Below are 140725 nucleotides of genomic sequence, written 5' to 3'. Positions count from 1 at the left end.
CGCATCCACGGTACAATCAGCGTCTACGTCACGGCTCTCAGCCCGCCCTCTGTTCGTTGATTGGCCCGGCTGTTTCCAGACCGGTGGCAAACAGAAAGCTCTGAAGCTGTCTCAGACTGAGTACAGAAGCGAAATGAAATTGAGCGGAAGTACGAAGTCTGACGTAGTCAGGCTACCTTTAAGGTGCTGAAAAAGAAAATTTATAAAAATGTTGTTCATGTTGTTATTTAGCACATTTTGAAATATATGTTACACCTGAGTCACATTGCCACTTTTGGGTATAAAAAAGGGATTAACTTTGTATTCATTTTTGTAACAATCTTTGTATTCTGAGATATATATATTTTTTTTTTTTTGCAAATTATAAAATTTACAGGTTAAACTGATACAGCCTGTCTGTCTTGAGTATGCTGGTCACATGATTTGCTTCAAGTTATCTGTGATCAATTAGTCAGCCTGACCTAAATCCAAAATTTTTTACCATTTTACCTTTTTTTTTTTTTCTTTTTACCATTTTTATGGTAACGCAAGGTCCGATTTCAAAACGGTTTTCACAGGCTGAATCTTGAGTTTGTAAGCTTTCCAATGATATATAATATGTCAACATTATATGAGATGAAGTATAGGATATAATTGTTTTAAACATGCAATGGCAGTTACAGTTATAGATTTGGTCCTTTTTTTATACCCTAAACAGGCAATGTGATCTGGGAGTCACAACTCATAAAATCCAAAATACATAACATTTTTCAAAAATTCGTTTGGATATGATTTACTTAAGTCCAGATGATATTAAAAATGACATGAAATTATTTGTTGCTTATCATTTTCTACTCTTGCCTGTTTAAGGGTTAATGTGGAATAAAAGGACACAGTTCTGCGAGTTGCTTGAATAAGATTAAAAAAGACAGTCTTTTGTATTTTTACATCTTTAATTCATTTGAATAATTTAAAAATGGTTTTGAATTAAGTCTCTTATGCTCATCAATGCTACATTTATTAAATTGAAAATACATAAAAATAGAAATAATGTAAAATTTTATTTTGTTGAAAATACAGTAATTTTTTTAATAATGTAACATTTTATTATGATTTAAAACATAATGATTACAATATATAGAAAATGTAGCATTGGTGCATGTTGAAGTCCTCGCAGGAGATTGTGTCATCCCTTCACAGGTTGGGTCATCTGAAATCTTCATAGGAGGCTGGATACAAACTAGAGCTGATGTACTCTAGTTACCACGGGATGGGCATCCCGAAATAAAGCAGAAAAGCAAATGGGAAATGATTTGCGTCGCTGCTGCTGCTGCTGTTCATAACATTAAGCAAAGATAATCATGTGCATTTGATCTGATTTAGAAGTTATGAGATGCATTGTATGAATGCTTGGCTAAAGAGATGTGTCTTTAATCTAGATTGAAATTGTGAGAGTGACTTTACTGACCCCAAACTTTTGAACGATGGTGTATGCTATGCTATGCTATGCATTTTTATTTTATTTGTTTAACATCAGGCATAAAGAAGTGAATGATACACATCCATGTTGTGTAACATGTCTAGTTAAATGAACTACACTTGTAGTGACTCTGCTAGGGCACCTGTGTGAACTTGAAGGCAATTGACTTCACACAGAATTATTTATTGATTACATTTGCAAATAGAAATAAGTGTAATGTAAATCTTATACTGTACCTGTATTCTCATGTACTGGATGAAGCAAACAGAAGGATCTGACTCAGAACCTTTACCAGGACTTATTTACTGTGTCACTTGATCACAATTCAAAATTTACTTCTAATTTTAGTGTGTGTGTGTGTGTGTGTGTGTGTGTGTGTGTGTGTGTGTGTGTGTGTGTGTGTGTGTGTGTGTGTGTGTGTGTGTGTGTGTGTGTGTGTGTGTACTGTCACTTGGCTGGTATCATATGAGACACTTGAGACTGATATCAATAGTTAATCACCAACTGATACTGAGAGATAAAGAGAGAGGAGAACTGGCTGACAGAGTGTAGAACAGGGAAGAGGAAAACAAAGAGAGATCAAATATGATCAGTTTCATGAAATCAAAGTCTAATATAGAAATATAAAACAAAAAGGGTTCATGTAAGAAGAAAATGGGTTGAGAATATTTGAGAGAGTAAAATAGAGAGAGAGAGAGAGTGGTTTACAAGCTGCTTAATCATTCACAGCCACCAAGGAGGATTGCGTTTCTCTGTTATCACATTTAGAGGCAGCTTTGTACAAAGTCCAGTTTGAGGTCCATAGAATGTTAAAGAAAGGGAGATAAATGAATGTGTTGCTGGTTTTGGTGTGAATTACCATAATTTCAAGATTCCACTTGTAAAAAGCATAGAGGTCCACGCACAACTAGTAATTAGGCCATACAATTATTGTTTTAATGTATGAATGTTAATTGAATTAAATACAACTAGATAACTGGAATAACTGAATAATCTTATTTAAATGCTTAAAGAATCAAGGGAATCATAATCTGGCAGGGAGTAAAGATTAAAGAACATTAAAAAACTAAATATAAAGTTATACACAAAGACAGTCAAAGGTCTTTGTACAAAAATACAAAAAGTCTTGTGTTTAATCAGACTGCATTATATTATATTATATTATATTATATTATATTATATTATATTATATTATATTATATTATATTATATTATATTATATTATATTATATTATATTATATTATATTTACCCACTGTCTTAACTTGATAAATTCAGAACAATGAGGCTTGACACAGATTTAATAAGCACAGGAAACATAAGAAATAAACGCATAAATACACAGGATGATGAGTACCAGGCAAGACCCAGTTAAATGAAACAATGAATAACTATGGCAACTAACAAGATTACAATGAAAACTAGGAAACATGAACTACACCACAGAACACAGACACATTAAGACAAAAGAATATCAAAATAAAAGTCCAGGAACATAGGGGACACAGGGAATCATGGCCAATCAATTTATATTATATTATATTATATTATATTATATTATATTATATTATATTATATTATATTATATTATATTATATTATATTATATATTATGTTTATTATAGTATATTATAAATAATTATTATTAATTAACATATTAGGCTTACACCCTAAGTGACGTGAACAAAACAGAATTAAATCATTAATTTATGACAATTGATCAGCACAAAATTCATGCAATATTATAGTCAAATAAAATGCAATATTAGTCTAACTGATATACAAAAAGGAAGACATACAATACAGTTTGGATAAGTATTGTCTAAAGTCCTGCTAAATAAGATAAATAAACTTATATTAATATTATATATTAAACTTATATAATAAACTTTTAATAAAGAACTAAAGATTATTGATAATGCATTTGCATTACGACTTGTTGTATTGGGGTTTTGACGAGTGAAAGATTTATTTATCTGTGAAAGACACAGATTTATTTTGGCATTAATAGTGTTGCCATAGAAACTCAGAGTCCAAGGATGTGAACAGCTTGGTTTTCATTTAATATTTACAGTAATTATGTTATGGAACCTTTAATCGGTCACCTGTATATCAGACAACAGAGAAGTCAAGTCAAATTTAGCATTTTTCACAACATTGTTTCAAAGCAGCTTTGCAGAAATCATTCTATTAAAATGTATACTATCTTAATATCTTCATGACTTAGTCACATTTGTCAGATTAGAGCTGGACGATAATATGTTTTGTGAAACTTTTTCCATTATACTTTATACCTTTTTTGTAATAAAGAAGTTCAATGGATGTTAAAGGTTCTTTATAGAACCATAAAAGTCAATAAAGAACCTTTTATTTTTAAGAGTGTACTATATATCCAACTTTATAAAGAGCTGTGCGATATAGATAACAGTTTATATAAACTATATAAACAATCATGCAGCTGAGCTTTGCTATATATCTATTAGTATAAATTGTTTTGCGTGAGTGTTTATGTATGCAGGTAAAGTTGTATTTACTATACTGAATGCATTAATCTTCACTTTTAATATATCGCTGGCCAGTTATGTAGTATATAATAATATAAATCGAAATCATTGTATCAATCACTCCACTGTCAGCAGCGTTACTGAATATGATCAAATAAATAGCCTAAATAAAACAAGAAATGAGCAAGAGAATTGTAAATAGATTATTGTGCTGGACCTGGGACAAATACAGTTGTACCTTGGTACAATATTATATTACTATCAATATTTTAATAATGTATTATATTTTTCTCTTAGAGGAAGCTTTAAGATAATAAACAGATAAAAAATATGATTTCAAACCAGATTTCATGTCCACATATTTATTTGCTGAGATAGCCATTTCATAAGTGGTACAGTCAGACAGTTATTATAATTATTAACTAGCTGACTGTAAATTATTTATCTAAGATTTTAGACATATTATGGCCAGTTATTTTGTGTTTTGTCTAACAAAAATAGTTCCAAGTGAAGTCAAAGAATGTCGGCAACCAACGCAAATGCTAACAAATACAAACACAAACACAAACACAAACACAGACAAGAGTGATATAAATGGCGAGGTGTGCCAGTGCAGTTTTGCTAAATATCACCACACTTAAAATGCCACTTGTCACACTAACTGTTACATTAATGGACTTTTTTTTATTATTATTATTGTCAGCCTTTTTTTCCTCTCTCTTTTTTCTCTCAACAAGCATACTTTCTCTCCCAAGAAAGGGAAAGGAGGACACACTGACACAGAGAAAAATGGCAGAACAAACCTACTGTTTTCATTTCACACATCACACTCTCACACACTCCTGGACAACTAAACTTAAATCCTCTTAACAGTGTGTTAATTTTCAGGGTAAACATAAATTCAGAAAAACACATACACACAATCTCAGGATCATCGGCGCTTGCTCACCTTTCCACTGTTGCTGGATAAACATCAAACTCGTGATTTTTGATGCAAGGGGAAAAAGCTGATGTGTGTGATTCAGAGTATCATCAAGGATTGCTATCAAAATACACCCTCTGACTTCACTCATGATGTGCTTGACAACTGTATTATCGGTGTGTAAGTGGACTGAAGGTACAGGAAACTAGACTTTCATGACTCATTAACCACGTCATTTTACACATCTTCCATATATGTTCTGTATGCAAAGCATATATATATATATATAATATATACACACACAAAATGTGACTAATAAATATATTTCAACATTTTTGATAAGAGTCATTATAAAATGTAATTATTGTTACATAAATGACAATCAATATAAAATAGGTTTTTAACAATATTTACTATATTTTAGGGTTTTTTAAAAGGACTCTCCCTTATATTCTGCAATGTCTAACCTATAACTCTTCCATAATTTATCCCCAAAAAATTATTATATTAAAAAACAATGCAAATAATAAAAACATAAATTTGTGTTATCATGTTAGCAATTGTGGCAACGTGCAAAGTGCAACATACCTTATCACTTATAGTTGCACATATGTCCCTTAACAGGGTGGATGTTTTTTATGGTCTGAAAAACCAAGGCATTATTAGGATGTAATGACCTGAGCTGTTATGCATGTCCTTTGTAGTAAAGCCTTGATAAAAAAAATAAAATAATAATAATAATACTAATTGTAAGAAATGGGAACTTTTAAACCTTTTAAAAAATAAACTGAAATAATCCCAGACCGTACGGCACCAGAGGCCTTGTCTGCAGTTGTCAATTACAGTGCAACATTTAAAAATGACTTTATAATGAACCATTTTAATAGCAGATTTGAGAACAACTAGACAGTTCTAGAGAGAGAGAGACTGAGAAACTCAGTCTAAAAGATTAATTGTCCAGTTGCGTTTGATTTAACATAGGAGGAAGTCCAGACAAATTAATGTAGCTGAACGTTTTAAAATTGCATTTGGAAAGTGCAAGACTTGAATGTCCTTCCACTAGTTACAGCTCCTACATAAATAATGAGACTGCCCAGGGTCCATTTTCACTGAGCATAGTGAGCACTGACATGGAAAAAGTAGATTATTTGAAGAGTATCAGATATATGTATACAGCGTTCTGTTGATAATTATATATCAAGCATATAAAGCTGAGTCTTGTTTAGTAGGTTGCTAATGCAATACAATACTGTCATCCGGAGGTAAATTTGAAAACTGCACTGCACTGTACTGTCCATGACAAACCAGCAGAGGGAGACATATCCATGAAGATTACTAAGCCGTTTAATTTTCCAAGCTAAATAGTACACCCCATTTCATTGTTGGATCTAATGTTTTAGTTAATATGCTATTTAGTGTATCAAAATCATAATTTCAGCAGCCATTACGCTAGTCTTGTGCTGCTTAATCTTTTTGTGGAACCAATTTTTTTTTCTAGGATTCTTTCATAAATAGAAAGTTGAACATTATTTATTTGGAATAGAAATCTTTTGTAACATTATACATTTATTTACTGTCACTTTTAATGTGTTCTTGCTGAATAATAGTATTATTTTTTTTTTATTTTTTTTTTAAACTGACCTCAAACTTTGAATGGTAGTGTATTTTACAACAATTAGCCTACAAATTAAGCTTTGATCTCAAATTAGAAAGCACGTACTGAGTGATAGCTAGCTTACTTAAAACAAAATGTGCAATCCTGTTACTTTAACACATTTCAGCTACATTTCACACGCCTAACATAATAAGAAACAGCCAAAAGTATCATGTCTGTCTTTCAGCACGACTGACCAATCTCTTTTGCGTGAGAACAACCTTATAGGCTCGTACACAAACACACACACACACACACACACACACACACACACACACACTCCCTCACTCACACATACTTAGAGAACAATGAGTGTTGATAATAACTTGTTAACTAAAGTGCAGAGTTGCTAAGATATTCTTTTTTCCTTTCATGTTGTTCACATAATGAGTGACACAGGCACACACATGGGCGTCCTGAGATTTCACTCTCTTTAATCTGAACTCTCACCTTCCTGCTTCCGTACGTACTGTACGTATTTGTTTTAGATTGTTTCTAATGGAACCATTTCACTATTTGTGCACCAACACACACACACACACACACACACACACACACACAGTGTGAAATCGTTACACTTCCCCTAATATTCAGTCGTGCCTAAGGCACAACATGTCCACTGAAAACTCGATTTAATTAAAGATTTATTCATTTACTTTCTCTTCCTCTCAGTAGGCAGGTGCACAAGGACAAACTTGTCATGCGTAAAAAGCCCTCTGCGTTGAGATAACCCATCATGCATTTTTCTGCAGGCTCTTAATCTCTCTGTTGAGCCTGGTGGCTAAACTTGCTCTCCGTTTTCTCTGTCTTTCTCATTCTGTCTGTATGTCTTTTGTTCTGTTTTGCCTCTGTATCCCCTTGTTTTTTTCTTTCTTTGCAATTTTAAAGGAATGGTTGAGCCAAAAATTATTCTGCCATTATTAACTAACATTTGTTCATTTAGTACACAGTTTTTCCCCCAAATGCAACATTTACATTTTTAGCATGCATTTTAGCGAGTCATTTTCTCATTCAAATCAAGTCATTCATGCAAATCATTACTGTATGCAGCTCTAAGGTGAAGTGAAATGAAGTGACACCTATATGGTGCAGGTTTGACACTGTCTGTTTACATCCAACACGAGCCATATACAGCATAATGAGCATCATGAATGATTTTAGATGATTGTATGGAAAACAACTGCATGAGGTGTTAATTTGACTATGATTTAACATAAGAGATGTTATTTAGAGATTAATATTTATTTAGATGTCAATTTCTAATTTAGATTTGTAGAATGCCTTTTATGTGTATTGTCAATTAAATGTAATATTGTTGATACAAATATAGATATTAATGTCTCTGCTGTCCCAGTTTCACAAGATGTGTCCCAGTGCCCTGTCAATGCACTAAAAAGGTTAATATGTCCCAGTTCCAGCTGTTGGCTTAAATCTTCAATGCCCTTTTTAACTATCATCTAATGACATTTGTGGTTTTCAATAGGATGTTAATGAGAAGGAAGCAGTTTGCCATCACTGATAAATACTGGAATTTTCCTTCGTTCACAGAGGTAAATCAGCCATTACATCACATTCAGATTCAGGTAATATTTGAAAAGAAAATGACTCGCTCTATTTTTTTATTATTAGTATTTTTTACATAAGAGCTTGAATGCCATCTGTTCAATGCGTTTTATAGTTTTGTACTTTAATAATGTGACCATTTTATAAAGTTATTTGATGAAATATACCTACAAATTTACATTCCAAAGTCAAAATCTGGTCACTTTAATAACAATAGATTGTACAAATTGCAAACCACTGCAAATGCTACAATGAGAAGTTTTGTGGGCCTGTTGTTTTTTGTGGGCCTCCTCTTTTGATTCGCGCCATCTGTTCACACTATCACATCCCTTTTAATGGAAATATATAAGGAAGTCATACATTTACACATATTTTAGAAAATAAAAAGGCAAATGAAAGAAGCCAAATTTTGCAAAGAACTAGATACGAAATCAGTCACTTCCTCTGAAAACTCCCTTTAAAGGCACACTATGCAAGGTTTGTACCTTAATATAACAGCTTCGAAATCATTTTGATGGTAAACGAACTCGTAGTGGGGGGGGGGGGGGATTTCAGACGTGAATCATGGCGGAGTCGACGAAGAAAACACGGTCGGAAGAGTGCAGAGACGGCTCTGCGTGAGTGGTATTTACGACAGTAACATTAAATACAAGTACTCCACAGTGACTCTAGGGGTCGCTGTTTGAGAAAAACGGAAACTGCATAGTGTCCCTTTAATTTTTATTTTTTTTTAAACAGAAAATGTACCTTCCTTTTCCCACCTGCCCGAATACACATTGTAAAGGTGGTAAGAGAGAGAGAAAGCAGAGGTGTTGTTTGTGTGCGACCAGAAGGAAATTACTCTTTGCTACATCTCAAGCCCAGTACTGCATTTTTAAACATGCTTTAAATAATACAGAACACGCCATGACCAGAACACTTGTCTTTTGTCTAAAGTGTGTGTGTAAAACAGCAATACACTTTAATGTAATTGTTTTTATCCAGATTTCATTGCTTTATGTTTTTTGTGTATGTTGGCAAACAAAAGGTATACAAGTCATATTTTATCTCTATTAGTCAAAAAATATGTCATTATCTAGAGGAGGTTTTGACTTCTCCCTCAAACGGCAGAGGGCGCAAAACCTGGCCTTTGTTTTTGTTTTTTTCCTTCTCTAAGAAAAATAGTTCTGTCACACATTAAAAGCTCGTTCCATGTTACTCTCCCTCATGGATTCAGGTGACCTACTAGCTCTTAAACCATTTTTTTTTCTGCTTTAAATATTTCATTAATATTATGTGCCCCAGACTCGATTTCTTATGCTGCATTTCTTTATCTTTTTTACTAGCCCAATAAACTCACCTCAAATCCTGACAACAGAGTCTAAGAAAATACTATGCTCACTTTTTTTCTTCTGTGGAACAAAGGAGAATAAATTTTGAGAAATGCCTCAATATTTTGTTTTGTTTTGTTTTGTTTTCCATACAATGGAAGTCAATGGTCACCAAAACTGGTTACCAAGATTCTTCAAGGTTCCTCAGAGAAAAGCAAGTCAGATTTGAAATGACAAGAAGATGAGTATCTAATGACAGAATTTTCATTTCTGATTTGCTTTTAAGGCCTGTTTAATAATGCATGCACAAACTGTGTGAATGCAAAGTGGTAGTGTAACTGCAACAGCAGCCAAAACAATGATGTTCTTGTGCTCTTGAAGGGCCCTTGGGGAAGGGAATGACATTTGTTGGGCCATTCCAAGTAAAAGTGAACATCTGAATCCCTTTATGAAGGGCATTTCCACAAGTCCATTAGCGAAGGGTACGAATGATGGTCAAGGAAGTCATTTAAATGATTATGGTCATGTTACCCAGGGTGACAAGTCCTCACAATTCATTTTAAAGTTAGATGTCTGGAGATTTTTTGTTAGAAACAGGATCATTTAAGTTGTTTCTCTTTAATATATTAAACACATATTTAGTCAAGTATTTCATATGAAGGTTAAATCAGTTTCATGAAATGTTTAATAGTAGATGCATTAAATGTGACTACCTGCAGTGTCCAAGGAAGAAACAGCAAGTTTTATAAAATTGAGAGCAGAGAGGAAACACATACACATATATAAAGCCTATTTTTTTTAAACTTATGTGGTTTAATAAACTGCTTAAATCTAGATTAAGTCATCCTTTTTCATACAGTGGGTGTAAGTAATTTGCGCCATTTTGTGTTTCTTCGAAAGCCTATATTGTGTTAAAGGGAAAGTTCACCCAAAAATGAAAATTCAGTCAACATTTACTCAAGTTGTTCCAAACCTGTATGAATTTCTTTCTTCTGCTGAACACAAAATAAGATATTTTGAAGAATGCTGGTAACCAAACAGTTGATGGACCCGATTGGCCCCATGGAAAAAATAACATGGACGTCAATGGGGCCCATCAACTGTTTGGTTACCGACATTCTTCAAAATATCTTCTTTTGTGTTGAGAATAAAGAAATTCATACTGGTTTGAAACAACTTGAGGGTGAGTAAATGATGACTGAATTTTCATTTTTGGGTGAACTATCCCTTTAATAGATTTAAAGTGTTTTTTTTTTTTCCTGCTGAGTTCAGTGTGGCAAACAGCAAAAACAGGCACAGCACGAAAGTCTACTTTTTGTGGCGCGCCAGGGAGGCTTCTGAGGCACAATGCTGCTCACACGTGTAGTGGGAATGCTGAGTAACCTGTTAATATGGGTGCTGAAACAAAAATCCTTTGGTCACATGCCACAGACGCTATATGTGTGAAACAGGCCTATAGTGAATATAGTGAGAGCAGCGATAGAGAGAAATTGTGTTTGACGCTGTGAAAGTGCATGTTTTGTCAGACTTATAACCCAAGGCTTACTTCGAGGCTAGAACTTGTACAGCTTATTATTAAATGTAAGGCTGTATGCTGCGTAGAGGTCTGCATCAGTTTCTTAACCATTTTTAGACAGATTTAGAATCCATAAGAAGAGCTTCAATGTGATGCCAATCCAGGGTAAATTATATATAAATATTTTTTGATAAATTCAAAATTTCAATTTTTTTTCAATTATTTGTATTCTTCCAAAGCAGCTTTACAGAAAATAGATAAATAAAGAAGGACATAAAGAGGAATTAAAAATAATGCCTGACAACAACAGTAACAAGGAAAGGATACTAAGATACTGTAAGGAATAAACCTTAAACCTACAACTAAGCCAAGACTCTCTTTTTTTCTCCATTTAATGAGATTTTAAGAACACTGACAGATGACTCAATATGCCTATTAATTTGCACAATTAACCACAAACAAGTTCTATTAATAGTAAGGACTAATTGCTGTTCCTTCTTTAGAAAAAAAAAATCCCACAGTAGGGAATGCTAAAAGGAATTAGAGCTGAAGAAACAATGAAGTAAAGCTTGAAAACAGACCTTGAGGGGCATGAGTGAGAATTTGGTTTTAGCAAGTGCTGAGTGAGACTCTGTGATGGCAGACGGGGCAATGCCAAGGAATGAGTGGATAAAAAAACAATGGAAAGAGATATTTGTGGCTCTAATAATGTTTAGTGGAAACATTTACATATGCATCTGGCACACACTTTCATCCAAAGTGACTGACGTTTAATTCAAGGTCTGAATTTTTTCATCAGCTTGTGTGATCCCTGCTACTGTTTGTGGTTGCGGTGCCAATTTATGTTGCTACTTGGAGTTCCATGCCTAAATCCTCAAGCTTGTTGAATGATTGTTTTGACTTAAAGGGATAGTTCACCCTAAAAATGAAAATTAAGACATAAATTACTCACCCTGGTGTTGTTCTAATGCTGTATGATCTTTTTTCTTTTATGGACCACAAAAGGAGAATTTGAAAAAAATGTGCCGTTCGCACCCATCCATATAATGGCAGTGAATAGTGATAGTTTAAAAAGACTCAAAAGTAGAATGATCCCATGCAACAGGTGTAGTATATTCCAAGTGTTCTGGGGGTATACGATATAAAATTTAATGTATTATTTAATGAAAATCATGACCTTGGCCTTTGGTCTTCGGTGCATGGCTACGCGATGTGTGCGTTCGTGTGACTCGAAGCACACAAGTCGTGAGAAATCAAGATTAACAAAAACACAATACGAAATCAACAGCATCCTGAGGCTTGCTGATGATTCCATATACTCTCATTACAGCGGAAAAAGAGCACAAAGAAAAGGAGAAAAGTGCAGCTTAATTTTTTGTTGTTGTTGTTGAACCACATATTCATTCTTTAATGCTATACAAAGTCATGTGCTATTTGAGCTGAAAAATTTAGAATTTAAGAAGCTGGCTCAATTTCAGTTCAAAAGTTGGAATTTCAGCAGGCCATATAATGTGTCACTGCTATAATATTCAAGCATAATGTCACACAAAAGATGTAAAAAACAAACTGTATATTTTTGTCCTGGTCAATAGGTGTAAATTGTCAATAGCCATTTTTGCAGTCTTTCTTATAATTTAAAGACTTTTAAGGTGAGACTTTTTAAGTGAAGTCTTTGTCGTCAGTTAGGAACCTGGATGTGCTCTTTGATACCAATCTTTCATTTGAAAGCCACGTTTCTAGCATCTGTAAAACCGCATTTTTTTCATCTTAAAAATATATCTAAATTTCAACACATGTTCTCAATGACAAATGTGGAACAGTAAGTTCATGTGTTCATGACCTCAAGGCTAGATTATTGTAATGCTCTACTGGGTGGTTGCCCTGCACGCTTAATAAATAAACTCCACCTGGTCCAAAATGCAGCAGCTAGAGTTCTTACTAGAACCAGGAAGTTCTGTCAACACTGCATTGGTTCCCTTTTAAACATCATATACATTTTAAAATCTTGTTGTTTACTTACCAAGCACTACATTTTTTTAACTCCTCAGAACTTAAAGTCCCTGTAAAGTCAAAATTAAGTATGTGTTCTGAGTTTGTCACACCACAGAAAAATGTGTTATTAGCCACCCAGCCAAATTTGAATGATAAAAAAAGCCGGCAAGTACATAAAATAAGCGATCAAAATCTACTTAAGTGCACTTTGTGAGTATCTGTACTTTACTTTTATTATTATACATTTTATTTATAGGCGCCTTTCATGGCACTCAAGGACACCTTACAAAATCCATAAAAGCAATGACATTAAACAATAAAACCAGTACAGCAACAAACATTAAATCACATAAAAGCCTGCCTAAACAGATAAGTTTTAAGATGAGATTTAAAGACCGAAAGAATAGAACTGTTGCGAACTTCTACAGGAAGTGAGTTCCATAAATGGGAAGCCGCATAACCAAAAGTTTGTGACCCCATAGAAGTTGTCCGAGTGCGTGGAAGAACAAGTGTAAATGCAGAAGCCGATCTTAAAATGCGGGAAGGAGTATGTATGAACAAGATCTAGAAGATATGAAGGAGCCAAGTTGTTAAGTGCTTTGTAAGTTAAAAGTAAAATTTTTAAATTTACACAGAATTTAACTGGGAGCCAATGCAAATTTTGTAAAACAGGAGAAATATCTTCAGAAATGGAAGTTTTGGTAATGACTCGAGCTGCGGCATTTTGTACCAACTGTAATTTATGAAGAGATTTGGAAGGAAGTCCATAAAACAAAGCATTACAATAGTCGATTTGTAATGTTACAAGGGCATGCACAAGCGTAGAAGTAGCCTACTCTTGAGTGAAAGGACAGGACGCAGACGATTTATATTCCTAATATAAATATACTTGAGTTTAAATCAAAAATACTTGAGTATTATTTTTTATGGAAACTTTTTACTTTAACTTCACTAGATTTGAAAGACAAATATCGTACTTTTTACTCCACTACATTTCTGTCAAGGTCCTTGAGTAGAAAGTAGTAGCGTCAGTCAGGGGATGATTTTGGTTGCAGGGGTTGCATTTTGGTTGGAAATGAAAGTCGGGATGACGTCAGAACCCGATGTCAGATTGACGTCAACAGATTAGATCAGGGTTCACCAATCTCGGTCCTGGAGGGCCGCTGTCCTGCAGAGTTTAGCTCCAACCAGCTCTAACACACCTGTTTGAAAGTTTCTAGTATGCCTAGTGAGACCTTGATTAGCTGGTTCAGGTGTGTTTAATTGGGGTTGGAGCTAAACTCTGCAGGACACCGGCCCTCCAGGACCGAGATTGGTGAACCCTGGATTAGATGGTGGACCTGGGCCTAGACCACGACCACAACGCATGATGTAGTCAGCCGGATCCGGGCCGGATCCGGATCCGGGCCGTATCCAGATCAGATGGTGGACCTGCGCCTAGAAATGACCACAACGCATGATGTAATCAGCCGGACCCGGGCCGTATCCAGATCAGATGGAGGGCATGCGATCACAACGCATCCCTGAGGTGTCAGCAGAGATTCAACCCTCCCCTGTGAAGGCCTCATCGACACGACAGCCAGTGGCACTGATCCTCAACAACCCCGTCTCCATACCGGCGTCATGGTGTGATGACTCCAATCTTTAACCAGATGGAACTGGATAAATATTCTGACTGTTCCGATCCAATTTGATTTCTGACTGCTGCCTGAATCATAATCATACACTGTTCGTTTGTTGGCCAGAGGAGGAATGGCCCCCCAACTGAGCCTGGTTTCTCCCAAGGCTTTTCTCCATTCTTTCACCTGATGTAGTTTTTGTTCCTTGCCATTGTCCCCTTTGTCACCTTTGGCTTTTGGCTTGCTAGTTGGGGACACTTATATTCAACAATATTATTGATCTGCCTGCATTGACACCATTATTTGAGAACTGAACTGAGCTGGACAATGACATCACTTTTTTCTCCAGAGCGGCTGTATAGATAAATTAACTAAATTGATAATGTTTTTACAACAGAAATGAACCATCGCTGAATTTACTTATTTCCTGTTAGCTATCACTGTAAAGCTGCTTTGAAACAATCTGTATTGTAAAAAGCGCTATAAATAATGGTGACTTGACTTATAGTAGGCTATGGTAAGCTATATACATAGGAACAAGGGAATTCATTTTTTTTTTTTTTTTGTACAAATTATATAATATTTTTGAATTTGCTGCATTTACTTTCGTCCCACAATCAAGTTTGATATTTGGACATTAGTTTGCACTCAGTAAAATATCTCTAGAAATGAGACAACTAGCCCCACAAAACAGAGCAATTGTGTTCAATTAAAGTTTAATGCGCTAACTTAAGTTGAATATTGATTATTTATTTACATATTTATTTAATACATTTAATAGTTACAATTCAGATGTAGGCTACGCATACAAAAAATAATAAAAGATAGCGCGCGCCCACGTCCGCCTTCACGAGCATACGCTTGAGAGAGAGAGAGAGAGAGAGAGAGAGAGAGAGAGAGAGAGAGAGAGAGATTGGTGAAGATCAGTTGAGTCTCGTCACAGAGATCTTCAGTCAATGACAGCGCTCACATTCTCCTCTTGAAGGTGACGCATAAGGGATTATTGCAGCGGTTATTCGGTATTTTTCTGTCGTTGTGTTTATCCGAGTGTAGTGTGTTGATAGCTTTATCTATCTCGATGCAGATGCTTGTGCTGGTCGGTGTGTGCGCGCTGCTGATCGCCGGGGCTTCTGCCCGCAACGACAACGGCAATTTTTTGGACGACAAATGGTTGGCCGGGAGATGGGACAAATTCAGAGATGTGAGTGCTGCTCTGCTTCCTAATAGTGGCTCATTTGCTAAGTCTAGTGACCTGCCTACATAGACGGCATTTTTGGATATAAAAAGCGCGTTTGAATCCATTCTGACTAGGTAGGCTGCTCACTCGGTTTTGAGACACAGCATGCTATTTGGGACTGTATGTATTGAGTGCGTGTGTAATGTATTTTTACTGAAAGATGCTAAATGTTTTGGAAGAAGCCGCATGAGATTTCATAATTCGCCTTTCGCAAATCCGTATTTAGTGCTCCGTGTGGTATTAATACTGTATTTTACGGAAGACAGTCACCAATCAATTAGACTCAGTGCGTCACTTCTGCGCCGTTAAGTGGGCTTTGGTACGGCTATTTTAACCATCCACTGGCTAATACACTTAAGATGAGATCTGAACTTTAACTTCGCGTCTATCAGGCTGTGCACTTGTAATACACAGAGCAAAAATAAGAGTATCTTACAAACAATAACAAGTATTCTTTCACCTGCGGATGTTGCGGTGCTTGATGCGTGTGCGCGTGCGTGCATGTGTTAGTGTAGTGTTTTTTAACCTGGGTACAAGTACCCCAAGGAGAGCTTAACCTGGTTTCAGTGGGTACTAGGGAAGATATTGCTTTGTTAAACCTATACAATTATTTCTTATTTAAAATGTTATAAATATTAGGACTGTCAACTCTTTTATTATTATTAAATCTCAGAACTGATGTGATACTGATTTTATACAACCACTAAAAAACAAGAAGTTGATATTGAGTAGCCTTTCAGGCAAAAAAAAAAAAAAGGATGGTTAGCTTGTATGTTTTTCTCAACAAAAATAGTTCCAAAAGAAGGCAAAAGCATCAAGCTTTTGCAGACTGAAAGCCATATGTGATTTCCGCTCCCCACTCAAAGCGTTCTGTAATCACTTGGCGCCGCTTTTCCTTTTTTTTTCTCTCTCCTTGCACACTTGTTAGAACACCCTAGAACAAGAAAATCTGCTCTTTCTTTAAATGTTGCTTGGCTAATAATTAAATTCAATGACTGGGCCTAACAATTAGTGTAAACAACTAAATTATATTCAGTGTAATAGGATGTAGCCTAGTTTAGGGTGACCATTCGTCCTGTTTAACCAGGACATGTCTGGCCAGGATTTCGAGATCGCCCAAAATGCCCGGGATTCGGCTTTTGCTTTCTACAGTCACCATTCATTATGTTTACATTATTACATTATTTGACACTGACACGTACGTGCCAGCTTTGCAGGTCATGCATTCTGCTTCACACGAATCCCGATCGAGACGAAAACAGGAATTTTCTTAGCAATGCTAAAACGCACATCAACCGATCACTTGTTTAGCGTTCATGTAAACACTACATTCAGATTCACCAATCGGAATTAATTCAGTCCTACTGAATCAAAAGGTGTGCATGTAAACAAAATGAATGGCGACGAGAAAGCAAAAGCCGTATCCCGGATATTTTGGGCGATCTCGAAATCCCGGCCGGACATGTCCTGGAATATGGTCACCCTAGCCTAGTTGGAACTAATTTCTGGTTCAGTGTCGATTAAAACATAAGACAAAACAGACTGGGAAAAATTGTGTTAGCCCAAGAAAATCTCCTCTGACCTTAGGTAGCCATGGCTGTTGTAGACATTTTTTTCTCCCCAAAGAATCTTCACTAAATCACTGTGATATTGTTAGCACAAAGTCATTAAAACATGGAAAAAAACGCATAGAACAATATAAAAAATATATTTTAAACCTCTTACTGGCTAACCAAAAGTGACAGCTCTTGGAAGCCCTTATAGCTTGCCTGAATTCACATCAACGTCAAAACAACAATCACGATGTGTCGAGGTAAATAACAAGGTCCTTTATAAACAGGATGTTAATTGACAGTCTACTCTACACTCAGTGTAATGATATCATCTGGACCAGAGGACTTCCATTTCCTCCCGCATGTGTGTCTATTTGTGGTAATGATGTTTATGTAAAGGATGTAGTTAAGAAAGTCACATGGGTGGCATAGGTCTCCCACACAGGGCATGACAACTTAGAACTGTTTCTCTACCTGATTATGCAATCTCTCTCTCTTACACATACTCTCATTTCAGCCAAATATTTAGATGTTGCTACCTAATGGGAACACCAGTAAAACAAACACCTGTAAACTAGCAGAATCAATAACACCAATGAAATTAAGTGCGTGAGTATCTCAATATCAAGAACATCAAGGCCACACAGACACACTTTAACAAAACAATCATTAAGAAGAGGAAAACAATGAAGGAAACATGATGCATTTTAATAACTGAGATTCCCATGATACTACTTTCTTTCAAACAATTAAAATCTTATTAACAACAGCATTAAGTCAAGAAACATTTAAACAATAATCCTATAACAGCAACCATGTAACTAATTCATGCTGCAATGCATGCTGGGCGCTTGCAAACTCTTAACAAGACAAGTTTACAGGGATTTTTGTGTTATACTGACAAGTCAATTTAATTCACATTTCTTAATCTGCGACACAAAAAGCCACATATGCTGGATAAAACGTAATTCCCTTTTTTATTTTACAGTCCATGCACACTTGCACTCGGTACACTACCCATACTGAAAACTCACTCTCAATCGCCCTCTCTCGCTTCTTTTCTTTCCAGCTTCACATCAAAGATTACTTAGTCTCTCCATGTGACACTTCAGGCCATCAGTAAAGAGAAAGTGATTTATGCAGATTAGTTGTTCAGCAAACACGGCTTCCACAAGATTTTTTTCCCATAATCAACTGACCCTTACAGCAAAGCAATTACTGAAAGACTCTGAGCCCTAAAATCACAGACCCCCAATCACATTTAAGCTTTGAGACACTGCACATGTACTGGAAGCACAGGCTGTCAAGCTTTTGTTTGGTGAAGTGTGTGTATGTGTGTGGCTTTGTGAGATTGACAGGCTGAAAATGGCCATCAGTGATCCCCCTGCAGTGTCAAACATCTTCTGTCTCTCTCGCGCGCATACACACACACACACACACACTCTTGACTTCACTGTCAGCTCTGCTTTAGTGACATTTTTAACGCTCTATCAACTTCAGGCTAATGCTGCCAGAGGAGGTAAGAAAAGAGTATGGAGAATTGTATGACTTTGTGAGAGGCTTGAATGAGAAACACAGACAATCTACAATTATGTGTTTGACTTCGGTTCGGTATAAAGGACAGATCTGGGAACTGCCATAGAGACAGTAAGGACTAGATCTCACAAAAAGGAAAAAACTTCAAGATGATAGAAAAATGGCATGTTTCATATGTTTACATGCACTAATTTTCGTCAATCCGAACGTATCCAATCTGATTTCAGATTCTGAAAGTTCTGCTTTTATATTAACCATAAATATTATATTCACTTTAAAACATTAAAGTCTGATTGACATATTCATTTCCATGTGCATAACATGTATTCCGCGTTCAGAAGCGGATAAATCCACCACGATAATGTCACCAGAGCTACCGTGAAATTGTAATTTTTGATACTGTACTGTATGTCAGAAGATCCTTTTTTTTTTTTTAAATCAATATTTAGTAAATATTCAGTTTTCAACCACTGGCCAGTTTGTAAGTTGTAAAAAAAAAAAAACATATGCCCATTTGTAAGACGTAAAACAGATTATTATTATCAGATTATTTGAGGTCTACACCACCCCATCCAATCTGATTGAAATTTCATTCTGATCGAGCTCAGTCAGACCGATTGAGGCGAGCACTAATGGATTTGGTTGCATGTTAACTTAGCTAGAAATACCAAAATAAAAGCCAGTTACTGATATACCTCTACTGACAACGTTTAGATTTCCAGTAAACCAAGATTTGAACTTGTGACCTCAAACACAGAAAGGAATAATTTACTAAAAAACGATACTTTTATATGTGGAACATAAAATCTTCGAAGATTCTTTACACATTTCCGTACAACACTCATCTATCAAGCACTACAATTTACCAAAAACGTTTTGATGTGCCATGGGAAAAATATCTTTTTGAAACAACATAATGGTGAGATGTTACACTCTAAAAACTGCTGGGTTGTGTTAACCCAATTTTGGGTCAAATATGGACTAACCCAACGTTGGGTTAAAAAATGCAATTTAAAAATGGACAAATTGCATTTTGGACAAAATCAAAAATGGACAAAAATGCAATTTAAAAATGGACAAATTGCATTGGTTACATTAAAAATGTAAACCAACGGCTGGGTTTGTCCATTTTTAAATTGAATTTTTAACCCAACGTTGGGTTAGTCCATATTTGACCCAACATTGGGTTAACACAGCCCAGCATTTTTTAGAGTGTATATTTACTAATATATTACAATAATTTAATAATAATCTCAAACTATTGTTCTTATTGATGAACATACAATTTGTCTGAAATCACAAAAATGAATCCTGGTTAATGGGTGGGGGTGCTTTGAGTATTGTGTTGGATAGAGAGTCAAAAAGGCTGGGAACCACTGCTTTAAAGTAAGAAATACTCCTATTTATTCATTTGCAGGACTGCTGATCAATTTTGAATGGTGCAATAAAAACGTCCCCCTGGGAAATCACTATTAGATCTTCCCCACAAAGACATTACCAATATTATTGCGAAATGACAATACGATATCACAGAGAATGAAAATGTAATTTACAGATATTACACTACACTCTAAAAACTGCTGGGTTAAAAAATAACCCAACCTTAACCACACCGCTGGGTCACTATTGGACAGAACACGCGCTGGGTTGGTTTGACCCAAGTGCTGGGTTTTACCATTTAACCCATATTTCTGGGTCATTCATTTGACTCAACCAGTGGGTGAAATTAACCCTCTTGCTGGGTTAAGTCTTACTCATGTGCTGGGTTATTTCTTGTCTCATTGCCTTAATAAAATTAGTAACAAATATTTGTTATATTACGAATGTAAAATAATTATTATCTCTGTAATACAATAAACCAGAGAGGCCACAGTATATGTGATTTCAATCTCATTTAATTTTTTTTAAATTTTATACATTTCTTTAATACTTTTCGTTATTGAATACAAATGTTAATCAATGTCAAAGGTCTGACATGTCCCCCTCATTTCATCTCTGAGGCACAGAATGTGCAGCAATTCACCAGTCATCTCATTTTGTAAATATTCAACCATGTTGGTCCTCACCTGTTGATTACACAAGTCAAGTAGAGTCATCTTTAATTATATAGCACTTTTTACAATACAGATTGTATCAAAGCAGCTTCACAGTAATACTGTAACATGAAAATAATACAACAAAGTTTGTTTCTAGATGAAAAATTGCGTCATTGTCCACCTTAAGGCAAATCAATAATATTGTTGAATATTAAATGTCCCCAACTAAGCAAGCCAAAAGCCAAGGCAACAGTGGCAAGGAACCAAAACTCCATCAGGAGACAGAATGGAGAAAAAAACCTTGGGAGAAACCAGGCTCAGTCGTTCAGTTCTCCTCTGGCCATCGAGCGAACAGTGTATGATTATGATTCAGGCAGCATTACAGGTCAGAGGTCAGATTGAATAAGAAAATTCAGAATATTTATCCAGTTCCATCTGGTTGGAAGTCGGAGTCATCACACCGGTATGGAGACGAGTTTGTTGAGGATTAGTCGTGTCGATGAGGCCTTCACAGGGCTGATGAGGCAGGCCCTTCAGGGATGCGTCATGGATGGGTCCAGGCGCAGGTCCACCTTCTGATCTGGATATGGCCTGGATCCGGCTGACTTCAGTAAACTTTAGAATGAACAGAAAGACAAAAATTAGCATAGATGCCATTCTTCTTATTAAATAATGAGTAGGCTACATCAGGTGTTATAGGAAAGTGTCCCTGGTTCCGGCTGACCTATGCAGCCTAATAATCATTTAACTGATTTGAATAATAGAAATGTATAATGTTCTATATGAATGCCAGGTAAAAGATATGCGTTTTAGTTTAGATTTAAACTGACAGAGTGTGTCTGCTTCCCAGACAATCACTTAGAGTGTTGCAATAAAACTGACATGCAAGTTAAGTTTTTTTTTGTGGAAGTATCAATTTATTATTGAATATGCAATTAAAATATTGCAAACATTAAATGACCAAATGTGAAAAACAAACAAAATGTGTATTCAGTATTTGCAAACTGAATTATAGTAATAGTAATAAAAGAGTAATTTGGACAAATATTATCAACATTAAGGCATTCAAATAAAACATTACTTTATTAAAAGTAAAATATTAGCCTACTGTAATGTTGATAGTGTCTTTAACGTTAAAACTCACAAACCCACAAAGCTGCTCGGTAATCTCCTGACTGGCGCTGATGATCGCCTCGTTTAGATGTTACACACAATAAAATACTTCGGGTAGGCTATCATGTAAGTTTGCATTTTTTAAGTTTTAAATATTGACGATCATTCGTTCAACTAAACGGGTATAATTTTCTTCTCAAAACTAACGCCTGTCCATTTATTTCTCCTTTCCTCAGTCGCTGTATATAAAGATTGCAAGTCATATCCTACATAAAAACTAGGCTATATCAAGCTCTTGAAAGCCTTTTTTTTGGCAGAAACGATGGTTCGAGACATTACAGAAGACACACGCAGACTGTGCTGGAACTTACCTCAGTCACTTCTTCTGACGAGTATTTCTAAAACTACGCCAGCAGACTTTTCACTCACAACTCACTAGCTAGCCTAACGTACATTAGAGACTCATTTCCCGCTGATTTTACGTGCGAGCCCTGTGAGGAAAGTGCGCGTATGGATTTCATACAAAACGCTTATCTCACTTTTAAATACGCAACGTCCACAATGAATAGGCCTACGATAATTACATGATGAATTTAGAATTTAGACTGCATATTTCAAAAAGGCTGCTGATATAGCTGGTTTAATTTCAACTAAGGATTTAACGTGGCATTTTGTCAAAAAAATTCTAACCGGCTAGCTGTGGCTATTTATTTAATGTTTCACAGAAATAAATAGTTATACCCCTCACACTTCCATATCAAAGACTGTATGTTGAACAGTGAAATTAGCTTGCTGCTACCACCACAACTTAGTAAAAATATAGGTAAACATTCATATTAACTTACCATAAAACACTGCCTGCTCCGAGTGGCGTACTCCTCGAGTCAGAAGTGAAGAATCCAGAAAGTTCCGCAAAGAATGAAAAAAGTAACCAGTTGCTGGGTCAAAATAACCCAACCAGCGGTTTATTTGTGAATGACCCCCTTACAACTCATTTGACCCAGCATGATCAACCCAATAATGTGTTTACAGTACCCCAAACAGCCCAACTTTTTGACCCAGCACAATCAACCCAACAATTTGTTTACAGAAACAACCCAGCATTTTTTTGAGTGTAAGGTCAAATGACCGTGTTTGGTTTTTGGACATTTATTTTTTGTGCATTGTTCATCCATTCGGTAGTGTTCCTAACTCTGAATTCCACTATGGTTTCATAAAGTCCTCTACTAACATATGGAGAGATTGTGTCAAAAAATATAGATTAATTGAAGATAACTAAAACATGTACTCTGAACTGTATCTCTTTATTTCTCCCTTTCATCCTTGCAGCGTTGTCTCTGTGCATATCGCTCTGTTCTCTCATTCACCCTCTTTTCTTTGTCCTCTTAATGGAATGGAGGTTGGCACTCTGCTCCAGGCCTTGAGCTAATGGAGAGAGAGAGAGGAGGAATTATGCCATGTTTAAGAAAATAGCCCTTGGGACAATCAATGTGGACACACAAACACAGGCAAACTTGTGTCTGAGTGATGTTAATACTGAACATTCATTCTCCCTCAACAAAATCTAACACAGCTGATACTAATCATGAAGCTAACTGAACTTAACTTGCTTTGCAAGCTAAAGCTGTTGTCTGGCATGACACAATTACAGCCAGTCAGAAGATATTTGATGTTTAATATAAAGTTATGTGGAGTAATTTTGCACCAATGAGATTTTATAGTGGTATATAGTTATGCAGCCCAACAAAGCAGGATGAAAATATCAGATTTAAAATGTAATGCTGTTCACACTGATTAAATCTCTCTATGACATTGATTGCAGGTATAATAATATATTAGCTACATTTTTTGTAGCATGAGAGTCATTTTTAAAATAGTAGCTTTGCAGTGACAAACTATAACAAATTAAGATGCTAGATACATGTTGATAGATAGAGGAGGATTTTTATAGTAATTTTATATTATTTCTACACAATCAAATATTTTAGTGCTTGAAATAACTAGGAAAAAAAATGTATACTCATCATAGACTTTTCACACTTTAAAAATGTTAGCATATTTACAGGTTCTCCAAGACCGCGTTAACCTTCATTCTTAAATGAAAAAGGCAGTTTTTGAGGCAACAAATTAAAATAAGAAATATTATATAATTTACATCTTGTTTTTTAGCTGTTTTAGTTTATTTTATATATTTATTAATACATTTAAACCAACTTGCGGCCTCCTTGGAAGTGTGCTAAGGCCCCCTAGTGGGTCCCGAGTCCCGAGTAGCTTGTGGTTGTACAACTTTTTCAAATGAGTAGCTTAACTATAGTACTCTAATTAATAGCTGACTAAACATAAAGCTACAATTTCAAATTAGCTTCAGCTAAGCAGTGATCACAGTCTGCAGCCCCAATGGGAGTCGCTCAAATCGTTTCTCATTTGCATAAAGCATTGGCAACAGTCGCTGTCACTCAATCTTGCCGGAAATCGTCAACTCTCTTTAAACATTAATGACTTCAGGCCGCTTTGTCACTGTAAATTGCTGTCAGTTTGAAAGCCCCTGAAGAGTTCGCTTTTATCGCTCACATCACGCATAGCATCTGGTGTTATAGTGGCATGGACTGATTCTGTTCTGATTGTATGTAGGTTCTGCTGCCTCTGTATGGTTGCATGTGCCTGTTTGTGGTTCCCTTTTGAAATGCGTATGTGGTTAAAGACTGGACAGAGAGCGGGAGGGGGGGTGCAGAGAGTCATAAAGAATGAATGATGTCAGAAGGGTGAGACGCTTCCGGCACTTTCTGCATGAGAGAACAGCCGCCTTGATGTCATGCTGGCCGCCCTCACACACTCACACACACACACACACACACAGCCCTGCTCCTCAATATGCTAAATATTGAAATATGCTCAATATGCGTTGTACGTCTCTTAGTATTAACAGATTAATGTTGTTGTGCTGTTTCTTTTTTAGTTATTCATTTAACATATGCTTGTTGAAAGCCTTCTGATAATACCCAAGGAAATCCCTCTGTATGCGGAGAAAGGCCCTTAAAGTGATAGTGGAACTAAAAACATGATTTATTGTGCTCAGACTATGGTGATCTGTTTGTGTATGTGTGTTTGAAGCATTGGAACTGTGTTGACAGCGAGTATATTTAAATGAAACCAATGATCGGTATTGCACACTATAATCATTCACTATAGATTTAGATGCACTTACAATAAAATATAACGTGACTTTATAAATCCCCGAAAGCAATTTAGTTTTGGCACAGGGAAGATCAGGCAAACAGACTCTGGGTTACAGGTACATACAGAAGATTTAATGGGAATTCAATAAGCTGAGATGGGAGTGTTACTTTAAAATCTTCCAGTACCAACTGCTAGGCCCTAACTGTTATTTAAAATGTGCTGCTTATATATTTCAGTCATGATAGTATTAGCTTATATTTATTTTCTTGTGAGAAAACCTACACTTTAGAATACTTTTAAAAAGTGTATTTATTTTGGAAATAATGTATTTAAAAAATATATATATTTGCGAACTGAATGTAATGTTTTCAGACACTTAAATGCATGTTAATTGCAATTAAATGAAAATGTATTGTTTTAAATTGATATTAAATTAAATTAGCTGAACTTTAGAATGCTTTTTACGCTCTTAACTAGGATTTAATCACATCTTTATATTTAATTTCATATTTCTTTGAAATATGGTTAATGTGTACTGCTGAATATACTAACAAGCATTTATATGGTAAACTCAGTTATCTTTAACATCATTTATATTGGGGCAATTCCACGCAAAACTGTCACATCCATAACGCCAACACAATGCCATTGTATTTAGTTGGCGTTATGGATGTGACATTTTTGCGCGGAATTGCCCATTGACTTGTATGTCATGCAGTTAAATATATGTGTAATTACACATTTGTAATTATGATGAAGTTGCAGTTTAGGACATTTAAAATATATTAACTTGCAACTGTAATATTAAATAACACACAGTTAAACTGATAATCAAGTACAAGTGCGTATTATGTAATATGTTTGTCAACACATCCAAATAAGTATTGTACTTTAAAGCACTAAAAAAATATTAAAAACAATGATACAAGTGTTGTACAAAGTGAATGTACGAAATTGTACATTCAGTGCAATTAAGGTTATCATTTTTCATAAAATTATTATTTTAAAATCAGATAATGCCCACTTTAAAAAAAAATAACTGTAATGGAATGCAGTTAACCTTGTTGTATTGGGATTAAATAACACCCTCAGTATTCTGAGACTAAATTAAAGAAATAAAATATCTTACAAAATATAGGCTACTGTGTTGTTATGCACAATGAAATGTGATATGGGAAGTATACAATAATGTAAGTGGAAACAACATATAAATATTCAACAAAATATATTATATGTTCAATACAACATAGTATACACAATCATCTGAATAAAATTAATAAACTGTTATAACTATCACGCTATAAACAGCAGACAGTAATAATATCTGCAATCTGAATCTTGCCTAAAAAGTCAAATTGTTAGCAGCTAAGAAGAAATCTGGTGGTGTTATAAGGGCATCTATAGTAACAGCTCAAAGCTATCATCTTTAATGGGCCTCTTCTCCTGGTCTGCTCTTCATAGCGTCTAGACTTCGTAAACCCTCTCCAGTGATTTCAGAGCAGATGTTTAGTATGGTTTGGAGGCTGTTCCTGCTCTTGATCGTGAGAGATGTGAAGCTGCAGACAATGGAGGAGCACAGATTACTCTCAATATCAGTGCTGTAGAAAGGCTCGATGGCTTAATGGAGCATGCATCGCGCACACACAAACACACACACACAATTCACATACATTCACCAGAAGGGAATGAAACACTTACCCAGGCCAGGAAAAATGTAAACATTAACATGTAAACAGTTGAAATGCTGTTCAATTCAGGATTATATCCAATAAATATTTACTTGGAGATCAGTATAAGGTTTCCTACTGAGCGTTAAGTATACCTTTAAATAAATATATACAATTTAAATTGTTTGCACTTAAATTCTTGGTGAGTTGAATTCATGTTATTGCCTCATTTAATTGAATTTATTTCATTTAGGCAAGGATTAATTAGAACTGAGCAGGAATCAAACTCTACTTCAACATAATATCAGAAATATGACCTAATATTTTAGTAATATATTACTTGCTATATTACTACATATATTTTTGGGGCTTTTTTGTTGCTTTTTTTTGCTGCCATACAAAATGAAAACAACATGGACAGATGCCATTTTTTTTTTTAAATAAATTTTGAATAATTTCCAATGTCTACATTGAACAAGCAAAAAAAAAAAAATCTTAAATTGCGTTCTTAAATTTTTACATTTTGCGTCACTTTCCTTTCTGGTGAAAGTATGTGACTGTTCGTGTTTAAAGCATCAGCAGTACAAGCAAGAAAAGAGGACTGCAGCTGACCCATTCTTTCACACAGTCATGCTATCACATGACTTTCATATAAAGGATGCTTGCAGCATAATGGAGGCTATTCTATTTCTATCCTGTTCTCCCTCACATTCTCTATGTAGGTCTTAGAAGAATATAATAATCTGTATAAAATGAAAGACAGACAAAAAAAAAACAACTGCACAAAATCAAGAGAGATCTAGGTGTAGATTGGGTGGCAACTGTATTTAGCTTCTGAAATAGAAGCACAAACAAGAGGAAAAAGAACAATGAAAGTGTTTACACACAGTGAGGCTGAGAGATATGAAGTTCTTTGTGAGCGGGAAAGAAGGGAAAAGATATTATGAATGACCAACGGAGACGCCGTAATGGATTTCATGTGGTGTTGTTTATCCCAAGATGCATTTGCATGCCACACACACAAACATACACTTAGAGGAAGGAGAGAGATATGGCAGTCATCAAAAATGTTTGATTGCAAAAGGACCAGACAGTTGCCATGTCATATCCATTTCTTTGTGTGTGTGTGTGTGTGTGTGTGTGTGTGTGTGTGTGTGTGTGTGTGTGTAACCATTTGGTGCTATCAGCCTTCAGTGTACCTATGATGGAAACTGACATATTAACTTAATTAAGCATGAATATAAGTGCAGACCAATTACTGAATGTGACAGGCAACAAACAGTCCAGTATAAACAGGCACAATGCCAAGTCATACATATGCATTTCATTATTATTTCTGTGTTTATGGCATCCATTTTGTGTTGTTTTGTTGAAGTGATCTGTGTTTAATGTTCTGTCTAATGTTTATTTGTTTTCTCCACAATGCTTCCTCTACAATCAGGAGGTGGAGGTTTGTATGATTGTGCCTTTGTTTTTCCATTGAAACAGAGTCTTGCTAATCTGCCTGTTTGTCTGCAAGGAAATCCTTCCAAATTTACGTTATGTGCTGTAGTTGCATGATAATATGCAATGTAACTGCTTGCAAGTACATGTTAAGCTGAATGTGTAACTACAAGCAAGGAAATATAAAAATATGTACTTGCATAGTTCAGAGAGAAAAGATTACTTTATGTACAATAACATACAGAATTTCAGAAAAGAAAACAAATGCAGACTGTTGATTAATTCTGTTGATCAACTTCTGTTTTAGGAACCAGGAACATGGAGCCCAGGAAAACCATTCGATCAAGGTAGGACTGGCAACCAAAAATAGCAACATCATTGTGTTTCTCATGTGTTCAGAGTTTAAAATCAAAGAAAACTCTAAAGCTGAAGTGTGTCATTTTTAATTTTTTTAGTAAAATTCTTTCTCCTGACCAGCCAGACTCAGCAACAACTGCTTAACCAATGGCGTGAGTTTAAAGCGTGACTATTTGTTTAAACAGTGAAGGATTAGGGAGTGTTCATTATTAATACATTTTAAAAATGCAAAAGTCCAAAGTCAGTTATTGCACTTTGTTTATCTCAAGATAAGTTTTTTGGTCTTAAAAACGCTTGTGTGCACAACTTCTTTCTAACGTCACTGATTAAGCAGCCTAAAATGCAATTACTAGTTTGAAAGCATCACCCAATCCCACGCTATTTCTAAGCAGTTATTGGAGTAACAAGGTTATTTTATTTGTGTGTATGTGTGGTCCAGGTATTCCCTTCGATAGTTAACCTAAAAAAAAAAAATTGACATTGTGGGAACAAAATTTCGGTCCCCACATGAGGAAAACAGTTCATAACTATATGTGTACCAAATGTTTTGTTTTTTTTAAATGTAAAAACGCTAAATGCTTTCTGTAAGGGTTAGTTTTAGGGTTAGGAGATAGAATGAAAAGATTGTACAGTATTAAAATCATAATGGCTGCTGAAAATTCGGCTTTTCCATTACTGAAATAAATGACAACATTGTACATATTAAAATATATTAAAATATTTAAAATTGTAATATTAATTCACAATACCATTTTGACAGAATTTTTTATCAAATACACGCGCACAGCCCTGCCCTTGTAAGCATGAGAGACTTCTTTCAAAAATATATATTAAAAATCTTACAGACCCAGAATGGGCATATGTGACTTGTGAAATTAACATGCTTTCCATATATTATTTTCCAAGAAAAAAAAAAAAAAAGTAGAGGTACACTGTAGATGGCTCTTTAATTAAATATTTCTAAACTTTAATTTCAGAAATAACATAAACGTCTGTCAAATAATCTAGAAAAAAAATTCAACATTCAACTGTCCTGTGGTAATAGGGATACTTTATGTATGAGATTTGTGCTTATAGGCAGTAAGAACATAATAAGCCAACTTTTTTTTATTTTTTTTTATTTTTACTGTTTTATTATTAGTAGAAATGGCAGAAGAATTGCCTTAATGATGAACAGGTTTTATGTTATAAGCTACTCATTTTATTGAGGTCATTGGAAATGGAAAGATCTGTATCTCTTCTCCTTTGAGCCATATGTTGAGTGGATGTTAATCAGGCATATATGTTGTGTGAATTCACAGTCACATGCTGTGGCCTAATACCCATATCATCACGCTACATCCGTCTGAGAAAATGAGAAAACTGCTTTTTAAGACTCTCTATCACATCAAGCTCTCAGTGTGCAGTAAATCTTACGAGATTATGCATATTCGAAAGTCATTAGAAGCCCCTTGAATATTCATCACGAGTTTGATATTTATGCAAATGACTATTGATAGAGAATTGAGTGAGTCAAAAAGAGCAAGTAGAGCAATTTAAAACGGATTCTGATCATACTCAGACATGATGATGCACAAATCAATCACAAATTTTGTCACACACACACACACACACACACACAAACTCACACACCCACCCACGGACAATGGACTCAGAGTGTGCTGAGGAGATTGGGATTGGATAAGCCCTAAAGCCTGTGCAGGATTTGACTAAGGCTCTTACCATGTGAGGTCAGAGAGCGTTCGAAGTGTGGTTGTGTGTGTGTGTGTTTGTGCTTTGACAAGGGGCAGGTGAAGGATGAGAATGTTTGTGAGATATTGTCTTTCTTCCTCTGTGCATGTGCGCAAGCCTCTAAGGACTATAAAGGCACTTAATGGCATTAGTAGTCTTTTTTTCTTTCTCTCTCTCCTTTTTTGCTCTTCCTTCTATCTCTCTCTCTCTCTCTCTCTCTCTCTCTCTCTCTTTCTTTCTTTTCATCTCAGAGCATTAGCTTCAGCCCCATTTTAAGGCTATAATAGAAATAGAATCCTTATTTACACACACAGTGAAATCAGACAGATCATACTTAGCCTATATATATATCTGCAACTGTGTGTTTCTTTCATGTATTTTTGTTTTAATGCTGCACCTGAGATACATTTTTGTTAAGAACAACTGATTCTACTGATTTTTGTTAAGAGTTAAGTGGTTTTAGTTAAGAAGTTAAGGGCATCTGCTGTTCAGTGGGCAAATCCACTAAAGAGTTACGCCACTTTTGCATGCTGTAATTCAGTGCAAAAACCTGCTCACTGTTTACTAACCACCACCAATCCAGCTTAACCAGGTGCTAAATGTGCTAATGTAACGCTTAAAGTCTAGTTCACCCTTAAAGTCTAGCTCACTCAAAAAAGAGAATTGTTCATCCTAGTGTCATTCCAAACCAATAAGTTAATCTTCGAAAAACAAATTAAGACATTTTTAATTAAACCAGAAAGATTTCGGTCCATCTGTTGGAAAATGTTCAAGCATCAAAAAGACATTGTAAAGGCATTGACATACTGTAGAGTTGAGAATTGACCCCTACTGTAGAGGGTTTTCAAACTGTGGGTCGCAGAGTGGGAAAAGGTGGGTCAAGTCAAGTCAAGTCAAGTCATCTTCATTTATATAGCGCTTTTAACAATGTAGATTGTTTCAAAGCAGCTTTACAGAGATAAACGTATAATTTAAGGTAACAGAGATTGTTTTGGCTTTATAGCGGTTCTTTAATAAAGTTATCTTCCAGCTAAAGTTAGTTTTGATTGATTCGGTCACGCAAAGTCACTTGGCTGCAGTTAAATTTGCGTTTCAGTGAATGACAATGGCTGCACGATATACCAACATCAAATAGAAATCGCAATCTCCTAATGTTTTATAGTATAGCGGACGAGCGACTAGTAAAAACAACGTTTTCTGCGTCTCAGAGCGGCTCGTATCTTTATTAAGCAGCTTGGTGTGCATTATTAACAAGAAGAAACTTGTTAGAATTCAAATGACACAAAAGGCTGTTTCAGGTCTGTTCATTCATCTCTGTCGTCTGTTCAACTCAGCGCTGTTGTCTTTCAGAGACATGGTCTTAAGAGTTCGTTCTTTGCATTCCCTCATGTGCATTTGGCTACCTACCAACACATAAGGAAAATGTGTCTGTAAAAAGCATTTTAGATGAACACAGAGAACGAGTATGAGCGCGTGTTCTGCGCTGAACACTGCGATGAATTAACACACTGTTTACAGCACGGATGAGTGAACTCAGCATGGATCACAGTTCATATCCAGACCAGAGCGAGCATGTCCAAACGTGAACATGCACCGTTTATGCGCACGTATTCAATGACGTCTTCTTAAAATGAAATATATGTGCATTATACAGTGGTATGTCTGATCATGAATGTGATGAAATGATGGATTATTAAACAGAAATTAGTTGTCATGGGTTTATATCTCATTTGTTCTGGTGGAAGCTGAAATGTGCTTGCATCACACGCGAGTACAAACCTCATAGTTTCTTGTACCTCAAGCATGTTTGAGCTTTCATTTACCATATTTGATGTGCTCTATGTATATGTGTTGATCAGTGTTTAATTAAATGATTTTCATTCATTCATTCATTCAAATCATTCATTTTCAGAAGACTTGGATTAAACCGTGATTCATATGGATTACTTTTACGATGTATTTATGAACATTGTGAAGCGTCAAAGTTTAGATGCAAAGGACTTTTAATGAAGGGACAGAAATCTCAGATTTCATAAAAAATATCTTCCGTTGTGTTTCAAAGATGAACATAAGTTTTATAGGTTTGGATTGGAACACCATGAGGGTAAATAAATTATGACAGACTTTTCAATTTCTTTCTTCTGCTGAACACAAAAGAAGATATTTTGAAGAATGTCGGTAACCAAACAGTTGATGGACCCCATTCACTTCCATAGTATTTCTTTCATACTATAGAAGTCAATGGGGTCTATCAACTGTTTGGTTACCGACATTCTTCAAAATATCTTATTTTATGTTCAGCAGAATTCATACTGGTTTAGAACAACTTGAGGGTGAGTAAATGATGACAGAATTACAATTTTTGGGTGAACTCTCTTTAAGTCATGTAATTGTTTTTAGTACAAACACACCTTTATATGTAGATCAGGCTTATTATAGATTTTGTCATGTTCACAAAACACAATTCATTTCTAGTATCTCAGGTGCTGAAATAACACAAACAGCATGTGCATCAGTGTGCACAATTTATTCTTAGTTAATTAATTCTTAGCGAAGCATATAGCTAAATATGACAAATATGTTGATCTGTTTGTATACCTATAAATATATATATATATATATATATATATATATATATGTATGTTTATTTTTGCATGTGTTTCAGCTCTGGACCCTGCCAAAGATCCGTGCCTCAAGCTAAAATGTGGCCGCCATAAAGTGTGTGTGGCAGAAGATTACCAAACACCCACCTGTGTTAGTCAACGCAGGATGAGGTAAACATCTGACAGCAACTGACAGCTCATTACCGAAACAGTAGTAAAAACAGTGTACAGTCGTGGACAAATAGATTGGCACACTTGCTGCCATGCTTGGATCTGTGTATGACATCTTGAATTTTTGGAGCATTAGAAAGCTGCGTCTCGGTTGAAGAACAACAGTTCACCAAACACCCAGGAAGGGTTGAAAACAAAACACTGAGGGCCCTATCTTACACCTGGTGCAAGTTTTTTTTTGCTAGTTTCAGTCCGACGCAGTTATCATTTTCACGTCCTGCACCACGTTGTTTAAATAGCAAATGCATTTGCGCTTTGCTATTTTGAGGCAATTGAAATATACTTTTTTTTGTTGTTGTTATTTAAAGAGCACGTTAGTAATAATATAATAATGTGTGCTAATATTTTAGGTCACAACTGCGATTGATTTTGTTATGGAGTATGACAGTAAGTTAACATTGCGGTAGCATTTTGGAATATATATATATATATTTTATATTGATTTTACATGGTACATTTTCCTGCACGTTTGATGTTAAGTATGTCAAAAAAGCTTTTGAGAGGAAACAAGGGCTGTGCTATGTTCTTACCCAGTCAACCTATCCTGGAACTAACGGGGCAAACTTGCCTGCCAAAGTCTGGGAATTACTTGTTCTGAGAGAGAGTGTGAGTGTGTGTGTGTGTGTGTGTGTGTGTGTGTGTGTGTGTGTGTGTGTGTGTGTGTGTGTGTGTGTGTGTGTGTGTGTGTGTGTGTGTGTGTGTGTGTGTGTGTGTGTGTGTGTGTGTGTGTGTGTGTGTGTGTGTGTGTGTGTGTGTGTGTGTGTGTGTGTGTGTGTCCGATGTGAAAATATGGCACAGACTGACCTGGATTTTTGCAAACAGTGATTGTTGTTATGAAACTAATCATTTAGTGAATTGGGCGTGATAGCATAAAACAAATGTTGTTTTTTTTAAATGGCCCAATGAAACAGACAAAGAGGGATATTGAAAAGAAGTATCACAGAAATAAACAGAAAGAGAGAAAAATACAGAACAGAAGTATGGGAAAAAAACAACACTGGATTCTCAAATGGCGGGTAGCAACTCAAAAAGGGGTCACAGGTATGTTATATAGGGTTATGGGCAGGTGGGAAAAACAAATCTCACATAATAAAATGCATCTTATCATATAATTGTGTAGAGCTAAACGATAAAAAAAATAAAAAATAAAACTTCTTCAAATAGTTTGTCAAAGGTAACGTTAGGGCAGTGGTTCTCATCATTTTTGATTCCATGGTCCACAACATGGTCCAAATATTTAGCATGCTAAATATATCATGGGTATCAGTGATGTATCGGCACTTCTGTCAGATCGCGTCTTTGATAATACACAAAACACGATTGTCACTCACACGAATGAGCACCAATTTGCCTCTGATTTCCGGCATTTGACTGCGATTTCCACAAAACTGTCGGCGAGTGAAAATCGGGCCTAAAATCGTGCAGTGTGTTCGTGGCCGACAGTAGCGGCCAACAAAACTATTAGACGCAAATTAATTTGTTACTTTGTAGAAGTTAAACAAATCAAAGAATCCTATAAATGCATTTTAATAAAAAAATGTTTTTTATTAAATCAGATTATGAATCATTCTGATTTGGCATATACAGTATGGCTCTGGAATCGAATTTCAACCCAACGATTCCTTTTATTCATTTAGGCAGATTCCAACTTGTAGAGGTTCTTAACACCTCATCTTCAAAACCCATGAACAAAACTATACAAGGGACAATAAATTATGAAAATATTTACTTAAAGTGAGAATAAATATGATTTGTGTTGACCAGAATGACCATAGTGTGTTTATTTGAAACCATCAAAGAGAATTGTTTTGAAGCAAAATTGTCAGTTTTCCAATTCATTTCCAGTCATATAATGTTGCATTGGTTCTATGTAAATAAATTTCAATTGATTTTAGGTAAATTTTTGTTTACTTTTTTGTACTGTATTGGTTCACTACTGGATTTGCCATGTTAAACTAGGTAAGCAAACCAGTGCAGTAGATGATAGTAGGAAGAAGACAGATGACAAAAGGCTGCATTTCTGCTATATTGTTTGGCTTCTTCATTGTTTGCGTTAGAAGAGCAATCTCTCTTTCTGTCTGCAGTTTAAAGGACATGAATTTGAACTCACCACTGCTGAAATGCAAAAGATGTCCAGTTGTTCACCCTGCACCTGTTTGTGGAACAGATGGGCACACTTACTCCACCAAGGTAACACACGCGCTTCCTGTTTGTGAGAACTGCCATGGTGTGTGTGTTTCTGTATGTGTATACTGTCTGAATTGCTTTTCATAATGCTGTGTCACGGAGGTATTCAACCAAGAGATTAATCCTCGATCAACAATGTACTTATCTAATCTAAGCTTTTTGTGCGTGTCTGTGTTTGTGTGTGTTGTAGTGTAAACTAGAATATCAAGCTTGCATCTCTGGGAAGCAGATTTCTGTGAAGTGTCCAGGACAGTGTCCCTGCCTTTCAGAAAATTCAGCAGAGAAGAGAGGTACATGCACTTTATCGATGCAGTTCATTTCTATTAGGCCTATAAATACTTGCACACAGTGGTGTAGTCTAGTTTTTTGTAGTGAGTATACTCTAATATACCCCCCCCCCCCCCCCCCCCCCGCCGCATACTCACCCATCCCAGAGCGTCACCCCATAAGCACCACCACACTCACTAATGCATACAGTATGCATCGACATGTAATTGAGAGCATTATGAAATACTAAGTGTTATCAACATGTCAATTTATTATAAGCAACACAAGACTTTAACAGCCAATGACATTTACAGCTGAGGAGACTGGACTGATTTTCTACTGTTTAGTGTTAATCACCATCTAACTCAGTCAGTTAAGAGCTACCTTTAGCCTTAGATGTTATATGAATATGGTCCCTGAAGCACAGGTTTTATCAGTTGACAATTTTCAACAATTTTTTTTAAAGCATTATAGGCACAAATACAAATTTACTTTTAGAAATGGTGTTTTTGAAAAAAAAATTTATTTTAAAATACATTTCACTGTGCAATTTCTTTCTAATTAATTTGAGTTAGACCGAACTTTTATTTTGGTGGGTTGTAGACATTTGAGTTTCTGTGTGTTTTAATAAACTATTATTATTATTATTATTATTATTATTATTATTATTATTAGGCCTGAAGTATACTCTGTGCAATAGTAATATATTTCTGTTATAATTTCTTCAAGTTATACAGAACTTTTATTTTGACAGGTTGTCGTAAAGACATAACAGTTTCTGTGTGTATATGAAACGAATGAATGACGATAGTTTTATCAAATGAAATGGTGAAATTCTCATCAAGTGACTCTCGCAGCTCTGCGATGAAATGCACATGTGTAGCTTACATCATGTCTCAATACAGTGAAACGCTGAAAACACCACGAGCGTGAGTCACGCGTGCTTCTGTGTGTGTGTGTGTGTGTGTGTAGTGGAGCACACACTGAGCGCTCATTCCCAGAGACGCGTAGAACAATTGCAGTCTCTTTTAACTTTAATATTCCTAGACACTAGTCCATATCGAGATTTGATTCATTGTACAGCCCTACTTTTGATTTATTCGTTCAAAAATAGCCAAATTCCGTGACGTTCTGCTTTATATAGCAAGTTCCATTTGTGACTGGATTCCGCGATTCGATCCGTCGCTTCGCAAACACAGACGGGGTGAATTTATGAATGAAAGTGTGAAAGTTCTGACACAAAACGAAGTTGATACGTATCCTCACGCTTTTTTTAAGTGGGTATACGCAAATCCTTGGCCTTTTCTAGTGGGTATACGGCGTATACCTGCGTATCACGTAGACTACACCACTGCTTGCACACAAACACTGCCTTTGTGTGGAATGGAATATGTGCACTGATTATTGCATACACAGACTGACATAAAGCTACAGGCAGGTGAGTTTTTATCAGGGTTGCCGGACAGTGGCCCTTCAGGACCAAAGTTGCCCTTTCCTGCTGTACAGTATTGCATTTAAGATGAATTATGGATATTATAAACTTGCAGGTCAATTACTAATAAGAATGTCCACAATAAATGTTTTTAAAATTCTAGTTTAAAACACATGCAAAGTTTTTAGAAGTATATTTTATATTCATGTTAATTTAGAAAAACATTTTAAAGAAAATGTTTAATTTAATGACACTAAAAAAGTCATGTGGTCTAAACAGCAATAACATTTTACCTCCTTATTAAAGTTTAAATATACACTTCCCTTCAAAAGATTAAGTTTAGTGAGACTTTTTTAAAGAAATTAATAGTTTTATTCAGCAAGAATGCATTTAATTGATCAAAAGTGACAGTAAAGACATTTTAAATGTTACAAAAGATTTCTATTTTAAATAAATGCTGTTCTTTTGAACATTTATCAGTTTCCTATGTTTTTACACCACATGAGTTACACCACATGACATTTTACAACATGAACTAATTGCCTTGTAATTAAAAGCTACACTTTTTAAATATATTTTAAGAGACTTTTTGACATTGACAGACTTTGATATTATTTCCTGCTTTACTGATGAATTAACAATGAAAGATTTTACTAAAATACTTAGGGTCTCTTTTAATTATTATTTTTTATTATGATATCAGGACAGTTGTGTCACTGTTACATTTGACATTTTATGCCCACCAAAACATATCAAAATTAATTTTAATGTAGAAATTAAAAACATGCTCATCACAGACAAGGTGTATTCAATCCTTTGTATGCATGAATTACATTTTTGTATAATTGAATTGATCCGGACATTGTCATTGACCCATTTGCTACATTATGGTCACATGATCTCATTACGTTGAATGCTTATTTCTGCGAGTGGTGTCAAGTGATCAGCTTGAAAATTTTATGATCTGTAAAAAAATTCTTACCAGTCTGATGAATAATAAAAATGATTATTTCTCCTCACGGAGGAGAGATTACAAAATCACAGCTGATATTACTTCTGGTGCATAATTTTGTCACACTAGAAACAGTATACAGTATTCCATATTTGTTGTATACTGCATATTTTAGCTAATTTAGTAGGTCATCCATGTATTCTATACTTACAATTTGTACACTGCACACAATATACAGTGCATACTACATAGTAAGAATAGTATGGCAGTATGCGATTATGTATGTGTTTATCTCCCTTAAGCCCTCTTAAATGGAAATGATAAATATCTCATGTCATTACTACATTAACCAAAATATTCTATAAAACCAATATTTCATCTCTGCAGCTGTGGAAAGGTATGTGTACCCTCTAGGCTGGGTACTTGGCTTGTTTTCAGCTGCAAGGAGAGCAGCAAAAAGAGATTTCAATACACCAACTAGTCTTATTTTGTGAAGATTCTCAAAGCTGAATCCCTTAGGATCTTATTAAATGTTTGCTGTTCCAGATTGTTTCTGTCAGTGTGTTTATGCGTGTACGTGTGAGAAGAGACAGCACGGTAATGTTTGCTTTCATCATTATCCCAATGAGCATAAGTCCTGTCTTCAGCTGCTCTGCTTCAGGCTATAGAGAAAATTCAATCACCTTCGCCATCAAAAGATTGTCAATGATAACTCACAGCTCAAATCAATGCAAACTAAACTTAAGATCATGAAACTGAAGTCACAATATTTTTTTGAAGGGGTGAGAAGTATGAATGTTGTTGTTTTTCCTCTTCCTTTTTACACTATCATTCAAAAGTTTGGGGTCAGCAAGAAATTAATGCTTTTATTCAGCAAAGTCACATTAAACTGACCAAAAGTAACAAGATTTCTATTTCAAATAAATGCTGTTCTTTTGAAATTTCTGTTCATAAAAGTATCTATCCTGAAAAAAATATATCACAGTTTCCACAAAAATGTCAAGTGGCACAACTGTATTCAACACTGATAATAAGAAATGTTTCTTAAGCACCACATCAGCAAATGAAAATTCAGTTTTTCCATCACAGGAATAAATTACATTTTAAAATATATAAAAAAATATATTAGTTGTTCTACGTTATTTTAAAGGGGACATTAAAATCTGACTTTTTCCGTTTAAGTGCTATAATCGGGTCACCGGTGCATCTACCAACCCAGAAAACATGAAAGGTGACAACCAAGTAACTTTGTTTTGGTAAGCCTTTCTCTGCAAGCATGTCAAAAAATAAGACGATCAGATTTTGCTCCCCTTCTGACGTAGGAAGGGGATCTTATTATAATATTACCGCCCCTTAATCTGCAGGTTTCCACCCACGGTGCCGCCATTTGGTTTTCGCAAGCGACAACAGTGTAACCAGAGCAATGGTAAAAATTCGAGCAAAGCATGCATACTGTTCTGTCATTGGCTGTGTATTTTGCCTTTTAGTGTCTAGCTATTCATCTATCATCGGGTTGAATAAACAAGGGTATGGGGTGATGCCATATGGGGTGAGGCAGAGCAGTTGATGCAATTATCGCATGCCAATGTGCTTTGGCTCGTTTTATTACACTCGAAGTAGATTGGTCTCTGAAAGCGATCCCAATCAGTGCGGTACGTCCGACTACGTCGAACGTGACCGAACTGAAAGGGAACCAGGGTTACAGTCATAACAGAGATGTTCTACTGTATTTTGGATAAAAAAATTCAGCCTTGGTGGGCATAAGACGTCTCTTAAAGCATAAAAAAAATTGTATTTATCTTTTTGTAAAAAACGTAGGAAGGGGAACAAAAAAACAACCCCAAACTTTTGAAAAGTAGTGTAATTTGACACATTTGAGAGGCATGTGTAGAGCTAAATTTCTCTGATACTTGGTTTGCATAGTAGCTGTTAATGTTAAAACGCGTCTAAATTTCAACAATAAAGATTTGTATGTGTGGTTTTAGGGATCAATGCTTTTTGTTTATCAATGGAATTGCTTCCATGTCTAGCTTAGCTGTACTTATTTGACCAATAAGCTTGTGTGCACATTGCTGGTGGTTGAGGAGATTCCCATCTTCCATGTAAAGCACTTTGAGTGCTGAGAATAGCGCTATATATTCTACGATAAAACATTTTTTCTTTTTCAGATTTATTTATTTATACTCCATTCTTTCTCAATTACTCTGCCATTATCTATATTTACTATGATTATATGGTCTCCTTCATACTAGTCTTTGTTTGGCCATATTTGCTGAAATATGACTTTTATTAGCAGGTTAGTCTTTAAAAATCTCATTAGATGACCCTGTGTGATTGCCCTCAGCAGGGATCGAACACTAATGTGCTGTTTACAACATATTGCTAGGCAACCGTAAACAGCCTACAGATTAAGGCTCCTTGCTTTAATCTTTTCTCATGTTAATTGTGTGTCCACAAGGGTTGAGATTTTAATTGTAATCTTGTTTTTTTAGCAATTGTGATGTATTTAAAAAATAAGCATTGATTGTTTTTCACACATACTCACACTTTTGGTATGGGTATTGTGGTTTGGCATGCATGTGTTGTTTTAACCACTACATGTTTGGAACTTCTCTGTGTGTGGAACGTAACTGATATACAGTAGAATGGAACAGTACCGTTAATGTAGGTATACTTTGTTGTTTTAAATGCATCTGAAAAATAATAGAGGACACAGAGTGAGTTGCTGTATGAAAAGTACATGATCCAAGTAATACTAAACTTGAGACGTGCATTATATTAAGCGCCAACTTAAGGCCCGTTCACACCAAGCACGATAACTATAAAGATAACGATAAAGATAACTATATGCGTCCACACCAACGACCGATAACGGTCTTTTTATTGTAAGCACGCGCACGCCCAGGTGATCCAGATCCATTTTAAATGCGCGAGACCTTTAAATTAGAATGGATTCTGATTGGCTGTCAGTGTTTTATCGTTCGACAGCTGGAAAAAAATCGTTCTGAAAGTGATCCCAACGATATTGTTCCTCATATCTTTATCGTTATAGTTGTGGTGTGAACTCTGTTATTCTTTAATATGGAGAACGATTTTTAGAATTATATCTTTATCGTTATCTTTATAGTTATCGTCCTTGGTGTGAACGGGCCTTTACGGTTACGTCCCTATCGATAAATGCTAGAAAGTCATGCAAGTATTTCCTTTTTGCATAAAGGCTCGTCCTGACAGCAAGTGAGTCTCTGTTAAACTTCGGACAGATGGAGCCTAATAGAATGGGAGCATAATAATTCTGTCTAAATTTTTTTTATTTTTTTTTCATTTGCATGCAAATTTTAGTTTTTCCCCTCGTTGTACCAAAAACATACCGAACTGTGATTTTGAAAAAGGACGTTCTGACTCATCATTTTTGTATACCGTTACATCCCTATTATTTGTCCCAGACATAATTATCCACAGCGAATTAAACAAGCAAAAAAAGCTACAAATCTTGTATACACATCTATGCAAAATGTCAGAGGAAACATAACACAGCCCGATGTGTGTCTCTGCGGAATTCTAGAAACATTTCATCCAAAATTAAAGAACGTGAATAAAACCCCTGGCAACTGCTTCTGAATGCAAAGCCCAAGCCATTCCTTCCTTCCAGTACTGCATCTTATGAACAATCAACACAGATTTCTGATGCATTAGCTACAAGAATTCAATCAGTTACGCTCATTAATTACTTAAAACAAAACTAGATTTATCAAATGCCCCAAACCATCCCCAAACAATATACACAGACTATTAAATCTAATAAACACATCATAGCAAAATACATTGGATGCAGAAAATACAATCAAGGCAAATTGGAAATTATTTATAAATTGGATAAGTACAAATCTCACCAGCAGGCACAATATTGCTGATGTTATCCAATATATTGTGTTTTATAGCCTGCAGTGTCACCAGACAGTATGTACTGGCTACAGGACAGTAATAGCAGGGATTGTTCTCCTCACCTTGAGGGTTAACTGGACTTAAGTACCTTCCTTAAGGGCACAAAGATGAGAGAGCTGTTGGGTCTTTCTCCAGATAATTTATGAGCTTTAATAACCAGCAATGAATTTGAAAATTGTATCTACATGTATTCTTAAAGAAAACACTAATCAAGTTTACCTGTGATATGTAAATCTAAACGTGTATACTTTACAGTTTCTCATCAGACTTGTGTAATTGTCACAACTGTATGCTGGAACATCTGGAACATTCTATTGCATGTCTGCAAAATGTAGTAACTCACACAAAACATTTAAATTCATGCTTCAAAACCTAGTTATTGTGGCATTAAATTGGCCAATGCCTTTCTATACTATACAAGACTGAATTATTTTATGTATCACACTGAGCTTTTTAGATATATATTTCAACAGTAGGTAACATTTTACTGGGAAAAGTCAATACTGTAGTACACAAAAAAGATTTTTATTTTTATTTTATTTACACAGCACATTTATTATTGTAGAAATGTGTTGCATGTAACATTTTTCATTTTTTAACAACATTCATTTTTACATACTCTATTATGTCTTACCACCACCACACATTCTCCTATATTGATCTTGCATGTCAAGCAACTGGTCATTTTCAGTTTACACGTAGCACATTTCTACAAAAAGAAATGTTCTGTTTGAATACAAATGTATTTATACAGTACTGCTCCTGCGGTTGTGACATTCCTCTATGTTCAAAAATGTGATCTATTTGCTTTTGTTGTATCGCATCGCCACGCACACGTCTGGTGTAGACACGGTGTAACGTGCTCACATGTTTATTTTATTTTTTTACCAGTTAGGGAGGAGTAAAATTAACATATCAGCAACCAGATGCATTTACACTTGTCCAGTTTTCATGTAGAATGCATCTCAAATCACCTCCTGAAGTGATTTGAGTGATCAAATTTAAATCCGTCTCGAAAGCCTTTTGGGAGGTCAATTTCACCTGGTCTAACAGCAAGTACTCTGATTGGTGGAGTTTTATTCACGATTATTGTTAGTGTAGTCTTTCACAGGAAATTGCCAGTTAGGGAGGAGTAAAATTAACATACAGTATGTGGCTTCAACAACCAGTTGCATTGTTAGCAATTTTTTAAACTTAAATGAAAACAAATCTGAGTTTATTATTTCCGGCCCCAAGGAAAACTGTGTTTTTGATTTTGATCTTGGCTTTCTTACCCCATATAACTCAAAAGTGTGCCAGGAATCTGGGCTTCCTATTTGACTCCAGTTTAAAGTTTGACAAACAGATTACATCTGTTGTCAAGTCATGCTTTTACCAACTTCGCCTTCTTAGTAAAGTGAAGCCCATTTTATCAAGGAGTAATTTGGAAACAGCTATTCATGCATTTGTTACATCTAGGCTTGATTACTGTAATTCTCTGTTTAACCTGTTAACCGTTGCCAGTGATCAGATTTAATGTTATACCTTGACAAACTATACATCATTAAAAAGATATACTGTAAGACTCAAGTTTCAGTATTTGACCACTATTGTATTCTGAGAAACTTATAGCGACAGTTATTTCTTAATTTGTGTCAGGAGTTATGAAATGAAAAAATGAGTCGATACCTTTAATATGAATTATGACCGTCAGCCTCTCCCATTCATAAAAAAAACTCCGTGCTGTCGTCATGACAGCGCTTGACAAAACAACGTCCCTCAGGGCTTTAGCTCAAAAATGTGCAGATTTGGAGAAATATTGATAGATTCTCATAGGTTTACATCAGATTTCTATAGACAGGAATAATATTTATTGAATTTATACCCAAATGCGTCGATGTAATCATTATGAGCGCTTGGTACTCTATATACTGTGTTTTCAATTCATACCAATAGCTTGAGGGCGCTATATGCACAATAATAGTTCATATATGGAACATGAAGAAGAGCCATGATCATGATGTGACATTCCAGGACGTCACTGATACACACACACAGCTAAACAGAGATCGCTGTAATGGATGTAACATGCAGATATAGACGTTTTGAAGACAATAAACATGATTGCAATGATATTTGATTTACCTGTGTTTTTCAAGCCATGCCAGGTATTTTCATAATAATAGATTATATTTATAATGTAATGCTAATCTATATAGACTATCATTGTGCAGAATACTATAAAATAGTATATTTTGTGTCAGATTTTTTTATCTGATGCCAAATTAGATCACAGAAGATTATTTAAAACACTCGACTTGCGTTATAAAGTAAGTTTGGAGCACAAACATGGTTTTAATCTCATAAATTGTCGTGTATTGATGGTGTGCTAAGCTAACATGCTAGCTAGCTCTAGGTGCACCTGCCAGGTCTAGCAGTTATCTTTTATGATTTTTTTTCTAAATAGGAATGCTTACTGAAATGTTTATTTATTCCAGAAGGGCATTTGATACAGTTAGATACAGTGAGAACTTTGATAAAAGAAATTAGGGATTGAACCCTATGAACAGCCTGTGAATAGCCAGTCGTTAGTAACTATAATGCAGACAAAAGAAATGCATATTTAGAGCCATAACCAGGCTGGAGAGGTGTGAATGTGTGCATGGGGAGACTGAGACTGAATGGGGCTCGTCTGCACCACAAAACAATAGAGACAAAAGACTGAATAGATGACTTAGAAGATAACTATAAACATCAGTAGCATTTTAGAGTCTAATCAAAATAAAGTCATGACATGATCTTGAAAAACATTTAACTAAATACAGAGTTTTAGACTTATCATCTTCAGATTTTACATATAACATGGTCAGACATGTGGCTTTAGCTGCAGTGCATTTCTAGATTGCTACAGTGCCAACTTCAATTTTATTTTCATGAAAATGTTTCATAAAAATACATTTCTAATAACTTTACACAATTTTGAAGCTATTTATAACTATATTTTTCATCATGACAATAATTAATTCTACATTTACAATAAACTGCCAGGTGTCAGCTTTCAAATGAGATCATACTTGTGCTTTTAGTGCAAAGGGATCATGAACTGTATCTGTTTCAGTTTGGGTATGTCATTTCTGGGGATTTTTCAAAAGTTGGTTTGCAGCTTAACAGGATAATGGCACTTCTCAGGCTTCCATCTCTCGTCTGCAGTTGGTTCAAAACGCAGCCGCTAGACTACTTGAAGGGAAGCGAAAGTATGACCACATAACACCTATTTTAATGTCTCTGCACTGGCTTCCGGTAAAGTGTAGGATTGAGTTTAAAATTTTATTATTTGTCTACAAAACCCTGAATAATTTGGCACCTCAATACTTAACGGATCTTTTGATTCCGTACGCTCCATCTAGAAACCTGAGATCCTGTGACCTTGGCCTTCTCACAGTTCCTAAAGTAAAAATTAAAAAACGTGGTGATCGCGCTTTTGCCGCTGCTGGGCCGAAGCTGTGGAACAGCCTTCCTCCTTCTATTAGGCATGCCCCATCTATCTGTGCTTTTAAATCTCATCTTAAAGGGATAGTTCACTTTGAAATTAAATTTTGGTATGTTTTAGCTTACCTGAAGGGCATCCAAGATGTAGGTGTCTTTTTTTCCGCTGTAGTTTCAATTTTGATATTTTTAGGTCAAACCGTTCTTGTCTGACAGTCATATCATGCAAGTCTATGGTCACGGTCTCAAAGAGCATGCACAGAGTCCAAATTAAAACAATTCCCCATCATCCAAATTAAACAATTCCCCATCGTAAGTACACATTGATGGCCTAAGACACGAAACGAGCGGTTTGTGTGAGAAAACGAACAGTATTTATATCGTTTTTACCTCTTATACACAGTCACGTCCAAGTGATCTGAGGGCGCGGGCGCTTCCTGCTGTGTGACGTGTACGCAGACTGGTGCATAGATATATATACACTAGATTTCTCTTTTATTCTATTGAGTGCTTTTTGGCTTGTCTGGTATTTATGTATGTATATTGGTTTTATTTTTGTGTTTCTTTTATTCCTTGTAAAGCACTTTTGTCAACTTCGGTTGTGTCTCAAACGTGCTCTATAAATAAATGATTGATTGATTGATTGATTGATTGATTTCACAGGAAATTACGCAACTGAACAGTCATTTAAAAATAAAATCACACTGAATTTTGACTGCTACAAAAGCACATTATCGTTTAACCTCAAATTTCTTTGATTACAATTTATGAGATTTTTACTTCTTAAATACTACTGTTGTGCTCAACTGAAGCTGTTTCATTTATGAATGTTCTGTATTTATTTGTTTTGTAGAGTGTGGTAATGCAGAGATGACTGAAGTGGTTGGCAGATTACGAGAGTGGATCACAGTTCTTCATGAGAGTGGCAATCCCAGCAAGAAATATAAATTCCAGAAGCCAGAGAGGAGTGAGTACACACACACACACACACACACACACACACACACACACACACACACACACACACACACACACACACACACACACACACACACACACACACACACACACACACACACACACACACACACACACACACACACACACACACACACACACACACACACACACACACACACACACACACACACACACACACACACACGTCAAAACTTCTAATATGACTGCTAACCTAATAACAGTGACAATGAAAAAATGACTATAAAACACCTTTCTACAACCTCTCTATCTGTCTGTTTAGAGGTGGACATGAGTAAGGTGCCCCTCTGTAAGGACTCTCTGGGCTGGATGTTCTCCAGACTGGACACAAACTTTGACCTTCAGCTTGACCAATCAGAAATGTCCAGCTTGAGCTCAGAGAAGAGTGATGTGTGCACTAAAGCCTTCCTCAGGTCATGTGACCCAGACAGAGACAGGCTCGTTTCCAGCCAGGAGTGGTGTTCTTGCTTTCAGAGATATCAAGGTACAGTAAACTTACTGTAAACAAACTTTTCCCACATGCTTTCAATTTCTAGACAGGAGTACTTTCTCTCAGCCAAAACCAAAAGACTATTCACATACTGTACCATTACGAACTTGCACAAGCACACTGCCTGATAGAAAGTTACAGAACTGTTACGTAAGGCATAATAAACCCTGAAAGGGAGATCAGGACCTTGACACAAAGAAGACATGAAAGTAGAACCCGTTATGCTTATATTTATGTATAATCCATTAGCTAAATGTTTTAATGGTTAATTGTTTTTTAAATTTACATTAAATAAATTGTTACAAATACTAATACTACCATATACAACCTTACTGTAAAGTGTATTAAGCACAATGGTAGTGCTTTTTTTCTCACTTCTGATCCGAAATCAATGCGTTTCAGAAACTCCCTGCCAATCAGAGATCACCGTCATCCACACACAACAAGCTGGGAAGAAATTACTGGGTGAGTCCAATCTCTCATCTCGTGTGTTTCATTTATATATGTAATTTCGCAAACACAGAAAAAAGGGGTTCATGTTTGTAATGCAGAATCATGTTTAGTGACAGACCAGTATTTTGGCTTCATGTATTTAGCCATTTTGAGATTACAAGCCTTGACTGATAACCATTTTCAATAAATGGAAGTTGGAGTAAGAATTTCATGGGTAATTTTATCATCTATATTAGCTAGATTAATGCATCAATCTTATGTTGTAAATTCGTTTTTGAATTTTTTATGATACAATGGAAAAAAACCCACTACTGACCTAATAAATTAAGTTACAATTGTCTACAGCATACTTTTTAAAAGTAATTTTTCATCATACGTTTTGAACCGATTCAAACTGAATAGTGGCTAAATGATTCCATGATGCATTACATGATACTTAATAAAAAATTGCATCATTGTCATTTAAACCTTAATAGACAGACTGTCTGACATACCTTATTGAAACACAAAGTGCATTAATATTACACACTAACATCTATTCTAGAATCATAGACTTGAGTTCCATAGTTTCAAATCTTTAAAACTTTTTTCCTCAGCATTTTACACCATGTTCATATATAAAGCACTAGCATTTAACAATCATCTCAATGTCATCACAACCTGAACACAGTTACAGTAAAACCAGGGTGCCAAACAGCAAGAGGCAAGCCAACATTAATTCTATTAAAGCTACTCAGAGTTTCTTTCCCTCTCTCTGAAGGTCGCGTGTTTAATTTGAGCAGGGGAATGAGATGAGGGGAAATTGGACATGAAAAAAAGGATATTTTTAACTGCTGTTTCTCCCCTGAGTGGAACGCACAGTGACGGCTCTATGGCTTCTGGCACTGAATTATAAAAAGACAAAAAAAAGAGAGAAAGACAAAAAAAAAAAGCTTGACTGTGGTGATTCTGTAGCAAGAAGCTGTGAAGTTGAAAAGACATGAATGTGAGCGAGAGACTAAGAGAGAGAGAGCAAGCTCTCGGAGGGAGGTGACAGTTATGTTCTCTGACATTGAATATATCATCTGCCTATCTGTGTGAGTGTGGCCGTGAGACACTCTCTGTGGCTGTGTATAATCTTGTCGGTGATGTAATGTTTCCTGACATTAGGACTGATGCTAATGTGTGTGTGTGTGTGTGTGTGTTGTTCGTGTAGGTCCATACATCCCCTCCTGTGATGAGAATGGCTTCTATAGACCTCACCAGTGTCATGGTAGCAGTGGTCAGTGCTGGTGTGTCGACCGCTATGGAAACGAGGTGGCGGGGTCTCATACCCACGGGCCTGCTGACTGTGGTAAGAGGGGCTCATCATACGTAACCTCACATCTTTAGATTCATTATCTAGTAATGAGAAAAAAAGTCAAATAAGTTTAATATGTTAAATATAGGGATGCAATGAACTGCACAGAATTCTTGGCTGATACGATAACCAATCATTTTACATTTCGCATTTTAGTCCTTCCAACTGGAGGGGCTAGTTAATTAGCTAATAAATTAGAAAACAATCAGTTGACAAAATAGATCATTTAATTTTTTTTTACAATGCATATAAGTATTCTGACAATCAAACTATAGCAAGTATTTGTGAAAATAATCAGACTATTAGTTATTGTGTTCAATAACAATTACACTAGATGAAACGCGAGTCCTTGGTTTCAAGACTTTAACTTGACTTGCTACGGGGCTGTTGAATGCTTGAATCTGACTGGTTGACGAACGTCGCTTGATCTGCCTTTTTCGATGTCTAACTTCACAATCAATGGAAACGTGCAGTTATTTATAAATAAATTGATAGGGTTATTCGTATTATTTCGTTATTATTGCAGATGATATGACAAATAAATAATAATAATAGGCTTACTTGTTAAAAGGGCTTTGTGTTTAATTTATTTGGCTAGCCTACTGTCAATAATAGAAAAACAAATGAATTAAAACGAATGAATTAATAAATAAATAAATAAATAATATTGACACATGCTTTTCTGTCTCATTATTGCAATCTCCCCCCCCCCCCCCCCCCCTCTCTCTCTCTCTTTAATAACTGCATTAATAACTGCATTAGTCTGCTATCAGTGGCTCAAACCTCCATTACTAGATCTAAAATTAAGTTTTGGAATTAGCAAACTTTAAACTCCGCTTCGCGTCGTAACCGCATTACCACCTCGGGTGTGCATTATTTTTCTAATAATTCAACGGCCCGTCGTCAATTATTCCTTACGTTGTTCAAGGCGTGAGATGCTGAAGAAAAAAAAAGTTATCTGACATCAATTATGCACACACACACACACACACACACACACACACACACACAAAAAGTGAACTGTGAATTACTACAAATGTAGCTGTTTGCGGTTTTGCATATTACCTCATGAAACTGAAAATGGCATATTCTTAGATTAGTTTGATTGGTTAAATTAATATTATTAAAAAATTTGACATTATTACTACACTACCGTTTAAAAGTTTGGGGTTGGTAAGATTTTTGAATGGTTTGAAAGACGTCTCTGATGCTCACTATGGCTGCATTTATTTGATGAAAAATACCTTAAAAACAGTAATAATACTATATAAAATAATGTATTTTTTCCTGTGATGCAAAGCTGGATTTTCAGCATCATCACTCCAGTCTTCAGTGTCACATGATCCTTCAGAAATCATTACAATATGCTTATTTGCTGCTCAAGAAACATTTCTTATTATTATCGATGTTGAAAACAGTTGTGCTGCTTAAGATTTCTATGGAAACCGTGATACATTTTTCTTCAGGATTCTTAGAAGAACAGAAAGGTCAAAAGAACAGCATTTATTTGAAATTATATTTATTGTCACTTTTGATCAATTAGATGCATCCTTGCTGACTAAAATAATAATTCTATTTCAAAAACAGCAATGAATTGTGTTCATTTTAAGAGCTAAAGTTCCAAGAGATCAAAAGAGTTTCTGTTTTTCCTTTCAGCCGCGGAGTCTTCTGGAGATTTTGGCAGTGGCGACTCTCTGCTCTCAGACGATGAAGATGGTGATGTTGTAAATGATGAAGAGGAAATGGGAGATGATGATGATGATGAATATGATGATGAATATGGGCACCTGTCATAATCAGTTTTTTTTATTATTATTATTATTATTATTATATAAAAACATTTAAAAAGAAGGAACCAAATAAAAAACAGACTTTCATTTGGTCTTAAAGCACGTTTCTAGGTGACCTCGGCAGAGTGCAGTACTAACATTACTAAAGGGTCCATCTACCCCTTGTGCTGTATAACATTTGTACAAAATTAATAATACTCAATAACCACGTTTAATTTTTGTTACATTTATTATATTCATCCAAAGCGAATAAGTGTATTGACAGACCTAGAAGTTCAGGAATTCATAAGCAGGTTTGATGATAAATCAATGAGGGTTAAATGTTTGCACTTATAAACATGCACACAAATACACATACAAAATACATGCGTACACACACCTGAAGGCATGATTCCATGAGAAACTCGCTCCATAACTCTTTACACCTGCTAGGATGTGATTTTACAGTCATGCCATGAGGGCTTAATGTTGATTTTCACACATTTTGTCTCATAACGGTTTGCCATAATCACATGCCTACACTTATTTATCATAATTTTTTTTATTAGAAGAATGAATACTTAAAACTACTGATGAATTATCAAAACGTATCAACATTTGATATTTAAAGGTCGACATTCTAGAGCAAATTGTTTGACGCGACCTGGATTGACCACACTTCAGACACAGAATAAAATAGATGTGACTGCAGTTGATGTTACGAGAGGACAGAGTCATGCTATTTACAGAGGCTTATACACGCGCACACACACACACACACACACACACACACACACACACACACACACACACACACACACTTATCTTGTGAATAGTTTGGCAGTCCTTGGGCATTTGGTGCCTTTGACGCAACAGAGGAATGGGTGGAAAAGAGGTCTGGGGAAAAGAGAGGAGGAGATATTTAGTGTTAGAATGTAGAACTTGACTGCCATATGAATAAAAAAATGAGAGGTTTTTGCGTCACGTTCTCTGTTGTTTTTGTCTATAGGAGAAAGTGGATATGATTAGTTAGTTTGCATATGTTACTGTAGACAACAAATCATATGATAGATGCTGCTGCTGTCACCTATTCTCCTTGTCCCTCTCAGTGCTTTTGCATTTTCTGTCAGATTTGTTTTCATAATGTGCATATGAAAATATTAATTTCCTTCTATGGACATTGTGGTGTTTCCTGAAAATAAAAACTTATTTGGTTGAATGAGTTTATGATAATCATTTACAGAGGTAAAATGAACTACCTTTATCAGTATTGTCCAGCTGTTGTCATAGAGATAACACTTTTTGGTTTGTTTGTTTTTTACAGTATACATATAATTTGCTCAAATAAAGTTACACAGACCAAAACAGTTTTTCGTACAGTAATTCTGTGAGTGTGAGAGTGTGTGTGTGTGTGTGTGTGTGTGTGTGTGTGTGTGTGTGTGTGTGTGTGTGTGTGAGAGAGAGAGAGAGAGAGAGCGAGAGAGAGAATTCTGGTGTGTCTGTCTGGTTAGTGCTGCATTATGTATAAATGCAATTTTAATATTTTATATGCCACAATTTCTCATCTATACACACACAGCCCCTAACACACACACACGCTTAAACTGGGGCATCTGTGGGGTTGAACACTTGTTTAATCATTTAAACACAATCATGTGCCTGTCAACGTGTGTGTGTGTGTGTGCGTCTGGATCAAATTTACACTGTAGTTCTGTTGGATCATTTCTCACTGAATTAAAATAATAGATATCTAAAATTCAATTAAAATATAATGCAAAAACAAACCAATAACTTGGAAACAGTTGCAGATCTTTTTGTGTGTGTAATAATAATGTGTGTAATGTAAGGATGTGTGAGATTGCTTTTGTTTTAACGTGTGTGTATTAGGGTGTCTCTGTCAGCAGCTCTGTACTAGGAACCAACTGGATAAACAGAAAGTGTTTTCATTCAACTTTCCCCTTCCTGTCATAGAAAATCACACTACTGCTGGCTTTGGATTAAAGTCACACACATACTAATCAGCCAAATGAGGAACATTTCAAGCCTGCAACCACTTACAAAACAACATCCAGATGCACATAAACACATACAGCACTGACCCTTAGCCTCTTTAAAAATGAATAGCAAAGTTTTTAACCTTTAGGTGAATGAACACCTATTTAATTTCTCTGGAAACACAAGGCAGTGATCTAAATTAATTTTTCATTGCAATTCAGACTGTTCAGTTAGATGAGGAGCAACCTAAATTCAGACAACAATAATGCCCAAATAAGCTGTATCAAGCTATTGCAGAACAAAATAAAGACATTTAGATTGGATATTATGTAGTTAGGGAATAAAAATTGTCCATGTAGACAGATATGTAATTTTTAGGTTAACTATTCCCTAAACTACATAATATCCAATCTAAATGTCTTTAATTTGTTCTACAATAGCTTGATACAGCATATTTGGGCATTATTGTTGTATATATATATATATATATGTTGACAATGTTTCAGGTATTACAGCATGCAGTATTGGTGTCTGTGTGTATTTTATATATATATATATATATATATATATATATATATATATATATAGTGATATTATGTTAATATCTACCACAATCAAAATCTGCTCTTCAATGTATTGATAAGTCAAGTCAAGTATATTTGTATAGCGCTTTTCACAATACAGATTGTATCAAAGCAGCTTCACAGTATTAAATCAAAAAACACAACAAGGTTTGTTTCTAGTGGAAAAACGTCCACGTTTGGTAAGGCTGATCAATAGTATTATTGATTGGTTAAATTAAATTAAATATCCCCAACTGAGCAAGCCAAAAGCAACAGTGGCAAGGAACCGAAAAACTCCATCAAGTGACCTAATGGTGACCTAAAACTCCATCAGGTGACCTAATGGAGAAAAAAAAAACCTTGGGAGAACCCAGGCTCAGTCGGGGGCCAGTTCTCCTCTGGCGTTTATGAACTAGAGGCCGGATTTAACTGTAAGATTAAAAATATTATATGAATGCCTGGCTGAAGAGATGCGTCTTTAAACTAGTTTAAAACTGGGACAGTGAGTCTGAGCAACGAACAGTAACAGGAAGGCTATTCCAGAGTTTTGGAGCTAAATGTGAAAATGCTCTCCCTCCTTTGGTGGATCTGGATATCCTAGGTATGACCAAAAGCCTCGAATTTAGTGATCTTAAAGAGCGCAATGGATTATAGGGCGATAGAAGATCCGTTAAATAGACTGGAGCTAAGCCGTTTAGGGCTTTATAAGTCAGTAGCAATACCTTGTAATTAATACGGAACTTTATAGGTAACCAATGTAGTGATGATAAAATCGGTGTTATATGATCATATTTTCTTGATCTAGTAAGAACTCTAGCGGCTGCATTTTGGACTAACTGTAGCTTGTTTATTGAGGATACAGGACAACCAGCTAATAAAGCATTACAGTAATCTAGTCTCGAGGTCATGAATGCATGAACTAACTTTTCTGCATCAGAAACTGATAGCATATTATGTAGCTTAGCAATGTTTCTAAGGTGGAAAAAGGCTGTTTTTGTAACATATGAAATATGATTTTCAAAAGACAGGTTGCAGTCTAGTATAACACCCAGGTCTTTTACTGTAGAGGATAAAGTAACAGGACATCCTACTATGTTAAAGTTGTATTGTGAGAGGTTTTGTGGGCGTTTTTTTGAACCGATAAGTAGTACCTCTGTCTTGTCTGGATTTAATAAAAGAAAATTACGCGTCATCCAATCTTTTATATCTTTAACACACTCTGTCAATTTGGATAATTTAGCGTTTTCATCACGGCCGGATGAAAACGCTAAATTATCCAAATTGACAGATAACCAGTGTTGGGGAAAGTATTGAGTTTTAATATACATAACGTAAGTGACTGACGAATGGGGGTTTCGCTTAGAAGCCTATCACCTTCGAGTTCTTACAAAACGAGCCAATGGCAAAACAATGCTATGGGTCTGCGGAATTTGCATAGCACAACTCCGCCCCACCGCGTGGGTATAAAGGAAGCAGCACGGCAATCTCGCATTATGTTATGTTGAGGAGCCGACACTGAGCTCCCGGCTGTTCCAGCGGTACAGCGGTTGTGGCAGGGGGACGTAACGTCTCAGTTCCCTCCTCAGGGAATGAGGGTTACATACATAACCGAGACGTTCTCTTTCGTTCAGTCACTCCGAGTTACGTCAGTGACTGACAAATGGGGGCATAGCCTCAGAGAAGGCATAGGCTCAGAGATGGGAATGTCAGTTCTTTGGAAGAAGAGGTTCTCCACCGGGGGAAGGAGTGGCCCTGCAACCACTCCCTGGAAAAAACTGCAACCCATCTCTGAGCTGCCTGTAACGGGAGCACCGCATCGCCTGGCGTTCGGCAGGCTGCGGGGCTGGTACAGGCTGGGGCGTCTTCCTGCGACTACCTCCACGGCGCGGCCCGAGTGAAGGCTGCTGCTGTTGCCGGACAGGAGGGGCGGAAGTCGCAGGAGGGCTCCCTCGGCAGCGAGCGGACTGAGGCGTCTGAGCCGGCGGCTGGGTGGCAGCAGCTGGCCAGAACATGTTTGATCACCTCAGTCTGCTTCTGGGCGACCGAGAACTGTTGGGCAGAGTCCTCGACCGCGCCACCGAAGAGACCAGCCTGGGATATGGGGGAGTTGAGGAAGCGGGTTCGCTCAGCCTCGCGCATATCAACCAGGTTAAGTCAGAGGTGTCTTTCCAGGACCATGCATGTGGACATCACCTGACCCAGGGAGCGTGCAGTCACCTTCGTCGCCAGTAAAGCGAGGTCGGTGGCGGCACGCAAATCTTCCATGAGCCCTGGATCAGCCCTACCCTTGTGCATGTCAGTGAGCACCCTGGCCTGGTAGACCTGAAGGATGGCCATAGCATGCAGTGAGGCGGCAGCCTGCCCCGCAGCTCTATAGGTCTCTGCCACCAGAGTAGACAAAAACCTACAGGCTTTGGAGGGGTGCTTAAGGTCACCACGCCAGGTGGAGATGCTGTGTGGACACAGTTGTGTTGCAATGTGGAAGAGGGGTGTGTGGCCCGAGGAGAATTCGTCGGGTTGTTCCACACCAGCAGCCTCAGATCACCCTGGCCACCAGCCAAAGTATTCTCTCTCTTGGAGAGGATAGATTGGGGTGTGGCAGAGGGGACTCTCCCTCTAAGGAGGTCATTGAGTCTCGATCGCAACATTGCGATGGTCGTGTTCGTGCCCATCAGCAGAATTAATCTGTCTACCGCACCCAGAAATACACAGGCGAGACATCTTTAAAAAGACGTGCCGCGTGCAGCTCTTTTAGAGAGGATAAAACTCAACAGCAGTGCTGAAGCGCCCAGGGAGAAACACACACTTGTTGATAGATCACTGCACAGACCAGCAGCAGGAATGAGATCTCGCTGGAACACGTCGTCACACCAACACTGCTGAAGAGTCGCTCGTCTCGTATCTAGAACTCATAGACAGCTTGCAGTGGAGAGGATTGAAGAGAACACTCGGCTCCGAAGCAAAAACATAATGCGAGATTGCCGCGCTGCTTCCTTTATACCCACACGGTGGGGCAGAGTTGCGCAATGCAAATTCGGCAGACCCATGGCATTGTTTTTCCACTGGCTCGTTTTGTAAGAACTCGAAGGTGATAGGCTTCTAAACGAAACCCCCATTCGTCAGTCACTGACGTAACTCGGAGTGACTGAATGAGAGGGAACTAATTGTGCTACTAGTTTCTTTTTTGGGGGAGGGTAATGCGTAACGTCACTTTTGAGTTACTTTTTCTCACCTGGTCTGGGCTTGCTTGTTTGTTTTTAATAATAAAAAAAGTTATATTTTTGGCAAATGTAAAGTTCCTTTCACACCAAAAGTGGAAATGGAAGTGCAAATTGCACATGGAAATTCAAATTCACTCCTGTACAGAAGAGGGCACAGCTCAACTAAACATTTCAACTGTGCTGCTACTTTCGATAGAAGAAGAAAGTTCAAAACTCTTACTTCAGCAGTAAAAAACAACAAAAATATTAAACACAAATGTGATGTTTATCTAAAGTAATTTTTTGCATTAGATAAACCAACTTTTACTTTGGTTGAATTGGATCATCAAAGGTCAGCAGCAAAGAAATTGGTTAATAAAGTGAGATTAAATACATAAAGTTTATTTCTATTATTTAGCATATTTTTATTTATTTTGAGGAATACTGAATCTGTTTTTGTGCAAGTGAGATGAGTAATGTTCACATTTAGAACAACAATAACCATCATGTTTACACGGCACACAACACCTCTGCACCTCACTCCTCATGTCTGATGTCACACAACATTGACATGGTACTATATTTCATAGTTTTTACTTGTTTCTACTTCCACAAATTGGACAGTAAAAAGTAAACAAAGTAAAAGTTTTAAAGTAAAATTACATGAAATACATTAAGCCACATTAGACCTATGTTAAATCATTTTACATTTTTCTCTGTATATATTTTACAGTTAACCTATTAACAGATTTTTACTGTAACATTTTTAGTCATTTTCTGTAAAAAATTGGCACTTTTTTTAGCTTTTATAAGGGGTCATCAATCTACAGAAAGTACAAAAAAGCATCCTAAAAGTTGTGCATATGACTTGTGGCTATAGGCCTTGGTATATTTATATTATTTAATATTTATATATTATTCATATAATAATATCAGCTTGCTTGTTCACTTTTGTGTCCATAATTCAAAAAGGAATTGTGTTCGGTTACTAGTTACACACCCAGTGCAATGTGCCATTTTTGAGTACGGACAAGGATAGAGTGAGTTGTCAAAGGTCAAAGATTATCAGTAAGTGAATTCAATCTGTTCTTCGCACTACTTTCTACTTAAAGTTTTACTTTTGTGTTCCACAGAAAAAATTTTTTAAGAAGTCAGCATTTTGGGTGAACTATTCTTTTTAAGACTGTTTTTTAAAAACTCTTTTAAAATTTGTCGTTAAACTATCAAGTCATTTTCATGACAGGTTGAAATAGCTTCTTAAGCTAACGACAGCACATTCACACTTTTTACTCTACATTCACATCAATACCAATGTAAAGTATTTGGTTTTACTAGGCCTGCGTTGTTAGCTAACACACTGCTGCTGGTTTCATCTTCCCGTGTCATTTCCACTGCAGGATTAGAAGAGGAAGAAACATTTCCCCCTCCCACCACCATTCTCGCTCTCTCTGACTCTTTGTCTCTGTCCTTTCCTCCAATTTAATGTGAAAATCATTAGCTTCGATCAATGACTGTTCCAACTCCCTTATCTTGTGTGGAGCAAGCTAGCGGATTTTTTCTGTCCATATCAGCGTTTAAGAAGCCCATTAAAAATGAAGAAGTCACATGGCAAACACAACTCTTCGCCGCTGCTCATCGATTCATAGTTTCTGTTATTAGTGCCCTGTGCAGTTTTTATCAGAATGTTTTTTAAATGGGTTTAAAAGATTTTACTGTAAATGCAAAATACTATCTCTAACCTCCCCCTAGGGGTCATATTGATCTATTTGGGTGTATGTGTGTGTCTACAGTTCCCAGTAGAAAACTGATGGAGGTGGAATTGCATTGTGTGATAAACTATTTCCAGCATCGCATAGCAACCAGAGCAAACAGAAGACCGGGGAGAGTTATAGTTTGTAACTATACTTGATGGCACACTTCAAGCAGATGTCATTTTGTCCAATTCTGAGTCTTTAAAGAGACAGACACACTGTGTCTGAAAGAGACTGATGATACTTCCTGAATTTCAAAAATTAAATGGACAATAACCATTTTATTTACAAAAACTTCCCACAAAGACCATGTGAGCCACTGGATGAAAGGAACTAATATTTGCATATACAATTGGTTTATGTTCATTGGGCTTCATTATACACATTTGCCAGTCACATCACAGCTGTGCACCATTCATAATTTAATTGAGAATGTCTTTAAAATTCCATTTAAATTTAATTTAAATAAGTAGAATAAAAATCAAATCAAATTCAAGGATAAGTGTAGTTTTAGTAATAGGCATGCATTTAATTTTCCAGAATGAATTACCCATAAACTTTTTAAACACAACATAAGGTATCTCTAGAAACTAGATTATATAAAAATTATGGAAGAACACATAATTTTCAAAACATCCTCTGGTTCATGATATTAATATTTATTTTTATAAATGCATCCGTTTATTAAAAAAGTATTCCATATATCTGACCTTAATTAATTATATAATTACTTTTACTAATTATTTGTATTTCATTTGTATATATTCCATGATATTTAATATATTAACTTCTTATTGACAACAATGTACAAACCCATTTTCAACATATATATTTTACACCAAATTTTGATATATGTCAATATATATTTTTTATAAACACGTTTAAATATTTTTCAGGTTTTAGTCAAAACTAATAATTTATTAACAATTATTCCCCCCCCCCCCCCCCCCCCCATTTCTCTAATGCAAATCATCTGTAGTGTGAATTTCTTTTAAATTGCATTTCAGTAAATTTTCTTTTCCTGTCATTTTGATTCAAATTCCAATCCAACATCCTGTGTTGTAGTAAATTCAATTCAAATTCAAAGACATGAAATGAAAGTTAATAGTTAAATTTAAAATTGTGCCCAACAAATGTGCAGCCACAATCATTATCTGTAATCATCTGAAATAATATCACTTTTGGCAAAAGGCACAGGAAATGTGTTCTAGTTTGTTTAACCTCTGAAATAAAACGACTGGTTTTCCATGTTTTTTTTAGGGTCAGTTAAAAAAGAATTAGGTACATGGCTTGGCAAAAGAAGAACTAAACCTATGACAGGTGTGTGCAGAGAATCAGTGCGTGTTTCCTGGAATTACTGCATGTGTGATTGTGTGAGAATAATGGGACTTTCCAGTTATCTGAGAGGTGGGTGATAAAAGGCTTTTACTGGCAGACAAAAAGAGTGTAATCATCATCATGATTAAAAGAGGAAAGTGTTCAGAAAGGGATGGGAGGGGGGAGGAGAGATGGGAAAGCAGAGAGGTTGTTTTCCTCTGAAACTGTGTTGTTTATGGAGGTGTGTGTGTGTGTGTGTGTGTGTGTGTGTGTGTGTGTGTGTGTGTGTGTGTGTGTGTGTGTGTGTGTGTGTGTGTGTGTGTGTGTGTGTGTGTGTGTGTGTGTGTGTGTGTCACAGATCAATGCAACTCATCCACTTAAATCTCCTGATCCATTCATCAATACAAACTAATGAAACAACCAGACACATACAGACACAAATAGAGAGATGGGGAGAAAAGCAAAGCAAAAAAGACAGAATGAAAAAAGGAACGTCTCGGTTACGTATGTAACCCTCGTTCCCTGAGTAGGGAACGGAGACATTACGTCGGATGACGACGAATGGGGTTTCGCTTAGAAAGCCTATCATCTTCGAGTATATAAAACGAGCCAATGGCAAAGAAATGCCATGGGTCTACGGAATTTGCATAGCGTAACTCCGCCCCACCCTGGGGGTATATAAGGAAGTGCGCTGGCAACATGCAGATATGTCTTCGCTGAGGAGCCGAGACTGAACTCAGGCGTTCCAGCGGAAGTGGCAGGGAGACGTAACGTCTCCGTTCCCTACTCAGGGAACGAGGGTTACATACGTAACCGAGACGTTCCCTTTCGTAGTCACTCCGAGTTACGTCGGATGACAACGAATGGGGTTCCCAGTGTAATCACGCCACCTCTCGACTGTCTTCCAGTGCCCTGAGTAAGTCTGAGCTCCCTGTCGTGAGACTAGCACGGACGAAGGAGTCCTACATAACACAGGAATACCAAGGTACACTGGGAAGCATATCTCAGTGGAAATATGCAATTATGCCCAGCCTGAAGGGGGGGACTTGGAATACACATATGACCCCGGGGGGCTGCATATGGAGAATCACTGGGGTGTCCAGCCGCAGGTGGAATCTTTCAACCCCAGGGGTGGCAAGGTGGCTTGCCAAGGGAAAGACACATGCTCAGAGAGGCTTACAGTGAAATACACATGTGGGGGTCGCCCAGAGGGGGAACCATGCACATGGAGGCACCTAGCCAAGCACGAAAGCTGCCGTGGCAAAACTCTGGCGTTGACGTCGTCAGTGCTGGAGGAGACTCAGGGCTTATTAGGCTCACCTGAGGAGAATATCGCACGTATCCCGTCCGAAGAGAGGAATGGCGAGCAAGCGAAGACACCTGAGCAAAATCTCTTACCGGCTAGTTGAAGCGAGTACATGAGAAGGAACTGGCTCCACTCGGAGATTGTAGAATCTCACGAATGTGTTAGGTGTCGCCCAGCCTGCAGCTCTGCAGATGTCTGTTAGCGAGGCGCCATGCGCTAGAGCCCAAGAGGATGCCACACTCCGGGTGGAGTGGGCCGTCACACCAAGGGGGCATGGTCGACCTTGCTGCTGGTAAGCCAAAGCAATGGCGTCCACTATCCAGTGAGACAACCTTTGCTTGGAGAGAGCCTTTCCCTTCAGCTTCCCACCATGACAGACAAAGAGCTGGTCTGAGGTCCTGAAACACTACGTTCTGTCAACGTAAGCACGGAGTGCGCGTACTGGACAGAGCAGTGCCAAGGCTGGGTCTGCCTCCTCCAAAGGCAGCGCTTGCAGGTTCACCACCTGGTCTCGAAAGGGTGTGGTGGGAACCTTGGGCACATATCCAGGCCGGGGTCTCAGGATCACGTGAGAGTTAGCCGGCCCGAATTCCAGGCACGCTTCGTCAACCGAAAATGCCTGCAGGTCCCCTACCCTCTTGATGGAGGCCAAAGCAACCAGGAGCGCTGTCTTCATTGACAGGAACTTAAGCTCCACTGATTGCAGAGGCTCAAAGGGAGCACTCTGGAGGGCAGTTAAAACCACTGAGAGGTCCCAAGAGGGTACGAGGGGAGGACGAGGAGGATTCAGTCTCCTGGCTCCCCTCAGGAACCTGACGATCAGGTCGTGCTTTCCCAAAGACTTACCATCAACTGCGTCGTGATGTGCGGCAATGGCGGCAACATACACTTTCAGGGTGATGGGGCATTGATGGGGCATTTCGTGGGTTCTAGATTTTTAGAAGAACACCAGTTGACGAAGAGGTTCCACTTCAATGCATAGGCATGTCTCGTGGACGATGCTCTAGCGGAAGTGATGGTAGCCACCACCGCTGGTGGTAGGGTACTCAAACCTGCCTCGTCCCGTCCAGGAGCCACACGTGGAGGTTCCAAAGATCGGGACGAGGATGCCATAAGGTGCCCCGTCCCTGAGAAAGCAGGTCCTTCCTCAGAGGAATTGGCCAGGGAGGTGCTGTCGCGAGGAGTACTAGTTCTGGGAACCAGGTGCGGTTGGGCCAATACGGGGCAACCAAAATTACCTGCTCCTCGTCCTCCCTGATCTTGCGCAAGGTCTGCGCAAGGAGGCTCTCTGGGGGAAACGCTTACTTGCGGAGACCCCGCGGCCAGCTGTGCGCCAGTGCATCCGTGCCGAGCGTGCCCTCGGTCAGGGAAAAAAACAGGTCGCAATGGGACAAGTCGTGGGAGGCAAACAGATCTACCTGTGCGTCCCCGAACTGATCCCAAATCAGCTGAACCGACTGGGGATGGAGTCTCCATTCTCCAGCGAGAGGCCGAAGCCGAGACAGCTCGTCGGCTGCCTGGTTCAGGTCTCCCGGGATATAAATGGCTCGAAGCGACCTCAGATGCTTCTGACTCCATATGAGGAGGTGGCGGGCGAGTTGTGACATACGGCGGGAGCGCAGACCACCTTGACGGTTGATGTACGCTACAGTCGCGGTATTGTCTGACTGGACTAGTACGTGTTGACCCCTGAGCAACGCATGGAAGCGGTGCAGGGCAAGACGTACAGCCAACAACTCGAGGTAATTGACATGCCAAAGGCGCTGGGGTCCTGTCCAGGAGCCCGCGGCAGCATGTCCATTGCACATGGCGCCCCAGCCCGTGGTGGAGGCATCTGTTGATACAACAGCATGCCTGGAAACTCGTTCCAACGGCACTCCGGCCCGAAAAAAACTGAGGTTCGACCACGGGGTGAAGGTCTGACGGCAGGTCGGAGTCACTGGGACTCGGAGCGTGCCGTGATGCCATGCCCACCTCGGGACTCGATCGCGAAGCCAAAGCTGAAGTGGTCTCATATGAAGCAACCCGAGCGGCGTGACTGCGGCTGCGGATGCCATATGCCCCAGGAGCCTCTGAAATAGTTTCAGTGGAACCACACTCTTGCCCTCGAACTGACGAAGGCAAGTCAGCAGTGACTGCGCGCGCTCGCTCGGAAGCTGCGCGTACATGGCGATCGAGTCGATCTCCATACCGAGAAAAGAGATCCTCTGCACGGGGCAGAGTTTGCTCTTCTCCCAGTTGACCCGAAGGCCCAGACGAGCTAGGTGCCGGAGCACTAGGTCCCTGTGTTTGCAAACCTGGTCTCGAGAGTGAGCTAGAATCAGCCAGTCGTCGAGATAGTTCAGGATGCGAACCCCGTGTTCCCGGAGGGGAACAAGGGCTGCCTCGACGACCTTCGTGAAGACGCGAGGAGACAGGGCTAGCCCGAAAGGGAGAACCGCGTACTGGTATGCCTGCCCCTCGAAAGCAAACCGTAGAAACGGTCTGTGTCGAGGAAGAATGGAGACATGGAAGTAGGCGTCCTTCAGGTCGATCGCTGCAAACCAATCCTGCGGCCGTATGCACTCGAAAATGCGTTTGGCCATGAGCATCTTGAACGGCATCCTGTGAAGGGAGCGGTTCAAGACGCGCAAGTCGAGGATTGGTCGTAACCCACCGGATTTCTTCGGTACAATGAAGTAGGGGCTGTAGAAGCCGGACTTCATTTCGGCTGGAGGGACAGTCTCGATCGCACCCTTCGCCAGTAAGGTAGCGACCTCCGCTCTCAAAACCGGGGCATTGCCACCGACCATAGTGAAGCGGACTCCCCTGAAGCGGGGAGGAGACCGCGCGAACTGAATCGCGTAGCCGAGCCTGATGGTCCTCGCGACCCAGCGGGACAGCCTGGGAAGCTCTAACCAGGCTTCCAGGAACTGTACCAGCGGGGTCATGCGGACCACAGACGTACCCTCGGTGGTGCAGCGAGGCGGAATGACCGGCCCAGGCGTGGGTGGCATAGCAGCCCGGTGCGGGGGCACGGTCATTAGCCGCGTCCTGCCAGAGGAGGCCAGGGGAGGACCAGCGTCCCACGGGGGCGTGCTCTGGCAGGGGACTGGCGACAGAGGGGGACGAGAGTGGCGAGGCTCGTGAGCGGCGCGCACTGTCATCCGCGCACTCTGTGTGCTCAGAGATGGGGGAGTGAGTTCTTTCTTTAACCACATTAGGGTGCTGCCCGTCGTGGGACGAGCAGCGGGAGTGGGAAAACCAAGGATTCTCCCCCGGCCCTCCACCGGGGGAAGGAGCGGCCCTGCTACCGTCTCCTGGGAAGAACTCAACGCCATCTCTGAGCAGCCCGTCTCAGGAGCGCCGCTTGGCCTGGCGTTTAGCGGGGCTCGGGGCGGGAGAGGGCTGTGGCGCCTTCCTGCGGCGTCCTCCACGACGCGACCCAGATGGAGGCTGCTGCTGGGGCCGTGCGGGAGGGGCGGGAGCCGTAGGAGGGCGCCCTCGGCGGCGAGCAGACTGAGGCACCTGTGCCGACGGCTGGGTGGAGGCAGCAGCGGGCCGTCGTGGCAGGACGTGTTTGAGAGCCTCAGTCTGCTTCTGGGCGGTCGAGAACTGCTGGGCAAAGTCCTCAACCGCCCCGCCGAAGAGGCCAGCCTGGGATATGGGAGTGTCGAGGAACCGGGTTCGCTCGGCCTCACGCATATCGCCCAGGTCATATCGGCCACAGATGTCTCTCCTGGACCACGCAAGTGGACATCACCTGACCCAGGGAGCGTGTGGTCACCTTCGTCGCTCGGAGAGCAAGGTCGGTGGCGGCACGCAGCTCATCAAAGAGCCCTGGGTCAGTCCTCCCCTCATGCATGTCACGCAACATCTGGGCCTGGTAGACCTGGAGTGTTGCCATGGCATGCAGTGAGGAGGCCGCCAGCCCCGCAGCTCTATAGGCCTTCACCACAAGGGTGGAGGAGAACCTACAGGCCTTGGAGGGGTGCTTTGGGTCACCGCGGGAAGAAGCACTCTGAGGACACAGTTGCATCGCAACAGAGCGTTCAACCTGGGGAACCCCAGTGTACCCTTTGGCGGCCGCCTGATCGAGAGGAGGCAAGGCGGAGGAGGTCGCCGAGCGATCACGGGAAGACAAGGGTGCCTTCCAGGACCTCGTGACCTCCTCATGCACATCCGGGAAGAAAGGCATTGGGGTCGCGCGCTGACGAGGATCAGCGGCGGCACCCAAAAACCAATCGTCCAGCCGCGAGCGCACCGGACCAGGTGGCGGGGACCACTCAAGACCGATGGCCGCGGCTGCCCGGGAAAGCATGGCCGTCATCTCGGGATCAGACTCGGGCAATGCTGGCACACCCGAAGGTGGCAGCACAGCCGAATCCTCACTTCCCAAGGACTCCTGCCCACCTTGTGATGCAGCGATCGACATCACATCTTCCTCTGGAGCGCCGAATGAGACCCGCGGCAAGTCAGAGGACTGTACAGCGGGCTCATTCGAAGCGCTCGCGGGTTGCACGGCGCTAGAGGACGGTGTGGAGCATGGAATAGTCGGCGCTTTGTTCCACACCGTAACCCTCAGGTCACCCTGGCCGCCAGCCGAAGTACCAGCTCTCGTGGAGCTCGTAGATCGGGATGCGGGTGAGGGGACTCTACCATGAAGGTCATTGAGTCTTGACCGTAACCGTGCGATGGGCATGTTCCCGCAATGGGAACATGACTCATCCACAAACGCTGCCTTAGCGTGCTCAATACCCAGACACACAAGACAGCGATTGTGCCCATCAGAGTCAGAAATGAATAGACCGCAACCAGAAGTGCACGGGCGAGGCATCTTTAAAAAGACGTGCCGCGTGCAAGCTCTTTTAGAAAGGAGATTTCTCCGCAAATGCTGAAGCGACCAGGGAGAGAACACACAAACACTGGCACATCACTGCACAGATAAGCAGGGAATGTGCACTCGCTGGAACTCGCTGTCACACCAACACTTGGAGAGAGGCTCGTTCGAAGAGAAGAGAGATGAATCTCAGGATTGGCTTGTGGAGTGAAGTACATCAACTTGGCTCCGAAGTGAAAACATATCTGCATGTTGCTAGCGCACTTCCTTATATACCCCCAGGGTGGGGCGGAGTTACGCTATGCAAATTCTGCAGACCCATGGCATTTCTTTGCCATTGGCTCGTTTTATATACTCGAAGATGATAGGCTTTCTAAGCGAAATCCCATTCGTCGTCATCCGACGTAACTCGGAGTGACTACGAAAGGGAACTATTGTTACAATTATACATATACAACATAGCATTAGAACAATTACATGTAGCTACATGTTAAATCTCATGCCACTGCATTGAAGGTTATAAACACAAATGTAATTATTATATAGCAATATCACGAGTGTTGTTGTAATGCGGGTGTATACACAGTCCTTATGATATTCAGACCAAGAACACGGTTGTAAGTGTGATATTTATTTAACTCTTCAAAAAACAGTCAATATTGAGTCACTTACATTTTAAGCCAATTACTTTGTCTATTTTTGCTCCCACAACAAAAATAGTTCCAAACAAATCCAAACCATATTCAACTGCTTCGTCTCCAGCAATATACAGCAGTGGTGATTCGTTCCTAAATGACTCAGTGTTATTAAACAAATGGTTGAGTCAATGATTCAATGGTACTTCCACCTAGGCCTACTCCTGCAATGAGATAACCTGTATAAAGAGTCACTGGAAAATCCCCACCATTCACAGTCTGTCTGGAATGCACACACACACTGGCAGCACCTGCTGGTCAAAATGGTGTAAATGCAACCAAAAATTCCAAACATGCACAAAACACACCTTTTACAAATCAATTTCAAATGTTTTCTTGAAAGTTATCTATTCAATGAAATCTACAAATCATCACGTACCATTAAACATGAAGTGTCTGTACAATAGGTGTTCTTAATTTGTAGGGCTTGTTTTGTGTCTTTTATGGAGGGCTTGGTTAAGCAGGCCAATAAGAGTAACTGCTATGAATCATATGATCATATAAAAGACACTGGTTCATGGTCTAACTGAGATTGCAGTGACAGTTTTGTTCTCAAGTTAAAGGGATAGTTCACCCAAAAATGAAAATTACCCCATGATTTACTCACCCTCAAGCCATTGTGTATATGACATTCTTCTTTCAGACAAATAAAATCGAAGTTATATTCAAAACAAAAACGGTCATTCACTGCCATTATAAAGCTTGGAAGAGCCAGGACATTTTTTAATATAACTCCGATTGTATTCGTCTGAAAGAAGAATGTCATATACACCTAGGATGACTTGAGGGTGAGTAAATCATGGGGTAATTTTAATTTTTGGTTTAACTATCCCTTTAATCTATATACCGTAATCTATATAATGAGTAAGACATTAACAGAGTTCCAATTGGCATCAATATTTTATTGTCAATTTGTTGTAAAAGTAACCCTAATAAGTGGAATAATGTAGACCTAAAGTTTAAGGTACTGGTCATTGAAAAACATTATTCTGAATATTGTCTACGGTGGTTATTATGACCCTGCATTATTGTAATCTGGGGATACTAAAAATGAAAAAGAAATTTGACTCTTTTCTATGGTCTGTTGGCTCAAATCTAGCTATCAAAGAGACCTATTAGGCTAGTGTAGAGGAAAAATCCAATTAAAATCACAACGTTATCTCTGAGCAAATACCTAGAAAGAATGAGGGTGAGAAAGAAAGGAAGAATCCTCAAACCTAGGACAACAGAACAAACACAATCCAATCAATACAGCTGAAAATAACAGCTATAAAAAGACACACATAGAACGCTTGATGAATTTCCTCTTGATGATTTGACCTGAGGTCCATTGTGTGATGCTCTAAATTCAAATTCAAACCCAGATCACACTCACTCTCCATCCATTTTAGCCAGCCACGTGTTAATGGTAAAGAGCGTGCTGCCATCTAGAGGTAGTTTGCTGATATTACTACCAGCAGACATTTGTTGGACTGTGAATGCATGCTTCATCGATTGTTTTAATTTGCATGGCAATACTGTCACTGATAAAGCATTTTATACAATAAAATTATAATAAAATGTATGTTATTTTGAAAATTCTAAAATAAAATAAAATGACAATAGTTTAACAATGATTTATCAAGCCTATTACTAATTGTTCACCATTGGATTTGTGTAATTCTTATGTAGCCTACATCTGTGCTTGTATGTGTGTGTGTCTGCTACAGGCCGTTTGAAGCAGAAGGAAAGGTGTTTGTTTGTCTACATGACATTACTCTCGCCATATGGTTCATGTGAGGCTCCACAGAGTAATCCACTTTAGCTCCTTGACATGCGCACTTGTTGTTCTTTCATGGTGGGAACTTTTCATTGAAGTTGTTTTAAACTGGGTATGTTCTTTCCCTAAACCTCACAGAAACATTTCTGATTTTTAATTACATAAATTAGAATATTTAAATATAATTTGATTTTGATCTCCACAATCTGTGGCATGGTAAACCCTATACATTATTGGGACAAAATGTCAAAACAAAGATGGCAATATCCAAAATCCTTATCCTTGTGGGGAAATTGTTTTGATCCCCATGATGAAAACAGCTTATAAATCATACTAAGTTATATTTTTTGAAAATGTAAAAATGCAGAAAGTGTTCTGTGGTGGGTAGGTTTAGGGGTATGGTTAGTGTAAAGGCATAGAATATACCGTTTATACAGAATAAAAATCATGTTTATGGAAAGTCTCCATAAAACATGAAAATACAACGTGTGTGTGCATTAAGCATCATAATCAGATATTAATTTATTGGCATGTTGTTTTGCAATTTATTTTTTAATATAAAAATGAATAACTCAATATTAACTCTTTCCCCGCCATTGACAGAATTTTCTGGCAAACCTTGTTTTCACTAGTTATAGGGTAGGGAGCGCTATTACGCATCTTTTGAAAGAGTACACAATCTGCAGATCAAAACACAGGCGAATATTCTTTTGATATATTTATATGTTCAGATATTCATAGTGGGCCATGAAATTTTTGCTTAAATAGGACGATTTTATGCTTTATACAGCACTGAACATGATGACAACATCTGTATAGTCTAATTTATCCACGTGTTAACAAACCGCATTTTTCAAGACACATAAAAAGTTTTGAAAAAATCATTTGTGGTTTATTACTGATGTATTTTATGGGTCACGGAACAGAAGAATGCAAACACTGGTAAAATCCAAACAGAGTTTTATTGCAGGAAACTACTGACATGATCAGGTGAGTTCTGAATTGAAAGATCAGTGCTGAGATGCTGACGGTGAATGATGGCTCTTATCTGTTTGTAGGTGAAGATGACAGATTACTGGATCGCTGGATAAGACTGAAGAAAGGATCACACAGGTAAGTATCTCAAAGGTTGGTAGTTCTGGGTAGGAACAATGAGACCAGACAAAGGTGAACTGATATGTTTTATAGTGCACGGGTGATGAGTGACTGCAGGTGCTGCTGATCAAAACTCTGGTGATTGTGAACGAGTGGGTGGAGTGTAGAGATCTGGTGCTGAAGGTGTGGCTGACTCTGTGACAGTACCAGACCCCCTCCGCCCAGCATCTCGTTCCCGCTTTTTCAGGGAACAGGGTTACAGTCGAGTAACCTGAGACATTCCCTACCACAAGCTACACTTGATGCTGTGTTTCATTAACGCTAATGGGAATGAGAATACCAACGCTGCCACACTGGAAAGTGTCTGGAGAGGTCTCAGACGTGACCTTGGGATGTTGACTCAAGGACATGCAAGCCAGGAGTAACAAAGACATCCAAACTATAAAATCTGCTAAATGTGTGCAGAGAGGACCAGCCTGCCGCATCACATACTTTTTGCAAGGGGGCACCCCCTGCCAAAGCCTTGGAGGATGCAACTCCCCAAGTAGAATGGGCCCTAACTCCTATGGTTGCGGCCCCCATAGCAAATGAAAAGTTGCACTAACTTACACCACTGGCAGATGCGGTGAACGTAAAAGTCTGAAGAGCACGGACTGGACACAGTAAGTGGAGCCTTTCCTGCTCCGCCGTAATGAGTGGCGAAGGATAAAAGGCTTTGAGAATGACTGGATGCATGGTCAAGAATAGAACTTTAGGAAGATAGTCAGGGAGAGGGTGAGGGTGCAAAATAGCTTTGACCAATCCGGGGGCAACGTCTAAGTAGGATGGCGAGACCGACAGGGCCTGCAAGTCCCCAATTCTCTTTAGAGAAGTGATAGCCATGAGAAAAACCATCTTTGGAGTCAGAAGCTTAACTCCAGTGGCTCAAAAGAGGCTCCAACCAGACCCTGAAGCACAATGGCTAAGTCCCGTGAGGGGACTTTCAATCTGACGGGCAGCCTTAGCCGCCTGGCTCCACGAATGAAGCAGGCAACCAGAGGGTTTCCGTCACTCATACCATAGCAAGCCCAAATGTTGGCCACATAAACTCTGAGAGTAGCAGGACATGTGCCTATGGACAGTTTTTCCTGCAAGTACTGAAACAATTTGACAATAAACTGTGTCTGCATGACGTGTAGTACACAATCTTTCAAAAACATGCCATCTAAGGGCATAACTTCTTCTAGTGGAGGGAGCCCTAGCACTTAGGATAGTTTCCACTACATCAGCTGGAAGCCCAGCATCTCTTAATTGGTCCCCTTCAGTCCCCTGCACCTGAGATGTACTGTAGCTCTCTCCTGATCGGAATCGCACACAGCGAGCCGTCAACGAAGGATTTCACATCTGAAAACCAAACTCTGTTCAGCCAGCGAGGCACTATCAGCAAGAGGCACGACCCTTGTTGACGGACCTTGGCCAGGAATCCCGGGAGCAGAGCGATCGGATGAAATGCGATCGGATGAAAAGTTTCGATCTGAGTTTCCATTCCCCGTGTGTCACAGCTTGTCTGGACAGTAAGTCTGCTCCCACATTCATATGCCCTGGAATCTAAATCACCCTGATGGAACAAGAACTTGTCCTTGAACGCAGTCAGCCTTGGCGATTTATGTAAGTGACTACCGTTGTGTTTTCCACCCGCACTAGGACATGGTAGCCCTTTAACTGCTGGAGGAAGTACTTCAGGGCCAGAAATACAGTCATCAATTTGAATTCAAGTAAATCGATGCCGTGGGTATGAAGACATGGGAGGAGAATGGTTTATTCCATGAATGAGATAACTTATCATGGAGATCAAGGAAAAAGGGAAGAGATCGATGCTGAAGTCCCTCCCCTTGGCCACCCGTCAGATATCTGTCGTCTAACTTGGAGCGTCTGGGGGTCTCTTGCTACGAGTCACCGCCTTGATTAACTCTTCATACACTCTGTCGTCTTGAGAGGAGCACTCAGAGGTGGCACTCTCAAACTGCATGTCAGCAGAAGAAAGAGAACCAATGTCCTTAGCCAGATCTGAAGAAGCACCAGAGAGTGCTCCAGAAGCGGGCACTATCACGATCTGGCTAGAGGACAAGGTAAAGGAAAGGACCCGCTTCCTGTCCCTCAGCCAGATCGACATGTACAGTAAGCCCCATTATCTTAACCAGGACGCTAGCCTGGTTCTACCAGACTCTTGTACATTTCATTTGTACAGAGAGTCTGGCCTCTCTCCATTGAGAAACGTTTACTTCCTTGTAGACGGGTTCTCTGTTAAAGTTCAAAACTATTGGATCTGCCCAGAGTCACTCAGGATCTGCCATAGCCAATCCCTAACGTGTGGTCGTCGTGACGTATGTCATGCGCCGAAACCGGCCGGAAACAACAAGTCCGAATGATCAGAGGATTATGTTTAGAATAAGATGTCTGTCAACGAGAGCTGCAGGTTTTGTTCATCGAATTTAAGAGTTCAAGGAACAATTGTAAATTCTAAATGTATATTTGACACTAAGGACAGTGATGTATTCAGTCAACTGTCGAAGCTGGGTCTAATCATTAACAATACGCCGCTGCGGTCGTTTCGGATCTGCCGCAAATGCTGTACAGTAATCACCAGGCTACAGCGCGATACGGAAACAATTTTTCTGCCTCCTTCACTTGGTCCTCCATTAGTGCAACAAGAGGGGAGACGACAACAACTATCGGCTTTGCATCCCTATCGTTCGCCTTAGCTAACTCATTTACCACTAGCACTAGAACTGCCATGGCGGTCATTTTGACCGTTTTGAATTTTATATATGCAATAACTTTGTTGAAACAATAAATACAATCCTGCTGGTACCTGACTTTTCCTAAAAGTGTCTGTATTTTCATTTAAAATGTTTTTCATATAAATTACACATAAGGCAAAAAAAAAAAAGAACATATTTACTATTTCGGCCATAAACGGTCATATTGACCGCACTGAATTTCATGGTATTATTATACATAGGCTATAAAATGTGGTAAAAAATACACTAAACATATTCAACAACAAATCATTTAAATGTAATGATATTCAGAACAGAACAAGAATGAAAAAATAACTATAAACAAGCCAAAATGAAATACTTTATAAGCGAAAGTGAAAGTAAGCGGCGTTAGGCTCACGTAACTCTCTTATTAGAATCAAAATGTTTCAACATTTGCGATGTATTTGGATGCTAAACTATTCTTTATCATAGGCTTTTAACGTCACTCACGTTCCAATATCGACGGAAAAAATCATCCTCTTCACACGCATAAAATGGTACGAATTGTAGCCTAGTACTGTACTGAGAAACAGAGCAGTGGAATTTTTATATGTTAAGTTGACTATTTTATTATTATATTTTATTATGGCTATAATGAACAGGCTGCAATGTCAAGATTGCAATGCTGGAATATGGTGGGTGTGTGTGTGTGTGTGTGTGTGTGTGTGTGTCGGCGGGCGCGGGCGCGATCAAACAGTGGAAACATGAAAACACAGGCTACTCCGTCATTTTGTTCAGGGCATACGAATATTATTTATTTATAAATGTATAATTAAACTTGTTTAAATGTACAGTTTGGTGTTGTTTTGTTTTTAAAAGACATCCTAATACAATAAATGCATTAATCTCTCAATTGGGTATTTATCATTAAAGATATAGAGTTTTGAATCTAGCGATCAAAATGACCGCTTGCGGCAGTTCTCGTAGTTATGGAAATCTGGCACTTCTAGTGCTAGCGGAGTGAGCTGGAAAATCTAACTTTTCCCGAACCCCGTGGGGAGGAGGACCACAACATCATGGCCACCAACAAAGCTTAGCAAACATTGTTCTTGCTCCGGCTTTAACTTCTGTATATTCGGCAGTTTTGCAACAACGGACCGAATAGCTTTTCTCACGTCTTTCTCCGCAGCCATTACTGAACTCCAACTCAAACTGACGCACTACATCAACGTCATCGTTCTCAGCCACTCCCTCTGTTCGATGATTGGTCCTACAAAAAATTGATTTCTGGAAACCTAAGTATATACAGCAGTCCCAGACGTAGTACTGAAGGAAAATGAAATTGAGCGGAAGTGCGTAGGAGGGCGCAGCCAGACTACCAGGACGCACCCCTCCTGAAAGAAAGCTAGCCTAGAGCGGAACACTATGATGGGAAACACTGTGAAACATGTGGATCATCCTCAGAGATGGGCCTGAGGCATGCATCTCGTAAATTCTAACTCGTGCTCACATTCCGATGACTGCATCGTCAGAGGTTATTTTAGCCAAATTCTTTGCGTGTTTGCCATACATGCTTCACAACCGGTTGAACAAAGAACACTTAAATGTTCGATTAGACTGCTGATTTCCTGTATCAACTAGTTCAGGCATTCCCCACAACCCCAACATTCTTGCACGTGAGCTGCAGCTTTAGGACTTTAGATTGAGTGAGTGAATTTTCTGCATTCCTGCAAGGAAATAAGGAATAGTCATGGTCAATTACCCTTTTGAATTAAGATTAAAATAGGACAACATTCAGTTTGTCCTTCAGTTAACATGAAGGAATGAAAGAACACTGGCAAGGGTAAAAAATATCATGAGCACTAACACTGAATATTAGCGCTAAACAATTAGGTGATGATATAAAGGGAATCGATTGAACTTTTTCTATAACTGTTTCTATATATCCGTGCAGCTTTTAAGTGGGCTTTTAAGTTATTGACACGTTCGAGTAATAAAGATACAGATGGGTCGTGCTTGATATTCAAAAGAGTTATTAAAAGTGCAATATGTCATGAAAGAGAACTCAAATTCAGTACCTGCAGGCTGACAGGCAACTTTCTGTGCATGCACTCCGAGTCGAGAAGGGTCTGTCTGCAACCTGCAGTTCTACAAACCACGCCCCTACAAACACCTACTAGCCTACTATAAGTTACGCTTTATCATTGACTGAAGCAATCTTTTCAATCTTTTATATTTCTTTTGAGTCTTATGAAGTATGAAATAACAGTGATTAGTAAAAAAAAAAAAAATATACCTATATACAATCAAGTACAGACCTATGGTAATTGTAGCTAAAAACCTAGCCCTAGCCCTAAACCTTTCCCTAACCCTACACATTCAATCAAATTAAAATATACTGTAGAATTTCATAATTAAAGTACTTTAAAAACTTAATAAAACAAGAAGGGTGACTTGTGGCATCTGGTGATCTCTATGCTTTATTACTAGGTGGCGATAGTGAAGCGTAAAAAAGTGAGTAAAGTGAAGTAGAAAAAGAGCCGTCATTCCAGAGGGATGGGGCTCTGATGACATCCGTTAAATGGCTGTTTCATTCATTCATAATTTTTAGGAGGCGTGGTGTGTAGTACTGCAGGTTGCAATCGGACACTTGTCTAAGATGGAGGGAAATAACGTTGAATACTTATATGTATAATGTGTATACTTTTGGCTTAACTCAAGTGCATGGCTAAACAGTCAAATGCACACAAAAAATGACGAATAAGACCAGATAGATTTCAGCCTAAAAGAGATACTTCACTGAAAGGCCAGTTTCACATGTATTTTTGTTTACTGTATTTGTATTTAAAAAAAAAATAAAAAAAATTCCACACAGTATTTGCCATTTTATTTTGATACATTTAAATTTAGGTATTTCATATTTTGATTTTAAATTCATTTTCATGTATTTATGACCATGTCTGGACTTTAGGATGATGAAACTGGAAGTGCTAAAAATGCTAAATCATTTCCAAGCTTTAGGACTCTTTCCTTCTATTTATTGTAAGTTGAGACAATGTTCAGAACTACTGTGAGGAAGCTCAAATATTAAAGAGTTTGGACTTTTCTGTCTACATACAAACATTATACTATATTATCCATCAGCCTTTGAAAAAAATAAAATAATTTGTTATCCACGTAAGCACCCACATAAGAACAGAGCAAAGAACACACTAATGTGTCTAATGTACAAGTAGAGAGGAGGAGAGATAAAGAACAAATGAGACAGCACATTTAATTGACCTGACATGAGTTTAATCACTGTTGAGAGTGAAGAGTCCTCCATCATTAGGCTGATGATGAAACATTTTTTCACATTATCATACGTCATAGTTCATCAAGAGTGGAATCAACAGGAGCTTGGCACATACAGAAATACTCACATGAGTCAGAACAGTCACATGACCTGTGACCAATAGATGCACACATACATATGTCACAGTTCACACAGTCTTACTGCCGACTTTAAAGCATTAAGATTAATGTAACATTATTTTTTGTGTGTGTGTGTGTGTGTGTGTGGGTGTGTTTGCACATGATCATATATAAGCATATGCAGATATGTGTGCACGTGTTAGTGTAACTGGACAGAATGGGACGGCTTCAGGTCAGTCCATTTAAATTTCTTTTTTTAACATAAAGGTTCAAGTTCTTTAAACTTAATATCAAATAAAATATAATAATAATAATTTGAGGGGAAAAAAACAATTATCTACAGAAACATCATGTGCAAGAATGTACATTTTGGTTCTAAGGCAATAATCGTTCCTCCACAACACTAGTGCTGTCAATGCTGTGAGTTTATGTTCTGTGTTGATAAGCAACATAATTTTAACGTTGCCTCTCCGTTGCACCAACACATTCACTGAATGGCAGGAGCATTGCCTCATGGGACCTGTCGTTTTTTTGAGACACTGAATAGCACCTTAAGAATTCCCTTCAACAGCGATTTTTCTTTTTTTCCAAGCAGGGAAAACTCATCATTGGGGGTATAGCAACTGAGAACGTTCCCTTGCGATGAGTCTAGTTTTCATTGAGATTACGTGAGTTTTTCAGCTTCATTGGTACTGCTCATGGGTTCATTTCCACGACTGGAGAGCACACAGTTCCATACAGTCTCTCGTGTTAAGTGCATATAAAGCGCACAGGGTGAAGGTGGTTGTAGTCAGTTGTCACAGCTGTAACAGACATATTATGCAAGGCTTTATGACATCGTTTCCTGTTCACATTATGTTCACTGTTCACTTCTTCAGGAGGCGTTACTGGAAGAGTAAGAAAACCACTGGTTTCTTCAACAGGCAAATAATAAAATTATATATCCTATCAGGTTTCTCTCTCACACACACAAAAACAATTCAAACTCAAACAACTTCACGTGGTTTCTGCAACTCGTGAGAAGGCCCAAATGAAATCTGCATTTTAAGAAAAAGATCTATAAAATTCTTCAGAATAGATATGGTATTTAATAAATGAACACACAAGGTGTGGGGGATCTTTGTAAATGACAACTGCACGCAGATTCCTTGTGGGCCTGCTCACGAATGAAGCACAACTGGGTCTCATTCACTAACAAATTGTGTGGATTATTTTGAATTTGTACGCACAAGAGAACTTCTCATGAAAAATGAATGCCTAATTCACAACGTGCACACTCATGCATACACAACCTCCTTGTTATGTTAATGAATTTGGAATATTTTAAATGAGCGGCAGCCCAAGGTTAGTCGTTTGCATAAAACATGCCAAAACTCCATGTAAAGGCGTTCCGATCAAAACCAGTTCAAACACAATAAACACCTTTAAGACATGCATATCTGTGTTGTTATACAGGGAAACCTTGCAGCCCAAACTATAATGCAGTTTTTCACTGTATGATCAAATAGATGAGATATCTATGTATAAAATTTAATCTTAACACAATTACAGTATAAGGCCACCCAGAGCATGTGATTTTTGTGTATGTGTGGTTTAAGTTGTTCCTAATTTTTCCCCCCATAAATTTAGAAGAAATTGTAGTATAAATAAAGTTATTGGTGTTGTTTGTTAAAACGTTTGTTCGCAGATTTCATACACAAACTCGTGTGTGTGCAAGCTTAGTGAATGAGACCCACTGTCTTAAAACGTCTTTGTAGTCATAAACGCTTGTGTTGAATTGCTATGTCCGTCACAGCAGACATAAGCAATGGGCTACATATACTGTATTTAAGTAAGCTTATTGATGAATAGGGCTACATATTTACTTTTGCACTTTTGATGGAAAGAAAATGGGTTTCGCCATAAAGCTAACAGAATAATTGTAAAATTACAAACACATAATTGTAAAAACATTTGAATGAGTTCAGGCTGGTATTTGAAGGCCTCACTCTCTCTCAAACACATACATTCACACACGCACACACACACGCACACACACACACACACACACACACACACACATACACACACACATTTTAGCTGAGGTACAGTGTGGTGTGGCATCAGCAGCCAAACTGTCCATGCTGTCCAGAGCGACATGCACACACACACTCAAGTTCAATAGCAGTTACTTAATTGTCTTATTGTCATTGTCTCTTCGTTTCAGTTATTTTTACATGACTATCACTGTCTTATCTGAACAACAGAGAGCCAACAAAACGTTTTTGTGTGTGAGTGTGTGTGTTTGTCCAGGGGTCCAGTCAAAGAGCGCAGGACAGCACTCCAGTGGGCAGAGCTTTCCCACACATAAGAGCAGCTGATCAGTGTCAAAGGTCAATATGACAGCACTTCCACAGTGGCTGAACATAAAGAGGCAAATCCAATGCAGGAAACCCATCTCCACAGGGTCTTTGATTGAAATAAATCAATCTCAATAGTTTTCTGGAGTCCGTTTCTCCTTGTTGTAGCATTTCATCCCTGTGCTCAGTCTCTCTGGAGTCTCTCTCACCTCTAGGGGTGACGTTACTTGCGTGTGTGTAGCGCCTCCTGGAACTTTGTACTAGTGTAGTGGATGTGGAAGCCTTTCTTACTGATCGTGTCATCAGAGTGGAAATGGATCAACACGGCATCGCCAGCAGAGTAAAGCTCCTCACGAGGCTAAACACAGGAGAGAGGGGTCAGTAGAAGAAATACAACAAGCTGTATAACATAAGAATAAGCTCATAGCACACACAGCTCGTACCCCAGATCCACAAAAGCGTCCGAGTTTGTGCGCTCCGGTGTCGTAGCCATCGTAAAGTTCGATGTAGTCATACCCGCAATCGGCCTCCTCCTCTACCTCAAAGGTGGTGAAAGTGAGCTCGATGCCATAACCCGACTCTGCCGTTATGAGCCACTCGCAGTCGGTGTGCCCGGGGTAGTTATTATCCCCAAACTGAGCATGAGAATACAGGTTCTTCTGACGCACCTCTGCTTTCAGCCTCCCACCACACTCTACACACAAACACACATATATATACTGTTAATAATGATCATCATTGATTCACCCCATCAGAAATGGTTCTGTTCACTTCCACTAATGTATTATACTAATGTCATAATGTTGTAGGCTGTAATAGCTAACAAGTGTCTTTTCTCTTTTCTGTTGACTGCAATAAGCAACAGTAAGAGCTTAGCGGCTAGTCAAATGATAAAAGGCAACACTTCAGGGACTCTAATCAACATGTAATGCAGGATTGATACACTAGAGGGCTCTGTTAAACTGTAAGCATGAAATGAGAATTGCTTCTATGAACACTTGAATCACATCTGATCCAAGTGCTATGCAAATAATCAATGGGAGTTACCAGTGGAGTGAGTGGCCTGAAAGCCTTTCCGCTGCACTGAGGCGTCAGAGATGAATCGCAGGTACATCTTGTTGCCTGTGGAGATGAGCGGTTCTGGAATCTTACTGCCGCACAGACGGCTCAGGATGGGCGTCTTGTCCGAGTCACCGTCAAAGGCCTCCAGGTGATCATAGGCGCATTCCTGGTGCTGCTCAATCTCAAACTCATTAAAAGACTAGAAACAGAAGGAGACAACACAGAAAAAACGAAGTCAGACACAATAATTCTAGCCGAACAACAGTGATAAAAGGTTTCTCTTCTTTAACCTCCTCAGCTAAAAGTTGAACACGTTTGGCATAAACATTTTTGGCTGTGACAACCCAATTGTTTACAGAGGGGTGCAGGGATGACATCAAAACCTCACCCCCTTGTTCCCTTGAGATTTTCCTATGGGACCCGCTGTTGAAGGGTTTTTCAATTTATGAGTAAAATAAAGCCTAGGGTAAACATAACTTGACGATACTTCGTTTTGTTCTACAACGTAAATTACACACACCCATACCAAAAACATGAATTTTTAAGCAGTTACTAGAGAAGACAGTTTGGGGTGTGAGTGTGTGCAGTTTACGCTGTATAACAAAACGTCAATTTTGTTTGACATCATTTTACTCATAAATTGAAAACCCCCATTATAAAAGCCAATAGGAAAATCTTGAATCGGTGAATTAGTCTTCAGGGTTCTGACGTCATCCCTGCACCACTCTATGTGGTGGCTATAGGAATGGAAATCTCAACTTTCAGTTAAAAGACACAATTGCCCTTTTTTTTAATTCTAAATTATTCATGCACATTAGCAGGACCATCCTAAAAAATATATTTTTAGTGTGATTTGAGCTAAAGACGCTAAATTTGAATAAAATGAATAAATGTTAAACAATACTTTAATTGCAGTCAGACTGTAACTGTTACTGAAATGATACAATACTGTACAAAAGTATTGTAAAATTAATACTTAAATTCAGCAAAGATGCAATAAATTGGTCAAAATTGACAGTAAAGATGACATTTACATTGTTACAAATATTTATATTTCAAATAAATGCTTTTCATTAAAGAATCCTGAAAATTACTTCACTAAGCAGCACAACTTTTTTTTTACATTGATAAATGTTTTTTGAGACTATTAGAATGATTTCTGAAGGATCATGTGACACTGAACACTGGAGTAATGGCTGCTGGAAATTCAGCTTTGACAAAACATGAATACATTTTGTTTTAAAATATATCAAAATAGAAAACTGTTATTTTAAGTTGTTAAAATATTTCACACTATTAATGTTTTACTGTAATTGTACAAATCACCGCCTTGGTGACCATAAGATACTTCTTTCAGCAAAATATTTTATAAACAAATATACAATATATGAATGATTGGTGTTTCAATTCTACATCTGCAGAGCTTTCTGTAAGTGGAGGTGTTCCTTGTTGGACTACATGGAAAATTGCTGCTTGCCAAGATGGCCACTGAGTGGCCTGCCTTAATAAAACTTAAAACTGGGTTATGTATGTTGAACCATCCGCAAATCCCTGAACCATTGCATGAGATTGAATTACATGTTTTAAAGTCATTGTACCTTTTGTGCTCACAACATTAGCATTACGTAAAAAGCCAGCTGTTGCCGCTACACACAGAGACAGCAATGAAAGCAAAGCCGTGGTGATAAAGTTACTCTACAAATTTATTATGAGAACTTCAAACGTTAATGTCGAAATGATATATTAATTCTAATGGACCCTAAAACGATCAATCCCCAAAAACACTTGTACCTCATCCAAACAAACAATAAAATTCTCCTTTTTGTGACTTCACTTGTGTTCTGAGAGATCAGGGCCATTTAGAATCACTTTAGGTCTAAAACGAAAGACTTAGAAGTGCGATCCAGACAGCAGTGGGAGACACTGAGGTCATCCTTTAAACCCCTGCCATAGCGCTCTGCTAACATATTTGCTTTCACACACTAGTATGTTAAAATCCTAACTGAATTGAAATATGAGCAAGAGGACACAACTGCAACAAGCCTTATTATTAAGAATTATTAGATATCTTGGGTTACTTTTATCTTGTGCTTGTTTGTGAGAGTGTGTATACGTCTACGTATTGTGGCAGAGAGGTATTTGCATGGCCACGTGTTTGTTTAAGAGGAGATTATACATGTGTGCATTTTAATGTGAGCATGTGTGAGTGGGAAATGTGTGTGATGTGAGATTTTAAACGTGAGAGGACCACAATAGGATTACATGTATGTTTGTGTCTCTGCTCAGGTCAATGAAATCTGTGTGCTTGTTTTCTGAGTGTAAAGGTTGAGGAGATGTTTGTTTATAATGTAAAGGTGTGTTTAACAGAAGCAAACGTATAGTATTATAGTATTACAGATGTATTATAAAATCTCACAATTTTGACCCGGTGGCCGGGTGTGGCGCTGATGTCCCACGTGCACTCCTTTCTGCTGGGGTACTTGTCAGGCCAGTTGGGACTGCTGATGGTTCCACTCGTGCTGTGGATCTTGTGCTCACACTCAGCTGATAAACAGGTATGGGGTGAAGAGGGTAAAGATCATTAGAAACAGTGATGCAACACAATAATAACATGTGAGTAATAAAGTTTAGATAACAATGACCCATGAGTACTCCCAGGCAGAATTTTGAGGGAAAATCTTTGTAATTCTGTGGAATGGATTAAATAAACCTATCTTTGAAGCTTTTTGCTACATCATTTTAGTGTCAAAACCCATAATATTTTAGCAGCACTGATTGACAATTTTCACATTTCCGGGGTCAGAAGCGGAAGTCGTCATAGTTGGGTAAACTACCATAGTGGTGAATGGAAACTACAACAAATATATTTTGCATTCTCATTTGCTCCAACAGCAAATGAAATATCCATGATAGTATTTCTATGACTTTCCAAAAGAGGAAAAAAATATCATTTTAGAAGTAAGAAAGATGTCAAATTTGCTGTCACTCCCAAACACCCACAAAGTATTTTATCAGCACTGTTAACAAGTTTTTTATTTTATGTAATGCAAATATAACACAAAGTATAGTAATGTATGTACATAATATTTTTAAATATAAAAAACTGCTAAATTTATAATGTTAGTAGTAGTTAACAAGGGTCGACTGTAAGTCAAAACACTGTTATGTCACATAACAGTAAACAAAAAGCAATACAATTCTCATTTATGTGACTTCACTTGCTTTCTGAGCGATGTCTGACATCACTTTTCTCCAAATGAAGAGTAGCAACTCAAACTTTGAACTTTGCCCTGGTTGTGAGGTGTGCACATCCCAGAAAAACTATTACAGAATACTTAACCTTTAGTAAGTTTGCCTGGGCTCATAGGTTCACCTGAGACTTCCCTTTCTAATGAGCAAGAGTAAATATCTCTTACAGGAGACTAGCCTTCTTTAACCTATCCTCGACCATCCTCACTAGAAAATATTCAAAATATTCCTTTGAAATTTTTGGCAAACTGTGTTTGTAAGTGTGCTTATGTGTGTGCACAAGGTCAAGTGATTACAGCTAGATCCACGCCAACAGTTAACCTGCTGTGACCCTGAGAAACCAGGTCAGAAAAACATTTTCACCAAAACCCTGCTGAGTGTGTATATGTGTGTTGGAGTGGGTGTTATCCTATACTGTATGAAAGAATGAGAACAATCCGACCTGCTGTGTCTTTCTCTGTATTCAAATAAGAATGGGGGCCGAAAGTTTGAGACCACTGGTGAAAATTCTTTTATTTTACATGACACATTATGTAGATTGTGAAAAGTTGAATTGATGAATGTGCATGAGTATATTTGAGCCTTTTGTCTATTTTGGCTCATATTTAGTTTAATGTATACTGTTCTTTTAATTTATTTATTCATTATTTTCTGTTTTTTGTTTAACCTTTTTTATCACCATTTTTCGTTACTATTTTTTATTTTTATGTAAAGCACTTTGTGTATGAAATATTACTATATAAATGAACTTGCCTTGCCTTATATTATGTCTCCTTTCTGCTTCAGTGACAGAACCACTTGAGCTGCATGAACTTTACAAATTTGTGTAAAACCTGATGATCATCTTATCAAGCATGATTTGAGAATGTTCCAAAATCTTGTGCTTCAATAGAAGCTGACAATTTGACCTTTTGTTCAAAGGTGTTCACATGGTCAGTCACACAAATATGCTTATTTGAAGATGTTCTGAACTCTACTTGATTCTTCCTCACTTTATATCATAACTGTTATTTTTTTATTTTTCTAATCTAATGTGGCATTAGACTTTTGGACCCCACTGTATCATCTACAGTATTACCAATTACCACTATCACACTACACACACACACACACACACACACACACACACACACACACAAACACACACACACACACACACACACACACACACACACACACACACACACACACACACACACACACACACACACACACACACACACACACACACACACACACACACACACACACGAGCACTAAGTCTGGATAAGCCTCTATTATTCCCTCTGATAATCAGGTCAGTGTGCATTAGTTAACAAAGGTATTTTCAGTATTTTGCCTCTGGTGTTCACACTCACACATGCACGCACGCGCACACACACACACACACACACACACACACACACACACACACACACACACACACACACACACACACACACTGTTGGTTTGTGCATCTGTTTGAATGTGTATACATAAGGTGACTTGAAAGGAGTTTGAGTGTGTTTCTAGGTCAAACTTTATAAGTGTGTTATATCATTCCATAGGCTATCTACTTTTTGCTCTCTCTCTACACATGACAAAATAATTAATTTTACAGTACCATAATTAAAGGCACAATATACCAGACAGCCCTCTTGACTTTGAAATGATAATATTCTTGTGTAAATTGTAATACACAAGTAATACTTGTATAAGCTAACTAGTAAAGCTGGTCTAGTGTTGCTACTTATAAGAGATACACATCTTACGCACATACATGCACATGCACAAAGGAAAATGAAAACAGAAGCAGGATTAAGACTTTGAAGCTTTGTGAAACTCCAGATGTTTAAAATCAGAGTCAGTGATCTAGCCTTGAAGAGACAGTAAAGACTGTGTGTGTGTGTGTGTGTGTGTGTGTGTGTGTGTGTGTGTGTGTGCGCGTGCGTGCGTGCGTGTGTGTGTATTCCAGGATGCCGCTGGTTTAACTTCTTGACCCTGACTCTGGAGCTTAAAGGGTAATATCTCTATCCTCCTTTCCTCAGGTCTAACTGTTTTTCTTTTCAAAGAGAAACACACACACTGCTTTAAACTTTCCAAAGCCCACAAAAATGTTAAAAGGCCTGCAGGGCAGAGCTGCACTGGAGGTTGACAGTGCTTGTATGAAAGGCGAGGTTTACTGGGAGACACTGTTTGACTATAACAGACCGTCTAAATGCTTCAACATGTGTGGAGTTTTGGAGGACAACTGTTTCAACGTTTACTTTAATGCTTTAAGTTCAGTCACCTCATTTATTGTATTTATAATGCAGCTCTAACTATTAATAGCACATTTGTTATTTTATTTACACTGCTTTATTATTAGATTATTTAATTATTAAATGGTTTTAAAAGTTTTGTCTGTCATAAACTGTATAACTGTATAAACAGGGAAGTTTTGCTTCTATGCCTTTAAGACATGGCCTCTTCGCATGTGAAATGATCATCCATGCTTTGTTGTGTACTCCAGTGTATCGGCTTCAGTGTAGTTTTTATTTATACAATAACTACCCCATCCTTCATAACAAAGTTACTTTAAAGCCTGCAAAGAATCCATGTTGAAATGTGCTACAACTGTTAAAGCTACAGTCCATAGTTTTTCCTCTTTGTCGCCATCTCTGTTCGAAATCTGCAATTGCAGTTATTTGCGGAATTATCAACTTTACGTGGGTTGTGCCTCGGCACGGCACAGTGCGGATGAATCCAATGTTTTGAGGAGAATGTGCGACTGTCAGTCACCGCGCCGGTGTGGATACTGTCATTCGCAATCACAGATTCTGCTTTTTGGAAGTATGACCAACATAAGAATTTTCACCGGAAAATGTCATCTGAACAAGTAAGTAACATCCACTTTTGTTCTGACCAACTAAGGAAAAAAAAGCATTGCAGTAAATCATGCTGATTAAATCTAACGATCGCTCATCATATCACGTCAAACCGTGCAAATTATACTTTGTTCTCAAATTGCTAATGTTAACAACATCAGCATTGCGTGACTTCATTTAATGCCTTTCCGATATTTATCCTTGTTTTCGCATGGGCTCGGTTGCTGTCTCTTTTTTTCTGTAGCCACTCCGAAGTCCGAAGTCTTTTGCATTTTACAACGGGTGAATCTCCAGTTGTCACTGGTGATTGTCGTTTGAACCTTTCTGGATCCGCCATTAAATTGATAAGTTTAATTATATCAAGTGTTGTGAGAAAAGGCTATAAATCTCCACCTCCAACATCCTCACACGCAACATAGCCTACTAGCCGAGACACCTTTATGTGTACAGATGTGACGCAATGATGCAAAGACATGCTCGAATTTCATTTTGAATCGAGTTAAGGCAAGCACATAGTTTTGAACACTGGCTGGTTATGTACTTGTTCCAAAAAATTTTTTGGATCATTTTTAACCCAAAAAAGTTACAGAATGCAGCTTTAAGGTCAGATTGAAATTGAAATCAGACTCCTCATAATATGGCCCCATTGAAAAATATGAAAAACATTGGATTGTTTATAAGTGGAATCTTAATTGTAATTTATATTTAAAAGCCCGAGTAGAGGCAAAAAGAAGAAAAAAATAAACGGGCAGAAAACCAGCAGGAAAATTATTTAATCTGCGTCTTAAATGCTGAGAAGAAGTTATTTTTTCTTTGTTGTTTGTGGGTTTTTGCTCGTCTTCAGCAGAATGTAGTATAAACCAACATGCTTACACATGCTAGATGTGACACTGCCAGATGAATACCCTCACTTATCCTCTTCTAGCCACTATTATTCTTTTGCGAGTGCCTGTACATACCTTCCTTGCAGTCGTGTTTGTTCTCATGCAGAATAAAGCCGTTGCGGCACTGGCACACATAGCTGCCAATAGTGTTGATACACTCATGCTGGCATCCACCGTTATCCTTTGAACATTCATCTTTATCTGTAACAGAAAAAGAAGAGAGTGACGAACAGTGAGATCCAACCAGATCCTTTTGATTTCTCATCTTATTTTTATGTCCTTTGAGACATTTTGAAATCTGCATGAGAAGTGATGGCCTGCGATCGTTGAGAGAAATATAACTCTTCAGCGTAATAAATTCTGACATCAGGAGTTTGATTTAGATTTTTCTGTAAAGAGTAATTGCATTGAGTGATGAATAATAAATAAATGTCTATATTAGTTAAATAACCAAAGGAGATGGAAGAAAATCTTAAAAATAACAGGGAGATGAAAACTAAATAATGGGTAAATTCACAGTAATGTCACTTTTATCTGTGATATTTCAATACAGAAATCGGCATCTTATTCGCTAACCACCCAAAATCAATTTAACCACATGCTAAATGCACTGAAACAAGGCAGCACCATGTTTAAATTAAGCCACTGGCATTTTTTCTAGCACAAACACACCTTCATTCTATGTAAATTAGGCTCATTATAAATGCATATATTATAGATGTACCATTTTCTGATTTGCATAATTTCTTTAGTTAACTGGGCACAAAAACAACTCTCTTGCAAATAAACTGATGTATAATTGTGCACAAATGCCCCTTTAAAACTGTATGTTGTTGAGGAAGTGCTAAGCGATTAAGAAAAACTGATGGCATATTTAGTCTGTGTATCTGATAGGTGTCAACTAAATGTGTCACTTAAAGGGTTAATTCACCCAAAAATGAAAATTCTGTCATCAATTGCTCACCCTTATGTCATTCCAAACCCTTAAGACTTTCGTTCATCTTCGGAACACAAATGAAGATCTTTTTAATGAAATCTGAGAGATTTTTGACCAATTTGACTCTTCAAAAAAATCCATTAAAAGATCGTAAATTTAACCCATATGAATTGAGCGGTTTAGTCAAAATTTTCAGAAGAGACATGGTTAAGATGGATTCCTTTTACAATCTCTTTACGAACATTTTAAAGCGACAAAGTGGTAGTTGCGTAGCTGTCAATGGAAGGACAGGAATCTCTCAGATTTCATTTAAAATATCTTCATTTGTGTATCAAAGATTAACGAAAGTCTTAAGGGTTTAGAACGACATGAGGATGAGTAATTGATGCATTTTTTTTTTTCATTTTTGGGTCAATGATTCCATATGTTTTTATCCGCCCATTGTGTATCTATACGCCGCAGCGTCCCATGAGTCAAAAGCTGTTATTTCCATGGAAGTCTCAGGTTTAGCTAATTATCACACTTCAACCACTGCTCAAAACCACCAGCATAATCATCAAACCCAATGCATAACAGATGGAGAGAGAGCTAAAGAGACCCAAGTCTTTGTGGGTCACCACACATTTTTCATAATTAATGCTGTTTTCAAGCATGTATTTTGTCTTGAACATTTTCCTGTTGTTTTATTGTGCGAAGCGAGTATAGTTCCCTTTCTGGATAAAAGATCCTTATTTTTCCTATGAAATTAATACTTAATCATAAAATGCCACAGCGGAAGAGATACGTGTGTCTCACAAAAATCAACCCTACTCTAAAAAATAATTTTACAGGTCAAGCGTATCAGAATCTTGCTTTCTTTCCTGTGCATATACAAGAAATGAATCCCCTCTTTCACTGTTTCCAGTTCGGCGCTCTCGTTCGGCTCAGTACACACTCACACAGATCAGGAGCGTGAGGGAGAGCTCTGGGGACCTCCCTAAGCCTCGCGGCACTGGGCCAGCAAAAATCCAACCTCAGGGACTTCCAGACAATGAGAATGATGCTATTATAACTCATTGAGAATTGAGATTATTCTTTCTCCCACTCACACACATTACATATACAGTGGGACTCATTTGCCATGTGTTTGCCCAAAACATTCATTTGTGGATTCCATTTATACAGTACAAATCCACCAAGAAGAGCCAAATACAAACAGATGACTCATAAAGTGGCAGACCCTGCTTATGCTTCTTATTGTAATAAGCTGTGTAATTTTTTTAAACATGAAAATTAGCCAGTCAGAAAAATGTATATTTCTTATGCATTCGGGTTTATTAGATTGACTGGGTTTCAGAAAAGGTTGTATGGTTGGAAGTAGGCATGAGGGCAAAATGAATAAAATCCCTTACAGCACCTTTAACTATACATAGAATCTAAAATCAATCCTAATAAAATGTAAATAATAAACAAATTATTAAAATGTCAAAAAAGTGGGTTGATTTGAAAAAGGAGGGACACACATTAAAATGGGGGTTTCTTCAATAAGAAACTACACTTTTTTTTTGGTAAAAACACTCCTTACAGCAGCAAGGAAAACCATAACCAGAAGCTGGTATAAGCCTGATTCACCTAAACCACAACAATGGCTTGATGTAATTCAGGAAATAAGGGCGTTGGAAGATAGGACTGGTGTGTTACGATTGAAGGTGGACTTGTATGCCAAAAGATGGCAAAAACGGAAACTTTACTTTGACAAATCATAAGGTCACTGGCTCTCAGACTGTACTCACCAAAGTTTTGGACATAAATGTCAACTGTGCTCTTATATACCCAATTGTCTTCCCTTTCTGTATGCACCATGTTTTTACTTTTTCTACAGTATTCTCAACACAGGCTCTGTTTTTATTGTATAATTTTTTCTTTTCTTTTCTTTTTTTTTTTTGCTTGGTTTTGTTTTAGTTATTTGCCTGTTATTGAAATGGCTTATCATGTCTGACTCAAATTAGCCTTTTCTTCTATTTGGAAAGTTGTATTTGATTGTAAACAGTTGTGACATACTAAAAATACAATAAAAATTAAAGTAAAAAAAAAGAAAAAGAAACTACACTTTTTAAACTTTAATGTTGCTATGCCCAACAAAGACGGATCTAGTTTGTTTATCTGGTTCATCTTCTTGAATCAGAAAATCTCTCTTTCTCTTTGTAACTTTGCCAACCAATTCGAGTCCTTTCATATTTTCTAGTTCTCATGGGTGTGAGATTATGAAATAATAATAAAAACAGGGATTCACTACATGGGGGAGGAAATGAACACAACTGATATTCTTGTTTCATGAAGCTGACTGGACTATTCATCTATCATCAGCAGATATTAAAAGTATATTTGTACACAAACTCACATCTCATTTTCTCCTGTACAGTCTATAATGCATTATAAGCATTATGAGATTATAATACTGTCATATGAATCTTCTGCATATATTACCTGCTTTATTTATAATTAGTTTGTTAGCTCTAGTCAGACAAACTGAATCATGTTAATAGTAGAGTACAAATGGATGCAAATAATAGTTAACCATTTGTAAAAGTTGCACCATCTTCTTCTTATCATGCGTATTGCATGAACATGCATGTTCAACAAATGCTGCTGACCCAAAAGGCTGGGACATTTGTTGCCATAGAGACAGAGCCCAGTGTCCGATAACATGAATGGATTCTTAAAGGCACCTCAGACATGAGGGTAAATCCATTCCCAATCAGGGGAGAGAAGGCTGTACCTGAAACACGCCTTGACATGACCTGCTGGCCAATCATATCTGGCACATCATTATCAACGTCCTGGCAGGACAAAAATATAAAGAGTCTCTCTTTGCAGTGAGCAGGCCTGTCTGTGGAAAAGAATGCCCTGTTTCACACACATTTGAAGTTTTCATTTTACAAATTACATTGTCAGCGCACATTAAATGTCTAAGATTACAGACATTTCCAGATGTTACTCCAAAATGTCTACATTTCACGTTTACAAGTGACGTTTCAATCGAACATCCAAACAGGTCAGAAACACCATTATGCTAAAGTCCAGGTTTCAGTGTTTGGATTAATACTTTTGTACAGTCTGTTCCAACAATGAAATTTTCTAACCAAACCCAGAGAACTTCTCACGATACAGTCACATGAGAGAGAAGGCTTTTCAAAAGCTTTTGAAATTTACACTATGAAATTCATATATACAAGCGAGCTTGGATAGAGGTGTCAAAACATAGCTAAAGACTTCCAAATCTCAATTTCAAATGAAAAGCGCTGGCATGGTGGTCTTACCGGAGAAGAAATGAGCTTTGAAGCCTTTCTTGGAGACTGTGTTGTCTGATTTGAACTCGATTCGCATGTTGTTGTACTGGGAGGTGATGACCTCTGGAACCTCTGTTCCGCAGTATTTCCCATGAAGCTTTGAGTCAGATGACAAGCCGCTCCGCACCTCAACATAGTCATACTTACACACCTGCACATATAAAATAGAGAAATAATACACCGATAAACATCCATCCTTCTTTCTATCTACATAAAACAATACGCACTCTGACACACTGGCACACACACAGTCTCTCACCTCATTTCCCTCAAGTTCAAAGGCTTCAAACTGCATGGATATGCGGTACTGAGTGGGGGCAACCACTTGCCACACACAGTTCTTATTGGGAGGATATTCCTTAGGCCAACCTGGGGTGGTGATTGTGCCGTTCAACTTAGTCAGCAAGCCACCACATGCAGCTGAAAGAGAAAAAGAGTGAGAACAAAGTTTTAAAAACACAAAAGTGAAATATTCTGTCTTCAGTTCTCTCGCAGTAAACAGACTAATAAGCATTTAATTAAATATAAACTAAAGCACAGGTCTTTGATGGTTTTTTGTGTTATTTTAGTGTTGTTGCCGCAACACTTTGTACTTTTTTAATGACAGAAGTCATGTGGTTTCTGAGCAGAGTGAGTGTAGCCAAATTGCGGTTTGTTCTTGTTGTTTTCCTGTTGACTGCGGATGTTTTCCTGAACTGTTTAGTTTGGCATGAACATCCGCTGAGCATGTTTGAGTCAAGCAGACGGAAGCACCTGTGTGCAGTGCGTGGACACACAAACACACACTTTCTTACCTTCACAGCTTTTCTTGTCAGGGGCCAGTTCGTATCCAGGATCACAGGCACATTTGAAGCTTCCTAATGTGTTAACACATCTCTGTTCACAGCCGCCATTATCTGGCTTCAGACACTCGTCTTCCTCTGTTTTAATGACACACACAGAGTGACATCAGTTGAACAGACAAGGGCCAACAAATCAGCTTCTGATAGAGCTATTTTGTACATGTGTGTGTACCTTTGAAAAAGTTTGCAGCAAAGCCTGCTTTATTTACAGTCCCATCAGAGACAAATTTCATCCAGAGGGTGTTGGAGGTGGAACGGATATCTTCAGGTTTATCGTAGCCGCAGAATCGACCAATCAGAGGGCTGTTCTCAGATAAACCGTCTCTAACCTCAAGATAGTCATATGCACAGCTGTCATGTCGCTCGATCTGCACAAACACAGGGACAATACAGTATGTGTTAAAGGTGACATATCATGAAAATATGCATTTTGGGGTTTTTAAGTGCTATATTGGGTCCCCTGTGCATCTACCAACCCAGAAACCGTGAAAAGTGACAACCCAGTGACTTTGTTTTAGTAAGCCTTCCTCTGCAAGCATGTCAAAAAATAAGCCGATCAGATTTCGCTCCCCTTCTGACATAGGAAGGGGATCTTATCAAAATATTACCGCCCCATAATCTGCACGTTTCCACCCATGGTGCCGCCATTTGGTTTTCGCAAGCGACAACAGCGTAACAAGTTCTAACGCAATGGCAAAAGTTTGAGCAAAGCATGCAAACTGTTCTGTCGTTGGCTGCCCAGACGAGCACAGAACACTATTTAGAGTCCTAGCCTCAGATGAGACAAGAGAGCAGTGGATTAATTTAATTTTCAACAGAAATCCCCCAGAAACAGATGAATCAATGTAACTCTACAACAACTACATAAATGTATCCACTAACCATTCGGAAACGTCCATGTGCGTCTAAAAGTTGCAACCTCTTCCTGAGTCTCTCTGTAAGGCTGCACTCCGCTATTGGTTATTTCTGAGATTTTAGATGAGTGAAATTTGCGCGTTTTGTTATTGTTTGTATCCGAAGCTCGTGTAAAGGATCGGCCATCTTCTGAATGGGGGCGGGGAGCAGCAACTCAACTTTGACAAGCTATAACGAATTATCTGGGGGGTATTTCGAGCTGAAATTTCACAAACACATTCTGGGCACACCATAGATTTATATTACATCTTGTGAAAAGGGGCATAATATGGCACCTATAATGGCATTAGAGTTAATATGGCACCTTACAGTAGGTGTCAGTGCCTAGGAAACCAATCTAATAAAAACAGGATCTCAGGCGTCTCTGTGTATATAATATGCCAGGCTCTCAGGTCTTGTACACGTCCTGCTCTTTATACATAGACTGTATACGTGCAAAAGAAAGTGTGAATGTGTGTATGCAAAGGCAGAGAGTGTGTTTTTGTTTCCTCTGAACAATTCAACACCTCTGACCTACTGACACACACAATGGAGCGCATACATACTTAGGACTTGTAACAACATTCTGACATTTTAATGTAAATAATCAAACATGCCTGTCTTTTGGCCTCACACATCTGCAGTCTTACAGGAAAAACACCTTGACAATGTCTATTTGTGTGTGTATATCATAAGCATAAACTAAACAGCCCACATGTCTCTCCTCTTTTCATCTCCTTCTCAGAATGAAAAGACAAAGGAAAAAGAGGAGAATGAAAGAAGAATGCTAAAGTGAAAATAGTACTTGACTTGAAAAAAGAGGAGACAACAACCTCACCTCAAAGACCTGAAAGCTCAAGCCCACGCTGTAGCCCTCGGACACTGTGATCCTCCACACACATTCCTTAGACGGACGGTAGTCATCTGGATAGTTTGGAGACTGAATCTGTCCAGAGTCCTTACTGATCTCCCCTCCGCATATTGCTACCGGACACAAAAAGAGATTGGGGAAATTATATTTTTCACTGTCTAAACAATATTATTTATTAGAATAATATTTTAATATGATTTATTTAAACAATTTGCAATTCTATTTCTTAAAATAATATTTGTTAATGTTATACCATTTTTTCAATGTTATTGTTTTGTAATAGTAGTTTTAAAAAGATACAAAGTTGAAGCTGATGTCATTTGAATTATTCAAATATTTTTATATTTATATATTTAATATGCAGTCAGCTACAAGCAATCTATTTGTAGGTTGATTTGACCAATGGAAGATGGCTGTCATTCGTTTTGCAATCCTGTTTTTGTGTCTCTAATGCCGCACACTTCACCATTAAGACATTAAACTGCAATGAACAAGAAACTGCTTCATAATAGTTCACATACACTAGGGGTTTCGCAATATACTGGTGTTGATGATAACCTTGATAAATAAAAAAATATATATACTGATATAATAGTAATACTACACATATGATAATATCACAAGAAATCCAGCACCATTTGGTTGACAGTCCATCCTAGTATTGCACCCATAACATCGCACCCATGCATTATGGATTCCATAAAAATACCAGGTGTTAGACAATTAAGTCTGCAACCAATCAACAGAAAGTTCTTTTGAACAATTTTGTATAAATGTCTCTCTAGCTGTCTACACTTGTATTTTGAGTGTGATTCATTAGTCAAAAAAAGAAAACACAAAAGCATTTTTTTCTATGGATATCGCTATAAAAAAATTTATCACAAATTATTTTGGACAAAATAACCCTGTAGTGAAAATCTGATATTATGACAGCCCTAACACACACACACCTTCATAGACTGCTGCGAATCCCTTTCCAACCCAGTTGCTGCTACTGCGGAACTCAATCCACATCCGACTGTCTGTGGAGACCAAAACTTCTGGGATTTTATCACCACAGAAACGACCTGCACAGATACACACACACACAATAAAATATAAATAATAGTTCCCTCATAAGCATGCATTGGTGATTCATATGATTGCTTAATAAATTCCAGATTATTCCTGTCGAGTCCACTAGTATGTATGTACCCAGCAATGGCGCTTTCCTCCAGTATCCATCACGAACCTCTATGTAGTCGTACCAGCACAGGCTGCTCTTGTAGAGGTCCATAGTGGTGAAGTTTAACACTATCTGAAATGGGCAGCACACATGCAGCTGTCAGATACATCAAACTTCACACACTGGATCAAAGTTCTTTATCTACAACCTCATAGTGAAGACAATTACAGGGAAAAAAAGGATTGAAAATAGCAAATACAGATGACTGTGGAACAGTTCAGTGTAATGAACCTTTGTAAAGTCACACACTTAACACACAGAAGTGTCTTACCTTCTCCCCAGGTGTGACGGAGATCCTCCATACACAGTGTGTATATGACGGGTACCCATTAGGATATCCTGGAGATGATAAATTCCCCACCGAGTCCTGTAGTGTTTCACCACATGCTGGAAAGAAACCAACACAATAATGTGATTAATGAGTGTACATACAGAAAAACTGTTTTGCATAACATTTCAGTATTTGAACATTTCCACTTGAATGCATAACTTCAATTAGACGTTAATGCAGTAGTCGCTCTGAAAGATTCAGTCAATGATTCATTAGATGGATTCAAACTGATCATCGAGTCTTTTTGACCAACTAATTAAAAGAACCGACTTGAATAATTCACTCATTAATCAGACGAGCACCACCGCTAAATAGCAGTGCAGGAAACAGATACACACACACACAATGAAGAAACAAAGACCTATTGACGGTTCTAATGAGATCTCAGGAGCCAAACAGTGCAGGATAAGGATGCAGATTCCCTGTTCAAGAGAAGCCAAATCTTCTGCTAATATTTGCCAAATGTTCCTCCCAATTAGCGATGTAGCGGTTGGCCAAACATTAGTCTGAGAGGCCTCTGTTTTTCATCACAGCTCATTGGACAGTGACTGCATATGTAGGTGCTTTTGGGTGTCAATTTCCAGGAAGAATAAAGATGTAGTCACAAGTCACAAAACAATCCAGTGCACAGTCACACATTAGATAAGCTGTTATCTGTGGCTAGGGTGGAGACAGTCACCCCTATTTCAGACTAAACTTTGACTGATAACCTGTAACAGCAGAGATATGAACGTTGGACTTACAACAATAGTTTTCAAAACTTTAAAAACTTTAATCACAATTAAGCATACACCATTTATCTCGTTTAACATGTTCATTTTGTCATCATTTGCTACATCTAGCAAAGTAAACCAACAGATTTAAGGGTGATTCTCAAAAAACAATTATTTTCTTCAAGCTTTTTCGAGGTAAATTCATATAATTCATAAATTAAAGCGCCCATGAAAAAAAAAAAAACATTACAGAAAAAACTTTTCAGAATTCACAGTGTATAGTATGTGTTCAGTGCAACAGCAAAGAGCTTGTTTACATTTTGGACAAGTCAATTTGCGATACTGAACAGGACCACATGGAGATGCCAAGGAAAAAAAAAACTAAACCAACTGCCTTGACCTGACTGCATATACCTACTACAGTACACGGACAGAATTACTAAACACAGCAACATTCAAATGACAAATCAAAACATTATACTGAATGTGTGTGGAAACAACGTGAATGTACTGAAATGTGTCTGTGCATAAATACAATGTGCGATCAGTGCGTTGAGAGCGCACATACCTGTACATGGTTGGTTTGTGCATCAATATAACGGACTCATGCGTGCTTAAGCCCTTGGTTAAGTATACTTCTTTTTTATGTGTACGCTAGCGTATGCGTACAGTAAAACACATAACCTTTTAAAGTATTCTCCATTGGATAACGTGCACCAACGCAGGCGGTCCACACTTCTAAAAAGTTTCATCTTTGTCCAGTGTCTGCGCTATTTTTCTCCATAAGTTTTGACCGATAAAATGTCTTTTTATTCTTTTAAACTAAAGTTGCGGCTATCTCATAATCCCTTCACACAAGTGCTTGTCAATGTGTGTGTCTGTTGCAGTTGCAGTCTCTGGTATTTTGTTGTTGTTTTTGTTGTTTCTTTACATTAGCTCTGTTTTGGACTGATTGTTTGAATGAGTTGGTTTACTGGATCATTTGACTGAAAACTTTTTATGAGTGTAGCGGCTTAAAATGATTGGATCGCAAACAGAGAAGTAAAATCGGGTTAAAGGGTTAGAGTAGGAATTTTCGCATACCAGGGTTACAGGTGCTTGCCGCCATTGTAGATGCTCAGTGTGATAATCTCCCAACTTCTAAGATCATCTAACTGCATGATGTAAATTACGTTAATGATAAAATTTCATGTGCTTCAGTAATTTATTTGCATTTATTTGCATTCAATTATTTGAATGCATTAAGGATTTTAAATGAATGTGACAGTCCTAATTTTTTTCTTTCTTCCTTCCATAAAACACAAAAGCAGATGTTAGGCAGAATATCCAAGCTGCTCTTTTCCATACAAAGAAAGCCAATGGTGATTTATACAGTCAAGAACCAAAAAGGACAAAAAAGCATCACAAAAATATAATTAGAGACTTGCATGAATTATTTGGGGACTTTTATTATGCTTTTTGTCCTTTTTGGAAAAATGTTCCCTTCACATACCTTGAACAGAAAAGAACAGTTCAGACATTCTACTTAACTTCTCATTTTGTGTTTAAAAGAAAACTGCTCATTCAGGCAAATTGTAAAATGAAAGTGGGCTTTCAGTTCACAAATTTTGTCACAGACAGTTAACATGGTGGAAGGGAGAGAGCTTTGTCTTTGTATGTAAGTAGGCCATGCATCACGCATTTACACACACCCTCACTAGTGCATGAACTCAAAACAATACAGCAGTAAAGTAACACACTCATATGCCACTCACATAGATACACACACACACAGGCAGTTGAGCGAGAGAATCTTATGCTCTTTGTCCCTAAATGTCATGGTGGCCCTCTTCTCTTTTCTGAGCAAAAAGCTCACCCATCCATTCAACAAACCACCTGTCCCATGTAGAGTTGCAATTTTATGTCTCCAGTTCACCAATGCTGCATGTCTTTAGATTGTGGGGGACATCGGAGCACCCGGGGAAACCCATGCCAACATGGGGAGAACATGCAAACTCCACATAGAAAGGCCACCTAGTTCAGCTGGAACTTAAACAAGGGACCTTCTTGCTGTGAGGCATTTGTGCTACCCAATGAGACACATATGCGCATCATAAAACTGACAAAACAAATGATCACATGCAAGCTAACACACACACACATATAGCTGGAGACACTTCTCTGCTCATAAAGTGAGGTCATCTTTCTGCAGTTAACACCCTTGATCTTCCTTCATTTAAATTTTCACTTTCTCTCTCACATACACACTTACACACTGTAGGCCTACCTGGGCATCTGTACAACTTCTTAGCTTGCGAAATATCTCCTTTGCTGAGTCTAGTTCTTTGACCGATAGCAGGCCTGACGCCGTTCTCATCACGAGAGGGAAGAATTGTGTCCAAAAACATTCCTCTACGGAAGAGAAAGACAAAAGATGAATGCTTGAAAAGCTGTATATTAAATTATTGAGTGTGAAATTTCTTGTGTGTGACAGAAGTCTCACCTGGAGAAAGTGTTTCTGGCATAATGCATGATGCTGTCAAAATCATATGGCTCACCAAGAGAGTTGACATCCCCAGGTTCCATCTTAATAAAGTTATACTCCTGACCTGAGTGCACACAGATAAGACTCATTAAAGGATTAGTTCACTTTCAAATAAAAATTTCCTGATAATGTACTCACCCCCATGTCATCCAAGATGTCCATGTTTTTCTTTCTTCAGTCGAAAAGATATTTAGGTTTTTGAGGAAAACACTCCAGGATTTTTCTCCAAATAATGGACTTCAATGGCAACCAACGGTTTGAAGGTTCAAATGTCACTCTTAATGCAGCTTCAAAGGATCGACACGATCCCAGCCAAGGAATAAGGGTCTTATCTAGCGAAACAATTGGTAATTTTCTAAAAAAATAAAATAAAATTATATACTTTTTAACCACAAATGCCCATCGTGTACCATCTCTGAGATGCGCTACGCATTGCGTCATCACGTTGGAAAGGTCACCCGTCACGCCATCTGTCTAAGTTATTTGTCTGTGTACTCAGGTTCAAAAAGGTAGGGAAGGGCGAAAAACTCCCTCTCACTTTCTCAGAAAAATCCTGGAATGTTTTCTTCAAAAACCTTAATTTCTTTTCGACTGAAGAAAGAAAGACATGGGCATCTTGGATGACATGGGGGTGAGTAAATTATCAGGACATTTTTTTTTAAAGTGAACTAATCCTTTAAAACAGATTTTTAGGCTCACGGGCTCAAACAGTGTGTTTAGGCTCGATATACTAACAGTTGAACTCTTGAATTGTTCTGTTCATACTACAACAGCTCAAATAGTGTCTGTATGAACAAATAATTGAAGCCAAGCCCCATTTCCATTCTTGTGATAGCCGTGAAAAATGCCTGTGACCACCGAGAGTGACTAAAATAAATACAAAAGATGGTATTTAAATTCTTAACATACAGTAACTGACACAATGTTATTTAAATGCAAGTCCAACATGCAAATTCATTCATCAAATCTTTATTTAAATGGATAGTTTGTGCTTGCTTGACGTGTGAGAACCACATATGTTTGTTCTCACGCGTCAAGCAACCACAGTTGAGCTTCCGTGTTTACTATATTTGATGAGCTTTATGTATTTGCATTGATCAATGTTTACGTGTGAATAAAAGCCTTCATTAAATTTGCTTAGTTAAATCATATAAAGCGATCTTGTCTCTTCAGAAGACATGGATTAATAAATTACTTTTACAATGTCTTTATGAATGTTTTGAAGCATGCAGATTTTGGTAATGGATGGACACAAAATTATGAGAGGCGAGCATATTAAAAACATCTTTGATTTTCTAATTTCAGTCATATGCAGCCATATTGATCTAGCAGTTACCTAGTAGGATGCAAAGATCATGGGTCATTGAGTCATGGGTCACGCAGTACCTGGCTGGATGTTGTCACGGATGATGGTCACATGATCATCACGGTCGGGTCGTGTGTGCTCGTGCCAAAAGCCAATTACGTGTCCAAGTTCGTGAACGACAATGCCAAACTTGTCACAGTTCTTCCCAATGGATATTGCCTGGGGTCCATTGCCACGGCGACCGACGTAAGAGCAACACCTTGAGAACCAAAATATAAAAAGTTAAAAGTCTGAAGATCTCTATTAAATGTCAGCATCTTATTGGCTCACCCCACTCTTGAATAACTCAGATTCTGGTTATGTCACAGGAGTGTCATACAGTATAGTGCTACAATGATTGTAATGAGGGGGTGATGGGAGGTGAGCTGGGATAATGCTTAGTTGTTTGGGGTTACGTAGTTTACTGTGGGGTGAGCAAGGGATAGTGTGAAATGATGAGAGCTGATTAACAGAGATTAGGGTGAGTTGAGGTTAGCTTTCAGATTCTTGCTGTGTTGTTTCCTTAACGACAAATAAGCACTCATTGTTCACCTCTGACTGAGTGCTACTGCCATGAATCGCAGGAGAGACAAAGAGGAACTAAAGAGAGATAGATAGGTCCCAAAGTAAGTCCCATAAGACAGTCTAAAGCAGTGGTTTTGCTCCAGAAGCCAGATTTTAAGTTGGACATCAAGTAAGGAATTTTGACCACTACAGTACCAAAACTGTCACCATGATGTTTATTTTTTGATGCAATATTTTGAGAAAAAAAATTGCGATATATATGATTGTGTCTGCACAGCGCTATTCAACTTGCACTGTATTATGTGTGCAGCATTAAGCAGGCGAGAATATTTGGCACATTAAGGTGAATTGTTTCACTTGCTGGTGTTTGTACAAGCCTGCAAATCCGATTATTATTAACAGCAATATTTCCAGCGGCCTCACAACCCTGCTGACTGCGTGTGTGTGTGTGTTGTGGTCAGCTATGTTTGTATATGCTGACCAGCTCTGTATGCTGTTCTTTTTGATTCTTTTTTTTTTTCAGTTGTTTTTTTCTGAATAACAATAGTATGTTGGCAAGACTCAAGAGAGATGTATTTATGCTGTATGAAAGTGAAGACTGAGGGTGCTACAATGTTGTAATTTGATGTATCCTTCAAGTGGAGTCAGAAATATTGTAATTGCGAGTTCCAGGCACATGAATGGCCAAGCAAATTCATATTTAAAACTAGGAAACACAGAATTCTAGATGATACACGTGTTGCAACATTGGAAGAGGTGTGTCGATTTGAAAACAATGGGTGGGATCTAATACTTTCAAAGCTAGCTTGCTATTTCTAGCCTCTCCGAAATTGCCTACCCCACTATTAAGATGCGTTATTTGTGATACGTATATAAAGTGATCAGCACTATAGCGGGAGGGAAGGGTCTCGAAGAAATCCTAAAACAATCTAAATACCAGGTGGAAATAGGGTAAAAAAAAACCTGTGAATGAATCCAGATTGAATCTCAATAGTCTACCATTAAGAATGTCTCAGACACAAACAAAGCAGTAATCTCGATTCCAGTCGCTCACTATTTATAACTTGGATTAGAACACCTTAATCCCTCATTTCATAGCCAATGAAAGTGTGGAGTAGACACACACACTATGTTCAAACTAATAAAAGGAAACAGACTCAAAATAAAACACACAGAATGGAATATTGAACCAAAACAACAATAAAAATGTGTCTGTAATGTTCTGTAATGCTGCTTTGGAACCATTTGTATTATATAAAAGATAGTGCTATACAAACAAATTCAATTGACCTGCACTAAATTAAAAATTTTAACTAGTGACTTGCTTATAATCTACACACAGGTATGCAACCTACAAATATCCAACCTTGTAAAATCTTGTCTTTATATTTAATCCATATTTGTGCAAAGGAGTCAGTCAGTAAGCATGTCAACACCTTCTCAACATAAATACATGGGCACAAGCTACATGCTAAATGCTTAAAAAGCACATACAGACACGTAGAAGGTTAACGCTCAGTGCTTGTGTTGGTCTGTCAGCAGGTTTATAGTTGAATGACGTCTGCTGATTATAAGAGATATGACTGCACTGAGATGGATAATATTATGTAATGCTCTCTCTACCTCTCTCCCCTCCGCTAATCTAGTCTTGTCCTTCTGTCAATGGTCATTCTGTCTATTTCTCTGTAATCTGTCTGGATCTGCCTCATTATTTCACCTCACCTTCCATCAACATCATTTCACAGACATTTTGCATCCTCAGTTTCTATTCATAATAACTGATATGACATTCATAGACTGATAACACTTCTATAAGTGGTTAAAAACCTTCTTATCAGGTGTTGTGTCATTAAACAATGTTCTATGTGATCAAATAATCAATTAAAAGCAAAGTTTTCAGATACGAACAATCGCCAACAATATATTTATCTAGACTTATGTGATTTCCGACTTCCCTTCTCTCTCTCTCTTCCTTGTTAACACACTGTTAGGATTCCATTCCTAAGAACAATGGATGGTTTGCTCACCGTGGTAACGGGAGAGGAAGGAAAGCCAGGCCGACTGTAGTCGTCTCAGCCGACTCTCACTCCCTCGTTCTCGCAAACACACACATACCTTTGTTTCAAACACACATTACAGGATACACTCATAACAATGAGAGCTGAGTATCTGAGTTTTCCTTAATGAACACTGAGTTTCATTTAACCTTTTTACTTTCAATACATGTCAACTATAAACAGCCTGCAGAAGTCAAGAATCAAAACTCTAAACTAGATTGCATATACTATCAAAGGACCAGTGCTAGAGATGGTAGCCAAACTTGTAGTGTTTCATACATTGAAGAAAATATGGTTTAGAGCTCTACACTGGTCTCTTCTGGTTTCAAACCAGGAACTTTCAAGTCAGCATGAAATAAATATACACCCTATCTAATGCATGCTATTGATATTATTGTAAACAACTCATCCAAATGCAGATTTTATTTTTTGAACAAAAATTTAATCTTGTAATTTTTTTATTAAAATACATCTAGACCTTCCAGTAAAACCTCAGACTTCTCTCTGGTGACGTATGCAGGATTTCTCCAGTCATTTAGTCCACTTAAACTAGGGCTAGGCAATATGGCCCAAAAAAATTCATATCAGTCAATTATTATTTTTTCAAGTTTAAAGTCAAATTGAAAGTTGTAGAAAAACCAGACAATAAATTGTGGTTTCATCATCAGGACATGACAAACACTTGCCAAGCAGGTCACCATTTCACAAATGAATATTACATGTGTTTGTCTCTTAGAAATGCACATTTGACAGTAGCTTGAGTTGAGTGACACTTAGCTTTAGTTAGGATGCAGCAGTAAATTTATGTTCATTAACAAAAACGGTAACATCTGTACAAATTTGAACATTTTTATAGTGTAATATTTGGTCTTTCATAGTATTTGGATCATGTCAGCCACACCGAAATCTACGCATTGCACCTTACTACCATGGTAAAAAGTAACTATATTATTTCTATGCTATTTGTTATGAAAAAAAGTAGCCTAAAGACACTTAGTATAATACAAAAATGCTATAGCTTAATAATAAAAAAAAAACTGTTATTATGTTCAATAACTCATTTGATACATTTAATGTCTATGTTAATAATATTTAAAAAACTATACGAATATCCCACATTTCTGCCACAATATCACGGTTTCAGTTACTACAGTAAATCATGGTAAATGTTAGCGACTTTTGGATTGAAAAGCCTTCCAACTGTATCTCAATGTTTCTCCTAACTGTAACTGTATCTAACTGTATCTCAATGGTTCTCTTGTTTTTTACATCAATGTTGGTGAGAATGTCAGCGAGAATGAATGTCAGTTTCATCTGGCTTTTAATTAGTTTAAATCATTTGATTTGTGGTTTCTTCTCACTGGATATTGCAGCGTTGTTTAGTGGCTGCATGATTGAGGCGGTCAGCGAGTAAATGCATTCGCTCTAAGCTAACACTGCGGTGTGTTTTGTGCCGAGCTGATAAATGTTCCAAGTGGCGCACAGTGCAAACGAGCAGCTCTATTTCATCCCGCTTTTGCCGCTTTTGCCATTTAATGTTTCTCATACACAACAGAAATGGCAGCGCTTATCAGTCAGGCAAATGGCACCAGTGCGAATGTCGCAACAACACGGATGCGCAGCATTATTTGCCTAGTGCATAAACATTATATCAAACACTTATCGAACTTTTGTTATAATTTTACCTCTCCCCGTTTTTACAGTCGTCTGCAAGCTCATATTCAGATCTTTCTCCATCCAATCAACAACCGATGAATAGAACCAAGTCCCAGCCCTACATTTTTTTTCTTTTTCGATAATCCGTCTTAGACGTGCGACACAACACGGAAGAAAAGATCGGTCACTACTTCCATTACATCACAACTTTAAAGTGAAGGTTTTCAAAACAACAAATTAGTCTAGCTGATGACATTTAAAACTAGTTTACACAAATCTATTCACTTGAAAATAATCAACAAAGCTAGAATCACCCAATGCGGTCATGTGCGTTCAGTTGACAGACATTATGTTAAGACATTCAATAAGTCTCACTGCATAAAATGTATTGATTTAATTTGTACCAAATGTATGAATTGATTGATTATGGCTTGTGATCAATAATTCAAACGTAGCTTCTAGCTTGTTATGTCAAAAAATGCTGAATTAGATTACTTTAGACGAAAATTACTCAGGATGTTTGATTGTGCAAGGGTTATGTAGAAACATTATCAGTTACATTATCATTTGGCTCTAAAGTCAGTGGAAACGCAGGCTGGAGAGAAATCCCACTAGCCGACCACTGACTAAACATTCAGCAATGTTAATGAGTATATTGGTGCCAAAAACACAAGGACACAGTATAAATGTGTGCACTACTATTCTAAAATGTATTCTGATTATAGTGAAAACAGAAACACGAACCCGCAGGGTCTGTAGGTGAAGACGATGTAGCTCTCCTCGTCAGTTTTCTCAATGAAGGTGACACACGTTTGTTTCTCCCAGTGTCTCATTGCTTGTTTTAACATGGCCCTCTGACTTCCTGAGGAACACACACAGAAATCATTTGTAAATCACACACATTCATATGCTGATGTTAAACAAACACATTTACCGGTGAAGTTGCCTCCTATGACGTAAGGGATGACTCCTCCGGGCCAGATCTTCTCAGCTCGGGATGTGGCAGCACGTGGCGCTCGAGACTTCACACCTCTGCCGCCGTTTACACTCCTCCCTCCAGCCTTGGAGCTCGACACATCTTTACTGCTGTTCACTGGCCACGACTCTGCACCATAGAGAGAGTAGATTGAATGATAGAAAACACCTAACAGTAGGTTTGTGTACTTTTGCACCCATTCCTTTTTCCTTTTTCTCGAGAATTTAATTTGAGAACCCACTGCTGTAAAATAGAAGACTTCAGTGTCAATAGATTGACTCGCATAAATAATTCTATGATCATAAATATAGTTTCTCAAAATATCTTTAGAAATTGGCATGTCTAAAAAAGATGACATTGATTAATTGAATTCTACTTCATAAAATTATATATATGTTTTTACATTTATATTTTTACCCTAGACCTGACCATATTTAAACCATATAAAAATTGCCTTTCGTGTAGCACTTCAACACATTATGCTTAGAGTTCCCACCTGTAGTCCTTTCCGATCACGTTCCTTTGCTTTTTTACTGTGTTTTATATGAATAAAGGCCAAAACGACAAAACAATTTTATCTGGCCGTTAGGTGTTTTGAGTATCGAAAAATTGTTTAGGTATAGAAGTCAGGTTATGCGGGTTATGTGGCTTTTCAAATTGAAAATCATACCCTGACATGTCACGATGAAAAAATTAAACCCATACCCAATATGTAATTTTCATAAAGACAAAATTCTTTATGAAAGGTTGAAAGTATTGATGAGAAATCCGATTATTTTCCGTGAACTGCTTCTTTCGGAAAGCTTGTTTCAATGAACCAGTTAAAAAAATCAATTCACCAGTTCGTTTACGTAATAACACAATGACGTCACGTATATGCAATTCTATTATTAATGCACCCAATAATGATGTGAAACGTGGATTTTTTACATGTCTAAAGCATATAAAATGAAGATAACTAGTCTTAATTAACTCTTTACATAAACCATGAGAAGCCATAAAAATACCTTTTAATTTCACCCCCTCATTAAAGTCAATTGATTAGCTCACACATGTTCGTTGTATCAGCAGCTCACCAGTTTATCCTGGACATGTCCAAGTTCAAACTGTTTCCTCAGTTCCATGTACTGGTGACTCGAGAACAGTTGTAACCAAAAACCAACTCTTGACTCGAGAGAGAACTGCTATCAGTGTACTGCTTTTGACTCGAGAACTACTGCCATCAGATCACTGCTATATTTCCAGTACATTTTATTTGTTATACTTTATGCTTTTCAGCAAAAGACATTAGAAACATAAATTTTGCCCCCTTTATGAAACACTTGGCAGACAGTCCTCAGATCAGTGTACAGTTGGACTAACTGGAGTGCTGAATGAGTTGGGAAAAAAACGGCATCATAGGATCATATACTCTTGAATATCTGGCTCATTTCGACTGTCAGGCAAGTCCGAAAGTGTTTCAGATTACAAACATAGGTTCAATAATTCTCAAACTGCATCAAAACGCATGGACTATGCAAATACTAAACAATAAAAATCTGTATTAATTAAATGACACAGCATCTCTGAAATACTGTGGAATGAATGAATTCAGTGTTTCTTACGGGGGAATAATTTCATGAGAATTAAAATTGGCAATACAAAGGCTGTGTGTTCAAATTTAAACAAATATGCTGTTAGGTAATGGAGTAACAACTAATATTTTCATCCATACTGTGACGTACGTCCAAATGCAACAGATTAACAGAAAAGACAAAAATGTAGGCTGGGGACTAAGTTCCAATTATCTGTAGTTGTTTGGATGGAGGCAGATCTGAATGCGAGCTTGAGGACGAATTTAAGAAAGGGACGGGATTAAAGCGGACAAAATGATTGGAGAAGTCTGGCATACGTCACAAGAAAGAAGCCTGTCATTTCACCGGAAGATTGAGTTATCAATAATATAAGAGTTCAATAATCAATTGTTCACAATAAAATCACTAAGATGCATTTATAAAATATTGTAAATACATTTTAATGCTAATTTCTAAAGGTCTTGTTGATGGCGCTGTGGGGTAAATAAGACAAAAACATTTCCAGTGTTTCATTTTTGTCTATGTTTAAAGGGTGAACTTACCAAAACCTAACCGTCGTATTCTGTCAAGCAACAGATATAACGAACCTCTCTTCTTACTGGGATTATGCTCTCCTAGACCACCTGAGAGAAAGAAACATACAAGGGAGTTATTTGAAGAATGCTGAAAGAGGGATTTCATAATGTTATGAGAACACTGTGTGGGTGTTGTTGTTAAGCACTGAGTAAACGCTACTGCTTATGCTGCCTTCACATGCTCGGAATTATCAAAAATATGATAATTAACCCTCTCAAGTCATTTTTACTACTGGGGATCTCTGGGATAATTTTGATGTTCAAGTTGCTGAGTTGGGCGGCTGCTGTGACTGGTTTTCTTTGTTAGTTTTTTTTCCACAACAGCTACATCGCCTTATCTTGTCGTTGAAGTAGTGCATATTTACATTATATGAAAAATGTGTGATAAGTGTATTGTATGTTTAATAAGTGTTTTGTATGTTTTATACACAGCGAAAATAGTCTGTAATTGACCAAAATTCCTGAATTGTCAGCAATCTGACTATCTAGATAGTGCGGTGAATGTTTATATTGTTGTCAATGAATGGGATGCTGATTATCATTTTGGATTTAATAAGATTTTCCAAATAAATAGGCAAAAATAAATCTGGTGTCCCCCATGATTCCTGTTCTTTCCAACAACAAAGTACCTGAATGCGACAAGCTCGTAATCACAAGTGGGAAGTAGGAAATGTCCAATAGTCCAAAAGTTTCAAATTGCATTATAATGTACCATTATAATGTTACATGAACGCAGTCAGTTAGCCGAGAAACTTCCATCACTGTCTGTCTGCCATTATCACACCTATTTTATCCATTTATCCTCAACTCTCCTCAGCCTCCATTCGCCACCCTCTTCTCCTTCATTCAACATCTCACCTATTCTGTTCTTTCACTCCCAGGGTTCTCACTGAACATCTCCATTCACACATTTCTGTTCCTCTGCTATCTTCCTTTTGCATTTATTCCCTATCTCTCGCTCTCTCTCTCTCTCTCTCTCTCTCTCTGGAACTTCTCTGATGCGGACAGGAAAGTGAGGAACAAACAAAACTCTAAATCCAAGACACAGGAAAAGTCTGAGCTTTGGGATTAATGTGCGCACAATCTCACACACATTGTACTGGCAGGTATACAAGTGTGTGCTGCTGTCTACATGACAGCATCCTGATAAATCTGGAAATATCCAAGGAGGACCTGTCCTGACTGGTTTGAACATGCATCAGTTCTCCTGCTAATCATGGTCCTGATGCAATTTGCCCTTTTGCCCCGGTGGCACATCCTGTAACAACCCCACTCAGAACGGAAACGCGAAGCTGAATCCTTATCGTCTTTTTGGTCTCACTTCCGTCTTTGTGCTGCCAAAGACTCAGACAATGATAAAGGTAATGTTGCTGACAATGCCGCTACCAGCAAGGTAAAGTGCTCTTAGTCTGTGGGTTGTCATTACTCATACCAATGATTGTATCATGTTTTAGACTCACTGACAGTTTACCTTAACATGCCATTGGGAAAGACGTGCACACACACACACACACACGACTGGTCAGTTTAGATAACAGCAAGGAAGGATTTTGTTAACAATTATTCTAACTTACAAAGAAACACACACACACTTCTGCACTTTTCTCATTACATAAGGAGTAAAAGACAAAGACCTTGCTATGCAAACACACACACAGTTGTTTGCTGATGGTGCAGTGGAGTTGAGACAGGAGCATTTATCAAGTCTAATCACTTGAAGCTATAAACTCCCCAATAACTCCTCAATATCCCCACACATTCTTCAACTTCAATATGACTTTAATGACTTTAAATCACCCACAGCCCACAACACAATCATGGACATCTATTCCATCCTTATGACAGCTCAGCATCTCAGACTGATCAAGACATTATCCTAAATCCACAATCCACAGAGGCTACTGACTGAGTGTGCCTGTTTCTATGTGCTACCCTGCAGTTGAAACTGCACAGAGGCCAGCGCTAGATCAGAGAATTTAACGCCTGGAGGAAGGTCTGACATCAGGATGAAAAAAGCTCACGAGAGGCTTCAAGGACTGAGTCAGACAGAAGCGCAAACCTTGAACTTGACTGTAGAACGAGTCATTGTTATTGTTCTGCACCAGAAACAATCCACAACCCTTAGCAGCTCCTGACTGCGGCTTTAACCTTGTCTACTGTACATCTGCTACTGAACTCAGCTGAAAAAACATGTGCATCAGAATCTTAGGACGTCTCAGTCAGTTGTGAACGCAGTAAGGGCTCAGAACAATTTACAGACCGAGTCAGATTCAAACTGCTAAATCGCAAGTGTTTCAACAAATCTTAAAAAGAACTGGCTCATAAGAGTAACTTCTTTGCAATTTGGCCAATTTTAAACTTTTGTTGACAGGTAGAGTATGGAGCCCTGTGATATCTGATGTGTCTTACCAGATGTGTGTCCCTGTCTCCCATGTGACTGCTGCGAAAGCTCTATCGTCCCATCGATCTGAAACATTTTCAAGTCCTCTTCATCCAAGGCAATATCTCCCCAAAATACAGCTGGAAAAAAGAAACAGAGGAGGATATTATTAGAGGACACAAACACACACTCTGGCAGCATCATAGATTGATGGTCTAAGTGCTGGCAGACACGATTACAACTCAGATCAGTGTGGCCTGAGCTATTGACTGATGCTAATTTAAGGTTTGCTGCATATGCAATTGATCGACAAGTTAACATGAGAGGAAACATCTTGGGTTGTCAATTTTCCCTTCACTCTCGCACCCTCAAATGCTGATTAAAAATTAACAGGGGAGTGTCAGGGAACACATACATACTTCCTGTTGGGATCTTACCAACTCTGTTCATATAATGTCTGCATCACGCTTGTCCCAACATTCCTAATGTTCAACTACAGTCATGACTCATGACATCATACATCCTTAAATTAGCCTGTCGCCAAGGAAGTCATAGAGATGGCCATGAAAAAGGAGATAATACACCATTTGTGTGTGCGAGTAGTTTTGGCAGGCCATTCGCTCCTCAACCTTGATATAAAACAATAAACAATGAGGACCATGCTTTAAGCTATCTTGATTGTTCCATATTGGAATATACTTTTCCTTTGTGCATGCATGTGTGTGAGCATATGCGTATGTACACGTAACGGTGAACTGCACTATTGTTTGTGAGTGTATGTGCACGTGTGTATACAAGCATCCATCCCTCCCCCATCAATTCCCTGGACATTGTTCAGCCTGAATCGGTGATTGTGTTCCGTATCACATTCATATAAAGCTTGGAGTCTCCTGTGGATCACACCCTTCATAGAGAACTAATATTAGCACTGATCTAACCCCACTCCACTTATCTGTGGGACTCTCTGCTACAGTCTAAAACACTTTCACAGCACCTTAAAATAAATTCAAATATAAAAAAAGAGAACATCTTACAGAGAAAATGTGCAGGAAATTATATAGTTGTTATAATTATACAGAAAATTCCAAGAAAAGCGTTATTTTTTTATATTTAAAGATGCAATTGCAAAGTTGACTTTTTACAGTAAATCACTGTGTGGTCTTGAATTGTTTTTTCCACATCACACACAGGTATTTGTCCATCAGCACAATTATACAAATCTAGCCCCTAGACAGCTAAGCATATTTCAGTTTCTGCTGAATAAATTTATATTTAAAAGCTAGCATGAGGTCTCTCTGCAATTTTCATAACAGCCTTGACAGTGAGACAAGACAGCGTGAAATATGTCTACATGTTAAGGCAAAGTGCCTTCGACTTGACCGCAGAGGAAAAGGCTTTGTGTTGAATTTGTACATTGATTTGGCAAGTCTGGGAGTGAAGCCCAGTAATGCCTCAGCAATCATGTATTCGTTTAACATCAATGAGTCTTTGACAGCACATCTTAACTTAGCACCAGTCAATAACTTCAGCCGTGATGATCGATAGACACAGAGCAGAGGCTGTCTACTTAACAATCAAACTCTAAGGGGGGAATCAAATGGTTTGTGACTAACATGTAATCATCACAGTCACATGGGATTGTTAATTGTATAGTGTCTCTTTCATTGAAAGTTAAATGTTAAAAGCCGAATCAAACTCATAGATTAACAGCTTTGCATCTGCTCAAATGGGAACAAAGTGTCATCCGGGGTGGGTGGGGGGAGGGGGATAAGTTTTGGCGAATATGAAATGCTAATCTCAGTTCCAAGGATATTGTAGCGCGGTGGGAGGTGTGTTTTAATCTGGGTGCAGTGATATCCGCAGATAAAATTGTGAATTAAAAATGGGAGATTATCCTGGAGGTCACACTACAGTTCCAAATGAGATACACCAGGTTATCCTGGAAACATCCAAGTTATTCTCACTGTTTCCTATGAATGATTTAAGAGTTGAAGGAGAGTAGCCTATATCTGTAACTAACTGTGCATCCACTTTGAGTGAACTTGTCTCAGCAAGAAGACTTGTAAGACTTGCATTGCAAAAGTGATACATTCAGTTAACCACTTAGTTTCTCAGATAAAAGCTTTGTTATAAGCGGTGCTCTTAGTTCACGCAATGCAGCATAATTATCCAACATTGTGGATAAAGCAAGAATATAAATATACTTACATTTAATAAATAAAACATTGGTAAAAACATGGATAAAAAACATTCAATATAATTAAAATGGTCTTATTTTATATAATATTTATGTGCTACACTAAAACTAGTGTAGGATTCACTTTGAAACAGTTTTCACTCAGAAATTGCTAGTAAACTACACAAATAATTACAAGGAAACAAGAAGTAACACAATTAATTAAATGTAGAAACATAGAAAGACTAAAATAATTTGAGTTTGTAATTATTTATATATTTATTTATATAAAATAAAATAAGTTTGTAATTATTTTCTTGTAAAATATACAATAATCTTTATTAAGAATTTCCTAAAATTATTTCACAGTATTCGTTATGTATAATATCTTATAACTTCAAGCTTTGTTAGGATCAATTGTAAGTTTTTTTAAATGCAAAAAACATGCTGTGTGTGAATGGCTCCTTAGAAGGCAACTGTCTATGATATCAAGACAGCTCATTAGGCTTTAGAACAGAGCTGACGACTGTATACTTGAATGAATAATGGCCACTGATCACCATCTCTTGTAGTCACTTCAGTTTTGACAGACTGTTTTTATGTACACAGTGACAGCAGATGTTGTGGAGAATCCTGGAGGGAGGCTCTGATGAACACACACTATGGGCTCAGAAAGTCTGACCATATGTTGATGCTTCATTACTGATGTAAGTTTAATACCAAGAATCCCTTCCTCATTAAACCCACAGAAATACAGCTGAGACTGATGAATGAGTATCATGGGAGCTGAAGGATGAGTGGGGTGTTTCTGTTTGTCAGTAACACGCGTAATCTGCGCCACATGTCAGAGAGACATATGACGCAAAGCATTTTGGGTGACAGCCCAAAAAGCATTCCTGCAAGCTTGATCACAGGAAGGATCAGGGACAGACAGACACACTCAAACAAAAACACAATTCCAATAACTGCTTGATGTCACCTTGCATCCTCACAATGTTAAAAACAGACGTCTTGCTTTTGTCAGAACAATGACATATACATGAAACCTGACTAACTGAAAAAGCAAAATTTTAAAAGATTTTCACTGGTCCTGAGACTAAACTCAACCAGCTGAGTTATAATCATCAAGGGCCCGTTTACACCTGGTCTCTGTGAATCTGTGATGAGATCACAAGTGGTCAGCTGAGGCACACTGCAGTTAACACCTGGCAGTGACATGCATCTCAAATGTGTCTCTTGTGATTGGAGGGAAGGGTCACAGATTTTGAGACTACATTAATCACTCACTACGTCAATGTGTTACTGCATGTTTATAAGGTGCAAAAAAGAAATAAAAGCACAAAACGTCCACACATTTGTGTCCAAATATATATTTATGCAAAAACAGTGTGTGATGCAATGGTGGCCAAAGATGCCTGCATGTGTATGGCAGTGGTGCTTTAAAGAGTATTCATTTAAAGATCTTAAAGTCTTATCCATGTTGTAGGGTTGTCACGGTACCAAAATGTCAGTAGTCAGTACCAATACCGGTAAAATTTCACGGTTCTCTGTGCCAATTTCGGTACCAGAGCAAAAACTGTTGAATTAAGTAATACTTCGTAATAATTTCGTCCCATTTTTTGTCTCGTCCGTTAACTATCACCGTCAAACATTGCAGTTTCCAATTCAATCATGCATTATAATACTGTTGTCAATTCAGAAACTTTGCAGTGTACTTAACAGCATGAAAAACTAAACTTGTATTCAGATTGTGATTGGGTAATAAACAGTAAGCAGGAGAAGAGCCCTCCTTTTATAATCACTGAAGCTGTCAATCTCTAAAGCGATTTTACAAAGATGTATCCTTCACTGTCTTTGATATCCCACAATCCTGTGCTTTCTAATCTGTGCCAGTTGAGCTAAAAAATAGAGATGTTGACTAAAAATGTGTGGTTGGTGGTCAGTTTGTGTATAAATTAGGGCTGAACGATATGGACAAAATTTCATATCTCGATTTTCATGCCAGATATCTCGATATCGATACAATACGACTACGTAAGTACTAAAAAAACAATACATTTAGAGTTTGTAAAATACACACTGATGTCTATGGAAGAGGTAATAATAATCCTTTCCATTATAATTCGACACGTTTTATTCATATCAGATACACATTGTGTAAGTAACTTCAATGTTTACTCTATTCCCCAGTTCACCAGCCACTTACTTTTCAGTATTTCGGGAGAAGTGGATGAATTCACGTGTTGTAAACATAGAGGTTGTAAATCCAACAGATCCGATTCTCTGAACTGCGTCTGCGGCACAAACTAACACGGCGGCGCCCATCGCGCATACAGCTCAACTAACGCGATCGTTATAAAGGTGTTTAAACAACAATATACTTCCACTTGCATATATTTGACAATCGGAATATCAGATATTTCATGCCATAGCTAACACATTTGTGAATATTCTGAATAAAAAAGGAAAAATGACATAAAAGCAGATCATCATTCATTCAGCGCTGTTGCTGCTGCGGTGTGTCACGTGACAAGCAATGACGCGTCACCATGGAAACGCCGCCCCCCCTCTCACAATATAGTTCCCACGTCCCTGGTAGTGTGCGCGCGCTGACTTTAGCGGTGCATTCAAGGGCACTCGTAAAACTGATGTTTGTTGTGACTGCCAGAGTTGTATGCAGGGCGAGCGCGGAGAGGGGAAATATATATCGTCTATATCGTTGCTTTTTTCGATATTAATATCTTGAAAGTTCATATCTCGATATAGATACGATAACGATATATCGTTCAGCCCTAGTATAAATGTACGTTTTTGACCAACATTTTCCACCGTTGATGTAATTTCAAGCGAGATATTACTATTGTAGTAATTAAAAATTCGCTTAGTTTTCACCTCAGCTCTCTCTATTTTGTTATAGATCATTAAACCATTACGCTGCCACTGAAGTCTGTCCGAAATCAGTTTTCGTGAGAAACCTTCATGCAAGCGCTGCCTGCAAAGTCATTGCCTGATGGGGTAGCAAGGCAAAAAGTCAAAAAGTCAAAAAGTTTTCAGATTCAGCCAGCATAGCATGAAACGCGTACCCTGCCTTTAAAATTAAAGTTAAAATTGAAAAAATAAAAAATAAAAATCTTTTTGACTACCTTGTGTAATGGACACTTTCTGCAAATGCAAACAGGGGTAAATAATGTATTTGTGTATGTGTTTTTCTTAAAATAAATGGCCAAGTATCATGTCTTTGTATAATGGAGAAAACAAAAATCAATGTCATACAGAACCACAAACACTATTTAAATCAATTATTCACTTTTCTAAAAACATCCACCATACTGTTTTCTACAATCATTTTTCTTTCTGCAAACGTAGAGATTTTTGCTTTTGAGCTATAATTCAGAATGTGCAAGTTTAGATGTTCATGGTCTACCTCTACCACAGAGTCTTATCCAGTGCTTACATTTTTTTTCCGAGATTACTGGCTGGTTTTAGGAACAGAACGTACCATAACAATACCTTTTTACCATAATGTTGGAAATTTGCCAAAAAAAATAAGATTTGTACTGTATGTCATACTCGGTTCAGTAAGTTTTATGGTCGAAATGGCGAATAACAACAAGGCTTATAAGTGCAACGATTTGATTGAATATTTGCATATTCTGGAGCCAATTTATATCTGTATTTATCAATGACTACTTGTGATTGTCCAAACCTGATGTTAATACTGGTCTGGGAGAGACCACTTAAACAACAGCAATCACTGTCCTCACACTCTCAGAAAAAAAACACTGTCAGACAGACAAACTTCAGTCAGTGCCACTGTCGGAGCATCAAAGAACCTTTTCACACGTCAGTATGTGTAAAGCCGTTATTGTTTAATTAGCGAAACACATTCTAGGAGGAAGTGTGTTGGATTGCTGACTCATTATTCCCTGCTCCAAAACAAACAGTCCATGGCGAAACAGAGTGCTGACGTTGGGATATTTGGGAATTTTCGGAAGCTGGTTGTCCGGTCAGAGTGCTCCTGGAAAATCCTCTTTTATTAAACTCGACTCCACTGACCATCTCCATTTCACACATATACAACAACTCATCTACTCTGATTATGACAAGCTGATTTCAGAGAAAAGTAAAAGTAAATGCAGTCAAAGAGTCAAGAGCAGTCTCATGAGGTCTTGAATGCTTTGAATTTTAATGTGAGTGTGTCGAGACATGTGAAGGCAGGCTGCTGTCATGTGTGATGTGCTTAACATTCAAGTAATACTCAGTCAATTTGTCAGTGCAATCAAATTCATTATATTTGTCCACACAACTCTATACATAAACTTTTGCATTGCAGACACTTACAATACAACAGCAAGTGAAAGTTTTTTTCCCTTGTCACTCACTATCACTGCTTTGCTGTGTGCAGTTTTATGAAAAAAACCCTCTTTTGTAAGGGGCATGAATGAAGGTGCGTGTGTGTGTGTGTGTGTGTATGAGAGAGAGAGAGAGAGAGAGAGAGAGAGAGAGAGAGAGAGAGAGAGAGAGAGAGAGAGAGAGAGAGAGAGAGAGAGAGATTCGTCTCAAGCTAAGTGGCAGGATGCAGGCTACCAGGAAGAGATAAGTGCCTGAATGAAGTGGGCTCCCACATTCGCCACACACACGCGCACATACACACACAGTGAGGGAAATCAGCATACAAAGAGATGGAAATGTGTTTAGTGCACTCTAATGGCATGAGATAAGCACACGGCCAAATATTCACATTCTGTTTTCCCAAGAACAACAGCAGCAAGATGATCAACCACACAAAGTCATTTCCACTGTACATACACACACATACAAGGTCATAAGCAATATGTAAACAGATGGCCATGAATCTGACACGTATGTAGATGTGGAATTTCACCCAGCTGCACCATGTACTGTAATATAAAATAATCACAGTTACACAGACTCAAAGATTAAATGAGAGAGCAGACTCCTGTCAGACTGACACGAGTCCCTCCCGCACATTCATCAGACCAGCTGTTCCAGTACTACAGTGTCTGTATGCAGAGTCCAAAATTAACACCAAATACCAAATGTGGATAAAAATGTGGCTTTGGTTAGTAAATGAAACAGAGTTACTCAAAGTGGCTTTATAAGGGGTTACACTGTAAAAAGCTTTTTTGTAAAAATGGTGGTACTCGCTCATGTCAAATCAAGTCAAATATATTTGTATAGCGCTTTTCATAATACAAAAAATCAGCTTTACAAAAAATCATGTTTATAATATCTTAATATCTTCATGCCTTAAATGGATAGTTCACACAAAAATCTGTCATCATTTACTCACCCTCAAGTTGTTCCCTCCAAACTTGTATGAATTTCTTTCTTCTGTTCTGATGAACACAAAATAAGGTATTTTGAAGAATATGGGTAACTAAAAATTTTCCTGGAAGTGAATGGGGTCCATCAACTGTTTGGTTACTGACATTCTTCAAAATATCATCTTTTGTGTTCAGCAGAAGAAATCAATTCATACAAGTTTGGAACAACTTGAGGGTGAGTAAATGATGACAGAATTTCCATTTTTGGGTGAACTATCCCTTTAAAGTCACATTTAGAAGATTAGAACTGGGCGATGCTATAGTTTACATTTTGCAACAATACAAGCAATCAAGCAGTTGAGATATGCTGTATGTATTAGGGGTGTAACGGTACGTGTATTCGTACTGGAGCATTTCGGTACAGGGCTTTCGGTTCGGTGCACGTGTGTACCGAATGACCGAATGCAATATTTTGTGTGCGGAACATAGGTACATTTTCGTGTTTCCACACGAACATATTAAGTGGCGGAAGTTTCCGCGTTCAGCGCAAATCCTGCCCTGCAGCTGATTCTAAAGTTTTACCCGTCGTCACTGTAACCTAAACCAATGAAATCGACTGCAGGGCGAAAAAAAGCTTTTCCGCTCCGTGTGCGCCGCCGCACTCTCCGTTCCGTGTGTGTGTGTGTGTGTGTGTGTGTGTGTCTGCGCGCTGCGCTCTCTGCTCAATGTTCAATGTTCAATGTTCGACTCCGTGTTTGCGCTGCGCGTTCTGCTCTGTCGTTAACTGCCCAAACACTCCAATCATGTACCGATCACGCACTGGAAAAGCAAAGTCCGCTCAAATAACGTGAAATTTCTCAGTAGTAGACTTCTGTTTGCTGAGCTGGTATAGTCATGCTGGCAACAATGGTACACTTAGGCTCTGATCACATGCTCTGGTAATAATAGCTTTGTAGGACTATATTTTATTCTGATAATTAGAAAAAAATATATAAAAAAAACCATCTTAAATTGATTATGTTGATTGATTACTGAAAAATAATGATACATTGATATATTTATGTTTAATATTATTTTAATATAGGGCTATTTTCTGTTCCTTTTTTTCCCGGTGTTTCATTTAATTAGGTGATTCTAAGTTTAATTATTGATGATTACAAGCTTGGAGGAATTGCAATTAATTACAGCAAATTGTGCAATTAATTATCGATTCCCAGCCTTAATTTTTAAATATGAGCAGGCCTACAAGCTGGGATTGGTAATGCTGCACTGTAATCGTAGTTATTTATTTATATTTTTCATTAAATTTATTATGTGATATTGGTTTGAGACAGAGAGTATTTTATTTAGTGGAGAACTTTGCAGCAATATTTTATTTCTTATTCTTTTTTATTTTATATATATTTTATTATATTTTATTAAAAAGTGTTTAAAAAAGTGTAAACAAATTGTTAAAAAAAAAGTTTATAGTAATAAACAACCTGCAGTTTAATGTTTGCATTTCTTTCCCTTACTGTACCGAAAATAAACCGAACCGTGACTTTAAAACCGAGGTACGTACCGAACCGTGATTTTTGCGTACTGTTACACCCCTAGTATGTATAGTATATATTGCTATGACGCATCTTCTAAAAGAGTACTGAATCTTCTGATCAAAACAGATGCGAAGAAGATGCAGAAACAAGCAATCTCATATGTAATCATGCATATGTAAAATAACGCGATCATCAACATTAAAGAGCATATAAATCAGAACTGCCTAATGTCACTGAATGAAATGTCGACCCAGGATGAGTTACAGGACTGTGCAAGCATTAGGAGTGTTGAAGGACTTCATTTCCTCTATCTATGTTTAGATCATCTTCCTGAATCCCATCTTGACAAAAACTTTCTCAGCTTTTTGCTCAAAATGTTGCTTTTTTTAATGAAACTTATACTTAACTTAAGTGTTGATAAAAAAAAAGAATACATGAAGCTAGAATAAAACATGTTTTTTTAAAGCAGAAGATCTGTTCTTTCTTTTGATATATTATATGTTTAGATATTCATACAAAAAATAATCCAGGGGTCATGACATTTTTGTGAAAATGATCAAAAACGCTGGCGGTGGCTGGCAACTTTTATTTTTAAAATGCTGGCAGGGAAAGAGTCAAAGACAAGCAACTGTCTCCTAAAGAAAACATCTGCCATGATGTGCATCTTTTAAAAACTTTTACCTCAGTTATGTATTTTTTCATCAAAACTCTTTGCATTAAGTTAGCAACACTATTATATTCAGATTTTTTATTTATTATTCTTCATGTTTTTGTGACAGATAAAACCAGCTAAACAGCATAATTTGCTATATTCATGACATTTTCTGAAACTACTCGCCATTGTCAGGTATAGTAAAAGTTTTTTTCTTGTGTTTGAAGACATCATTGCTGGAAGTAGTTCTCAGCCATTAGACAGCATAATTCTGTTGTTCACTACTAAACTTGAGGACTATAAACTACAACTCCACAAAATCAAGCACTGCCCTCTATGAAACTAATGGAAAAAATGAATGTGTAGCCAATGAAGATATAGTGAGGAATGAAGTGCAGAAAGTATCTGAGAGGAGCTGCAAACATTACAAGTGAACAATATAAAGGAGAAATAAAGGGTAATATTATAGTATAGAGTTTTAGTGGGTGTTGTGTACTTTGATGGGCGATCCATTACTACAGCTTTTTGTATAAATGTACCCCTATCGTATTCTATTTTGCACTTGTATTACTCTTTACTTACTATATTACTTTATTTACCTGACTTCATTTATTTTCTGTATTGTATATTTCACTACTAGTATTGTGTAAACACTTTGGCAATATCCTAAATGCTGACAATAATGCCAATAAAGCTTTGTTGGCTCGATATGAAAACGCACATCAGCTTTTTTTTTTTTTTGCATGTTTGCCCCTTAAGCTAAGCCTGTCCGCATACACTCCCAGTATACTCCCTCGGGTTTGTTTATGTTTCTCTTGCCTAAACAAGGAGGCGTGGGCTAAATTTGCATAATCAGAAAAGATTGGTTATTCTGTGGCAACAGTGTCGTTAGGTTTACAATGTCTTAAGATAACAGAAACAGATAACATCACCTAATGACTGTATAATGTAACTAGCCCTTTAGTGACCTATTGAAACCAATTGAGCTCCTGGTTTCTGTAAACACGAACCAAAGTCCTAAACAATGCACTTACCTCATTAATGGAGCTAATAGCCTTCTGTTATGTCAACCAAAACAAACCATTACCAGAAACTCATGAAGGTGATACACCTTGACCATACAGAAGAACATTTCGACGTGTTTCAGGTTTTGCAACCCTTTGGCTGAAATTTCTAAATATGTACAATGAACAACTGCAATACTGAACCAACAAAACTTGCCTTACCAAATAGGGCTGCATTATATTGGAACAATTTCAACAGATGACCCAAATAGCTCTATTTTGGAAAGAATTAATCATTCTAGAATGATTGGGGTGATTTTGTAAAAGTGAATCTGCATAAAAAATTATAAACACATTACAAGCATTGATAAATACAATAGAACAAACTATAGAAATAAACAGTGATTTATGTTTTCAGGTAAGTCTAACAGTATTCAGGTACAGAAATTGAACCTATTGCACCTATTTGCACGTTTCATAACATAATCTGAGAATATTTGTTTTCCATTTGGATCGGTTCATTTAAAAATGGAAATTTCAAGCTTTCGATAGATGTATTTCTCATGTCTGTGAGGAAAGTTCACGCTGAGTTTCGGTTTATTTCTTGACGCGCTCAAGTTCACAGAGACCGAGGCTACAGAAAGCACATCCTGATTGTTTTCTATATTTTACAAAAGCACAACGTTTAGTTATTGTGAGTGCACACAAAACATTTTTTTGTCAGTTTCGAATGACATATTAGGCAACCTCTTGATGTAAGACCAAAAATGAAAGAGTATTTTAAGTTAAATGAAAAGTGATCGAGTCAGTGCCTACATGTTATGCAAGCATGATAATAGCTTCAACACTCCGCACAAACACTTAAATATGTGCCTAATAATAGCGCACATTTATATAGGTTAACATTAAAGCCAGAAGTCATGTAAAGTTGCTACTACTTACATGTTTCAGACGATAAACCATATTTGGGATCTGTGTTTTCCTGCACATACTGTAATTACCCCAAGGAACCGCCGTTAACAATCTGTCCCTCGCAGCCTCTTCTAGTCAACTAACCATTAGTCGTCTATTAAGGGGAAGCCCTAAGTAAAAATATATTTAATCATTGTTAAAGGGATAGGTCACTTTGAAATTAAATTTTGGTATGTTTTAGCTTACCTCAAGGCCATCCAAGATGTAGGTGTCTTTTTTTCCGCAGTAGTTTCATTTTTAGGTCAAACCGTTCTTGTCTGCCAGTCATATAATGCAGGTCTGTGGTCACTGTCTCAAAGAGCATGCACAGAGTCCAAATTAAAACAATTCCCCATCGTTCAAATTAAACAATTCCCCATCATAAGTACACATTGATGGCCTAAGACAACACTCGTTCCAATGAACTGCCGTAGCCAAGGCGACATCTAGTGTATATATCTATGCACCAGTCTGTGCACACGTCACACAGCAGGAAGCGCGCGCGCCCTCAGATCACTTGGACGTGGCTGTGTTACAAGAGGTATAAACGATATAAATACTGCTCGTTTCGTGTCTTAGGCCATCAATGTGTACTTACGATGGGGAATTGTTTAATTTGGACGATGGGGAATTGTTTTAATTTGGACTCTGTGCATGCTCTTTGAGACAGTGACCATAGACCTGCATTATATGACTGACAGACAAAAACGGTTTGACCTAAAAATATCAAAATTGAAACTACTGCGGAAAAAAAGACACCTACATCTTGGATGCCCTTGAGGTAAGCTAAAACATACCAAAATTTTATTTCAAAGTGAACTATTCCTTTAAAGCTATTTAAAAGTCATTTTCTATTTTGTTGTATGATTAAAATTAATGACAGACAGCAGCAGGAATTGTATACAGCTGTCACTTTAAGAGATAAAGCACAGATCCAATATAATGATACGCATCCATTTTCTTTCTCAATTGTTTACATTCACGTGAGCCACAAACGACTGTGCTAATAACTATCCGAGGCAGGCATCTTGACATAATTTTGCATGCATGCGTCCACTCAAGCACAAACAGATGCGAAAGAGAACGGAATTCAGTGTTCACGTGCTTTGTGCTCGGCTTTGTATGTGCACACAGAAAACAGCAAGCGGGTTTCGAATTTGAGTCTTCTTTCACTCAAATGATTTAAAGTCGCTTGAATGTTTAAACTGACAGTACCTAAAACACGTGATAAAAAAAGTGATAAAAAATGATAAACTTTCGCTCTATGATGGTTAAACATTTTTGCATTCATGCATTTCGAACTGTGGGGCCTGGTCCGTATGGATCACATATCAACGACGATCCCTATACTTGACATCGCACTTCCTGCAATGTGACTATCACTGATGTGCACATCACGATATCAATGCTAAAAGGATATATCGTGCAGCCCTAACACAAAACCCTTCCAAATAGTAATTTAGGGAGTGAATTAGGCCTGTCTTAATTTATATCTACAAATGCCAAAACATGAATTTTATTGGTATGGTTAGGCCTAGTCTACACAAATGAGAAAATTATATTTAAGCAAAAGTGTGTGTGTGTGTGTGTGTGTGTGTGTGTGTGTGTGTGTGTGTGTGTGTGTGTGTGTGTGTGTGTGTGCCTGTAAGCCTGTACACAATTAAGCTAAATTTGGGTCCATTCATCTGAAAGGCACAGAAGCTCCCCCCATTGACACCTTATATTTAATTAGCATGGCTATTTCTGCTAACACAACAACACAGCGCAGGTATGCTAATGCAAGGCTACACTGCGAACGCGTAGGTAAAATGCTCCATCAGCTAAGAGAGTGGCGAGAGCTGGATCGAACACGCTCAATGACCTGGACAGTTTTTGGACGGTCAGCATTTCACCTGGTATGATGCAAAGATTTTTAAGCACTGTAACTCAAACTTTTCCACTAATGCATATCATGACTGTAGCAACTACATATAAAGTTGCGGTTTATGAATTACAACTGTTAAAACTTTCATTTTAATATTAACATCATGATGTTTTAGAGCACTGTTTTATCTTGGGGCCATTGTCAAAAGTAGACTGAATATTAATGGTAGCTTGTGATAGCACATGTGATAGCAACCATATGTGACCCTGGACCACAAAACCAGTCATATGGGTAAATTTTTGAATAAAGCTGAATAAATAAGCTTTCATTGATGTATTATTTGTTAGGATAGGACAATATTTGGCCGATTTGAAAATCTAGAATCTGAGGGTGCAAAAAAATCTAAACATTGAGAAAATCGCCTTTAAAGTTGTCCATTTATGCTCTCGATTGTTCAGCATCACTCTCAAAAATAAATATTTGATATATTTACGGTAGGAAATTTACAAAATATCTTCATGGAACATGATCTTTACTTAATACCTTAATGATGTTTGGCATAAAAGAAAAATCTATAATTTTGACCCATACAATGTTGTTGGCTATTGCCACAAATATACCCGTGCTTGTGACTGTTTTTTTGATCCAGGGTCACATATATGAAATATTATCCTCAGTAGGACATTCAGTCATCTTGAGTGTACACTGGTATTTATAAGGGAGCCAGCTGGGTACATGTTCATACATATTGTACAGGCTGTCGTTCACTAGTACTAACAATATGAATTAAGATCGCCTGAATATGTGACATAAATCTGACAGAATCTCTGTGTAATAGAGATTAAAAGTGTTTTTCTAAGTCTATTTATTTATGCATTTGCTTAAAGGTTGTGTGATGATGTTGTCCACCCTTTCCCCGTAGTACTGCTATCAATGAGCCTGTCAAATTTCTGGGCTGAATATTTCACAGTTTGGAAAAACCGAGGTCCTCCCTAAACTGCCAAACAGTCATACTCCTACATGCATACACCCAAACATAGACATATTAATCCAAACAAACATACACACTGCACGCATACAAACACTCTTGCAATCCCAAGCTTTTAGTCATTCTAAGTAATCCATATTACTTGTGTGTACAGTACAGTACAGTATGCATGCCCTCTGCGTGTACATGCATCTGTCTCATGAAGGCCTGGAAACAATGCCAACACATTGCAGCGGAGAAAAAAATGTTCAGATTTATAGTTCCTGAGTAAACATGATATATACAAAGGAAAACGAGAAAGAGAATGTGGAGAGGGAGATTTGTGAGTGAATCTGTGTGTTTGCATTGGAGAGGGAAGAGAACAGAGCAATTTTACAAAATGTGACTGCAGACAGTGCATTTAAACATCTGCTCTGTCTTAGCTGAGTTTACTTACACATCCAAAAGAGAACAGGGTGAAAAACAAATCATATTAATGGCCTTCTGCTAATCTGTATGAATATGTGTCAACATAAAGATACAAATACATAAACATGCCACCCCTGACTCTATATACATACATAGCCTACACACTGTCCCTGTAATCTTGTGCGTCTGTAATCTTTACAGTTTAATCCTCCATTAAAATATCTATAGATGTCAATCCCACTAAATCTATAATCATTACACTATATAAATGTAAAATGCAATAATAACATTATTAAACGCATATAAAAGCCACGGATTACTTTTACGTACTCGTTCTTTTTTCTTACTAAACACAAATATTTATTGCAATAACAGGAGGTCAGTCAATAAGCTTTGCCTGCCAGCTGTCAGCATGATAAATACAGGTTCAGATGGACTGAGTGAACTCAGTTTCACATTCGCTAGATTGATACAATAATTCAATAAAATATATTGTAAATCGTGCACCCGCGCTCATACCTGCACGGACAAACGTGCGCACGGATAGCACGGGTTTATGACAGAGAAGCGCACGTGGCCTCGCGAGCCGCGGGATCATCCCGGGAGAAACCGAATTAAAGCGGGCTAGATAATATCAGCGGAGGAGGAGGGCTCGTGAGAGATATGTCTACGTCAAAAGAAAAGAAAAGAAAAGAAAAAATAAATAAAATGAGGCGTCGCTGATGCTCCTGTACCAGAGGACTCTGCGAGACGCGCGTCTCCGCGTAAAGAAAAAAACATCTAAAGTTTGGGAATAACATGCTCAGCAACTCAACGCAAATAGGTGTGCTTTATCCTTTTATCACCTCACAAAAAGTGTGAACACATCAAAAGCTATAGGATAAATTGCATAAAAAAGCGTCTTACCGGCTTTGCAGGGATCCTTGTAGTCTATCGTCTCTGTTTTCTCCTCTTCATAATAATCATAACTGTCATCATAATCTAAACAGCTGTGCACGGACACTTTGCCCCAAAAAGTCAAGCCGGCCAGCAGTAGTGTGATCCAATTCATTTTACTGGTCAGTGCAGGGTGAATGTAGTCCATCTGAAGTTTGAATGAGCGCGGATCAAAGTGGAGTGTCTCGTAAGAGTCCGGTAGTGGTGAATTTAGCGCTACACACGCCGTGTGGACATCATCGTGTTCATTATCATCATTGGTCCGGTTCGACAGACGGGGCAGGGCCGTCAGTGTCGCGGCATCTCAGCTGGACGGCAGATAGTACCAGCTCACTTTTCTTTTCTCTTGCAGTCAGCTTTCCTGAAGAGGGAGAGCTGCAATGAAGGTCAGTCTTTAAATGAAATGAAGTAAAGTCACTGGAGACAGAGGGTGAGACATGCTATAGCCCACATTTAAATGATTATTTAAATGAGGATGTTTAGCCTAACATATTTAAATTAAACTGAGCAGTTTACACACCATCCCCATACAGTAGCTCAAAAAACCTCGATAGATAGATAGATAGATAGATAGATAGATAGATAGATATATAGATAGATAGATAGATAGATAGATAGATAGATAGATAGATAGATAGATAGATAGATAGATAGATAGATAGATAGATCTATTTTACACATCAGAAACTTAAAGAACAGACATACATTTTCGTGCATTATAACCACAGGAAACTACCTGGTTTACTTTAACAATGGCAACCGATTTTACCCAAAACGAGCCGGTAGCTGTAAAAGTCACACGTTCACTAAAATTTGAGCAATAATCCGGCAAATGAACTGTTTTTTCCGTCGCCTATACAAAACTTCAGGATGTAACGCAAGTTCCATGTAGGTGAGATCGTATTTAAAAACTGTTATTATACAATAGTTGCTTTATTAGGAGGTGACCGTAAAAGCGGCTGTGGTGTGACATTTAACAAACCTATTTAACTCCCCTCATAAAGTAGGTCTCTCTCTCTCTCTCTCTCTCTCTCTCTCACACACACACACACACACACACACACTCAAGTCTCTGAACTAAAAGCAGTTTCTCAATGTGTAATTTGCTGCGTGAAGCTGCTTTAATTTGGTCAGTGTACTGACCTCAAAATAGCTGCAGCCAGCTGAAACAAGGAAGCCAAGAAATAGTATACTAGAGGAAATAAGTGAGCAGGTTATAGATTATATATTTCTTTCATTCAACACATCTTTAGCAGAATGTATAAACTTCTCTGACTTATATGAAGTGACTGTCAAAACGCCGAAAGGACTCCTGAAGACGGCTTTGAACTCGTTTATCCATTCTCAGGTCCTGACTAATACAATTTGCCGGCGATAACCCCGGGGCCTTCAGGTAGGCACTCTTCTACCGCCTATATTTACCTTAGGAGAGTTAACGGCGAAGTCGGTCCGATTTAAGCGCAATCTTCATATCTGACAGACCAGAGCGCAAGTAGCCTATATGGAGGAGCGCGAAGAGACTCGAACATTTACCGCGCGCTACTTTACAAACATAAAGAATAGACGCGCCGTAGTTTAACACTGTGGCGTCAAACCTTGTTAAAATATGAGAGAGACGGAGCTTACCTCAGAGAATGCCCTCAGGGTCTAGTGTTTTACAGCCTCAAAGCGCAGGCTCATCCTGAGTACTGCCCTCATATTCCCCCTCTCTCTCTCTCTTTCTCTCTCTCCCTCCCTCTCTCTCTCTGGAAACACTTCTCCCACAGCCATTGGAATATTAGAGTGAGCTTGCTGACTGGTACCGCTTATTCCAAACGTGCCCATTTCCCTGGAGATTAACGCGTCTCTCTCCTTCTCTCTCTCCTGACACACACATACACACAGATTAGTCCCCCCCCCCCCTCCTCTCCTCTCCTCTCCTCTCCTCACGGCAAGGTAACTGTGTGTTGACGTCACGCCATCAATCCATCAAGCCATGCCTCATTTGGCAAAAAAACTCATGCACTGCACGACAAGAGTGTTTGTAAACGAGCTTTACTGTGGTTAAAATGACTACAGCACGCATTATTGGCTGCTAACAGGCCATTTGTGCATCCTGATAAGAAGAGAGTATAGCAAACAACGCAGTGCACAGATGTATTTGACAAGAGGGGAATCTCCTGATAAATGGAACATACTCTAAAGCTTTCTCAGTATGTTTGAGTGTATGCGAGTGTATGTGTGTGTAGATACGGTTTTGCCTATTGTGGGGACCAGAGTTACAAAATAGTAAAATGCAGAAAGGTTTAGAGTTAGGGGATAAAAAAAATATCATTAGATCCACCTAAACAAACTTTATTTTAATTGATATAAGAAGAAGAAAAATAACATACATAATTGAATACAAATATCAAAATCAGATTATATAAATGAAAACACATTATTAAAAAATATAAATGTCATAAAAAGTTAGAATCAGTTTCTAAAATATTAAAGGAGATAGCCTATATGATATGATCGGTTTGCAATCATGCAGAGTGTTTCTGGATGACTGATATATATTACAGTATGAAAGATAAGGATAAATTACATCTATATGATGTTTTATTAACAAAGTTCATGAGGAACATGTTATGATCTATCCGATTAGTACGAGAAAAGGCCAGTTGGCTGAAATTACTGCCCGTTCATCTGTTTCATTGGAAAGAGCAGATATATTGATACTCAAAACCATGATCTGATCCATGATGAATCATTTCTGCCCAGTGCATGTCAGCTGCTAAATATTGCATTTGATAAGACATTTTCCATTAAAATTAATAACCTAATTAAAGGTGACCAATCAACTCAGGCTTTTAAAAAATGTGGTACTATTTTGAGTCCTTATGGAAATCACCACATCTGACTAAATACACAACTTAGAATAATCATATGTGACCAGGTAAGGTGTAAAAAAAAAAAAAAAAATAGGCCTATATATATTCATTGATTTGGAGATTCCACTCCATAGAATCCACACATACAGGAAACAAGGTAAATGTGTCACATACTTAAACCTAAAATGTTTGAATTGCTCTACTGGAATCTCAACGCATGCGTTGTTATTACAGTTCTTACACAGTACTTCAGCACTAATCAGAGGTCTATTCCAGGACTTTAATGGATGACATCTAATCCACAGTAACCTCAGCAGAATTCTACTGTTCATTGGGATGGAGACATAAGTGAGAAAAATAATTAAATAAAAAGGTTATTAGCATGGAACTATCAGAATTACTAACAACAAAATGGACTAAAAACATGAGTTTATATAACAAATTAGAAAACGTTCATACTCGCAAGTTGCTCTAATAAAAACGCTCTAAGTAGTAGTACATTTAAATAAACAGAGCAACAGTTTTAGGAGCAATCGCAAATTAAGTTACAAAAGAGATATATACGATAAAGAGATGAATGCATGTTAACTAAACTAAAAAATATTTTCTAATCTGTGAAACGCTTTGTAAACTCTTTATATTAAAGGGATACTTCAGGATTTAGCATTAAGCTTTGTATTAGTAGAAAACCTGTAGTATTTTCGAATTACCGTGCTTTCCACCCTCATATCCCTGAGAGAATTATGTATTTTTTGTCTGGAAAAAATCCTCCGATGACACAAAAATCGCCATTTTGCGTCATCGGAGGATTTTTTGGCCAGAGGCTAAAGTCTACAGCCAGTAGGAGGAGCTGTCCCGCATGTTTTCAATCCGCCCATAGGAGGCGGGATCTCACTCACAGAATGTACACAGTGTCAGCCGTCTTTCTTTGGAAGCTAAGCTAACAGGCTCTTGTTCTGTGGAGAAAGCTGAGTAGTATGAGAAAGCTGAGTAGTAGGGGTTACCATCCTCTTTTTCCCGGACATGTCCGGCCGTCGAGATCGTCCAAAATGTCCGGGATTCGGCTTTTGCTTTCTGCAGTCGGCATTCATTGTTTACTGTCATGCACACCTTTTGTTTCAATCTAACTGAATTCATTCCGATTGGTGAATCTGAATGTAGTGTTTACATGAACGCTAAACAAGTGATCGGTTGATGTGCGTTTTAACATTGCTAAGAAAATTCCCGCTCCTCCGTGAGAGATACGAGACCGGCGCATCTCAGTAATGACGCCACCGGCCTCTCGCCGTTCTCCCGCGGCCCTCAGCCTCGTCCTGCTCGCCACAGTAAACATAATGAATGGCGACTGTAGAACGCAAAAGCCGAATCCCGGACATTTTGGGCGATCTCGAAATCCCAGGCAAACTCGTCACGGAGTCTCACTAGTAGCCTAGCCTTGTTGTTTTCAACTGCGCTTTCTTACCGGTAGGCGTGGCTTGGGAGTGGCCTCGTAGGGCAGCGAAGCAAGTGCATTCTGGGAGTTGTTGTCTTTCATCCACATAAGCCAAAAATACATTTTCTGGATTTTCTCAGTCTAGAAAGCTCCAAATTCAAAAATAATTTCACATTTCTTCTACATAAATGGCTTATTTTAAATACACACCTTTTTGGTTCTTAATGTAATAAAGGCCCAAATTTTAACCTTTGGCATTTGGCACAAATGTTCACGTTTTCAAGCCCTCTTAGAACACAGAGCTGTAAAGGCCATGACATACCAAGCCATTGGTCAGCTGTCAGCCAATGTCTGGCCATTGAGCATCTGTCAACTCAGTTTTTGCTGCGTGTTCCACATAATCAGAAGTAGTCGGAGTATTGTGTGTGGCTTTTAGGCCGATTGAGCGCGTTGAATCGATGTCGGAGCCGTTGGTGAGAGACCACTCTGATTGGCAGTTCAGCTTAGCGAACCAGTGCACAAGAAGAAAAACGAAGTGACGAAAGCAAGCAAATGCTCAAGTCAAGAGGGCACACACAGAAGGCTTTTCTATACATCTTTATCCTACCTGAGCATTCCAATAAATGAATAAGCTATTTTCATGACATAATGGCCGTCTAGAATGAAGAAAGTGAAAACCAACTGATCAACAAGGTCTGTCACAATTCCTTGATTAAAGTTGAGTGCTTAATTAAAAAAAGAAATCAACAAATTAGTTCAATCAAATGAACTTTTATGAGTATTTAGAACTTTCTTTTTCTTTTGAGTTTACCAAACTGACACATCTTAAGTAATCTGAATTGTTTAATTGTTTTGAGTTTTAAGAACTTGTTTCTTTTCATTTAGACAAACTTTGCTAGTTAAAACTAAGTATAGCAAACATCTTCATTGAAAGACTGGGTGATTTATGAAGTACTGTAGGCTATTATGTCGTGTAATACTTGGGGGAGCCGTATGCATTTTGATGAAAAAATGAGACACATTCAAGTGTTGTACAATGCAATGGGAATACATGCATGTGAGCGTGAGGCACAAATTAACATGAGGCCAGCCCTTTCCAGTAATGCAGTTTTTCCCAAACTGGGGTACGTGTATACCCCTGGAGGTACATGAGGTGACAGAGCGAGTGCGTGAGCAAAATTCTCAGTTTTGCCATTCATTTAATTCTGCCCCAATTTTATAAAATCATTAAAACCGAGCTTGCATTTATAAAGGACAAAATGCTGCCTCTAATGTAAAAACAGGAAAATCGTAGTGCCGTAAGGTCAAATACAAGACATCCAATCAAATATTTTGCGGTCAAAACTGACTGCATCCACACAAGCAGCATACATATGATGCTGCCTCAAAGCATGATGTAAACAATGATTTGTTTTTTTCAAGCCATCTCAGGGTATTTTCATAACAATAAAGTATAAGAACAGTGCAGTGCTAATTTACAGCCTTTATTACAGTGCAGAAATTATTAAAAAAAGTTTTTTTCTGTGATAAAAATGATTATTTTTTACATAAAAATCCATGAGGGCTTAATGCACTTGTAGTGCATAAACCAATCATAAAATTGTCATTAGGACAATAAGGAAAAAAATACTATAGAATTTTTTGTTATTGTGAAGCAGCATAGGGCTATTTGATTTATTAGCCAGATAAAAGTAAGGGATAAGAAAAAATAAAACCTGTCAATTAGACATAGGTCAGAAAAAAATGGTATTACACTTGACATTTCTGTCCCCCTCACTGAAATGTTGGCTACGCCCCTGGGGGTCCCCAATCCTGTTCCTAGAGATTTACCTTCCTGCAAAGTTCAGATCCAACCCTGATCAAAGACAACTGAAGCAGCTAATTAAGATCTTCAGGAGCACTTAATAATTACAGACAGGTGTGTTGGATGATAACATTCATCTGGAAACGCAACATGCGCAATTTCAACAGATTTGTAATGTAAATCATTCATAAACCTATGCCAACACAGGAGAATACATCAATATGTTTCTAAATATGCAAACTGCAGCTCGTGATTTCAAAAATAAAAGCTTGCATGTTTTGATGTCCACATGTTCTTGTTTTAAGAAATGACAGTTGGCTGTAGCATTTCTATTGTAAAGAAGTGGCCAAATATTAAAGATTAAGTGGACATTTGAATTAAAGGTTATTTGACCAATGTTAAACAACGATTTGTTCATGCTGTAAAGTGTAACAACTACAATCAGTGGCACACTCTGCAGGCATTTGTTATAATATGTAATGTACACAATGTTTTTTTATATTATATTATGTATTTACAGTGTTTTTAAATTTTTCAATAAAACCATAAACCAATTATTATTGCCTCATAGTAATTATATATGTATTTTTTAAGTCATTTTAAAGGCTATTTGTTCACCTAGATCTATTTTTATTACCTCAAAATAAATATTATCCGATTACTCAATTAATTGTTAAAATAATTGACTGATTACTCTATTACCAAAATAATTAGTCACATTAGTGACAGCCAGTGTTGCCAGATGTACGATAATTATCGTATTTGTACGATAATTTCGACCTCTGTACGATGTACGATCAATAATGGAAAAAATCCTATAATGTACGATAATTTCAGAACTGTGTGACACTTCAAATGATGATCGTTGTAATAGGACTTCTTATTGATCTAGCAGTGGATTCCAACCGGGGGAAGAACGTGTAGAGAGAGGGAGTGAGAGACCTTGCGTGTGTGTGCTAGTGTGCCTCATGAAGCGCATGTAAGGACCCAACCAATCAACTGTAAGTGCAGGCGGGCTTTTATCTATACTCCCGAATCAGAACCGAACAACCCCCCAACCCCCCCCCCCCCCCCGTCGGAGATTTCTTGACTCCCAGAAATGACTTTGTGCAGGTTGGGATGTCATTTTCATGTCGTTGACTCGTGTACAATAATTTTCTTCCAAATCCGATAATTTTGAGCTTTTGGTACGATACTTGGACATTTCCAATCTGGCAACACTGGTGACAGCCCTATTCAAAATGATAAGCAAAGCCATGCTTTGTTTACGGTTTGTATATCCACAGTCCCAGTTCCGGTGTCCGGTGTATTAAATGCATCATAATACAGTGGAACAGAGTGAACTTTTTAAAAAAAAATTATTTTCACAAAAGATCACAGTATTTGGGTTTGGAATGACATAAATAAATTATTACTATTATTACTTATTTAAAAAATCAGAGAAGCACAGACCTGACATGAACATACTGTATCAAGAAGACACTTTGGGGTTTCTTGTCCAAAAACAGAGCCTTAAAGGAATAGAGAAACAGAAAGACAGACAGTTAATTGACTAGAATTTATTGACTATTTACTAATTATATTTGTATTGTAATTAAGTGACTGTCCTAAGTCCTAAACACAACCTAAAAACAATTTGAAATATATTCACTTTTTCAATAGTACACTGCAAATATACTAACAAAAAAAACTTACTATCTTTAAATATATTAAAAGTATATTAGCATCATGCTTTTACCTATTTTCACATTACAACTTTTAACACACTTTAAAATAATTGCACTTTAGTATATTTTCTAAAAATATATTTTGGGTATATTTGAACTGTGCTGGAAATTAGCATTGTAAATACATCATAGTATACATTACAATAGTATTTTGTACAATGTATAGCTGTTTTATTTGTCTATTAATGTACATTTGTAATTGAAGACAAAGTATGCAATTTGTAGTATTTGGAATAAGCCCAAATGTATTAATGAGCCTATACTTTTTACTTAAATATATCACACCACTGCCCACTATGGCCTCGCGGGCAAGTGCACTGATGTGCTTCGGGAGACCAGAGTTCGAGTCCCGGCTCGTGGACCTATCCTGATCCCGTCCCTCCTCTGTCTCTCTCTCTCTCTCTCCCAGTCCCACCTCACTTCCTGTCTAGCTACTGTCCTATCCTAATAAAACAAATCCTAACAAAACCGCCAAAAATTAATCTTTTAAAAATAACAAATATATATATAAATACTCTTATGTTATATTGCTTGTGTTTCCAAGACACTTAATGTAATGAATTTGTAATGTACTTGTAACACAAATAAAGTACACTTTAATATCACTAATCAAGCATGTAATTAGTCCATACACAGGCATATACTTAAAGTATACTAAGTATACTTGAAGTTGGTCCAATTTAGTACACAAAAGTACACTAAATACACTTAAAGTTATGCTTTACTACAATTTAATTACAACTAAAATATACTTATGTATATTTTAAATATACTTAGTATACTTAGTAAATATACTGAGTATTTTGTATCCTTGGATATTACTGTCGTTCATTCATTGTAAAATAATTGTAAAATATTACCTCGCACTCTTTAACGGTTAAAACTGTCCGAGTCTCCTTTCGAAAATGTCACGTCATATCTAGCAACAACATTAAGCAATTGCTTATAATCGTTAGAAAAGTTTAGTATTCAGTTACTTACATTTTAGACACCGTTTCTCCAGTTTTGTCGCCAAAGTAAGTGGTTCCAAACGAAGCTACAACAGAAAAGTCTCCAAACAACACGGTGGTGTTTTGTTCCTGATTTAATTTAGCGAATCAGTTGAGTGAATGATGTCGCCACCTACTGGCGTAACGAGACCACCTGTAGAAAACGTCATCGAGAAATTCCCGCCACTGCTGCATAGACTGACAGACTGACAGCCTGTCTGCAACGTGCAAACACAGACAATCAAACTTTTAGATCAACAACCATAATTTACTGTTGTATAATGTTCTTCTTCATTTTATTTTAAATATAAATATTGAAGTCTATAGGCTACATAAACGTAGTGGCCCTGGTTTCATACAAATGTTTTATATATTTAACACTCTGCTGGTGTTTTTGGCATGAGTGTGCATGTAATATTTCATTAAATTAGACTAGGGGCTTACTAAGAGAAAGGCATGGACTGCTCCAATGCAAAAGGTGAAGTCTGGTACTCCACAGCTGTAAGTGGAAGTGGGGAGTGAGGGACCGTGCCCTTTGACCCTGTGTGTGACCTCGTCCTGGTGTGTAGTGGAGTCCTTCTGTGAGTAAACACACACTTGGCCAACGGGAAGAGAGGATTTCCTCTGTTTAAACACTGTGTGTTAGAGTGTGTGTTCCAGGAGAGAGGAGACAGAAGCGAGGTCAGTGAAAGGGATGTACTGAGATTTTAACATTTTCACTGTTACTTTGCTTTCATCAAATGCCTCTAACAGGCTGAATAAATAATCTGTTTTATAATTGCGTACAGCAATATATCACCCATTTCCATTCACATAAAAGGATGGTGAGAATATGCAATTAGGCATACCAGTAAACAAGGAGAAACGGTGGAATGAAAAGAAAACTCATAAAGGCATGGATTTATCATGAACACAATGCAAATTGTTTGTGTGTGTGTGTGTGTGTGTGTGTGTGTGTGTGTGTGTGTGTGTGTGTGTGTGTGTGTGTGTGTGTGTGTGTGTGTGTGCTTAAGATAAAGTTTCAAATTACAATAGAATAAAATAATATAAACCAGTGCAATTAGATGATTTCAAAGAAACAGAACAGCTGCAGAAGGAGAGATAGAAAAATGTACACTTGTAAAATGCGCTTGCACAGAAATGTACATTTACAATTACATGAGGCATATAGTCCCGTCATTTCTGAAAGGAGCTGAGCTTTCAGCCCCATACTAACACACAGAAATCACCATGCTGTGATTTTCCTTAAGTAAAGAGTGTTTGTGTGTGTCAGGAACTGGTGTCTCTTTGAGTCTGTCTCTGGCTGTGTGAGATATGTTTCCTCTCCAGAGTGGAAGTGCATTATGTTCAGCTTTAGAGAGTGTGTGTAATGTGTTGACGTTTCTGCAAGCAGTGTGGACATTTCTGCAAGTAGTTTGTGACTAAACGGAATCCTAACCGAACATACAGCATGAAAGAAAGTCATTTAAAATATTTTTTAAAGTCATTAAAAAACGTATTTACATTGTTTGTGAGACCTCATTAAAGGTACATACACTGTAACAAAACTGTATGCATTTTGCTGAAGAACATTGTTTTGGTTGTGCTTTGGCTCTGCGTGACTGTGCGGATGAATATGACCCTTCACAATAGATAATGCTTTACAATGAACTCTGTTAGAGAGCTACATATGGCAATTTATCTTTCAATAAAAAATCTTATTCAGCTTTTGAGTTAAAAAAACACAGTTTCTGCATCGCTTTTACAACATTTTAATTCCCTCAGTTCTTGCCATCTCTGAGCCAATGTTGATTCTCGTTTTATTACGAGTTCTGTCACATTCTCTTTTTGCCAGTGGACTCTTCTCTGATTGTTCTTCAGATTGTTCACATGCACAGAAATATTTGCAGATACTGCTGTTGAAACATTTATTTTTTACCAAACAAGTCGGTGCAACATATGCACAGCAGATATATTTACATTGGACTAAACAAAAAAATGCTCACAAAAAAAACAGTAAACTGAAAAAGATTGAAGTGTTAACAATTAACCATTGAGGTGTTTGGCCATGTAGCACATGTATTGGCCAATTAGCTCATGTTGTTTTGAATGGCAATGTTTTGAAATGGCAAAGATGTGACTTTATGTCAGATTGTTGTGTCTTATGCAGAGAACCGTGTTCAGTGCATTTAAAAAGTGCCATTTTGAATTACAAAATGTGTGTAAAGCAGAAAATGTGTTTAGACTTTTGGAGACTTGAGAGGAGGTTTTGCTCTCTGTGTGTCAGTTTGAATAATTGTGCTGTGCATGTCATTTTAGCAATTGGACAAAAACTGTAAAATTTTGTTCATTTTGAGTAAAAATGTTACAGTGTACCTTTAAGAATATTACACTAAATACATCATTTGTGCTTATACAGTTATTACACTATATCATCCCATGCTGAATTTTCATTTCATTAGGTGTGTGTAACTCAGGTTCATGTGCAGCCCCTTGCATTCTCTGTCCCCCATCACCTCACTCTGAAGGTGTGGACTGCTCCAGATAAGATATGCGGACCAAACCACTCGGGCTTTGCGGACAGGGGAAGATTGGACAGCTGAGGTGGCAGCGCCAACAGGAAATGGCCTCCTTTGAAACAGGAAAAGGACGTGAAGAGTGTTTGTCAAAGGATACTGAGAGGATTGTTACATCAACTAAAGGAGCTTCTGTGTGTGTGTGTGTGTGTGTGTGTGTGTGTGTGTGTGTGTGTGTGTGTGTGTGTGTGTGTGTGTGTGTGTGTGTGTGTGTGTGTGTGTGTGTGTGTGTGTGTGTGTGCGCACTTGTTTCACCATTTGTAAAGGCCAGATTTCGGCAAATGTCCTGGCAAATGCAACTAATGTTTCACATCTAAAATTCAAGATGTATAGGGTTGCATATGCAAACACCCCAGATCCCCCACAGTCTTTACCTTTACCCAGACCATCTTATGCCTTATGGAATTGTATATTCTGCTTTATTTTGGAGTTATACCTGTGAAATACCTTTATTTATTACTTTTTGATAGACAGAATTCTACATTCAGAAAGTCTGCACACATTTCTTTGACATTTTCTGTACACCCGGTCAAACTTTTAATTTCAATTAATTTCTGGTCAGTTTTAATTTTTAATGTAAGTAGCAAACTACCTACTGGTTACAGAGGGCAGTATCGGAAGAAATGATACAACTAGGCTACTAGTTGACTCGAAACTGAAAAGACGCCATTTTATCGTGAGATCCCACCCCCTATGGGCGGGCTGAAAACATGCAGAACTAGCTCCTACTATTGGCTGTAGTCTCTAGGCTCTGGCTAAAAAAGCCTCAGATTACGCAAAATGACGATTTTTTGCGTCATCTGAGGTTTTTTTCCAGACACACAATACAGAAATCTCTCGTCTCAGGGGGACATGAGGGAGGGAAGCACGGTCATTTGAAAAAATTCTACTGGGTTTCTACTGATACTAGCTTAATGCTAATCGGTGAAGTATCACTTTAATAATAAGGAATAAAAATAGCCTGGCTTTCAATGAGCCAATCATTCCTTTCTGTTTGTCTTGCAATATAGTAATTCAGAACAAAACCACAGCAGTTTGGCATACTGTCTAATCTATTAGGGGGTTAATGTTTGGCTGGTTAGCGAGGGCAGGTTAGCCACTAACCTCTGGTTAGCTCCTGCTACACTTCCTGTACACAACAAACATGTTTCACCACTGTTGGCCATTCCAAAGTAGCCATACAGTACTAATTGACAAGCAACATCACAAATGTTTAATATCTGAGATAACATAATTAGATACTTTTTGGTAAGCTCCTAAAAGTATTTTTATTCTCTCAAATTCATAATGCTCTACATTTACATTTACTTTTGTTTCTTTACTTTGTCACTTTCTCTTCTTCCCTGTACTTCAATTCTCTCTCTTATCTCAGGAGAGCTACTCTTCGATCTTACCACAGAATGAAATGGACGGATTGACAGGGGATGAGTAGAAAAGGTGGTAGCTTGTCCTTCAACTGTGGGTGTGAAAAGCTGGATCAATAAAAAGGAAGAAAACTTGCTGTGCACTTCTTTCCATGTTCATCTTTGTACGCTTCAAATCACAGTGCATTACAAAAATATAGATTTTTTTTTTTTTAGAATTGCTATAATCCATTCTTTGGCGCACATATTGTGATACACTGATATATATGTATATATTGTGTTTTATTATGTAGCTATTTTTCTTGTCATGATGCTCAGAACTGATTATGGACTTAATGTTACATTAAAAAGAGAGTGTGAAAATGTGAAAAACACGTGTTTGTGTGTATGTGCCTGGGGTAGTGACCTATCACACGCTGTCTCTGATTGGCTGTGGCAGGGTTCTGCCGGGGTCTGTGTGAGGTGTCTGTGGAGGTGACTGCTCATCTCTGTGATTGGCTGATCCCCAGCAGCAGCTGTTCTAATATATAAAACTCAAAGTCCAACAGTCGCATGAAAATGCCTCCAGGGCATCTGTTTGTCAGACTCCACCGCACCCACTGGGCAAATGCAGCCTCGGTGTACTGGACACACTCACAGAGTTAACATTGTATTCAGGATGTGACTTTTGTTACAAAGACAAAGAACAAGAGGTTACACTGTGCTTTTTAAATTAAAAGAGAGATGCAGGATCACGGATTAGATCAAAAAGAGAATCAGTTACACACACACACACACACACACACACACACACACACACACACACACACACGGACACACACACACACACACACACACACACACACACACACACACACACACACACACACACAGACAGAAAGACAGCTGGATTTCCCTACAGTAGCCCAGCATGTATCATGATTAATAGATATAGTTTAGAGGTGTTTTTTTGGGGGGTAATTGCTGCTTTGCTTGAGTCAGGCATAGCTGACTATGAAGATTATAACACATTCCAACAATATAGCAAAGAATGCCAAAGTTTAGACTATACACCAAGCCAAGGTACAACTAAACTAGATTTTTGCATTGTATTAATAAAATGCGAGAGGTCCAAAACTTACCACCATACGGGGTTGTTGGTGGTTGCCAGGTTGTGGGTGATTCTGAGTGTTTTTTAGCAAGCTGCTGCATGGTTGCTAGGGTGTTCTGGGAGATTACTTACTGTCCCAACGCGAAAGAGTCCAATCCATCAGTCTCTTCTGAACCAGGGATCTCCTTCAATGCAAATCTATGGGGATTTTTTTGCCCGTTTCATCAAACACAATGTGAAAATAATAAATGACAAAAGTCTATTAATAATTATCTTTAATCTTAATCATCTTAATTTTGTTTTCTCCAGTTAATTGTTCTTGTTGTTTATGATACTCTAAAATAAATAGACCCTGAGTTCTAAAAAGGCTATACAAAAACACTTTTTAAATTTTATTTAGGTCCAGCTACAAATTTAATTTAATTTAATTTTATTTAATTTTATTTAATTTTATTTAATTTAATTTAATTTAATTTAATTTAATTTAATTTAATTTTATTTTATTTTATTTTATTTTATTTTATTTTATTTTATTTTATTTTATTTTATTTTATTTTATTTTATTTTATTTCAAAGGATAAAGACAGAAAGAGAGGAATATGGGACGATCACATCCCATGATTACCATCACAAAACATTTTCTGGACCCAATGACCTTTCCAGCATCTCCCCCTTTCTCTCTCACACACTCATACATACAATCACATCCCACAGGCACACTGCATACACAAACATTAACATACACTCAAACAGACAGATGCTCACAAACACGAATCTCACTCATTATTCTTTCGTTGCACACGCACACATATACTGTACACACACACACACACACACTAGGATGGTGTTCACAGCCCAGTGATAAAAGGATATTTGGAGAAAGGAGAGAAGGTTAGGCCACCCAGAAGAACAAAAGAGAAAGAGGGAAGAGAACGGAAAGAAGCAGAGGATTTGAAACAGCTCTCGAATCAAAGCAATGCTGCCTCAGTAACACACATTCTGCCTCACATATACACATGTATCCTTCTCTCTCTCTCTCTCTCTCTCTCTCTCTCTCTCTCTCTCTCTCTCTCTCTCTCTCTCTCTCTCTCTCACACACACACACACACACACACACACACACACACACACACACACACACACAAATGCAGAGGTAGCATGTGACCACTTTTATCTTCTGGCTATATCTTTTTCAGTCTCTGATTTCTCTTTTGTGTCCTTCCAACTTTTGTCTTCTTTTGGGAGAGTTTATGTATCTGTTATCCACTTGGCACTAGTTCTGTACCACGGCTGAGATCCACAGGACTGCTTTTGTTAACATTTTGGATTAATACCTTTATGTTCATAATGTAGGCACATTATGAACTTTTAGACATCACACTTTGACTAGGGAATTAGGGTAAAACAACATTCTATGTCAGTTAACATACTGCCTCATTTAAAATTAGAGTCTCAATGATATACGAATGTGTGTGTGGAACATGAGTACAATTAAATGATACATATGTGCTTTTGTACATAAGAGATTTATAAAGTTCTAAGAACTTTTCCTCTAAATGTCTTCCATAAGGTAACATTGATTGTCAATTTAGCCAACATGTAACAAAATGTTTCAACAGCGCCCTCTGTTGATGTTCACTTTCATTTGCTAGACTATAATATTTCCACATGGCCATTTTTAAAGAAAGAAATAAGAGAGTAAGAAAGAAAGAAACTATCGGAACTTTTATGAAAAAAGGCAGAAGGAGAAACCATCTAAAAAGAAACTGACTAACATGCCCAAGTCAGCCAAGACTCCAAAACAGTCAAGTGCAAAAGTAATTGGCCATTTGTGAAAACTTTGTGCTGTTGTTTAATGCATTCAATTAGATATCGGTGTCAGCTCTCTTGGGAGACTGGAGCGCATGTGTATTTTTAGCTTTAATTAAACACATATCAATGCTACTCTCACCCTCTCTCAGGGAAATAATGAGAGAAGCGTCCCTCAGAGAGATAGTATTGCTGTTTTAGGCATTCTGAGATCCCTCTGGGCCAACAGGAGAACTGCCATACAGTTCCTGTGTCCTCTCTGATCAATAGTATTGATCAGGTTTATGCTAATAGGTAAGGAATGAATAATGGGCGAGGCTGCTTGGATCTGCTATGCAAGCAACTATACAGAATAGAGCTGAGTAACTTGCCTACACAAGTTTACATAACTGCAGAACTTCGCGGATAGCAGTGAAAAGCAGTTAAAACTTTACTTTTACTAAAGGTACCTAAACATAAAAACTTTATTCTTTGTTCACAACTTGTTTAATCTCAGTGACAAAACAGTGACACATTAAAGTTCCTATTTATGGTAAAATTCAGGGGTGTGTGTGTGTGTGTGTGTGCGTGTGTATATATACATAGGCCTACATGCAGTATGGTCACACTGGTCACAATGGTCTGATTCTCACTATTATTAACTATGACTTTTGCCTCAATAAACTCCTAATTACTACTACTACTACTACTATGGTCGTTCATGTCGAGTGCGACAAACTGCTTCCCGTTTTGAGCGTCTCTCTTCCAGAAATGACTTGTAGGCCTCCTGAGAGTCCCCGCGGCCGTTGTTAATTGCTGCATGCCAGTTGGGTCTGTCATTTGCAAGTGCCTCCCAGTTGTCCAGGTTGATGGAGAAGGCCTGAAGATCCCTCTTAATGACGTCTTTAAAACATAGATGGGGCGACCATGTTTGCGGGGGGCATTTGCCAGCTCGCCATATAGCAAGATTTTTGGGAGGCGGGTGTCATTCATTCGATAAATATGCCCAGTCCA

At 38.0% G+C, this 140725-nt stretch overlaps 2 protein-coding genes across 6 annotated transcripts; one reads left to right on the top strand and one right to left on the bottom strand.

The window, feature by feature from the left end:
• Positions 1-15408: 15408 nt before the first annotated feature.
• Positions 15409-51871, top strand: spock3 (SPARC (osteonectin), cwcv and kazal like domains proteoglycan 3; the record flags this gene model as incomplete). 2 transcript variants are annotated; one of them, XM_079846929.1, is made up of 11 exons in its annotated part: positions 15409-15522; positions 15622-15738; positions 28607-28646; positions 33053-33161; positions 35306-35411; positions 35599-35698; positions 46320-46433; positions 46728-46949; positions 47358-47420; positions 48604-48741; positions 50404-51871. In XM_079846929.1, the coding sequence occupies 10 exons, from the start codon at positions 15622-15624 to the stop codon at positions 50541-50543; spliced, it is 1149 nt and encodes a 382-aa protein (XP_079703055.1). In that variant the 3' UTR covers positions 50544-51871. The 2 variants fall into 2 exon arrangements, with proteins under 2 accessions (XP_079703055.1, XP_079703054.1); XM_079846928.1 differs by lacking the exon at positions 15409-15522 and having other exon boundaries at positions 15616-15738.
• A 23161-nt stretch (positions 51872-75032) lies between these two features.
• On the bottom strand, positions 75033-125954 carry tll1 (tolloid-like 1). Of its 4 annotated transcripts, none has more exons than XM_079846891.1 (22): positions 125734-125954; positions 124078-124482; positions 108335-108445; positions 105893-105973; positions 103735-103905; positions 103545-103662; positions 98604-98782; positions 97176-97281; positions 96960-97084; positions 93921-94036; positions 93619-93721; positions 93375-93491; positions 92392-92537; positions 90832-91027; positions 90612-90737; positions 90077-90237; positions 89788-89968; positions 85627-85752; positions 80989-81116; positions 78558-78771; positions 77954-78204; positions 75033-77868 (listed from the first exon to the last, which is right to left on the bottom strand). In XM_079846891.1, exons 2-22 carry the CDS (start codon positions 124253-124255, stop codon positions 77734-77736), a joined length of 3069 nt encoding a protein of 1022 aa, XP_079703017.1. In that variant the 5' UTR covers positions 124256-124482; positions 125734-125954; the 3' UTR covers positions 75033-77733. The 4 variants fall into 4 exon arrangements, with proteins under 4 accessions (XP_079703017.1, XP_079703018.1, XP_079703015.1 ...); XM_079846892.1 differs by having other exon boundaries at positions 124078-124468; positions 125734-125812; XM_079846889.1 differs by having other exon boundaries at positions 89788-90237.
• Positions 125955-140725: the final 14771 nt, after the last annotated feature.

Source organism: Squalius cephalus (assembly GCF_949319135.1).
Source record: "Squalius cephalus genome assembly, chromosome: 2".
Classification (NCBI taxonomy): domain Eukaryota; kingdom Metazoa; phylum Chordata; class Actinopteri; order Cypriniformes; family Leuciscidae; genus Squalius; species Squalius cephalus.
Note: the sequence above shows the minus strand (reverse complement) of the source record. Positions and strands in the feature narration are given on the sequence as shown.

Coding starts and splice junctions, on each gene's coding strand:
- tll1 (XM_079846889.1), bottom strand. CDS start 124,255: ATGGACTACATTCACCCTGCACTGACCAGTAAAATGAATTGGATCACA. Junction 92,538..93,374: donor ATTCGCAGCAGTCTATGAAG/GTGTGTGTGTGT, acceptor TGTGTCCGGTAG/CAATATGCGGAGGGGAGATC. Junction 90,238..90,611: donor TGACAAGAAAAGCTGTGAAG/GTAAGAAAGTGT, acceptor TTTCTCTTTCAG/CTGCATGTGGTGGCTTGCTG.